At 32.8% G+C, this 144,179-nt stretch overlaps 7 protein-coding genes and 2 long non-coding RNA genes across 11 annotated transcripts; 7 read left to right on the top strand and 2 right to left on the bottom strand.

Annotated features, from left to right (window-relative positions):
- Positions 1 to 355: 355 nt before the first annotated feature.
- LOC137396826 (ectin-like) lies at positions 356 to 4,187 on the top strand. Its single transcript, XM_068083136.1, has 5 exons — positions 356 to 388; positions 745 to 786; positions 1,468 to 1,683; positions 3,633 to 3,788; positions 4,044 to 4,187. Exons 1-5 carry the CDS (start codon positions 385 to 387, stop codon positions 4,058 to 4,060), a joined length of 435 nt encoding a protein of 144 aa, XP_067939237.1. The 5' UTR covers positions 356 to 384; the 3' UTR covers positions 4,061 to 4,187.
- Positions 4,188 to 7,173: 2,986 nt separating this feature from the next.
- LOC137396398 (ectin-like) lies at positions 7,174 to 9,771 on the top strand. The gene is made up of 6 exons (XM_068082657.1): positions 7,174 to 7,263; positions 7,593 to 7,634; positions 7,955 to 8,176; positions 8,775 to 8,930; positions 9,272 to 9,312; positions 9,623 to 9,771. The coding sequence occupies exons 1-5, from the start codon at positions 7,260 to 7,262 to the stop codon at positions 9,286 to 9,288; spliced, it is 441 nt and encodes a 146-aa protein (XP_067938758.1). The 5' UTR covers positions 7,174 to 7,259; the 3' UTR covers positions 9,289 to 9,312; positions 9,623 to 9,771.
- An 18,128-nt stretch (positions 9,772 to 27,899) lies between these two features.
- On the top strand, positions 27,900 to 30,835 carry LOC137396835 (uncharacterized). Its single transcript, XR_010978625.1, has 2 exons — positions 27,900 to 27,982; positions 30,560 to 30,835. It is a non-coding gene; the product is annotated as an uncharacterized lncRNA (long non-coding RNA).
- Positions 30,836 to 38,669: 7,834 nt separating this feature from the next.
- On the bottom strand, positions 38,670 to 41,255 carry LOC137396671 (ectin-like). The gene is made up of 6 exons (XM_068082986.1): positions 41,199 to 41,255; positions 40,828 to 40,869; positions 40,287 to 40,508; positions 39,536 to 39,691; positions 39,137 to 39,179; positions 38,670 to 38,816 (listed from the first exon to the last, which is right to left on the bottom strand). Exons 1-5 carry the CDS (start codon positions 41,200 to 41,202, stop codon positions 39,163 to 39,165), a joined length of 441 nt encoding a protein of 146 aa, XP_067939087.1. The 5' UTR covers positions 41,203 to 41,255; the 3' UTR covers positions 38,670 to 38,816; positions 39,137 to 39,162.
- Positions 41,256 to 43,925: 2,670 nt separating this feature from the next.
- LOC137396399 (ectin-like) lies at positions 43,926 to 53,262 on the top strand. 2 transcript variants are annotated; one of them, XM_068082659.1, is made up of 6 exons: positions 43,926 to 43,973; positions 44,303 to 44,344; positions 44,662 to 44,883; positions 45,488 to 45,643; positions 52,767 to 52,810; positions 53,134 to 53,262. In XM_068082659.1, exons 1-5 carry the CDS (start codon positions 43,970 to 43,972, stop codon positions 52,781 to 52,783), a joined length of 441 nt encoding a protein of 146 aa, XP_067938760.1. In that variant the 5' UTR covers positions 43,926 to 43,969; the 3' UTR covers positions 52,784 to 52,810; positions 53,134 to 53,262. The 2 variants fall into 2 exon arrangements, with proteins under 2 accessions (XP_067938760.1, XP_067938759.1); XM_068082658.1 differs by lacking the exons at positions 52,767 to 52,810; positions 53,134 to 53,262 and adding exons at positions 45,977 to 46,020; positions 46,359 to 46,505.
- Positions 53,263 to 57,519: 4,257 nt separating this feature from the next.
- Positions 57,520 to 60,003, top strand: LOC137396400 (ectin-like). Its single transcript, XM_068082660.1, has 6 exons — positions 57,520 to 57,548; positions 57,878 to 57,919; positions 58,246 to 58,467; positions 58,881 to 59,036; positions 59,368 to 59,411; positions 59,716 to 60,003. Exons 1-5 carry the CDS (start codon positions 57,545 to 57,547, stop codon positions 59,382 to 59,384), a joined length of 441 nt encoding a protein of 146 aa, XP_067938761.1. The 5' UTR covers positions 57,520 to 57,544; the 3' UTR covers positions 59,385 to 59,411; positions 59,716 to 60,003.
- A 1,228-nt stretch (positions 60,004 to 61,231) lies between these two features.
- On the top strand, positions 61,232 to 62,075 carry LOC137396236 (uncharacterized). The gene is made up of 3 exons (XR_010978502.1): positions 61,232 to 61,311; positions 61,645 to 61,688; positions 62,012 to 62,075. It is a non-coding gene; the product is annotated as an uncharacterized lncRNA (long non-coding RNA).
- A 9,326-nt stretch (positions 62,076 to 71,401) lies between these two features.
- LOC137396402 (ectin-like) lies at positions 71,402 to 113,471 on the top strand. 2 transcript variants are annotated; one of them, XM_068082662.1, is made up of 5 exons: positions 71,402 to 71,488; positions 71,842 to 71,883; positions 72,257 to 72,472; positions 73,153 to 73,308; positions 113,374 to 113,471. In XM_068082662.1, exons 1-5 carry the CDS (start codon positions 71,485 to 71,487, stop codon positions 113,388 to 113,390), a joined length of 435 nt encoding a protein of 144 aa, XP_067938763.1. In that variant the 5' UTR covers positions 71,402 to 71,484; the 3' UTR covers positions 113,391 to 113,471. The 2 variants fall into 2 exon arrangements, with proteins under 2 accessions (XP_067938763.1, XP_067938762.1); XM_068082661.1 differs by lacking the exon at positions 113,374 to 113,471 and adding an exon at positions 73,578 to 73,714.
- On the bottom strand, positions 79,295 to 81,911 carry LOC137396403 (ectin-like). Its single transcript, XM_068082663.1, has 5 exons — positions 81,892 to 81,911; positions 81,495 to 81,536; positions 80,776 to 80,985; positions 79,781 to 79,936; positions 79,295 to 79,508 (listed from the first exon to the last, which is right to left on the bottom strand). Exons 1-5 carry the CDS (start codon positions 81,893 to 81,895, stop codon positions 79,492 to 79,494), a joined length of 429 nt encoding a protein of 142 aa, XP_067938764.1. The 5' UTR covers positions 81,896 to 81,911; the 3' UTR covers positions 79,295 to 79,491.
- Positions 113,472 to 144,179: the final 30,708 nt, after the last annotated feature.

Genomic DNA, 144,179 nt, shown 5'->3' on the forward strand with positions numbered 1-144,179 from the left:
ATACATACAAGTACTTATAAATGTGAACTATATAGCAAAGAGTGCTCGTGTTATTGTGGAAGTAAAAAAATGGTTTTGACAAAAATTGAATTTAGTAGATTAATGAATTAGCTGCCAGAAACCAGGGGAAGAATAAATTAGAATAATTTCCCTAATGAAAATAGCCGCTGTGCTTGTATCTCGTTGGTTCAGCAGCCCCACCTCCTCCGTTATTGTCATTAAATACTAATATCGGTTCTATTATTTGAATTCTTTGTTTTCCATATTTAGATTAATGAAGTGACACGGACAGACAGGGGTTCTTTCTGGTTTTGCTATAAATACAGCTGTATGCAGATGTAAGATCATACTTGGTTACACACCTAGATCATCTACTACACAAGCATGGGTAAGTTTTTATTATTATAGAGTTCTACCAGTTTTAGACATGCATATAGAAATCATTACCCATTTTTTAGTGTGCCTTAAAATAATTTAGCAAAATTGCTAAATTGTAAATAAACAAACAAGCACAAAATACTCACTTTAAAATATTTTATAATTCTAGCTTTTTCCTAAATATTATTTTATTTTTTTATGTGGAAGTCAGCAAATATTGATTCAAGTTCCAACAAATACTATTGGAAGAGAGATTTTATTTGTTTTTGCTCTTTTGCACTGTAATACGTATGGAATAGTTTTAAACAAAAATACAGAAATGAAAAATGCTTTGCGGTATGTTTACATTCTTTTGCTTTATTTTAGAATGCAAACTTCTAACCATCCTTCTCCTTGTTGGAGTTGTCGGTAAGTGTATAATTTACTTGGGCATTGAGATGCGCTAATATGTTTACTCTATATGTTGGTATAGATCAGACTGCAAAAACATGGTGTTTTTTTGAGAATATTTGTATTTTTGAACTCTTAATCAATATGTAATATTAATTAATATGATTAATACAATTAATTTATTAATATTCTAGTTATATTATGGTAATTAATATTATAGTAACATAACTATAATTATTATTAACCTCACTAATTTGATAATAATATAAAAATATATGACGTATAATATATATCATGTATATGATAATATAATACAACTCTATTATATTTATATAATAATACAAGTATAAACTATTAAGTTATTAATATTATTTAGTAATATTATAATTGTATTTGCAACTCATTAATGTAATATTGATTAAATATGTAGATTGAAAGCAATAAATATTCTTATAATACAAAATAATAATATTATATATTAGGATATTCCGTCATTCATTAACACTTCAAGTTCTATAATAAAATGATAAGCAGGTGCTGAAAACTAATCAAATATTAAATATTGCCAAAGAAGAGTAATTTATTCTTAGAACGATATATTTTCAATGTGCATGTGTTCTTACAGTTTATAACTTTATAATTTTATAATGTTGAGTTGTGAAGCAGACCTGATTTAGCCATGTAACATTTACATTTAAGGAATGATCAGTGCTAGTTACCCACCCCAACACCACTATGGATACTGGTCACCATGGTCATGGTGGGCACAGTGTAGCGTAACATGTGGAGGTGGCACCCAGAGCAGATCCAGGCACTGCAGATTTGATGGACAAGGTTCTCCTGGAAGCTACAGGTGTACTGCACAGCAAAGCCCACATATTCAGAGGAGAGAGTGCAACCCTCAATGCTGCCGAGGTGAGCACCTTTATTTAGTTTCTATTTGAGCAAAAATATAACAAAACTGATAAGATATTGTTTAAAATGTGTACTTCTGATCAGACAAGTAAAATGGCGCCAAAATAAATAATATGAATGATTTTTATTTAGTGGATAGAAGCTCATTAGATGCTGGAACCTAGAAAGTTAGATATAAAATATACAATTGTATAATTTTATCATGCTAGTAGCTGATCATTTTAGCCTGTGTACCATTACATATGTAATTAGGCATTATTAGCTTTTGCTATCTCACTAGCAGCAATAATAATACAGTTTGTACAAATATAGGCTGCTGTTTGAATCGGTAAGAAGGAAATAATAATAATCATAACAATAGTAATAATATTAATGTGACAGAATACCCATTGGTACAACAGAGAGCCTGGTTAGGATGGATGATATAAGAGCTTAGATGATATACATACTAGTAATCATAGGTAGAGTATTATGTTATACCTTTGATGATATACATGCTAATAATCATAGGTAAAGTATCATGTTATAACTTAGATGATACCCATACTAGTAATCATAGGTAGAGTATCATGTTATAGCTTAGATGATATACATACTAGTAATCATAGGTAGAGTATCATGTTATATCTTAGATGATATCTATACTAGTAATCATAGGTAGAGTATCAGGTTATAACTTAGATGATATACATACAAGTAATCATAGGTAGAGTATCATGTTATAACTTAGATTATATCTATACTAGTAATCATAGGTAGAGTATCATGTTATAACTTAGATGGTATACATACTAGTAATAATAGGAAGAATATCATGTTATATCTTAGATGATATCTATACTAGTAATCATAGGTAGAGTATCAGGTTATAACTTAGATGATATACATACAAGTAATCATAGGTAGAGTATCATGTTATAACTTAGATTATATCCATACTAGTAATCATAGGTAGAGTATCATGTTATAACTTAGATGGTATACATACTAGTAATAATAAGAAGAGTATCATGTTATATCTTAGATGATATCTATACTAGTAATCATAGGTAGAGTATCACGTTATAACTTAAATGGTATACATACTAGTAATAATAGGAAGAGTATCATGTTATATCTTAGATGATATCTATACTAGTAATCATAGGTAAAGTATCATGTTATACCTTAGATGATATGCATGCAAATAGTCACTTTCATTCAAAGGATATTATAGTATTTTACAATAATAAATAATAATATTTATCAGCAAGATAACTTAAAATAACTACCAAAGTTGCACAGTTGAACCACAGCTGCTTCCTAACAGGTTAGAGAGCAGCTGTGGTTCTGTGGTTAATGCGCAGGCATAAAATCAGCAGGTCAGTGGTTCGAATCATAGAAAGACTATTGGTGGTGTTAGGTAGGACATCCAGCCACAATTGCTCCTGTACTAAATCTCACGAGCACATGGTCACAATATATTCTGTACCAGGATATACCATATGCTGTGGCAATCTCTAAGTGGGAAAAGCCAAAAAATATAGAAGAAGTTGGATCGGCTAACACCCTCAGCCCATTCCAGCCTAGTGAAACTAGGTCAACAGCAGGAAGTAACAATAGCTTAGGTTGTGAAAAAAACGTAATAATAATAATAACGATTCCAGAACTTCTAGGAATGACTTGAATTCTCAGACAAGCACTCCAATAGCACCCAATCATGTGAAAACCCTGAAATAGGACTCAGGCTCACTATGAAACCAGTCAAACAACTATGGAAACTATATTCCTGAACAACAATTATAATAATAACAATAATAATAAGAATAATAATAATAGCAATAATAATAGTAATACAGATTTTACAAACACAAGTATAAACTTTTGTTTGAATTGGGAGTAGTAAATGCTTCTGTCAAAAACGTAGCTAGTTGTATAGAGGTAACTGATGTGCTTTGCTTGATTTCTAGTCGATGGCAACTGGTCTGGGTGGAGTAGCTGGTCATATGTCCACGGATCACAGCAGCATAAGTACTACCTCCAAGAACGAACCAGAACTTGCACCAACCCTCCACCATCCTGTGGTGGAAGATACTGCTATGGAGATTCTCGACAGACCAGAAAAAGTAAGTACCTGCTTATCCTTGCCACATTAAATGAAACTGTTAACAAAGAATAAGCTTATGCTCTCGCATTCGACTTTGATTAGCAAAGTAGTCATTTTCACTTAATGATTTCACTTTAAAAAATTTGTCCAGTTTAGAAAATCTATACATACATATGTTTTTATGTTTTCTATTGATATTAAGTTCAAAAAATCTATTACTCAATGATATAGTGCTATTAGTTGATTCTTACCTTGTGTTGTTGTTCTGTTTTAGTCTATGGACAATACTAAGGCCTATCTCTGCATGGAACCACAAACTGAAACTATTATACCTACATTGTTAAGTTGTCGTTTATTGTTTTTAACAGTATGATCGAATATAATATTTAATTGAATAAATGCAAAATAATTACAAAAACTGCTTATTTATTGCCACAGAACGTAATAGACAGCTGCAATGTTTAAGACAAGAGGCTGCATAGAGAAAACTAACCAGGATGGACAACTTCAAAAAACAGATCGTTCAAACACAATAGTCATGGCTTAAAGACTGTTTGAAGTTAAAAGGTCCCTCAATGTGAAAGAACTTTTTAGTAATAGTACCCCTGATAACTATATGCCAATTGACTAACAATATGTACATATGGGGAGACGAAAGCGTTTATTTTGGTTGGCAAAATGTACTCCACTTGAGACATAACAGCCAAGCAGAAGCAGAATTATGAGGCCATGATTCCAAATGTTTGACATTAAGATAGACAATTCAGGCAAAAATAGAGTCGTATGACGCAGAGTTGCCCGACCAATGGAAGCGTATATGAGAGCTCACTAGTTTCCAAACAAGCAGGTCACAGTATCTATTCTTGTATAAGCTATAACGGAAAGACCACAAAATAAACCAACAAAAATAACTCTCATTTACAGTTGCTCTAAAATCTGTTTTGGTCTTATACAGTATACCATTTTAAAGAGGACAAAATTTCCTACAAGATACTACTATTAATCTTACAGTTCAAGACAAGATAACACCCTTAATGCTCAAATCAAAGCACGGGTCTCACCTAAGCTCAAATAGCTCAACCATATAGCTCAAATTCTGATAGGCTTCGTATCTTTAATCAGTTCCTGATTTGTACTTCTGGAAGCATTATATATCATATAACTCCTCCAGAAGGAATAGATGTCTATGTAAAACCCTAAGTGTTGCTGAACAGTCAACAGATATAACAACATAATAACAACATAGACAATATTCATTTGAATCCAATATATTCAATATAACAATGATATAGCAATGCTAATATAATATCGCTTTTCCTTGAACTGTCCGTCTCACAAGTGTGCAAGGTACATACATGTACTTATCAATTTCAGTAAGAGCACAGCAGCAGTTGCACTTAATGCGTTACTTCAAAAGGTGTTGAATATAGTGTATATTGCAAAACGCTTCAATTTCAAAGAATTCAAATAGTAGAACTGTACAGCTCAGAGCTGGAATTCTAACTACAAAAAGCTTCCCTTACAAAGTTCCACTCTTCACCTGCCAACTAATCAAACTAATTAATGTTTTTAGAAAACATATTATTCATGGAATTTTATGTAATCATCTACATACAAATATTTGTATGCTATATATATATATATGTTAAATATATATATATATGCTATTAATTATCTCTCTTTCATTGTACAAATACTGTCACTGTATAAGTACTGTCACTATACAAGTACGTCATTGTACAAGTACTGTCACTATACAAGTGCTGTCATTGTACAAGTACTGTCATTGTACAAGTACTGTCATTGTGAAAGTGCTGTCTCTGTACAAGTACTGTCATTGTACAATTATTGTCATTGCATAAGAAAATTCATTGTACAAGTACTGCCATTGTACAAGTGCTTTCATTGTACAAGTACAGTAATTGTATAAGTGCTATCTTTGTACAAGTGATTTTATTGTACACATGATGTCACTGTAAAAATGCTGTCATTGTACAAGTGCTGTCATCGTTGAATAAAGGTAATTATACAGGTGCTATCATTGAGTGTTCATGAATTTTGCTAGTCATGAGTTGCATACTAAGCTAAAGCTGATGATGAGACCGTGACAGTGCAAATATTTTGGCCTTCTTCATGTCAGCGATGCACTACCTACTACTTAATCCTCATCACAGTACATCACACTTTATATTACTTTACTTACAGTACATCACACTTTATATTACTTACAGTACATCACACTTTATATTACTTACAGTACATCACACTTTATATTACTTACAATACATCACACACACACTCTCTTATGCTTAACTAGTTGATGTATTTAAACTTAATACTCCCTCTCTACATTACTGCTGTTTAACCTGGTTCATGTTTAACCCTTTAGCGACCGCGGGCTTACGACTGGAAATTCCCCAGGGCACCACTGCATTTACTATGGCGATTTGAGCCTTCAACACCGCTGCGTAAAAACTGCATCAACTTTCTTCAAAATTAAGGTAGTTACATAAATTAACATGCATAGGAATATGTTCAAAGATTTTGTGATGTAATAAATGAGTAATAGCCATGAAGACATGGAATGATAATAAACCAATTTAAGTTTTATGTAATTTCAACACAAAACAAATTAAAATAAAGCCTTTACCGAAAGGTTCAACTTAATTTATTGGATATAGTGTTATTCTTTTAAAGATTTTATCGTCAAACTCAGCCATAGCTGCAAACCACAACTCATCTGACCCAGCAGTAGCCTCTCTTTTCTGCTTATCTAGTTTAAGTATTTAAACTTAATACTCCCTCTCTACATTAGTGCTGTTTAACCTGGTTCATGTTGAATTAATTGCCAACCAGTATTTCAATTGTATCATTGGAGCAAATTAGACTCCGATGTCTTTGTTAATTTGGATCATTACAAGTGTAGTGAAAGTATGAATGCTTTTATATTGGATACTCTTTTGTATGTTCTAAATATCTGTTCGATGTGTGAGTCTCTACTGTAACGGGTTGAACATATTTAATCAACATTGTTTTCCTTGATTAGATATTGCGATAATCGGCAATGGTTCAAACCGCGTTCAAATACATATTTATAGACAGGAGCATAGTTCATAGAGGGTGACATTTTATCGAGGAAGTCAAACAAATGAGCTTGTCTAGAACTTCATTTTCATGGATGTAATAGATTAGCTACCAGAGACCACAATAAGTGATTCATTAGAATAATCACGCTTATGGAAGTAGCCCAAGCGCTTGTGCCGCAATAGTTTACTAAATCTATTGTCATACGTCCCTATTATTTAAAATAACTGCTAAGTATTGTGCTAAATTATCTGCTATTCTTTGACTTCCCTTCCCTGTTTCTTATACTGAGATTGATGAAGTGACATGGACAGGCAGGTGCTCCTTCTAGCTCACTATAAATACAGCTGTATGCAGAGGTAAAAATCATTCTTAGTTTTACACTCAGATCAACCACTATACAAGCATGGGTGAGTAAAATAATATTTTCACATTGAAAACTTCAATCTATAGTTATTGACTATCCTACTTGACTTGTAAATACAAATTGCTATTAATTTGTTCACTGTGATAAGTTGCTAGTAGAAAAGCAACCATTTAGTGCTCAATACTTTTCAACCAATTGTAGCAAGGTTAACCTTTAAAAAGTTCATTACATAAAATTTCTGTTGGATTTTTTAAAAGCATTCATATTTTATTTATCTAGAGCCAAATGAACACAGGTTAAAACACAAACAAATTTAATTAAATTTAAAAAGATAGCAGCTCTTTTCAAATTCTTTGTTCCATTTTATTGTAGACTTCAAGCTGCTAGCCATCCTTCTCGTTGTTGGAGTTGTCGGTAAGTGTTTAGTTTACTCTTTAAAATGTTTACTCTATACCTCTTTAATATTGACTACCACTTTTATCTGAAACTCAAAAAATATGCTGATGTGAATTACCTATAAATTTGTGAAAAAATTTAAAATTTCTTTATGATAGTTCATTTGAATAAAAAGGTAAAGTTAAACTTTTGTGGGTAAAGGTATAAAAGATTAGCAGCTGTCACAAGTAGCCATTTGTGCATAGATTAACATTGTTCCTGATAAACTTTTGTATTCTAAATCTAAGTACCTTGCTATCAAATAAACTTTGTTTAACATTGCAGTTTTTATGTTATAGGAGTGATCAATGCTGGCTATCCTTATCCTCCCAAACACCGCTATGGATACTGGTCATCATGGTCCAGGTGGTCACGATGTAATGTACCCTGCGGAGGTGGCACCCAGAGCAGAGCCAGACACTGCTTGTTTGATAGACCAGGCCACCCAGGAGGCTATGGATGCACTGCACAGCAAAGTCCACAAAGTCAGAGAAGAGCGTGCAACACTCATTGCTGCCCAGGTACATGCTTTTGCCGAATCTTTTAAAGGAAACTATCACAAAAGTGAATAGATTTTAATGAACAATAAATATTATGTAAATTTTCCATTAATATAAACACAAAAGACTATAATGAGTGTAAAAACTTAGAGTTAATTTTAGCATAACAAAATCCAGTCATATGATAACTTACATTATAATGTTTATATATTATATATTTTAGCCTTTGATTTTGTGTACTGAATGAATAGGTCTATAAATGCATTTTTTGTTACATTTTTTGTAACTAATAGCTGTTATTAATAACTTTTTTCTTCTAAAAAATATTGCATCATCTGGCCCTATAACTCAATATACATATAAATATTTATAAATGCAAATATATAGCAAATAATACTGTTGTTATTGTGGAAGTCAAACAAACGAAATTACATGTGAAATTAGACATTTTGGATTTTTAACATTATAATGGAACTGTGGAAGCCGTAATAATATTGCTAGTAAAATTAACAAAAACTAAAATATGCTTTCTCAATTTGAACTGCTTGTTGAATTCTCTATGATAAAAATAAATAGTTATATTTAAATTGTAAGAACATGTTTTCTATTTTTATTGTAGTAAATGGAAACTGGTCTGGGTGGAGTAGATGGTCTTATGTCCACGGATCACAGCAGTACAAGTACTACCTCCAAGAACGAACCAGAACTTGCACCAACCCTCCACCATCTTGTGGAGGAAGACCCTGCTATGGAGATTCTCGACAGACCAGAAAAAGTAAGTACCTGCTTATACTTTCAAATTAAATTGAATTATTTAATTAGCAACAATTTTATACGATCTTATTTAATTTATTATTAGTCCATTGCTAATTGACTAATTTATCCTTAGTCCATATTAATTTATTGCAGCAAACTTTTAGTATATTTTTTTACTACTCAATAATTTCAAAATTCTTTCATTTTATTTTTTGGCATGTAATGAAAAGCATTTTGTTGATGATTACCGATGTCAATAAAAATAACTGCATACCAGCTCCGGTTCTTTCATCTATTATCTAAAAGCAAATTCAGTTACTGCTTTCAACATGATTTAACTACCTGTGCTTTTTGTTTTAGTCTTTGGACGATACTAGACATCCTCCTTTTTGGAGTCGTCGGTAAGTGACTTGATCATCAACATTTATTAACATTTTTTTCTATATCCCTTTGATATTGACCTCCACAAAAAGGATTACATACATCCTTAGTTTGTTATATCAAATTGAATTAATTGCTGTAAAATAATCTTGCGTTATCTTATTTAATTTTCTGTTAGTCACCTGGTAACTTGGCAACTTAGTTTTTAAAGCTTTATTAAATAACTACCGTTCTTTCACCAATAATACTGTAAAAGTAATAACCATACTGTTCTGAAAATGTTAAAATGCAACTAATGCTTCCAACTCTAACTATTTGTTGTTGTTTTAGACTTTGGACAATGCGGAGGCCTCTCTCTACACGGAACCACAAAATGAAGCTGTTATCCCTTATTGTTAAGTTGTTGTTTTTGTTACAGTGTAACTGAATATATGAATTAAATAAATAAATGCAATATAATTTCACAAACTGTCTGTTCATATTTCCATTAATGACTTTCATTAATGAACTCCACTTATGGCTGTTTCAAAAATGTCAAGGGTTGACAACTTCAAATAACTGAACAGATTTCTGGATACCAAAACTATGTTATAAGTTACTAACCGATTATACCTGAGTGTAAAAAACCTGATAGGTTCATGCCCTTTTATTCCTGTCTCTTTAATTTAAAAGCGGAGTTGTGCAATCTTGATTCTTAAAATATAAAAGGCCTTTCACAATTAGTTTGCTGATCTTTGCTACGCTGTACGTTGTACAAGGATTGTTTGTCCAACCCTTTGTAACGAAAAGAATGCAATATTAGCCTTAGATACACAGATAGGAATAAATTAAGGCTTTTAGCCTCTAATCCTTACCGACACCCAGTTCATTTGTGTAAATTATAGCTGATACTATGTATATTTATAAGCTGCTTGTAAAGACTACCTTGTAGATGCAAGCAAAGAAATCATATTTATATGTAAAAGAAGGTGAAAATAGAGATCGCTAACATTCAAGGCAACAAATGAGCATAAAATTATATCAAATAGAACCAACAAATTTAAACACAATTGTAGAATATAATTCAGTTTAATTTGGAGTTATTTACTCATGGAATATTATGTCAACTACTTTTATATTAATTACTGGTCAGTAAATTATGTGTGAAATGTAATTGAAAAAAGAAAAATTATAGCAAGCTTTTGCTAATTAACAAAGATTATAGCCTGAAAAATAGAGTTGCACCGATTTTGGTATAGGAATCAGTATCGGTGCCGATATGGGTGTTAAGTATCTGAATAGGTATTGGCTGATCTTTATCTAAAAATCTGAAACTTCAGATACTTTTTACAGATTAATTATTTAGCAGAAAACAGTATTTTAGCCCGCTACACTAATAAAGATCATCAGCTGCAAGTTCTTTATTCTTACTTAATGAATTGTGGGCCTGCCACACTATTTATTTCATGTCTATAGCCTGATCAACATCAACACAGCTGAGGAACCTTTTTGCTTTAGTCAGGACGTGATCACAAAGTGAGGTATTTTCTAATTACAGCAATAGGATTTATTGCAGCCAACCAAGAACAAGGTAACAAAAAGGATAAACAAGAAGGCAGTGTAATATTTCTATTTATTAGCCCTACGAAAGTAATTTGAGCAGATGATGCATAAAGTTATCTATCTCTCTCTTGATCCCGACAATGCAATGTATCGTTTGTAGCACACAAAATAACCCCAGTGGCTTATTGATAATTAGCCTGTCTTTCATCATCTCTGGTAAATGAGTCCCTTTTCAGTACGACTGGCTACATCAATAGTGATAGGGAAAATGACCTCTCACTGAAAGAATTGAATCACTAACAGTAATTGAAAGAAACATTTATTTGCTCTAAACTTGTACAGGCTCAGCAGTTTGTTCAGCAATAGAAGAAAGACTTCATAATCACAGAGAGCTATACCACTAAGAATAATGACTATTATCAATTACAAATTACAAGAAACTTAGCCTGTTTTGTTACTACATGCACGGTACGTCAGTAGGCCTATGTGAATATATAACTCTTTTTTCCTATATAAATAAATAGAAACAAATAAATACTTTAATATTTATGTTTTCTATAATATAATAAACCATTGTCTATGCAACACAAAATATCTGAATCGGATTATTTTTCAATAAAAATCGGTATATCGGATCTGAATCAGCTCGAGGATTTAAAATCGGGGTATCTCTATAAAAAACTGCTAAGGAAGCACCCCCAGTTTAAGATATATATACATAGCTGTTACTATGTAGGCCTATATTTATTAGCTGCTGTAAGGACTACCTTGTAGATGCAAGCAAAGAAATCACATTTAGATGTGATAAGCTCCAATAGTGATTGCTAACATTCAATTTGTTTGACCAATGAGCATAAATGCATTTCAAATAGAACCAACAAATGTAAAAGTAATTGTGAAAAAAATTCATTTGAATTTGGTGAAATATATATATATATATATATAGAACTATATTTCCCAACTAGGAGGCTTCTATCAATATATAATCCATGTTAGGAGGCTCTGAAAAATTAGGAGGCGTCCAGGGAGCCTCCTAATTCTAGCAGTGTTTATAGTGCTTAACAACCCTATAGAAGTATTTTAAACATGATTCCCATAATTGCCTTATATATCTATATTCATATATATAGAAAAGAGGAGACAACTCCAACAAAAATGTGTAATTTTCTATCAATAAATTACAAACTCTAGGAGGCTCTTATATATGGAACTAGGAGGCATATATCAATTTTAAAATATTCTTACTTTTAAGTGTTTTGGTATCGTTTCAGTTAATAGCACAATCTATTTAAAAACATATTGCAATAAGCTTATGACTAATCATCAGCCAATACCAGGAATTAGCAGCTATGTCGGATACAGTCAGTTTTGCTAATATTCATGATAGCTTTATTAGATTTGGGAAATAAAGTTGTATATTAACAAACTACAATACATTACAATTTATTTGCTGACCCTCTTTATGGTTTTCAAGACTGCCATTTAAGCACTCCCTTTTTTTTGCACGGTTTCTCATTGATCTGCTCTTTTTTGTGAAAATTCACAAGAATTGCACATTATGGTTTCCACTGATGTTTAAGCATGGCTGTAGTAAAAGTTTAAATAAGTGTATAATCAGTACAATTCATATTTTTGCTGCCGTTGCATCCAGCCACAAAATAAATCTTTTTTTGAAACTTTTCATTCGAATGCAATACCTGAGAGATGGTTTTTTAGTCGAAGAATTGATTTTTTAAATTTATTGAAATAAAGTGGCAAAAGTATAACCACAGTATATAACAGCTAGCGAGATGTGGATGTTATAATGTTGCTGTGGCTGTTAGGACTATTAGTTCTTCACCCATGTAGTCTACTAGAGCTTGGTAGCAGCGGAATAACTACATGTAAGGGAGCACGTCACATTTGGTAAGTTGTTCATGTTATTTTAGTCAATTTACAGTTTATTTACTTGAAACATACAGTTGTAGAAAAGCAGTATAAATTTTATTTAATAAAGAAATAGGACTAGCGTGAAAAAAGTATGTTTCAATTATTATAATTTTTAAGGAATGTAGCATAGAACACGTTTGATATATATTTTTTTACACCTGTTTATGTCATCCAACTGCTGATATTGTTCTGCATAGAAAAGTCAAGAAAGTTCAGCATTATAATACCATAAAGGAGAATATCAAAACTTTTTGTAAAATCCTAATTTTGGACTTTATTATTGTTACACGAATGTTCGGTTTTGTAACATCAACACAGACACGCCAGCTGACAATTAATATTTATTTTAGTGAATCAGTTAATTCTCTAACATTAATCTATTTTCAGTTATTAATATAATAATTTTTGATGTTTTTTTATAATGATAAGTAAAGTTATTAATGTGGTTCTACCAACAGTCAAAACTGTTGTTAGAATATCATGATCATTATGTAATTGTATTATTGTTATTATGAATAGTGAGAGTTTGCGTATTTCAGTTATGATTTTGTAAGTAATAGTAGTACATGCATAGGCATAAGCAAGTAAGTGGTGTATATGCGGCCTTTGAATTTTAAAACTTTTAGTATTTAGTTTGAATCTTGTGTAGTAATTGTGTAGTAATTAGGAGCTTAGCTGTTTTATAGAGCTTCAGTAGTAGGAGGCCGACATTCAAGTTTGCCAAAAAACCTAACCAGTGAACTAAAATGTGTATTTTGCATTCATTTTGGTTTGTATAGCTGTTTATGCTATTTGAATTATCTATTCATTTTTTTAGAAACTTGGTAAGCTTTAATGCCAGTATATTCATCAGATGGCAGAGAGTATTAGACAAAGTTGGATGTTCTTTTCTAGAAAAGGTATGTTGCTAATTACACGTTGGTTTGCATAAAAAATATGTCAAAATAATCAAGGTTTCATCTACCGAATTTTATAATATTTTTTAACATGTACATAAGTATAGATTACAAACTATAAAACATTATATCAGTAAGGTTGTATTTTGAAATGTAGTAATGTTTGACGTTTTGGCAAAGTTACTATGATAAGCAAAACTTTAAATTCACCAACACAAAATACACTGTACAAAGTTTTACTGTAACTAGCAAATGTATACCTGACGTAAGAATGTAACAGCATGTCCAAAATTAGTTTTTCTTTGTATAGTTGCAAATAATCAATGACGCTTCATAATCAAATTAATCAATTAGTTATAGATAACTGCTGGATAAGAAGCATTGATGGCCCACACCAAAGACTGATTTGCAGACATCAAATTAAAGGTATGCAATATTGCAATAAGTTGCTGTAAACTAGCACAACATACATGTACATGCGAGCCAAAAATTAGTGTGATAATTTGATATAGCCATAGCTTCAGTAAGAAAAGTTGTCAATTTTTACAGGCATTGTATTATTTCGAACGCTTACATATACCATTATGCCACTTTTGTGTTCTTTTCATCTATTTTTGGCAGATTACATAATATAAATAGCGCAAACCAATCAAAGGAATGTAGCATAGCAAAGAGATTTAGTATTGCTCTTCTTAGTCTTTATGAGTCATGGTTGCAATTGCTGAGCACTTGCATAATTATATAAAATGAAGTTTTCCATGGTTACTCATTACCACTTTTAGTTACTCAGTCAACACTGAGAGTAATTATCAGATTTGAGATATCATGTTTAGAGGCAGGAGATTGAAAAATATTTTGTTGGTTTTTACTCTTACCCTACCGTATGCGAATTTATGCTAAATCTATCAGCAACTGCCGTATGCACATTTTTGCGAATTTTCCAACAATTGCGTGGTCACCTAATTTTATTATCCGTTAAAAACATAACGGATGATTTTAAAACTTTGATGGTATTGTCAGTGTGGTTCGAATATATCTCTAATAGATTAGTCTAAGATAACCAAGCAGTTTCAAATTTTTTATTGAGAATTTCCAAAATAAAAATGGACATTTTTGTGTAAGTTAGAAAACATATAATTACTTACATGTATGTTGATGACACTATAGCCAATTCAAATTCAGATTTTTGTGATTACACAGATAATTAAAGTAGCAGCAGTGACTCTGATGATAGTGAAAATAATAGTTTTTTAAGTGTAAGGGACATTGTAGAGCATCGTTTTAGCTTCGTAGCGATTGTAGCTTCACATAGCTTTAGCAATGCACAAAGTGAAGGTAGATTGATTTTTGCATAGCACTATATGTTAACATTTTAGCAAAATAAAATATATTACAAAAAGTTTCTAGATAAACTTTGAAGTTGAAACAAAATTGTATACATGCTTCATGTACATATCATGAAGCTAAATTGGCAATTTTCGGTGAAATGGCTGGCGGTAGGCCGGTAGCTTAGTTTGTACATGGGTGGCAGTATAATAAAAGGGTAAAGCTATAGCAGAATTAGAGATACAAGTGTATGTATTTCCTTTTGAATGATTTAGTGAACTTTGATGATTCAAGACAATGAGTTTGGCGAATGATATATATGTATAAGATGCTGCTGAAGTTGCGCAATTCAACTCATGGCTTTTAATTATTACCTCAAAATGTTGAAAACACGCGATAGGAAGGGCCAGAACACTACTAAAACTCATAGTTACTCAAACCTGAAATACAGTAGGTTTTATACAAATTGCTATACAATAACAAAACTGCCAAACTATTGGTAAAAATATAAATAGCAATATATATTATTATTTTTGGCCTTCGGTATCGGGCAGCATGTATGCAGTTTGTTTGCTGATGTTAACAAAAGTTTTACTAATAAGCTACATAATTTGCTCAATTATTTGTGTCAACTTTAAATTTACAACAAATGTAGTGTTAGCACTTTTAAAATATACTACAAACAACGCAGAGGAACTTTTTGTGGCATATGACTTGAATTTAAAAGTTCTCTGAAAATGCAACTTGTATTTGCCCATTTTAATACTTTAAAATGTCAAAGGGAGCTCATAATGAAAGCAACTTTAATATAATTTCAAGATGCTCAAAGCGGTACGGATGTTATGTTGACAAACATTAAATGGTCACTCTGTACTATGGCTAGTAAGTATTTACATGTATTTAGATTTTGCATTGATGCTTTCAATTAGGTAGTGTAGGAAATCTATTTACATTAGCTAAATTACCAGCATGTGCAATACCCAGCTTTGTTTCTTATCTATCCCAAACATTTTGCCAATGCTTATAATAATTCATTGCTCTTTTCAAATCTGATTTCTGAACCAAAGGTAGTTTTAGCAGTATAAGAACATATACTTCTCTTCCTATGGGTCTACTCACTTTTCTGTAGCAGCAAAGGCCATTGTTTTTAAAAGGTCTGTAAGAATTGTATTACTTATTTTGATTTCTATTGGTGCTCGTAGCAAATATAATTTCAGTACAATTTGCATCAATAAAGTTATTATTACTTGTTTGTAAAGTATTTGGAGCAAAACAATATTTTATGTGCACAGCAAACATTTTTTCTGCAAGTTTACTAAAACAAAATAAAACGTTTATTTTTATGTTACATTTTAATTAAACATCATGTTCTATTAGTTATTGCTGTCAATGTTCTTTGTGCATTCTTGGCACACTTTTATGTTAAACTTCCAATGCATTAAACACTTTAGAAATAAAGTGTCCAAACAAGGATGCATAACATGAGATTTGTCACTGGCTTGTTTTGACCTATATCTAGCACTCTTTAGCCAAAGGTGTCTAGCTTTACTAAAAAATTTGGTAGTGAAATTTTACATAAATTCATTGCCTGCATACACGTCAATCATGATGCCTATGCTCTTATTATGTGTGTTCTACTATTGCCAGTAGTATATAGAGAGCAGATCTACACATAAAAGTGACGGATCCAGCGGGGGGATAGAAAAAGGGGGTTGTGAATTAAATTGGCTAGGGGTGTAGATTGAATCGTGTGGAGTTGAATGAGATGTTGGGGTTTGGGGGGAAATTGTGGTGTAGAGTAGGGGGTTGAATTCGAGGGGTTACGGATCCGCTCCTGGCGTAATCGGCGGATTATCTGTGGATGAGTCATCGGATTAGCGGGGGATGAGTCATCCGATTGAACGCGGATTATCGCGGGTATAGTCGGGGGAATCGTCGCGGATTAGTCGGGCGAATCGTCGCCGATTATCGGTGGAATAGTGGGGGTGAATATCTGGGACATCGAGGGCTGGATGGTTTTCCGGAGTGGATCTCGCGGATTATCGAGGAGAGCGAGAGATTACCTAGCGGATGAGTGAGGGGGTTAATATCTGGGACACCGAGGGGTTGATTTTCCGAAGATTGTTATATATTTGAAACATTGAATATATATGAGAAAGTGTTTATGTACAAAGTTATTTTTTGAAGATTTGATGATTTTGTAATGTTGAAGCTCTTGAATGGTTAAGAATTTTAAGGAATTTATTTTCGGTTTTTTTGTATTTAAGATTGAAATTTGTTGGAGAAATTAATATGTTGAATGAAAGATCAGTTTTATTACAAAATTATTCACTTTAAAAGATATATTTATATGTATTATTCATTATTTCCATCATCATTTTGTTTCAATAAAAATAAAATAGTTTATGTTTAACTTGAAATATATGAAAATATTCAAGTAGATAGGACACAATAAAGATAATATAGTATAAATGAAACATTGAATATATACATAAGAAAATGTTCATGTACAATCTTTATCAGTACTTTATAATAATTGTACATATACTTATTCTCTGTACTTTATTAACACACCTGATGATCTCTTACAGCACTTTATAATAATTGTACAAATACTTATTCTCAGTACTTTATTAACACTCCTAATGATCTCTTACAGCACTTTATAATAATTATACATATACTTATTCTCTGTACTTTATTAACACACCTGATGATCTCTTACAGCACTTTATAATAATTGTACATATACTTATTCTCAGTACTTTATTAACACACCTGATGATCTCTTACTACACTTTATAATAATTGTACACATACTTATTATCTGTACTTTGTTAACACACCTGGTGATCTCTTACAGCACTTTATAATAATTGTACACATACTTATTCTCTGTACTTTATTAACACTCTTGATGATCTCTTACTACACTTTATAATAATTGTACACATACTTATTATCTGTACTTTGTTAACACACCTGGTGATCTCTTACAGCACTTTATAATAAATGTACATATACTTATTCTCTGTACTTTATTAACACCCCTAATGATCTCTTACAGCACTTTATAATAATTGTACATATACTTATTCTCTGTACTTTATTAACACTCTTGATGATCTCTTACAGCACTTTATAATAATTGTACATATACTTAATATCTGTACTTTATTAACACTCTTGATGAACTTTTACAGCACTTTATAATAATTGTACATATACTTATTATCTGTACTTTAATAACACTCCTGATGATCTCTTACTACACTTTATAATAATTGTACATATACTTATTCTCTGTACTTTATTAACACTCCTGATGATCTCTGACAGCACTTTATAATAATTGTACATATACTTATTCTCTGTACTTTATTAACACTCTTGATGATCTTTTACAGCACTTTATAATAATTGTACATATACTTATTATCTGTACTTTATTAATACTCCTGATGATCTCTTACAGCACTTTATAATAATTGTACACATACTTATTCTCAGTACTTTATTAACACTCCTGATGATCTTTTACAGCACTTTAGATTAATTGTACACATACTTATTCTCTGTACTTTATTAACACTCTTGATGATCTCTTACTACACTTTATAATAATTGTACACATACTTATTCTCTGTATTTTATTAACACTCTTGATGGACTTTTACTACACTTTATAATAATTGTACACATACTTATTCTCTGTACTTTTTTACCACACCTGATGATCTCTTACAGCACTTTATAATAATTGTACATATACTTATTCTCAGTACTTTATTAACACTCTTGATGATCTCTTACAGCACTTTATAGTAATTGTACATATACTTATTCTCTGTACTTTATTAACACTCTTGATGATCTCTTACAGCACTTTATAATAATTGTACATATACTTATTCTGAGTACTTTATTAACACTCTTGATGTTCTCTTACAGCACTTTATAATAATTGTACATATACTTATTCTCAGTACTTTATTAACACTCCTGATGATCTCTTACAGCACTCTATAATAATTGTACATATACTTATTCTCTGTACTTTATTAACACTCTTGATGATCTCTTACAGCACTTTATAATAATTGTACATATACTTATTCTCAGTACTTTATTAACACTCCTGATGATCTCTTACAGCACTCTATAATAATTGTACATATACTTATTCTCTGTACTTTATTAACACACCTGATGATCTCTTACAGCACTTTATAATAATTGTACATATACTTATTCTCAGTACTTTATTAACACTCTTGATGATCTCTTACAGCACTTTATAATAATTGTACATATACTTATTCTCTGTACTTTATTAACACTCTTGATGAACTCTTACAGAACTTTATAATAATTGTACATATACTTATTATCTGTACTTTAATAACACTCCTGATGATCTCTTACTACACTTTATAATAATTGTACATATACTTATTCTCTGTACTTTATTAACAATCCTGATGATCTCTGACAGCACTTTATAATAATTGTACATATACTTATTCTCTGTACTTTATTAACACCCTTGATGATCTCTTACAGCACTTTATAATAATTGTACATATACTTATTCTCTGTACTTTATTAATACTCCTGATGTTCTCTTACAGCACTTTATAATAATTGTACACATACTTATACTCAGTACTTTATTAACACTCCTGATGATCTTTTACAGCACTTTAGAATAATTGATAAAAGCTACTGAAGATACAATAAACAAAGCTAGGATTGTGCTAGTTCATGTTGATATACAAGTGAGCAGTGATTATAAATGTATATATAATATTAAAATGTGAGTAAGATAAAAACTACTAAAGATACAATAAGCAAAACTAGGATTGTGCTAGGCCATGTTGATATACAAGTGAGCAATGATTATAAATGTATATATAATAATAAAATGTGAGTATGATAAAAGCTAGGGTTGTGCTAGTCCATGTTAATGTACAAGTGAGCAGTGATTATAAATGTATATATAATAATAAAATGTGAGTAAGATAAAAGCTACTCAAGATAGAATAAACAAAGCTAGGATTGTGCTAGTCCGTGTTAATATACAAGTGAGCAGTGATTATAAATGTATATATAATAATAAAATGTGAGTAAGATAAAAGTTACTGAAGATACAATAAACAGAGCTAGGATTGTGCTAGTCTATGTTAATATACAAGTGAGCAGCGAATATAAATGAATATATAATAATAAAACGTGAGTAAGATAAAAGATACTGAAGATACAATAAAACAAAGCTAGGATTGTGCTAGACCCTGTTGATGTACAAGTGAGCAATGATTTTAAATGTATATATAATAAAATGTGAGTAAGATAAAAGCTACTGAAGATACAATAAACAAAGTTAGGATTGTGCTAGGCCATGTTAATATACAAGTGAGCAGTGATTATAAATGTATATATAATAATAAAATGTGAGTAAGATAAAATCTACTAAAGATACAATAAGCAAAACTAGGATTGTGCTAGGCCATGCTCATATACAAGTGAGCAATGATTATAAATGTATATATAATAATAAAATGTGAGTAAGATAAAAGCTACTGAAGATACAATCAAAGCTAGGATTGTACTAGTCCATGATGATATACAAGGGAGCAGTGATTATAAATATATATAATAATAAAATGTGAGTAAGATAAAAGCTACTGAAGATACAATAAACAAAAACTAGGATTGTACTAGTCTATGTTGGTGTACAAGTGAGCAATGATTATAAATGTATATATAATAATAAAATGTGAGTAAGATAAAAGCTACTGAAGATACAATAAACAAAGCTAGGACTGTGCTAGTCCATGTTAATATACAAGTGAGCAGTGATTATAATTATATATAATAATAAAATGTATTATTATATATACTCACATTACTCACTCTCATTTTATTATTATATATATATTTATAATCACTGCTCACTTGTATATTAACATGGACTAGTACAGTCCTAGCTTTGTTTATTGTATCTTCAGTAGCTTTTATCTTACTCTCATTTTATTATTATATATACATTTATAATCATTGCCCACTTGTACATCAACATAGACTAGTACAATACTGCTTTGATTATTGTATCTTCAGTAGCTTTTATCTTACTCACGATTTATTATATATATATATTTATAATCACTGCTCCCTTGTATATCAACATGGACTAGCACAATCCTAGCTTTGTTTATTGTATCTTCAGTAGCTTTTATCTTACTCACATTTTATTATTATATATACATTTATAATCACTGCTCACTTGTATATTAACTCTTTCGCTACCACGTTAATTGTTGACCAAACGATTATTCTGCCCAAGTTAATTCAAACGGATTTTCTAAAAAATCCGATATACCGTTAGTATTTAAGCAATATCTCAAAAAATGAAAACATATATCGTTTTACTTTTAAATGTATCTTATTCAGAACAAAATTCTCCACAAGATAGGTGTAAAATTGTTTAGCAACTCTTACTCTCACAAAATTCCTGACGCTTTTCTTTGCGTTGAACAAACTCGGTGTGTTTCTTATTGTCATGACGATAACGGTCTGGTTTTACCGTTTTTGAAAAAATAATTAGAAATGGAATTGTTGAACCAAAAATTTAGTTGCACGTCATTGGCAACAAGGTTGTTTCATTGGAAACAATTATTTCAACAACATGTGGAGATTACTGTCTTCTCTTTGCAATATTTTGGAGCAGAGGATGTTCAATAGAAGATTTTCTAACAGTTATGCTAAAAATTTCTGAAACAGATACACGAGATCATGTAGTTCGAAAAACTATACTAGATAGATATGATTGGAATGAAAAAAAAAATTAGTAAAAGTCTTAATAACGAAGAAAATGAAGGTGTTGACAATGTACATATTCAAGGAACTTCCCAAATTGTTAAATTACTAGAAGATCTGACATAAATTTTTTTTTCTATATTTTACAATTGAATATACATATATACTTTATATCGAAATAAAGTTGGTAACAAATACAACCGAATATTATTTACTTTTTGATATAAGTTTTATATATTGATATACTCACACTGAGTTGGAGCTATCCTCAAAATAATCCACATATTAATCCATGTATGCCCCTTTACTAGTTCATCATCTTCATCTATTTACTGGTCGAGAAACTGTTATGGAATGGTTAAGCCAAACCAAACAGGAAAATTCCATAGGTAAACCTAGGAAAACAATCAAGTCGAATGCCAAGGCGCTTGTCCACACAACAGCCCCTGAAAACAGCGACACTCAACGAACTTAATCGCGAGTAGCCGGCTAACAGAATTCTAGCTGAAGCATACAAGCCTTATGGTATCAACACTCGATCGACCCAAATTCTCAAATATAAGTAGGTATCAAGAGATGGTTAATGAGGCAGAATATTCCATCAGATTATGCAACGCTTATATAGTGAATTGAAGAATGATGGGTGTGTCCAAAGGAATTAATGAAGCGAAAATAGTAAACAGATTTTCGCGAAATTGAATTTCGCGAAAGTGAATTTCGCGAAATTGAATTTCGCGAAATTACACATTATATATATTATATAGTCAACTTTCGCGAAAGTGAATTTCGCGAAAGTGAATTTCGCGAAAGTGAATTTCGCGAAATTGGATTTCGCGAAATTGGATTTCGCGAAATTACACATATATATTATATAGTCACCTTTCGCGAAATTGAATTTCGCGAAAGTGAATTTCGCGAAAACTGTTTAGCTGATTTTACAATTTCGTGAACATAAATTACACAAATTTACCATAACATTGCTTCTACTTACTATATAAGCAACGAGAAAGAATAAGTTTTTCATCTCATTTTATTTATAATAGTTTACAATGTGTGCTCGAGACAAAAACGTGGATAGACTCCTAACTCAGACAAATTGCATCGACACGTGTGGAGATATGGGGCTACTGCCCTTGGGGTAGAGAGGTAGATCCTGAAAAACAGAAGGCTTTTCGAAACAAGATCAAGCTTCAAAAGAAAGTAAGTATTACATTATAATATTTTACTAAATTATATTTTTGATTAACCCTTTCACTGCCGTAGACGCATTAATGCGACTTTCTCAGCCATTGCGTAGTTACCTCATTTTATTATTCGTTGACAGCATAACCCACGGTCTTTCAGACTTTTATGAAATTGACAGTGTTGTCTGAAGATTTGTCTATAAAATTAACCTAAAGTAACGAATCAATTTCAAACTTTTGTTAGAGAACTTCTAATTTTATAACGAACATTTTTTGTGCGAGTTCATTAATTACCGCGCGCGAGTCAGAAAACAGGTAATTAGTAATGTTGATGGGATTATAGCCATTTCAGATTCAGATTTTCGTGATTATACAGATAGTTAAAGCAGCAGCACTGTCTCTGAGAGTAGTGAAAGTAATAATTTTGTGAGAGTAAGAAACACGGAAGATCGTTTTAGCTTCGCATCGATCATAGCATCACACAGCTTTATCATCGCACAAAGTATAGATTCGTTGAATTTTTGCATAGCAATGATGGCTACAATGTTAGCAAATTAAAATATGTAACAAAATTGTTCTGAATAGAGATTGAAATTGGAAAAAATACTGTTTACATACCATGAAGCAATATCGGCAATTTTCGGTAAAATGGCTGGTACTTGGCAAATACCCAAATTTGTACATGCTCGGCAGTGAAAGGGTTAAAGGAAACTTGAGAATATAAACTACATATTAAATATATTTCGAATTATAGGGTTTGCTTAAATGAAACAATTAAATTATACAAAGTAATTTGGAAATTATTGTAGAAATCATTGGTCATGCAGCAGCAAAGAGAGGAGTTCTTTCGTAACTTCGATGTTACATTGACTTTAAAAGTAAGTATTACATTATATTTATTTCGTCTAATATCGTTGTATAATGATAAAACATGTAACTAAAGATCAAATACATTCAACAAAATTCACTCCAATTGGTATGTAGGAATGTTAAAATGAGTATCAATCTGTGAAAACAGTAATTAATATTTTGTATAACTCCACTTTAAAACAAAAGGAGTTGGAATTGAAATTCAAAGTAAGACCTGACTGTGTTTTAATTTGTCTGCATGTTCTACTCTGACTATAATCAATGCAATTGTAGGATCCTGGGCATCACCGAACTAAATATAGTCCTTTTCGGAGAAGGCTTTATGAATTTGAATCTTCAGTAAGTAGTACATTATATTTATTTCTTTATTTTAACTGAATATCCTCCTCTGTCTGTGTGTCCTAGTCTGACTATGTGATGTAACATATTTGTTTTTCTTATTGTCTGTATGTCCTACTCTAGCTGATTGCATATCCTATTCTGTTTGCATTACATCTTGCATATCATTCTATGATTCGATGACTAATGCAATTGAAATTTACAATTTAAGTTGGAGTCCATTGTGAATGTAGAGTCTACTATCTCAGCAAGGTTATAGTAATCCATCCTGACTGTAATCATTGCAATTGCAGGCTCCCGTATCTCAACAGGAAGATTCCATTCAGAAAAAGGATGGATCTTCTTCTTCTTCAGTAAGTATTACATTATATTTGATTTTTAGTTTGAATGAATGATCTAATCTGATTGTATGTCTTACTTTTACTATATCTCACTAAAAATAATGTATGTTTTGATTGTAGACAGTTCATTCTCATTCGACAATGAAAGAAGAAGAAGAAAATTGGGATTGAATGAAATTCAAGAAAGATGTATTCCAAAACTTTCCTTTTTAAAACGAATGACAGAATGATTTTGAATTTTTTGTAACATTTATAGTTTATATTTTATAATAAAAACTTATCTCTCATTCAACCAAATATATAACAATCTCCGGAAAATCAACCCCTCGGTGTCCCAGATATTAACCCCCTCACTCATCCGCTAGGTAATCTCTCGCTCTCCTCGATAATCCGCGAGATCCACTCCGGAAAACCATCCAGCCCTCGATGTCCCAGATATTCACCCCCACTATTCCACCGATAATCGGCGACGATTCGCCCGACTAATCCGCGACGATTCCCCCGACTAATCCCGCGATAATCCGCGTTCAATCGGATGACTCATCCCCCGCTAATCCGATGACTCATCCACAGATAATCCGCCGATTACGCCAGGAGCGGATCCGTAACCCCTCGAATTCAACCCCCTACTCTACACCACAATTTCCCCCCAAACCCCAACATCTCATTCAACTCCACACGATTCAATCTACACCCCTAGCCAATTTAATTCACAACCCCCTTTTTCTATCCCCCCGCTGGATCCGTCACTTTTATGTGTAGATCTGCTCTCTATATACTACTATTGCCTGCTTAGCTATTTCACTTTCTACTTCTCAATAGTCTCAGCCTCCGAATGAAAGCTATTGTTGTTATTCCTATTCTTTGTAACTTTATAATGAAGGAGGTTGTGGTTGGGCAGCTCATTCGCTTTTCACTCTATTAGAAGTATTGCAGCACAAGTATAACTGCAGTAATAAAATCTTCACAGAATTGCATAATGTGGTCTTATTCTTCAAGGTCTTCTCACTAGCAGAAATGACCTATGTACTTATGCAATTGTGGTTTGTGCTTAAAGTGACTCATTCTCCTAATGTGGCATGGCTTGCTACCCCTTCTTGCATGCTAGTCAATTGATTAAATAGATTGTAAGAAACAAGCCAACCTCCCACTCCTACACAACCTAAAGACTTATCACATAAGTTCAACCTTCTAGCGAGATTGTAGCCGCTAAACATTTTGCTTTTTTCACGCGTCTAGCCATTTAGGGTTTTGCAGCAGCAGACGAACAGACTAATCATGTCACAATTGGTATATTTGTTTGTCACACTTGTTTTATATTACTTTTGCCAATTTTGTCATTGAATTAATTGTACCATATTATGGTGAAAAGGCATCATGAAAAAGTATTTTACTTCGCCTCAATACCAATGCAAAAGGTTAGACCGGTAGTGGCCATTTTTGACCTGTAGGGCGAGCCACTTTAAATATTATATCAAAGCAACTTACTCATGTCATCAAATTGCGACGGCAAACAACAATGCATAGGTTTTCGCAGCTAATTTGGATTTGGATTTTACTGCCTTAATTGCAAGATCGTAATATTGTCAAGTTAAAAAGGTCAAGAAACCCCAACTTTATAATGCTAAAAGAATGAAATTATTACTAATTTTCATAAAATGATAACTTTGTAATTATACACGAGGGAAGCTTTGTGAGATTAACCGACACACATTAAAATAGTTATGGTAACATATAGCACAGTAGCGAGCAATTGATGAATATCTGTGACTCTGTCGATGCTCCTAACTTTTGTAACTTTTTAAAAAGCATTAAAATAATTATGGATGCTTTTTATTCTGATTAGTAGTGTTAGCTGATTGATAGCACCAAACAGGCAGAATTATTAGTAGCCTATACTTTACTGCCCTGAGCAAGCAAAACGCTGTATCTTGATATTTGTAAATTGTTCAGCACAAGCACAAACGCGTTTTGGTCGAGCCTGGCATCAGTATTAGCAGTATTTTAGTTGTTTTTTTTCATTTATTATGGTGAGATATCCAACAATCTTTACCGGATTTTTTTTTCGTGAAACTTTAAAATCAAAGGAGTTATTTCACTTAGGGTATTTTGTTTGCTTAAATTGACAATTTACTAAGCTGGCACTAGGCAATCAAAACGCCCTATCACTGCAGATAGGGCCTTTTGATTGCTTAATTGGACTGGTTTCTCATTGTTAGTTTGCCACAAGACCATTTGCCATGACTGGATTATCAAAGGATTACAAGTTTAAATTCTGATATTAACCCGCAATTAGTCAACAAAATGATATATGTTGCAATTCCTATTACTCATCCAGTCAACACATGGATTAAAGCCCTGTAATAGCCATATTTAGCTCAAAAGTTAAGAGATGATCAAAGATCTAGGTATCCTGATGTCATGAAATGAAAGGAGTAAGTAAAATAGTAGTTTAAAAAAGATCAAACGCTTTTATTGAAAATAATTTAAAGCAAACAACTGAGTGCAATAATGTCAGTATTTTAAAAAAGCAAAACCTTCCAATGGACATGTAATTAAAACAAATTTTTCATCAAATCTCTGAGTCGGATCTTTAAATCGAGACTTTTGTCACTTAGATATCGTCCTGTCATAATAAATATATTATGATAAAAAATATAGCAATAAGATGAGCACTTAGAAGTGCACTAGCTTGTATGAGCTGCCTTAAAACAACCAAATATATATGCTTCAGTTTTGCTTCCCTTTGTTTATAGACTCTTTGATTACATAATGCTGCTCATAATGTCCAACTTTTTGTATGTTCAGACCAATCAAAACGCTGTATCTGCAGATAGAGAGCTTTGATTGCCACTTTATGTGTGGTAAATGTGGATAGGGCATTTTGCACATTGTGAAATGTGCTATTTCTGGTGGTCTAAGATATATGAAATTTCGAGACATGTTAGATCTCAACCTAAATTACATATAAGCACAAAAAAGTGAATTTTGAAAAACTTTTCAGATAGGGCGTTTTGTTTGCTTAGGGCAGTATAAAGTTATGATAATGTATTATTTTCATTGTAATTAACAAGTTGATGCATTTTAGTCGTAATTTGATACGGATTTAAACTAGAGGCTGAGTCATGAGTAAGTGACTGGAGTAAATGAAATCCTTTAAATTGTTGAAGCTTTAAAATCTATGTTTCAATTTTGTAGAAGAATATCGCAAGAGATAAAATATTACTGCTTCATAGAATTTTAGTAATGGGAGGTAGGGACACGGATTTGCTGAAAAACCTAAAAACATCAGGCATCTTTTGCATCAATTTTTAATCTGCATAACATCTGTTTGGGCTATTAAAATTGTTTTGCTTATTTTGGTAGAAACCTGGTCACCGCATCCAAGCACTATATCCACCAGATGGAAAATGGTACGAAGCACAGCTGGACGCTTTCTTGAAGGGGGTATGTTGCCGATTAACGGTTAATTTCCACAAGAGCGTGCCACATTAATAAAAGTTTTATTTCAAAAAATTTATAAGAAATAATATTACTATAAAATCTATGTTTAAATGCCATGGCACTGCATTTTTTAACCCTTCCAATTATAGTGGCAAAAATTGTCGATTGTGCTTCATAATATATGTTCAATCTTTATTAGCTTCAACTCTATCTAAAACCTTTTTGTTATAGATTTTATTTTTCCAACACGTTAAAAAATAGTACTATTCAAAAAACTTAATGCATTCCTACTTCGTGCATTGCTAATGCTATGTGAAGCTATGATCCCTTCGAATCTCGAAAAACAATGCTCTACCATGTTCCTTACTCTTACGAAACTATTACTTTGACCACCATTGGAGTCACTATTGGAGCTGCTACTTTAATTATATGTGTAATCACTAAAATCTTAATCCGTCAGTCATCAACATTCATCAATAATGTTATCAACATAAGTAATTATCTGTTTTCAATTCTTGATGTACTTGCGAAAGCTATAATAGCACTAAATATTTCGAAAATCAGAAAGAACAAATGTCTTTTTATGTTGAAAAGTCCTAAACAAAAATTTAAAATTGCTTTGTGAGTTTAGGGTAATTTTACAGGGAAACTTTTGGACAACACTGTCAATACCATAAAAAGTCTTAAAGACTGTTAGTTATGTTGTCAACGAATAATAAAATTAAGTTACTACTATATATGTTACTACTATATGCCGGTCGTCCATTGATTTCGCCTAAATGCGCATGCAGCGGTGAAAAAGTTAATAAAATATTATGTAATCTCTAATTGAATCCCCATTCATTTAAACGCCCCTCTACTAGACCTGTACTATAATAGATGACGGTTAAAGATAGAACGCCACCGTTCAAGTGAACGTTACTTCTTTTGAAAAAAACACACAAAAACTATATAACACACAAACTAAGCTGTGATCCAGTGATAACATATACACTGGGCGTTGAGCTTGCAAAATGCCATCGTTAACTGCTTATTCTAATGCTGTAGCATGTGCAAGAAATTTTAGCCTCAAATAGTAGTACAGATTTCATCATATTTGCTAAACCGTTTTTTCATATATGCCGAACTATCAAGGCCGCTTAAACAATAAAATTATTATCAGCCTGATAGAGTTATTAATTATTTCCACGGTGCTGCTTTCAAAGCTTTAACGAAAACACTGTAAAGCTTAGAAGTTAGAAAACTCGCTTCAATATGCATTGACAAAAGTATTAATTGCTATTGTTGTAACTGAGTCATTGTTAGTAAAAATTTGTCAACATTTTTCTATCCATCCTGTCCAAAATCGGATCCAAAGATCAAAGAATGTTGAAGTCGCAGTCAGCTGGATGTGGTTGTCAATTAAAGGGTGACACTCTAGTTTTCAACACTTCTAGAGTAGCACTCAAATGAACATGGCCTTCAAATTAAGATTCTACCTTATGTCAATTTAGCTGTATTTCAGAATGTTATAATATTGGAGTTTTGGGTCAAGGTTAAAATAGCAAGCATAACTTTGCAAATATCGACGCAAAAAGATTTTAGTTTTAAATAAGGCTCTGCTTTCATATATTTGCAAATCACTAATGCATGAATTTAAAAAAAGAACCCAAGGGTATATTTCTCTTTGTGTAGTAGCATCTAATCAAAAATGCATTGATTTTAAATAAGTGCAGAGTGACATACATGGATTATCAACAGCGAAGAGTGATTTTCAGACATCAGACATTTCAGACATCATGTGGGTGATGCTATGATAAGTGGCTTTAAACTAACACAATGTACTAGGGAAACAAGCGTGATTATTTTGCTGTAGCTCAAATGCAGTAGAAAAAATAAAGGTGTCTAACTTTTCAAGTATTTCAGTCAAATTCGTTGCCTACATAAATGCTGACACTAGTCTTTGTGTTCTGCTGCTGTCAGGTTACAAAACATAGCTCTCCTAGTCAGAGGCATTTAGGTATCTAGAGCAATCTAGGCATTAGTGGTTTCAATGAACACTTGAACAATGCGTGTTTAACCACAGTGGTTGACCCCATAGGTCAAGTATTAGCCTAATTAATGACTCAATAAATAGCTACCCAGTCAGGTCACACTAAGCTTAGCAGCAATCGTTCTGAACTCTGGCCATTGAGACTGCTCAATGAATGTTAATCCTGATCATTTCTCTAATAGTTTGAAGCAAATAGAAATCCAAACTGCTCTATCGCATGCACACAAGTGGCACACCATTTAGTTTCATAATTAGCTACTAAAGTAGTATATAGAAGTGGTCATCAAAGTACCTTCTACAGTATATGTGTGTTTTGAATAACAATACATTGGTTAAGTATTATATTACTAAATGAGAAATGACACTAACGAGCATTAATGTCCTTATTGTTCACTTGTATCTGAGAAACCGTCAATTCTGTTTTGACTTGCCGCACATAAACCAGCTTATTTAACTTTTGAATGGAGCTGAGCAATGATATGTGATTCATCAAAGCCATAGCTTATCATATTTTTATAAATGATAATTCACATTATTTACTATTTCAGTCAGCAGAAAACGGTAAAGTGCAGAGGAAATAGCAGAATTTGACAAGCACTGGACTGAAAAATCAGGCAAACTGCCAACAAGATCAGTGTTGGATGCTATACACTCAACGCTGCCTAACAGAAGTGTTATAGTGATTCGGGCTCGAGCCAACAACTTGCTAAAGAAGGCTGCGAGAAAAAATGCCAGCTGAATTTTTTATGTTGTTGAACCTTCTTATTATCATTGCGTTGTATTTGTCAATAAATGTGCTCTTTTTGAAGACTAAAAGAGACCAACTCCACAGTAATGCACTTGTATAGTTAGTTTGTATCAAGCAGTCTTAGCTATTATTTTATGTACAGAAAATGTGCATAAAACAATGACTATGATAGATAATACAATACCGACAATAGATATTATCTGTTGTACTGCACTGTACACTATGATGTATTATTCAAGAAACAAGCTCTAAGATAAATTACAATAATTCTTTTAAAGAAAAACCAAATATAAGGAAATATGCCGCAGCAGCCAGTCTACTGACAACTTACTGTCAAACCGACAAGCCCAAAAAATTACTTAGAACGCTGTGCTTGACTAAAAACAATCAGAAATTCACTACACAATGAGAAATATATCTTTTTGGGTCATTTTCCAAATTTGAGTGAATGTGTCTGAGTAGAATGTTCTATCAATTTCTTGACAGTTCAGGGCATTATTATTACTGGTAAAATGTGAATAATAGCACTCAGTATTACTATTGATCAATAAAACCACCCAAAGTCGAGAGATCTAAAGTTAGAAAAAATTTGGTACTGTGCTGGGTCCAGCCCGACTGATCATTGCTAACAATAAATTGCAGTAAGAAAGAAGATTTGAAAAGCGAAAATGCCCTCAAGATAGAATGTTATTGTATTTTTATTGGCTCTCTATGTGACATTAAGTTTTTCCCCGGGGTTCTACATAGACACAATGGGCTTGTTTGGAATCTACCCAATTTATGGTGCTGTGGTACTGCGCAGGTTTTGCAACCTGACACTCCATTCCCGAGTAGAGAAATGTTTTTACTTAACGTTCTAAGAGTGGCTTAAGATGAATAGAAAGACATTGCTGTTATTGTATGTTAGATTGAGTAACTAAGTATGTTGTGCAATTAATTCATATTATTACTGTAGATAATATGCACATCAAGCAAAGATGTGTGTGTTTCATTTTAGCAATCACAGTAACTGAGTTGCGTCCATGCATTGTTACCAACTAATTTTTTTAAGTTTTTGTATGCAGTGCAGCAGCGATATGTGACTGAATAAGAAACTATAACATAGACCATATTTATAAATATTGAGTTACATTATTCGTTTATTTTAGTGAGCAGAAAGTTATGCAGCCTAAAAGAAAATTGAGAGTTCAAAAAGCCATGATCGGAAGATTGAGGCAAACTACCAAAAATGCCAGAGCTGTATACTGTTAAAAGAAATTGGTGTTTGAAAATTATAATGATGACTTATGCCCGAGCCCACAACTTACTCAAGAAGCTGCAAAATTAAACTGGCAGCAGGGTCTTCTTGTTGTTGAGGCTTTTGTAATATCGCATTAAACTTGACGTCTGAATAAATTTACTCCGTTTGGTGACTAAGCAACGACCATTCTATGGTACTTGACTAGTTGAATTTTTTAGTATCAAGCATGGTGGCTGTTGTTGTTTTAAATACAAATTTATTGATTCCTACGTTAAAGTTTAACATACTATACAATATGTAAGTTCTAACAACAATTATTGTTGCTTTATACAGATTGTTGTTTTATTGTACAGATTATAGCAGACTCTTAGTTGATCTATAAGTGATAGCAACATCCCAAATTATGTGTAAGCCATGGCACCTCTGCAATGATATGTAAGTTATAGCAACCTCCTAAATGATATATAAATAACAGCAGCTTCCTAATTACTATATAATTCATTGCAGCCTCCTAACTGATATATAAATAGTAGCTACCAACTATATGAAATTCAAATTATAGTAAACTCTTTTGTGATCTATAAGTCATAGCAACATCCTAAATTCTATGTTACCCATAGCAACCACTGCAATGATATGTAAGTTATAGCAACCTCCTAAATGATATATAAATAGCAGCAGCCACCTAGTTAATATATTATTCATAGCAGTCTCCTAACTGATATATAAATAGTACTGTAGCTACCAACTAGATGAAATTCAAATTATAGCAAACTCTCAGGCGATCTATAAGTGATAGCAGCATCCTAAATTATATGTAACACATAGCAGCCTCTGCAATGATATGTAAGTTATAGAAACCTCTTAAATGGTATATAAATAGCAGCAGCCTCCTAATTAATATATAATTCATTGCAGCCTCCTAACTGATATATAAATAGTAGCTACCAACTATATGAAATTCAAATTATAGTAAACTCTTATGTGATCTATAAGTCATAGCAACATCCTAAATTCTATGTAACTCATAGCAACCTCTGCAATGATATGTAAGTTATAGCAACCTCCTAAATGATGTAAAAATAGCAGCAGCCTCCTAATTTATATATAATTCATTGCAGCCTACTAAATGATATATAAATACTAGCTATCAACTATGGGAAATTCAAATTATAGCAAGGTCTTAGGTGATCTATAAGTGATAGCAACATCCTAATTTATATGTAACTTATAGCAGCCTCTGCAATGATATGTAAGTTATAGCAACCTCCTAAATGATATATAAATATCAGCAGCCTGCTAATTAATATATAATTCATAGCAGCCTTCTAACTGATATATAGATAATAGCTACCAACTATGGAAAATTCAAATTATAGCAAGGTCTTAGGTGATCTATAAGTGATAGCAACATCCTAAATTATATGTAACCCATAGCAGCCTCTGCAATGATATGTAAGTTATAGCAACCTCCTAATTGATATATGAATAGCAGCAGCCTCCTAATTAATATATAATTCATAGCAGCCTCCTAACTGATATATAAATAGTACTGTAGCTACCAACTATATGAAATTCAAATTATAGCAGACTCTTAGTTGATCTATAAGTGATAGCAACATCCCAAATTATGTGTAACACATGGCACCTCTGCAATGATATGTGAGTTATAGCAACCTCTTAAATGATATATAAATAGCACCAGCTTTCTAAGTAATATATAATTCATTGCAGCCTCCTAACTGATATATAAATAGTAGCTACCAACTATATAAAATTCAAATTATAGTAAACTCTTATGTGATCTATAAGTCATAGCAATATCCTAAATTCTATGTAACTCATAGCAACCTCGGCAATGATATGTAAGATATAGCAACCTCCAAAATGATGTAAAAATAGCAGCAGTCTCCTAATTAATATATAATTCTTAGCAGCCTCCTAACTGATATATAAATAATTGCTATCAACTATGGAAAATTCAAATTATAGCAAGGTCTTAGGTGATCTATGAGTGATAGCATCAGCCTAAATTATATCTAACTCGTAGCAGCCTCTGCAATGATATGTAAGTTATAGCAACCTCCTAAATGATATATAAATAGCAGCAGCCTCCTAATTAATATATAATTCATAGTAGTCTTCTAACTGATATATAAATAATATGTATCAACTATGGAAAATTCAAATTATAGCAAGGTCTTAGGTGATCTATAAGTGATAGCATCATCCTAAATTATATGTAACTCATAGCAGCCTCTGCAATGATATGTAAGTTATAGCAACCTCCTAAATGATATATAAATATCAGCAGCCTCCTAATTAATATATAATCCATAGCAGCCTCCTAACTGATATATAAATAATAGCTATGCACTATGGAAAATTCAAATTATAGCAAGGTCTTAGGTGATCCATGAGTGATAGCATCATCCTAAATTATATCTAACTCATAGCAGCCTCTACAATGATATGTAAGTTATAGCAACCTCCTAAATGATATATAAATATCAGCAGCCTCCTAATTAATATATAATCCATAGCAGCCTCCTAACTGATATATAAATAATAGCTATCAACTATGGAAAATTCAAATTATAGCAAGGTCTTAGGTGATCTATAAGTGACAGCATCATCCTAAATTATATGTAACTCATAGCAGCCTCTGCAATGATATGTAAGTTATAGCAACCTCCTAAATGATATATAAATAGCAGCAGCCTCCTAATTAATATATAATCCATAGCAGCCTCCTAACTGATATATAAATAATAGCTATCAACTATGGAAAATTCAAATTATAGCAAGGTCGTAGGTGATCTATAAGTGATAGCAACATCCTAAACTATATGTAACTCATAGCAGCCTCTGCAATGATATGTAAGTTATAGCAACCTCCAAAACAATTTATAAATAGCAGCAGCCTCCTAAATAATGTATAACTTATAGCAGCCTTCTCCCTGATATATAGATAATTGCTACCAACTATGTGAAATTCAAATTATAGCATTTTCTCAAGTGATCTATAAGTTATAGCAACATACTTTATTATATGTAAATCAGAGCAGCCTCTCAAACAAACAAGTTATAGCAAACTCCTAAATGATATAGATTACGGCATCTTACTAAAGGGTAGGTAAGCTGTGCCATGCTATGTAATGTTTCCATTGTGACTATTACATAAGTTACAATGGTAACATTCTAATTTATGTGTAAGTTGTAGCAATCTGCTAACTGGTAATCATTATTTTTGCTTACTCATTGAGGTATGAATTATTTTACCTTCAAATTGATATGTAATTTACAACAACCATCTAGACATTCTCTAAGTTTTGACAGTTTTTCTAGAATGCATATATACAAAGTATGATAAGGCGATGAATATATATTGTATGATACCATATTCTCCTAAAATTTCCATAAAAATATATAATAATTAGGAGGTGAATAAATATATATATATCTACAATGTAGATAAATTAGACCATATAGGAGGCTTACCCATATATATTTGCGTTAACTCCTAATCCCTTATATTCCGAAACCTCCTAACTGGTATATATTTATTCAACTCCTAACTCTGAAATATGGGTATATATATATATATATATATATATATATATATATATATATATATATATATATATATATATATATATATATATATATATATATATATATATATATATATATATTAGAGCTGCACAATGATCGCATTAATTAAATGATTAACACGATCAATACAAATACACGATTAACTGAGTTGAGCCAATTAATCTTCAAATAAAATACAACCGAGGTGATGATCATGATGTGGTTCTTTTGTAATGTTTAATATATAACATTAACATAGCAGGTTGCAAACATTTAATTTACTAACAAATAAATATTATGACAAGCAACACTTCCTTACCAATTAGATACAAACACAACTATTTTGCACTCAACTATGAAGACACTGAGTCATAAACACAAAGCTTGTTTATACAATACAATGACGGAAGCCACATGTGGATCTAGTGGTAAGTGACCATGTTGTTAGTTGTTTGAACATGTTTCTAGGTAATAGCAACAAAAATTATTTAAGTATCATCTAATATCTTGCAGTCTATTTTTTGTTTATATTTAAAAACTTTCTTATGTAAATTATACATGTAATTTCATTTTTCAAACAAATCATTATCATATTAGGCTTTAGAATATTAGTAATATAAGATTGACATTTTATTGGAACACAAAAGCAGAAAAATGTTTTTCATATTATGTGGCACGTTTTTATATGTCGTTGAAAGCATAAACAAGAAAGTGAACTGCAATACATGCCAGAAAGAATTTTACTGCCACCACAGCACATCATCGTTAAAATATTATTTAACCAATCGTCATTCTACCGCTCAGAAACATCACCAGCTGTCGCAAATGATAAGCAACAGCAACTAACCCTCGAGTCATTTACTAGACTGTTACCCATAGCAGAACAAACAAGATCACTAATGCTATTGCTAATTATTAAATTGTAACTTTTGTACATTGCACATAACATGTACGCCTGTTAACAATAAATGTTCAAAATATAATTGCATTTATATCTAGCTGTATTATTTGTTTTCAAATATGTAGGTTTTTGCTGGATTAATTCTGAGATTAATCGAAGATTAACTGGTTCAGACCAGTTATTAATCACGATTAATTTTTACAACCGTTGTGCAGCACTACTTTATATTAATTACCAGTCAGTAAATTATTTGTGAAATTTAGTTGATAAAAGATAATTTATTGCAAATTTTTTGCTAATCAACAAAGGTTGTAGTCGAAAAAACTGCTAAGAAAGACCCCATTTTGAGTACGGTATAGTGCTCTTTGCTAGGTGTACACAACTCTGGTAGCAAATTCTCAACAATCAGTTATCAGAAAAATACATAAACACAGACAAAAACAATAAAATCAACCTTAAAAGTACAAATTAATACATTTCAAAAGCTGTAATAGTGTCCAGCTGAAGAAGGCCCGCCAGAACTGCAAAACAAAATTCCAGCATCTTCTGAACAATACTTTTGCAACTTGTTTGTATGATATGTCCATCTGTTTTTCCTAAAACAATTCCTAAAACAATTCCTAAAACAAACCTAAAATCAATTCTTTGTGGTATATATTGCACTTCACTTTTTGTTTATGCTTCCAAAAACATATAAAAATGTGTCACCTACAATGAAAGACATTTTCCTGCTTCTATATATCAATAAAATGTCAATCTTATATTACTCAAAACTCTGTTACTCAAATTATTCTAAAGCTGAAATATGATTGTGATTTTTTTGAGAAATGAAAATACATGTATAATTTGATAGGAAAGTTTTTAAATATAAACAAAAAATAAACTGAAAGACATTAAATGATACTGAAATCGCTTTTGTTGCTATTACCTAGAAACATGTTCAAATACCTAACAGCATGGCGGCTTACAACTAGATCCACACAGTTCTTGCATCATTGTACTGTATGAACAAGTTTTATGTTAGAGACTCCCTTAGTGTCTTCATATTTTAGTGCAAAATAATTGCGGTCGTATATAATTGGTAAAAAAGGGTTGCTTGTCATAATATTTATTTGTTAGTAAATTGACTGGTAGTAACCTGTTATTTTAATGTTATATATTAAACAATACAAAGGAACCACATCATGATCATCACCTCGGTTGCATTTCATTTGAAGATTAATTGGCTCAACTCAGTTAATCGTGTATTTGTATTGATCACGTTAATCGTTTAATTAACGCAATTATTGTGCAGCTATATATATATATATATATATATATATATATATATATATATATATATATATATATATATATATATATATATATATATATATATATATATATATATATATATATATATATATATATATATATATATTAGTTTTATTATCTATTTTTCAGGCTATAATCTTTGTTAATTAGCAAAAGTTTGCTATAAATACTCTTTTTTCAACTACATTTTACACAAAAATTACTGATCAGTAATTAATATAAAGGTAGTTGATATAATAATCCATGAGTAAATAACTCCAAATTCAAATGAATCTTTCTTCCACAATTATTTTTTTATTTGTTGGTTCTATTTGGAATACATTTATGCTCACTGGTCGAATTGAATGGTAGCGATCACTATTTGAGCTTATTTACATCTAAATGTGATTTCTTTGCTCGCATCTACAAGGTAGTCTTTACAAGCAGCTAATAAACATACATAGTATCAAATATACTTTACACAAATGTACTGGGTGTCGGGATAGATTAGAGGCTAAAAGCCTTAATTTATTTCTATCTGTGTATCTAAAGCTAATATTGCATTATTTTTGTTACAAAGGGTTAGACAAACAATCCTTGTACTAACTTACAGCGTAGCAAAGATCAGCAAACTAATTGTGAAAGGCATTTTATATTTTAAAAATCAAGATTGCACAACTCTGCTTCTAAATTATGGAAACAGAAAGAAAAGGGCATGAACCTATCAGGTTTTTTACCCTCAGGTATAATCGGTTAGTAACTTATAACATAGTTTTGCTATCCAGAAAACTGTTTAGTTATTTGAAGTTGTCAACTCTGGACATTTTTGAAGCAGTCCTAAGTGAAATTCATTGATGAAAGTCATTAATAGAAATATGAACAAACAGTTTGTGAAATTATATTGCATTTATTTATTTAATTCATGTAATCAGTTACACTGTAACAAAAACAACAACAACTTAACAATATAGAGATAACAGCTTCATTTTGTGGTTTCGTGTAGAGAGAGGCCTCTGCATTGTCCAAAGTCTAAAACATAACAATAAATAGTCAGAGTTGGAAGCAGTAGTTGAATTTTAACATTTCCAGAACAGAATGGTTATTACTTTTACAGTATTATTGGTGAAAGAATGGTAGTTATTTAATAAAGCTTTAAAAACTAAGTTGCCAGGTTACTAAGGGACTAACAGGAGATTAAATAAAATAACGCAAAACTATTTTATAGCAATTAATTATATTTGATGTGACAAACTAAGCAAGTATGCAATGTTTCTTGTAGAGGTCAATATCAAAGGGATATAGAAAAAACTGTTAATAAATGTCATTGATCAAGTCAAGTATACACTTACCGACGACTCCAAAAGGAGAAGGATGTCTAGTATCGCCCAAAAACTAAAACAAATCAACAACAACTACATGTAGTTAAATCATGTTGAAAGCAGTAACTAAATTTGCTTTATAGGATGTTTATAGATGAAAGAACCGGAGCTGGTATGCAGTTATTTTTATTGACATCGGTAATCATCAACAAAATGCTTTTCATTACATGCCAAAAAATAAAATGAAAGAATTTTGAAATTATTGAGTAGTAAAAAAAATATACTAAAAGTTTGCTGCAATAAATTAATATGGACTAAGGATAAATTAGTCAATTAGTAATGGACTAATCATAAATTAAATAGGATCGTATAAAACTGTTGCTAATTAAATAATTCAATTTAATTTGACAAGTATAAGCAGGTACTTACTTTTTCTGGTCTGTCGAGAATCTCCATAGCAGGGTCTTCCCCCACAGGATGGTGGAGGGTTGGTGCAAGTTCTGGTTCGTTCTTGGAGGTAGTATTTGTACTGTTGTGATCCGTGGACATAAGACCATGTACTCCACCCAGACCAGTTTCCATTTACTACAATAAAAATAGCAAACACGTTCTTACAATTTAAACATAAGTATTTATTTTTATCATAGAAAATTCAAGAAGCAGTTCAAATTTAAATTTAAGCATATTTTACTTTTTGTTAATTTTACTAGCAATATTATTACGGCTTCCACAGCTCCATTATAATGTTAAAAACCCAAAATGTCTAATTTCACATGTAATTTCATTTGTTTGACTTCCACAATAACAACAGTATTATTTGCTATATATTTGCATTTATAACTACTTATATGTATATTGAGTTATAGGGCCAGATGATGCAATATTTTTTAGAAGAAAAAAGTTATTAATAACAGCTATTAGTTACAAAAAATGTAACAAAAAATGCACTTATAGACCTATTCATTCAGTACACAAAATCAAAGGCTAAAATATATAATATATAAACATTATAAGTTATCATATGACTGGATTTTGTTATGCTAAAATTAACTCACAACCTTTACACTCATTATAGTCATTTATGTTTATATTATTGGAAAATTTACATAATATTTATTGTTCATTAAAATCTATTCACTTTTGTGATAGTTTCCTTAAAAAAATCGGCAAAAGCATGTACCTGGGCAGCAATGAGTGTTGCACGCTCTTCTCTGACTTTGTGGACTTTGCTGTGCAGTGCATCCATAGCCTCCTGGGTGGCCTGGTCTATCAAACAAGCAGTGTCTGGCTCTGCTCTGGGTGCCACCTCCGCATGGTACATTACACCGTGACCACCTAGACCATGATGACCAGTATCCATAGCGGTGTTTGGGAGGATAAGGATAGCCAGCGTTGATCACTCCTATAACATAAAAACTGCAATGTTAAACAAAATTTATTTGATAGAGAGGTACGTAGACTTAGAATACAAAAGTTTATCAGAAATAATGTTAATCTATGCACAAACGGCTACTTGCGACAGCTGCTAATCTTTTATACCTTTACCCACACAAGTTTAACTTTACCTTTTTATTCAAATGAACTGTCATAAAGGTACTTTAAATTTTTTTTCAAATTTATAGCTAATTCACATCAGCATACTTTTTGAGTTTCAGATAAAAGTGGAAGTCAATATTAAAGAGGTATAGAGGGAACATGTAAAGAGTAAATCGAACACTTACCGACAACTCCAACAATGAGAAGGATGGCTAGCAGCTTGAAATCTACAATAAAATAGAGCAAAGAATTTGAAAAGAGCTGCTATCTTTTTAAATTTAATTAAATATGTTTGTGTTTTAACCTGTGTTCATTTGGCTCTAGATAAATAAAACAAGAATGTTTTTTAAATCTCCAACAAAATTTTTATGTAATGAACTTTTTAAAGGTTAACCTTGCTACAATTGGTTGAAAAATATTGAGCACTAAATTGTTGCTTTTCTACCAGCAACTTACCACAGTAAACAAATTAATAACAATTTGTATTTACAAGTCAAGTAGGATAGTCAATAACTTTAGATTAACTTTCTCAATGTGAAGATATTATTTTACTCACCCATGCTTGTGTAGTGGTTGATCTGAGTGTAAAACTAAGAATGATTTTTACCTCTGCATACAGCTGTATTTATAGTGAGCTAGAAGGAGCACCTGCCTGTCTATGTCACTTCATTAATCTCAATATAAGAAACAGGGAAGTTAAAGAATAGCAGCTAATTTAGCACAATACTTAGGAGTTATTTTAAATAATAGGGGCGTATGACAATAGATTTAGTAAACTATTGCGGCACAAGCGCTTGGGCTACTTCCATAAGCGTGATTATTCTAATGAATCACTTATTGTGGTCTCTGGTAGCTAATCTATTACATCCACGAAGATGAGGTTCTAGACAAACTCATTTGTTTGACTTCCTCAATAAAATGTCACCCTCTGTGAAATATGCTCCCTTCTATAAATATGTATTTGAACGCTGTGTAAGCCATTGCCGGTTATCGCAATATCTAATCGCGGCAAAAATGTGTTGATTAAAATATTTTCAACCTGTAGAGACACACACATCGAAAAGAGATTTAGGATGTAAAAAAGAGTATCTAGTACGTGAGCATTTATACTTTCACGACTCTTGTAATGGCCCAAAATAACAAACACATCGGAGTCTAATTTGCTCCAATGATACATTTAAAATACTGGTTAGCTAATACTTCAACATGAACTAGGTTTAACAGCTAATATTTCTAAAAATTCAATATTCCTAAAACAAAGGATTGATTTTTACAATCGCTGTACAGCTCTACTTTATATTAATCACTGGTCAGTAAATTATTTGTGAAATTTAGCTGAAAAAAGAGAATTTATCGAAAATTTTTCCTAATCAACAAAGGTAATTGTCTAAAAGACTGGTAAGGAAACCCCTATTTTGAGTACTGTAAAGTGAATAGACTTTCAAAGAATTTATTTATTTAATTAAGAGAGAAGTAAAAATAACTCTGATAGTTCTTTTTGGAAAAATATGTCTGGTAATATTGTGTGCATCTCTTATTTAGGCGTACACAACTCTGGTAGCAAATTTCAACAATCAGTGTGCAGAAAAATACATAAACACATACATAAACAATAAAAGCAACACTAAAAGTTCAAACTAAGAAATTTTAAAAGTTCCAATGTCCAACTGAAGAAGGCCTGCCAGAACCACCAAACAAAATTCCAGCATCTGCTACACAATCCTTTTGCAACTTGTTTGTACAATATGTTCATCCGTTTTCCCTAAAATAAGCAAAGATTTTGTAACATGATTAACACAACTATGATGAGTAGCGCTTCTTGATCTAATGTCACATTTATTTCTAACTTCAAAAGGAATTTACTAAAATAATATATAAAATAACTAACTACAAATGTCTTCTGTGAGCCCATATTCTTATTATCTAAATACTTATACTGTCATCAATTCCAAGAATAACATAAGGAAGAGTATGTTTGCATAGGTTTTTATTTCCATTTGTAATCATCGACCCAAATATGTTTGTCATTACAAGCCGAAAGGAGATGAAATGAACTAAAATCAGCATTTGTTAAGTGGGTTGAAATCAAGTGTTTTAAAAGTTAGTAATTTTGTAGTATTGTGGGTACGTTGGAATAGTGAATTGTAGATTGTAGTAACAGAAAATGATAAACTGAAACATATGATGGTAGATGCAGTATGTTGTTATCAGAAAATAGAAAACAATGTTTGTCAAATGTGTGGAAGGATAAATACAAATATTTTGGGCATCGGTTACTCAGGATTTTGAAAGCTGTAACAGAAATGCAGAAATGAGCAAATGTGGGATGAGGCAATATGTTCAAAGATTTTGTGATGTAATAAATGAGTAATAGCCATGAAGACATGGAATGATAATAAACCAATTTAAGTTTTATGTAATTTAAACACAAAACAAATTAGAATAAAGCTTTTACCAAAAGGTTCAACCTACAGTAGTTTATTGGATGGTGTTATTCTTTTTATGATTTTATCGTCAAACTCAGCCGTAGCTGTCAACAGCAACTCATCTGACCCAGCAGTAGCCTCTCTCTTCTGCTTATCTAGTTTAAGTATTTAAACTTAACAATTCCTCTCTAAATTACTGCTATTTAACCTGGATCATGTTTAATTATTTACCAACCATTATTTTAGATTTATCATATCATCAGAGCAAATTGGACTCCGATGTCTTTGTTATTTTTGTGCCTTTATTAGAGTAGTGAAAGTATAATTGTTCTCGTATTGAATACTCTTTTTACCTTTTAAATATCTTTTGATTAAATTTAAATATTAATATCTAAATATTTTTGATGTGTGAATCTCTACAGTTTAAAAATATGTTAATCAATAAATTTTTGCCGCGATTATATATTGCGATAGCCGGCAATGGTTCACACACCGTTCAAATACATATTTACAGACAGGAGCATATTTCACAACGGGTGACATTTTATTGAAGAAGTCAAACAAATGAGTTTGTCTACAACATCATCTTCATCGATGTAATAAATTAGCTACCAGAGACCACAATAAGTAGTTCATTAGAATAATCACGCTTATGGAAGTAGGCCAAGCGCTTGTGTCACCAGAGTTTATTAAATCTATTGTCATACGGCTCCTATTATTTGAAATAACTTCTAAATATTATGCTAAATTAGTTGCTAATCTTTGACATTCCTGTTTCTTATATTACGATTGATGAAGTGACACAGACAGGCAGGTGCTCCTTCTAGCTCACTATAAATGCAGCTGCATGCAGAAGTAAAATCATTCTTAGTTTTACACTCAGATCAACCACTACACAAGCATGGGTGAGCAAAATAATATTTTTACATTAATAAAGTCAATCTAAATGTATTGACTATCCTACTTGACTTGCAAATACAAATTGCTATTAATTTGTTCACTGTGATAGATTGCTGGTAAAAATGGAAAATTTTTGTGCTCAATATGTTTTCAACCGCCTGTAACAAGTTTAAGCTTTAAAAAGTTCATTACATATAATTTTTGTTGGAAATTTAAAAGCATTCGTATTTTATTTATCTAGAGCCAAATGCACACAAGTTAAAACACAAACATATTTAATTAAATTTAAAAAGATGGCAGCTCTTTTCAAATTCTTTGCTCTATTTTATTGTAGACTTCAAGCTGTTAGCCATCCTTCTCGTTGTTGGAGTTGTCGGTAAGTGTATAATTTACTCTTTAACATGTTTACTCTATCTTTTTAATAATGACTTTCACATTTACCTGAAACTCATAAAAGTATGCTGATGTAAATTAGTTATAAACTTACATAATTATTAAATTACTTCTATGTTAATTCATATAATTAAAAAGGTAAAAGAACAAATTTATATGAAAAGGTTTCAAAGACTATGAGCTGTCACAAGTAGCCATATGAGCATAGATTAAAAATGTTTCCGATAAAATTTTGTGTTCCAAATCGATGTACCTAGCTATCAAATAGACTGTGTTTAACATTGCAGTCTTATGTTATAGGAGTGATCAACGCTGGCTATCCTTATCCTCCCAAACACCGCTATGGATACTGGTCACCATGGTCTGGGTGGTCACGGTGTAATGTACCATGCGGAGGTGGCACCCAAAGCAGAGCGCGACACTGCTTGTTTGATAGACCAGGCCACCCAGGAGGCTATGGATGCACTGCACAGCAAAGTCCACAAAGTCAGAGGAGAGCGTGCAACACTCATTGCTGCCCAGGTACATGCTTTTGCAAATATTTTTTAAGGAAACCATAGCAAAACTTGATAGATTTTAATGAACAATAAATACTATGTAGGTTTTCCAATAATACAAACATAAAGGACTATATTGAGTGTAAAATCTTTACGTTAATTTCAGCATAACAAAATCCAGTCATATGATAACTTATCCCGTTTATATATTACCGGTATAATTTTTAGCCTTTGATTTTGTGTACTGAATAAAGAGGTCTATATAAGTGCATTTTTGTTACAAAACTGTTTTGTGACTAATAGCTGTTATTAATCATTTTTTGTTTCAAGAAAACTTTGCATCAAATGGCCCTATAATTTAATATACATATAAATATTTATAAAAAAATATATACCAAAAAGTACTGTTGGTATTGTGGAAGTCAAACAAATAAAATACGTGTGAAATTAGGAATTTTGGATTTTTAACATTATAATGTAACTGTGGAAGCCGTAATAATATTGCTAGTAAAATTAACAAAAACTAAAATATGCTTAAATTTAATTTTGAACTGCTTGTTGAATTCTCTATGATAAAAATAAATACTTATGTTTAAATTGTAAGAACGTGTTTGCTATTTTTATTGTAGTGAATGGAAACTGGTCTGGGTGGAGTAGATGGTCTTATGTCCACGGATCACAACAGTACAAATACTACCTCCAAGAACGAACCAGAACTTGCACCAACCCTCCACCATCCTGTGGGGGAAGACCCTGCTATGGAGATTCTCGACAGACCAGAAAAAGTAAGTACCTGCTTATACTTGTCACATTAAACTAAATGATTTAATGAGCAACAATTTTATACAATCTTATTTAATTTATTATTAGCCGATTGGTTATTTGCAGCCAATTTTAAATATAGTTTCTTCACTAACTACTACTCAATAATTTCAAATTTCTGTTTTTTCTATTTTTTGGCATTTAATGAAAAACATAATTTTTTTGATGATTAGCTATGCCAATAAAAAGATATGCATACCAACTCTGGTTCCTTCATCAATCATCCTATGAAAGCAAATTTAGTTACTGCTGTCAATATGATCTAACTAAATGTATTTTTTGTTGGTTTGTTTTAGTCTTTGGCCGATACTAGACATCCTTCTCCTTTTCGGAGTCGTCGGTAAGTGTATACCTGACTTGATCAATTAAATTTATTAACATTTTTTTCTATATTATTATTATTATAATATTTTGATATTGACCTCCACAAGAAAGATTACATACTTCCTTAGTTTGTCAAATCAAATTAAATTAATTGCTGTAAAATAATCTTGCGTTAATTTATTTCATTTCCTGTTAGTCACCTGGTCACTTGGCAACTTAGTTTTTAAAGCTTTATTGAGTAACCACTGTTACTTCACAAATAATACTGTAAAAGTAATAACCAGACTGTTCATTAAATGTTAAAATTCAACTACTTTTTCCAACTCTATCTAACTATTTATTGCTATGTTTTAGACTTTGGACAATGCGGAGGCCTCTCTCTACACGGAACCACAAAATGAAATCATACCTATATTGTTAAGCTGTTGTTTGTTTGTTTGTTACGGTGTAACTGATTATATGAATTAAGTAAATAAATGCAATATAATTTCCCAAACTGTCTGCTCATATTTCCATTAATGGCTGATGACTGTTTCGAAAATGTCAAGTGTTGACAACTTCAAATAACTGAGCAGTTTACGGGCTAGTAAAACTATGATATAAGTTACTAACTGATAATACATGAGCGTAAAAAACCTGATAAGGTCATGCCCTTTTATTTTTGTCTCCATAATTTACAAGCGGAGCTGTTTGGTCTTGATTCTGAAAATATAAAAGGCCTTTTATACTAGTTTGCTGATCTTCGCTACGCTGTACTTTGGACAAGGATTGTTTGTCCAACCCTTTGTAACGAAAAGAATGCAATATTAGCCTTATATACACAGATAGGAATAAATTATGGTTTCTAACCTTTAGTCTTTCCGACACCCAGTACTTTTGTGTAAAGTATAGCTGATACTATGTATAATTATTAGCAGCTTGTAAGGACTACTTTGTAAATGCAAGCAAAGAAATCACATTTATATGTAAAAAAGTAAAAATAGTAATCGTTGACATTCAAAACAACCAATGAGCATACAAGTATTTCAAATAGAACTAACAAACGTAAAAATTATTGATTGTGAACAAAAAATTTATTTGAATTTTCAGTTGTTTACTCATGGAATATTATATCAACTACCTTTGTATTAATTACTGGTCAGTAAATTTTTGTGTGAAATTTAGTTGAAAAAAGAGTATTTATAGCAAACCTTTGCTAATTAACAAAGATTATAGTCTAAAAAACTAGATTTGCTATGATTTTAGTATCAGTATCAGTGCCGATATAGGTGTTAAGTATCTGAATCTGTATTGGTTGATCTTTACCTAAATATCTGAAACTCCAGATAATTTTTACAGATAAACTATTTAGCAGAAAACAGTATTTTAGCCCGCTACACTAATAAAGATCATCGGCTGCAAGTTCCTTATTCTTACCTAATAAATTCTGAGCCTGTCACACTATTTATTTCATGTCTATAGCCTGATCCACATCAACACAGCTGAGAAACCTTTTTGCTTTAGTCAGGACATGATCACAAAGTGAGGTATTTTCTAGTAACAGCGATGGGATTTATTGCAGCCAATTACAAAAAAGATAACAAAATGGAGAAACAAGAATGCAGAGTAACATTTCTATTTACTAGCATCACGAAAGTAATTTGAGCAGATGATGCATGAAGTTATCTATCTCTCTCTTGATCCTGACAATACAATGTATCGTTTGTGTCGTACAAAATAACCCCAGTGGCTTATTGATATTTAGCCTATCCTTCATCATCTGTGGCATATGAGTCCCTTTTCAGCATGACTAGTTACATCGATAGTGATAGAAAAAGAGACTTCTCACTGAGAGAATTAAATCATTAACAGTAATTAAAGAAACATTGGTTTTTTCTAAGCTTTTACAGGCGCAGCAGCTTGCTCAGCAATAAAAGAGAGACATCATATTCACGAAGGGAGCTGTACCACTAACAATAATGACTATTATTAATTACAAATTACAAGAAACATACTGTTTTGTTACTACATTCACGGTATGTCAGTAGGCTTATATGAATATATATCTCTTTTTTCTACAAACAAATACAAACAGATAGATACATTAATGTTTACATTTTCTATAATACAATAAACAATTATTTATGCAACAAAAAAGATCTGAAACGGATTATTTTTCAATAAGAATCGGTATATCAGATGGGTATCTGAATCCTCTGGAGAGTTTAGAATCAGGATATATCTATAAAAAACACTGCTAAGGAAGCTCCCATTTTGAGTACGGTATAGTGACTAAATTTCTAAAGTAATTATTTATTTAATTAACAGAGAAGTAAAAATAGCCCCGATAGTTCTTGCAGCATTTGAGGAAAAAAAATGACTGGTAATACCCTGTGCATCTCTTTGTTAGTTGTAGACAACTCTGGTAGGAAATTTTCAACAATCAGTGTGCAGAAAAATACATAAACACATGCAACAACATTAAGAGCAACCTGAAAAATTCAAACCAAAAAATTTTCAACAGCTCCAATGTCCAACTGAAAAAAGCCTGCCAGAAACACCAAACAAAATTCCAGCATCTGCTATGAAAAGAAGCTTATGTAACATAGATAACACAACTATGAGTAGCGCTTCTTGTTTTAATTTCGCATTTCCTTCTAACCTCGGATGGAACTCTTTATATCTATCTATATATATATACTTCTCAAAGTTTGTGTGTATGTAGATATGTGTGTAGTTCTAGCTATAGCCATTAAAATCTTGAAATAAAAAATCTATATTGCAGAAGATTTGATCTCGGAGCTTCCAATTCGCCAGCCCTACCAATTTAGCCACCAATGAGCCTAATAAGATCATTAAGCGAGATATATGTCACTATATGGGAGCAAATACGCTATGCTTTCAGTTCCGACCCAAAGTCATGGCTTAACGTCATAAGAAACCATAGCTCTTATTAGTAAGCTTACTCAAATTATCCATTGACAATGTGCCAGGCTAATAGCAAGTGGCAGGCAACTCTCATTACCTCCCATTGTTTATAAGCTAATTTTTAATACCTGTGCAACGCCGGGTAGCACAGCTAGTAATGTATAAAATAACTAACTGCAAATGACTTTTGTGAACACATATTCTTATTAAGAATAAATAGCTAAATACTTATACTGTCATCAATTCCAAAAATAACATAAAGAGGAGTATGTATGCATAAATTTTTATTGCCATTCATAATCATCGACAAAAAGACGTTTGTCATTACATGCCAAAAGGAGAAAAAGATGAAAATAACTAAAAACAGCATTTGTTAAGTGGGTTGAAACCAAGTGTTTTAAAAGTTACTACTATTGTAGTTTTGCGAGTAAGTTGGAATAGTGAATTGTAGATTGTAGTAACAGAAAATGATAAACTGAAACATTCAACGATAGATGTAGTATGTTGGTGTCACAAAATAGAACACAATGTTTATCATATGAATGAAAGCATAAGTACTAATATCCTGTGGGCGGAGTTTACACAGGGTTTAATAAACTAAACTCACATAATTAAATAATTTATAGATTACATAGCTGATTTACGCATCTTTTAGTATTGCAAGTGAGTCGAGATAGTCAATAGAAGATTGTAGTAACAGAAAGTTCATAAGCTGAAACATACGATGGTAGATGTAGTAAGTTGGTATCGCAAAATAGAAAACAATGTTTATCGTATGTGTAGAAGGAGAAATACAAATATTCTGGACATAGTTTATGTCGGACTTTGAAAGCTGTAACAGAAATGAGCAAATGTGGGATGAGGCAATATGTTCCAAGATTTTGTGATGCAATAAATGAGTAATAGTCATAAGAACATGAAACGATAATTAACCAAATTAAGTTTTAACTCAAACACAAAACAAAATAAAACAAAGCCTTTACCAAAAGGTTCAACTTAATTTATTGGATATAGTGTTATTCTTTTAAGGATTTTATCGTCCAACTCAGTCATAGCAGTCAACTGCAACTCATCTGACTCAACAGTAACCTCTCTCTTCTGCTTATCTAGTTTAAGTATTTGAACTTAATACTCCCTCTCTACATTACTGCTGTTTAACCTGGTTCATGTTGAATTATTTACCAACGATTATTTTAAATGTATCATAAAGGCAAATTAGACTCCAATATCTTTGTTATTTTGGGCCATCACAACAGTAGTGAAAGTATGAATGCTCTCGTACTGGATACTCTTTTTCATATTCTAAATATCTGTTCAATGTGTGAATCTCTAAACTCTAAAGGATAAAGATATTTCAATCAACAAACTTTTTCCATGAATAGATATTGCGAGAACCGGCAGAGGTTCACACAGCGTTCAAATACATATTTATATACAAGAGCATATTTCACAGAGGGTGACATTTTATTGAGGAAGTCAAACAAATGAGCTTGTCTAGAACTTCATCTTCTTGGATGTAATAAATTAGCTACCAGAGACCACAATAAGTAGTTCATTAGAATAATCACGCTTATGGAAGTAGCCCAAGCACTTGTGTCACCAGAGTTTATTAAATTTTTTGTCAAACGCCTCTTATTATTTGAAATAAATTCTAAGTATTATGTTTAATTAGTTGGTATTCTTTGACTTCCCTGTTTCTTATATTGAGATTGATGAAGTGACACAGACAGGCAGGTGCTCCTTCTAGCTCACTATAAATACAGTTTCATGCAGAGGTGAAATCATTCTTAGTTTTACACTTAGATCAACCACTACACAAGCATGGGTGAGTAAAATAATATTTTCACGTTGATATAGTCAATGTAAGTGTATTGATTATCCTACTTGACTTGTGAATACAAATTGCTATTAATTTGTTCACTGTGATAAATTGCTGGTAGAAAAGCAAACGTTTTTTGCTCAATATTTTTCAACCGTCTGTAGCAAGGTTAAGCTTTAAAGATTTCATTACATAAAGCTTTTGTTGAAATTTCAAAAAAAAATTTTGTTTCATTCATTTAAAGCCGAATGCACACAAGTTAAAACACAAATGTATTTAATTAAAATTAAAAAGATACTACATGTAGCTTTTTTAAATTCTTTGTTCCATTTTATTGTAGATTTCAAGCTGTTAGCCATCCTTCTCGTTGTTGGAGTTATCGGTAAGTGTTTAATTTACTCCTTAACATGTTTATTCCATTATATCTCTTTAACATTGCCTTCTACTTTTATCTGAAACTCATAAAATGTGCTGATGTAAATCAGTTATAAATTAATATAACTATTAAAGTACCTCTATGATAGTTTATTTGAATAAACAAATAAAAATCAAAATTTTCTGGGTAGAGGTTTAAAAAATTAGCAGCTGTCACAAGTAGCCGCTTGTGCACAGATTAACATTATTTCTGATGAGCTTTTGTGTTCCAAATCGATGTACCTGGCAATCAAATAAACTTTGTTTTACATTGCAGTTTTTATGTTATAGGAGTGATCAACGCTGGCTATCCTTATCCTCCCAAACACCGCTATGGATACTGGTCACCATGGTCTGGGTGGTCACGGTGTAATGTACCCTGCGGAGGTGGCACCCAAAGCAGAGCGCGACACTGCTTGTTTGATAGACCAGGTCACCCAGGAGGCCACGGATGCACTGCACAGCAAAGCCCACAAAGTCAGAGGAGAGCGTGCAACACTCATTGCTGCCCGGGTACATGCTCTTGCAGATATTTTTTAAGGAAACCATAGCAAAACTTGATAGATTTTAATGAACAATAAATATTATGTAGGTTTTCCAATAGTATAAACATAAAGGACTATAATGGGTTTAAAAACTTAGAGTTAATTTCAGCGTAACAAAATCTAGTCATATGATAACTTATAATGTTTATATATTATATATTTTAGCCTTTGATTTTGTGTACTGAATGAATAGGTCTATATAGGTGAATTCTTTGTTACAAAAGTGTTTTTGTAACAAATAGCTATTATTATTAATTTTTTGCTTCTAGAAATTATTGCATCATCTGACCCTATAACTCAATATACATATAAATATTTATAAATGCAAATTTATACCAAGGAATTAGATGTCATATGTCAAATATTATACTGTCGTTATTGTGGAAGTCAAAAAAATGAAATTAAATGTGAAATTAAGAATTTCGGATTTTTAACATTATAATAGAACAGTGGAAACCGTAATAATATTGCTAGTAAAATTTTAAAAAACTTAAAAATGGTTTTTAAATTTGACCTTGCTGATTGAATTCTCTATGATAAAAATAAATAGTTATATTTAAATTGTAAGAATGTGTTTGCTATTTTTATTGTAGTGAATGGAAACTGGTCTGGGTAGAGTAGATGGTCTTATGTCCACGGATCACAGCAGTACAAATACTACCTCCAAGAACGAACCAGAACTTGCACCAACCCTCCACCATCCTGTGGGGGAAGACACTGCTATGGAAATTCCCGACAGACCAGAAAGAGTAAGTACCTGTTTATACTTGTCACATTAAACTAAATTATTTAATGAGCAACAATTTTATACAATCTTATTTAACTTGTTATTAGTAAATTAGTCACTTGCAGCAAATTTTCAATATAGTTTCTTCACTAACTACTACTCAATAATTTCAAATTTCGGTTTTTTTATTTTCTGGCATTTAATGAAAAGCATTTTGTTGATGATTCCCAATGTCAATAAAAAGATAAGCTACCAACTCTGGTTTCTTCATCTATTATCCTATAAAAGCAAATTCAGTTACTGCTGTCAACGTAATCTGATTATATGTAATTGTTGTTGATTTGTTTTAGTCTTTGGCCGATACTAGACATCCTTCTCCTTTTTGGAGTCGTCAGTAAGTGTATACTTGACTTCATCAATGACACTTATTAACATTTTTTCTATATTATTTTGATATCGATTTCCACAAAAAAGATTAAATTATTGCTTACTTTATTGCATCAAATAGAATTAGTTGCTGTAAAGTAATCTTGCGTTATTTTATTTAATTTTCTGTTAGTCCCCTAATCACCTGGCAATTTAGTTTTTAAAGCATTATTAAGTAACCACTGTTCCTTCACCAATAATACTGTAAAAGTAATAACCATACTGTTCTGAAAATATTAAAATTCAACTACTTTTTCCAACTCTATCTAACAATTTATTGTTATGTTTTAGACTTTGGACAATACGGAGGCCTCTCTCTGCACGAAACCACAATATGAAGCTGTTATCCATATTTTGTTAAGTTGTTGTTTTGTTTGTTTGTTACGGTGTAACTGAATATATGATTAAGTAAAGAAATGCAATATAATTTCACAAACTGTCTGTTCATATTTTCATTAATGGCTGATGACTGTTTCAAAAATGTCAAGTGTTGACAACTTCAAATAACTCAGAATAAAGACCACACAACTCCGCTTGTAAATTATGGAGACAGAAATAAAAGGGCATGACCTTATCAGGTTTTTTACGCTCATGTATTATCAGTTAGTAACCTATATCATAGTTTTGCTAGCCAGTAGACTGCTCAAAATATGAAAGGCCTTTTATCATTAGTTTGCTGATCTTTGCTACGCTGTACGTTGTACAATGATTGTTTGTATAACCTTTTGTAACGAAAAGAATGCAATATTAGCCTTAGATACACAGGTAAGAATAAATTATGGTTTCTAACCTCTAGTCCTTCTCGACACCCAGTACCTTTGTGTGAAGTATAGCTGGTACTATGTATATTTAGTAGCAGCTTGTAAGGACTACCTTGTAAATGCAAGCAAAGAAATCACATTTATATGTAAAAAAGTAAAAATAGTGATCCTTAACAACCAGTGAGCATAAAAGTATTTCAAATAGAACTAACAAATGTAAAAACAATTAATTGGGGACCAAAGATTTATTTGAATTTGGAGTTATTTACTTATGGAATATTATATCAACTACCTTTGTATTAATTACTGGTCAGTAAATTTCTTGTGAAATGTAGTTGAAAAAAAACTATTTATAGCAAACTTTTGCTAATTAACAAAGAATATAGTCTAAAATACAAGATTTGCTCTGATTATAGTATCAGTATTGGTGCCGATATGGGTGTTAAGTAATTGAATCGGTATTGGTTGATCTTTATCTAAATATCTGAAACTTCAGATACTTTTCACAGATCTACTATTTAGCAGAAAACAGTATTTTAGCCCGCTACACTAATAAAGATCATCAGCTGCAAGTTCCTTATTCTTACTTAATGAATTCCGGGTCTGCCACACAATTTATTTCATGTCTATAGCCTGATCAACATCAACACAGCTGAGGAACCTTTTTGCTTTAGTCAGGATTTGATCACAAAGTTAGGTATTTTCCAGTTACAGTGATGGGATTTATTGCAGCCAATCACAAACAAGATTAAAAAAAAGGAGAAACAAGAAGGCAGAGTAATATTTCTATTTACTACCATCACGAAAGTAATTTGAGCAGACGATGAATAAAGTTATCTATCTCTCTTTTGATCCTGACGATACAATGTATCGTTTGTGTCGTACAAAATAACCCCAGTGGCTTATTAATACTTAGCCTGTCCTCCATCATCTGTGGCATTTGAGTCTCTTTTCAGCATGACTAGCTACATGGAGAGGGATAGAAAAAAGAGAATTCTCACTGAATGAGTTAAATCATTAACAGTAATAAAAAAAAAACATTGATTTTCTCTAAGCTTTAACAGGTGCAGCAGTTTGCTCAGCAATAGAAGAGAGACATATTCACGAAGGGAGCTGTACAACTAACAATAATGACTATTATTAATTACAAATTACAAGAAACATAGACTGTTTTGTTACTACATGTACAGTATGTCAGTAGACCTATGTGAATATATATCTCTTTTTTCCATTAACAAATACAAACAAATAAATACATTAATGTTTACATTTCCTATAATAAAATAAACAATTATTTATGCAACAAAAAAGATCTGAAACGGATTTTTTTCAATAAGAATCGGTATATCAGATGGGTATCTGTATCCTCTGGAGAGTTTAGAATCAGGATATATCTATAAAAAACACTGCTAAGGAAGCCTCCATTTTGAGTACGGTATAGTGACTAGATTTCTAAAGTATTTATTTAATTAATAGAAAAGTAAAAATAGCTCCAATAGTTCTTGCAGCATTGAGGAAAAAAATGACTGGTGCATCTCTTTGTTAGTTGTGGACAACTCTGGTAGGAAATTTTCAACAATCAGTGTGCAGAAAAATACATAAACACATGCAACAACATTAAGAGCAACCTCAAAAACTAAAACTAAAAAATTTCAAAAGCTCCATTGTCCATATGAAAAAAGCCTGCCAGAACCACCAAACAAAATTTCAGCATCTGCTAAACAATCCTTTTGCAACTTGTTTGTACAATATATGTCTATCGGTTTTCCCTAAAAAAGTCCATTTGTAAAGAGAAGCTTATGTAACATGGTTAGCACAACTATGAGTAGCGCTTCTTGTTTTAATTTCACATTTACTTCTAACCTCGGAAGGAACTCTTTATATCTATCTATATATATACTTCTCAAAGCTTGTGCGTATGTGTGTATGTAGATATGTGTGTAGTTCTAGCTATAGCCATTAAAATCTTGGAATAAAGAATATATATCGCAGAAGATTTGATCTCGGAGCTTCGAATTTGCCAGCCCTACCAATTTAGCCACCAATGAGCCTAATAGGATCATTAGGCGAGATATATGTCGCTATATGGGAGCAAATACGCTATGCTTTTAGTTCCGATGCAAAGTCATGGCTTAACGTCATAAGAAGCTGTAGCTCTTATTAGTAAGCTTACTCAAATTATTCATTGACAATGTGCGAGGCTAATAGCAAGCGGCAGGCAACTCTCATTACCTCCCATTGTTTATAAGCTAATTTTTAATACCTGGGCAACGCCGGGTAGCACAGCTAGTAATGTATAAAATAACTAACTGCAAATGTCTTTTGTGAACACATATTTTTATTATTTGAATACTTATACTATCATCAATTCCAAAAATCACATAAGGAAGAGTATGTAAGCATAACTTTTTTATTGCCACTTGCAATCATCGATCCAAATATGTTTGTCATTACATGCCAAAAGGAGAAGAAGATGAAAAGAACAAAAATCAGCATTTGTTAAGAGGGTTGAAACCAAGTGTTTTAAAAGTTAGTACTTTTGTAGTTATGCAAGTAAGTTGGAATAGTGAATTGTAGATTGTAGTAACAGAAAATCATAAACTGAGACATTCAGCGGTAGATGTAGTATGTTGGTGTCACAAAATAAAACACAATGTTTGTCATATGACTGGAAGCATAAGTACTAATATTCTGGGCGGAGTTTACACAAGGTTTAATAAACTAAACTCCCATAACTAAATAATTTATATATTAACTAGCTGATATATCCATCTTGTAGTATTGCGAATGAGTCGAGATACATGTAGTCAATAGAACATTGTAGTAACAGAAAGTTCATAAACTGAAACATATGATGGAGGATGTAGTATGTTGGCATCATGAAATAGAGAAAAATGTTGGTCATATGTGTGGAAGAGTAAATACAAATATTCTGGGAATAGTTTATATAACGATTTTGAAAGCTGTAACAGAAATGAGAAAATGTGGGATGAGGCAATATGTTCAAAGAATTTGTGATTTAATAAATGAGTAATAGTCATAAAAACATGGCATGATAATAAACCAAATTAAGTTTTAACTCAAACAGAAAATAAAACAAAGCCTATACCAAAAGGTTCAAGTTAATTTATTGAACGGTGTTATTCTCTTCATGATTTATCGTTCAACTCAGCCATAGCTGCAAACCACAACTCATCTGACCCAGCAGTAGCCTCTCTCTTATGCTTAACTAGTTTAAGTATTTAAACTTAATACTCCCTCTCTACATTTTTGCTGTTTAACCTGGTTCATGTTTAATTAATTGCCAACCAGTATTTTATATGTATCATATCATCAGGGCAAATCAGACTTTGATATCTTTGTTATTTTGGGCCATTACAAGAGTCGTGAAAGTATAAATGCTCACGTACTAGATACTCTTTTTTACATCCTAGATCTCTTTTTGATGTGTGTGTCTCTACAGGTTGAAAATATTTTAATCAACACATTTTTGCCGCGATTAGATATTGCGATAACCGGCAATGGCTTACACAGCGTTCAAATACATATTTATAGAAGGGAGCATATTTCACAGAGGGTGACATTTTATTGAGGAAGTCAAACAAATGAGTTTGTTTAGAACCTCATCTTCGTGGATGTAATAGATTAGCTACCAGAGACCACAATAAGTGGTTCATTAGAATAATCACGCTTATGGAAGTAGCCCAAGCGTTTGTGTTGCCAGAGTTTATTAAATCTATTGTCATACGCCCCCTATTATTTAAAATATACCTAAGTATTATGCTAAATTACTTCTTATTCTTTGACTTCCCTGTTTCTTACATTGAGATTAATGAAGTGACACGAACAGGCAGGTGCTTCTTCTAGCTCACTATAAATACAGCTGTATGAAGAGGCAAAATCATTCTTAGTTTTACACTTAGATCAACCACTACACAAGCATGGGTGAGTAAAATAATATTTTCACATTGATATAGTCAATCTAAGTGTATTGATTATCCTACTTGACTTGTAAATACAAACTGCTATCAATTTGTTCACTGTGATAAATTGCTGGTAAAAAAACAAAAAGTTTGTGCTTACTATTTTTCAACCGCCTGTAGTAAGGTTCAACTTTAAAAAGTTCGTAACATAAATTTTTTGTTGAAACTTGAAAAATTTTTTTTGTTATATTTATTGAGGCCTGAATGCACACAAGTTAAAACAAAAACGTATTTAATTAAAATTAAAAAAATAGCCGCTCTTTTCAACTTCTCTGTTCCATTTTATTGTAGACTTCAAGCTGTTAGCCATCCTTCTCGTTGTTGGTGTTGTCGGTAAGTGTTTAATTTGCTCGTTAATATGTTTACTTTATATATCTCTTTATTAATGGTTTCTACTTTTATCTGACTGAAAGTCATAAAAATACGTTGATGTAAATTAGTAATAAATTTATATAATTTTTAAAGTACCTCTATGATATTTCATTTAAATAAAAGGTAAAAATCTAACTTTTGTAGGTAAAAGTTTCAAAGACTGGCAGGTGTCACAAATAGCCGTTTGTGCATAGGTTAACATTGTTTCTGATAGATTTTTTTGTTCCAAATCGATGTACCTATCTATCAAATAGACTTTGTTTAGCATTGCAACTTTTATATTATAGGAGTGATCAACGCTGGCTATCCTTATCCTCCCAAACACCGCTATGGATACTGGTCACCATGGTCTGGGTGGTCACGGTGTAATGTACCATGTGGAGGTGGCACCCAGAGCAGAGCCAGACACTGCTTGTTTGATAGACCGGGTCATCCAGGAGGCTACGGATGCACTGCACAGCAAAGCCCACAAAGTCAGAGGAGAGCGTGCAACACTCATTGCTGCCCAGGTACATGCTTTTGCAGATATTTTAAGAAAACCATAACAAAACTTGATAGATTTTAATAAACCATAATTATTTTGTCAGATTTTTAATAATATAAACATAAATGACTATAATGAGTGTAAAAGCTGTGAGTTAATTTTAGCATAACAAAATCTAGTCATATGATAACTTATGTTTATATATTAGAATTTTTAGCCTTTGATTTTGTGTACTGAATAAAGAGGTCTGTACAAGCAAATTTTTTGTTCTAAAACTGTTTTGTGACTAATAGCTATAATAAACTGTAATAATATTGCTAGTAAAATTAACAAAAACTAAAATGTGCTTTTTAAATTTGAACTGCTGACTGAATTCCCTATGATAAAATAAATAGTTATATTTAAATTGTAAGAAAATGTTTTCTATTTTTATTGTAGTGAATGGAAACTGGTCTGGGTGGAGTAGATGGTCGTATGTTCACGGATCACAACAGTACAAATACTACCTCCAAGAACGAACCAGAACTTGCACCAACCCTCCACCATCTTGTGGAGGAAGACACTGCTATGGAGATTCCCGACAGACCAGAAAGAGTAAGTACCTGTTTATACTTGTCACATCAAACTAAATTATTTAATGAGCAACAATTTTATACAAACTTATTTAATTTATTACTAGTAAATTTTTGACTCACAGCAAACTTTTAATATATTTTCTTTACTAACTACTAATCAATAATTTCAATTTTCTGCTTTTTTATTTTTTGGCATTTAATGAAAAACACCATTTTGTTGATGATTACCGATGTCAATAAAAAGGTAAGCTACCAACTCTGCTTCCTTCATCAATCATCCTATAAAAGCAAATTCAGTTACTGCTGTCAATATGATTTAACTAAATGTATTTGTTGTTGGTTTGTTTTAGTCTTTGGCCGATACTAGACATCCTTCTCCTTTTTGGAGTCATCGGTAAGTGTGTACTTGACTTGATCATCAACATTTATTAACAGTTTTTTCTATAACCCTTTGATATCGACCTCCGCAAAAAGGATTACATACTTCCTTAGTTTGTCACATCAAATTCATTTATTTGCTGTAAAATAATCTTGCTTTATCTTATTTCATTTCCTGTTAGCTTCCTTTTAAAGCTTTGTTAAATAACCACTGTTTTTTTACCAAAAATACTCTAAAAGTAATAACCATATTATTATGAAAATAATGTTAGAATTCAATACTACTTCCAACTCTATCTAACTATTTGTTGTTGTTTTAGACTTTGGACAATGCGGAGGCCTCTCTCTACACGGAACCACAAAATGAAGTTGTTATCCCTATATTGTTAAGATGTTGTTTTTTTTGTTTAGTGGAACTGAATATATGAATTAAGTAAATAAATGCAATATAATTTCACAAACTGTCTGTTCCTATTCTCATTAATGGCTGATAATAGCAGTTTCAAAAATGTCAAGGGTTGACAACTTCAAACAACTAAGAGGTCTACTGGCTAGCCAAATTATGATATAAGTTACCAACTGATAATACATGAGTATGAAAAACCTGATAGGGTCATGCCCTTTTATTTCTGTCTCTATAATTTAGAAATGGAGTTGTGTGATCTTGATTCTGAAAACATCAAAAGCCTTTCACTATTAGTTCGCTGATCTTTCATATGCTGTAAGTTGGACAAGGATTGTTTGTTTAACCCTAGGTAACAAAAAGAATGCAATATTAGCCTTAGATACACAGATAGGAATAAATTAAGGCTTTTAGCTTCTAACCCTTCTCGACACCCAGCTCATTTGTGTAAATTATAGCTGATACAACGTATATTTATAAGCTGCTTGTAAAGACTACCTTGTAGATGCAAACAAAGAAATCATAGTTAGACGTAAATAAGCGCAAAAAATAGTTGGCAACATTCAACAGAACCAATGAGCATAAAGTTATTTTAAATAGAATCAACAAATGAAAAAATAACTGTGGAAGAAAAATTCATTTGAAATTGCAGTTATTTGCTCACGGAATATTATTTCAACTATTTTTAAATTAGAACAACTAATATAAAGCTACTAATCGCGTTAATTAAACGATTAACACGATCAATACAAATGCTCGATTAACTGAGTTGAGCCAATTAATCTTCAAATAAAATGCAACCGAGGAAATGATCATAATGTGGTTTCTTTGTATTGTTTAATATATAACATTAAAATAACAGGTTACTACCAGTCAATTTACTAACAAATAAATATTATGACAAGCAACACTTTTATACCAATTAGATACAACCACAATTATTTTGCATTCAACTATGAAGACACTGAGTCCTAAACACAAAGCTTGTTTATACAATAAAATGACGAAAGCCACGTGTGGATCTAGTTGTAAGCGACCATGTTGTTAGTTGTTTGAACATGTTTCTAGGTAATAGCAACAAAAATGATTTCAGTATCATTTAAAATCTTACAGTCTATTTTTTGTTTATATTTAAAAACTTCCTTAGATAAGTTATATATGTACTTTCGTTTTAAAAAAAATTGCAATTATATTTCAGCTTTAGAATAATTTGAGTAATAAAAAATTTGAGTAATGTAAGATTGCCACTTTATTGAAACATAAAAGCAGAAAAATATCTTTCATATTAGGTGGCGCATTTTCATATGCCGTTGAAAGCATAAACAAGAAGGTGAAGTGCAATATATGCCAGAAAACATTTGCCTACCGCCACAGCACATCATCACTAAAATATCATTTAACTAATTATCATCCTACTGCTCAGAAATAATTATACCAACCAATAATTGCACCAACCCTCCACTATCCTGTGGTGGAAGACAATGCTATGGAGATTCTCGACAGACCAGAAAAAGTACGTACCCGCTTATACTTGTCACAACAAATTGAATTATTTAATGAGCAACAACTTTATACGATTTTATTTAATTTATGATTAGTAAATTGGTTACACGCAGCAAATTTTTAATATATTTTCTTTACTAACTATGTACTACTCAATAATTTCAAATTTCTGTCTTTTTATCTTTTGGCGTGTAATGAAGAGCATTTTGTTGATGATTACCATGCCAATACAAAGATACGGCATACCAACTCTGGTTCCTTCATCTATTGTCCTATAAAAGCAAATTCAGTTACTGCTGTCAACGTAATCTAACTACATGTATTTGTTGTTGGTTTGTTTTAGTCTTTGGCCGATACTAGACATCCTTCTCCTCCATGGAGTCGTCGGTAAGTGTATACTTGACTAGATCAATGACATTTATTAACATTCTTTTCTATAACGCTTTGATATCGACCTCCACAAGAAAGATTACATACTTCCTTAGTTTGTCACATCAAATTGATTTAACTGCGGTAAAATAATCTTGCGTTACTTTATTTCGTTTCCTATTAGTCTCCTGGTAACTTGGCAACTTAGTTTTTAAAGCTTTATTAAATAACCCTGTTCCTTCACCAATAATACTCTAAAAGTAATAACCAGACTGTTCATAAAATGTTAAAATTCAACTACTTTTTTCAACTCTATCTAACTATTTATTGTTATGTTTTAGACTTTGGACAATGCGGAGGCCTCTCTCTACACGGAACCACAAAATGAATTCGTTATACCTACATGTATATTGTAAAGTTGTTGTTTTGTTTGTTTGTTACGGTGTAACTGATTATATGAATTAAATAAATGAATGCAATATAATTTGAAAATCTGTCTGTTCATATTTCCAATAATGGCTGATGACTGTTTCGAAAATGTCAAGGGTTGACAACTTCAAATAACTGAGCAGTTTACTGGCTAGCAGAGGAATAATATAGGTTACAAACTGATAACACATGCGTGTAAAAACCTGATAAAGTCGTGCCCTCTTACTTTTGTCTCTCTAATTTAGAAGCGGAGTTGTGCGATATTGATTCTGAAAATATAAAAGGCCTTTTATCATTGGTTTGCTGATCTTTGCTACGCTGTAAGTTAGTACAAGGATTGTTTGTATAACCCTTTGTAACAAAAAAAATACAATATTAGCTTTAGGTACTCAAGTAGTAATAAATTAAGGCTTCTAACTTCTAATCCTTCCCGACACCCAGCACATTTGTGTAAAGTATCCCTAATACTAAGTATATTTATTAGCTGCTTGTAAAGACTACCTTGTAAATCCAAGCAAAGAAATCATATTTATATGTAAAAAAGGTAAAAATAGGATCGCTAACATTTAACACGATCAATGAGCATAAAAGTATGTCAAATAGAACTAACAAATGTAAAAATAATTGTGGAAAAAAATCATTTGAATTTGGAGTTATTTACTCATAGAATATTATAATAACTACCCGTATATTGATTACTGCATGGTCAGTAAATTATTTGTGAGATGTAGTTGAAAAAAAATATTTATAGCAAATTTTTGCTAATTAACAAAGGTTTTCGTCTAAAAACTGCTAAGGAAGGCCTATTTTGTGTACTGCATTGTGTCTGAAGGGTATTACTAAACACTCTAGAACAAAATATCATCTCTTTCCTGCGCATATCTTTTTCAGGTGTACATACCTCTGATAGCAAAGGTTTAAACAATCGGTGTACAGAAAAATACATAAAAACATGCAACAACAATAAAAACAACCTCAACAGTTCAAGTTAACAAGTTTCAAAATCTTCAACTTCTAACTAAAACAGAAAAGAAGGCCTACCAGAACAACAAAACAAAATTCCAGCATCTGCTAAACAATCCTTTTGCAACTTGTTTTTACAATATGTCCATTCGTTTTTTATAAAACAAGTTTACTTGTAAAGAGAAGATTTTGTAACATGATTAACACAACTATGATGACTAACACTTCTTGTACTAATGTCACATTTATTTCTAATTTCAAAAGGAATTTATTAAAACAATGTAGAAAATAACTAGCTGCAAATTTCTTTTGTGAATACATATTCTTAATAACTAAATATATATACTGTATATATTATATATATTGTCATTAATTTCAAAAATGCTGAGTACAACTACCAGGTTAATTTTTCCAATACTTATTGTTAAATGTGTATAATATCTATTATTATATAATTATAGTTTTGCTATATATGTATAATACCTAATATTATATTATTATAATATTGTTATATATGTATAATATCTGTCATTACACTGTTATAATATTGTTATATACAGTATGTATAATATATGTATATACTGTATGTATAATATGCATTATTATATATGAATAATATATATCATTATATTACAAAAATATTGTGATCCCATCAAAGAATTCTTAACCCTTTTATTTTGCAGATATGATTATAAAAAGCTATATTGTTATATACATATTTTATGATATACTTACATTATTTTTTTCTAATGTGACATTGTCGGTATTCCACAGTGACTCATAACTGCGCAAATGATCAGACTACAAGTGCTTCTTTTTTATAGTATTTGTAATCTTGTTTTACTGTTTTAATCTTTATATTGTTCATCACTATTTTCATCAGTTGTGTGGATTGTAGTTGAGTTGCTGTTAATGTTTAAAACAACAAACAGCTACCTACATTAGTTGAATAAATAACAGACTTTTTATATGCATCATTCATAAAGTACTATAATATATAAAATTGAAATAAAGCACTATAACATATAATGTTAGCAAAATGTTCAACAATTGAACAATCAATTTATGAGCAATTACGGTCATCCATTCTTGTTTCTCTCTCAACTGCTTCACACTGTAAATAACACAGTAATAGTACGATAAGTTAAATCAGTTATCAGCTTGTCTATGTTCGCTTACTTAGCACCTCCATTAAGCATCTTGTTTCTATTAAATGTGCAAAAAATAGAGCAAGTTTTTCTATTCCCTTCTCTTTCACACGATTTACTGGGCTATAAGATCAGGCTGTTCCAACCTGTTCCAACAAAATATTTTATTTTGGAATAAATTAAATTAAAATCAAACATTCAAACTATAAAACAAGTTAGCAGTTACAATTGCAAGAGAGCAGTCATGGTTCATTGGTTAGTGCGCGGGTGTATAATTAATATGTTAGGAGTTCAAATCACAAAAGGACCATTGATGGTGTCAGGGAGGGCATCTAACCACTATTGCTCCTGTGCCAAATCTCATAAGCAAATGGTCACAACACACTTTGCACCAGATATATCATCTGCATTGGCAGTTCTCTAAAAAAAAAGTCAAAGAAAGAATAACTACATATTACTAAACATTTGACTTATCTATGGTAAAATTGATGTACAACTAATGCGCTTAGCAGTTCCGTGCGCCATGAGAGATCGTAATGAGTAATCAGTTTATGCACAACCAACTGCCAAAATGACAAGGTGGCTGGATGGTGTAGTTATTAGAGCGCTGGCTGTAAATCAAAGTGCCCGAGTTCAATTTCCATGTGAGGCAATTTTTTTCCTGAAGCTGTTAGTGTGGCTTTGGACAGACAGACAAACACTTTTCTTATTATAGTAAAAATTCAATGATATAATTTTATTTGCATTGAATTAACATCCACCATGACCACAAACTGTGAGTGCAATTATCTCACAAAGAACTTGAGGCAAATATCACATTCCACGATATACAACTTACCTCTACACTGAACAGATGGTTTTGTCTTACTGAAACTTACATGTATAACGTACATGTAAGTTTCATCTAGAAAGGTGGAGTTAGATTTTTGTTGTAAACTACTGCACAAATTATAGTTAATACATTAGACTTTAATATAGATTTTATTAAGCCCTCTCATGGGCGAAACAGTTTAGTTAGACAAAAACTAAGAATGATATCTTTTTCGACAAAATATCAAGGACTTACGTAAGCTAAAGTAAGTACTCCATTATGTTATTATATTGCATATTTGTGCTGATATATTATCATTTTAAGTATGTATATGACACAGTTATATATAAACATAATTATGCAAAGTAATAACTTAATGGCATTGACACATAAAGTGGTAGTACAGCAGCAGATGGAAATGTGTTATGGTAACATGTCGATATAGAACCCTTTGATATGACACTGTATCAACAGAGATATGCAAGAAAAAAACATTACACCAGCAAAGATACACAAGGTGAATCATCTAATCAGCAAGCATGGCTGTCATGTGGAGACAAATGACATACATGATAAAACAACTTACCAGCAAGATAAATTTGGCTATTTTTAGTTTTACTAAATTGCCATCAAAATATTTTTGTTTAATAGTATGGGACAGAGTTTTGCGCTTGACACTCTAATAAATCAAGAAGATGATTGGCTTTGACTTACCTTTTTGTTCCATATTTAGTGATTTCTGATATTGCGCCGTCATACCTTTCTGTGTTCACGAAACGGTTGCGGCATACTGTAATGGCAGAAAACAACAAGGCCCAGGATCGGTGAGAGCCCTCACGGTCGACCGATTGTGCTTGGACTACTAGGCCGGCTCGGCATCCCCAAACTAGCGGAGAACTGGAGATAAAAGGCTAAGCCGGCTTTCGATTTGGCCAGAAGCACGAATGCCCGGCCACTGGTCGTTAAAAAATATCCGAGTGGCCACTGAGTCTAGGATGGAGAGGCTAGTGACTACTAAAATTAAGATAAAGAGGCCAAGTTACCATCGAGTCGGCCATCGAGAAATCGGCCTCTTTCCGACTTGGCCTTTAAAAGACGAACCTCTTACTGAGTCGACACATTTGGAGAAGAGGGTGGGGGTATACGTGGCTATAGCATATAAGGAGCACCAGTAGAAATGAATGACAGAGTATGGGAAAGAATCATTGCCTGCATTTGTCTGTTGGATGCATACATTGTATGTATTTATATATAAATTTGTTCATATATATTGCCTTGTACTCAATAATGGTTTTGTTCTTTGTAAAAGAGTGTGATGCATTTCTTCACAATATTACATGTATGCATGAAATAACTAGATTTAATTGACCAAAGTGTGTATCACACATGTTATCAATACATTTGGGCTCTAAGATTGGTATTACGCTATTTTACACACACTAGTACCCTGGCAGTAGAGTGTGCTGCAATACATACCGATAAACTGAATATTAAAAACAAGTCGACAATTCCGGTATGAAGGGATTTTTTACCCCAACCTCTAATATTTCAGTGGAATAGACGTCCTCTTATTGTCATCAAGATTATTGTTATTATTATAACCCAGAAAATCTGGTGTGGCGTGAGAGATCGTTGGGTGTAATAGTTATTCATACAGTTACCGGTATTGTGAAATACGAATGGCTGGCTGATTGGTGCAGGGGTTAGAGTTGGTCTATTAAGGTAAATGTCGCCAGCTTGAATCCTGTACTATGCATTATTTGTTCCCAACCTCTTGTCATGGCTCTGGACAGATCAACCGATCAGATCACCAACATATCATCTGGCTCTTATTAGTGTAGAGATTATATTAGTCTTATCACTACTGATTATTTAATGTGATTCAAATTAAAACTTTTTACAAACATGCATTTTAATGCATCTTTACGGTAGATCTAATTGCCATTCATTTTTAACTTATGCTATGACATCAAAAGTGGAATGTGAATATCCTCGCAAACTTCCTTTTCTATTTTGTACTATACATCGTTACTTAAATTTAAAAATCTCATAGAGAGGCTGCTCTGCAAATAATATCCATGTTTTTGCTTCAATTTAATAAATCAAAATTCACATGCATATTCATGAACTGAAGTATATGCTTAAAGGGTGTCATTATTGTAGAGGAAGTCAAACAAATGGGTTTGACGAAAACCTCATCTTCAGCAATGTAGCAACACAGTGACCGGCGACCACAAATGGCAAACAAATTGAATAATTTCTCATATGAATGTAGACACGGTGCTTGCATCTTGGTGGTTCAGCAACTCCCTTGACACACCTTCCTTGTTATTTGTACCAAATTATGAATCACAGGCAAAAGTACCTTTAATTCACAAACTTCCTTGTTTTATACGTTGAGATCGGTGACATGACACCGGCAGACAGGTTGAGATCGGTGACATGACACCGGCAGACAGGTTGAGATCGGTGACATGACACCGGCAGACAGGTTTGCTGAAAATACAGCAATATCACATGGCATTTTAGACTAACATTATTTGGTACACCGGTATGGATGATTAAAAGAATTTTATTTTGCTGACAGAAAATGTACCAGAAGCTGAAGAAATGTTTAGTATTTGATATTATTTTAAGCTTGCAGCATTCAAAGTTTTTTGAGTTAGAAAGCAAAATCTGCTGATTAAGTTAGGCCTACCAGTTGTCGTAAATATTTATCTAAAGCAAAAGTACTTGTTGTTCCTAGACTTCATATTTTCACATATTGAGCTGCATGATGGGACTGTCATAAGTTATTTAATAGACACAAACTTTCAAAATATTTCTGCTTGAAGTTTTTCTCAGTTTTGATGTTTTATAGATATAATTTAATGTACTTACTCAATGCTACTCTCTTCTAAATATAATTTTCTTTTTTTGTAGCTGCAGGTAGGTGCATACATTACTCAAACATTGACAAGCGCTACATTGGTTATTTCACAAACTTTTAAGCTAAAAAAATTGCTTAATGACACTTCATTGACAACTTAAACATTATTCACTTATATCTAAAGTTTGTAAAAAATGTCTATGTCAACTAGTAATAATAGTTTGCATTATTATTCAAGTACCTCTACCAACATCTACAAGCTTTTACAACTTTTTTGATTTTGATTTTAGATTTTAAGTTAATAACCACTTTTCTCATTGTTGGAGTCATCGATAAGTCTATACTTAACTTCAACAATTACATGTGTTAACATGTTTATTCTATATTACTTTGTTTTGATATTTTCATTCACTGTACAGTGTAAGCACCTGCTTAACTTGTCACACTGAATTGAATTACTTGCTAAAGATAATCTTGGTTTATCTTATCTTATTCCTTGTTAGTTAACTAGTTTCTTGCTTGTTAGTTAGTCAAGTGGCTTCCCAGTTTTAAATTTAATTTAAATCGCTAGCTCTTCTACCTGTAATACTATAAAATTAATAATATTATTATGCAAAATACCAATAATATTGTTAAATATATTGGTATACTAATACTATTAATTATACTAATAGTATTATTACTAATACTATATATATACATGTATATATATACATATAGTTTATGTGCATGCCATTTAGTATTTAGTTTATAACTAAATACTTTCAAGTGTTTAGTTATTTAAAAGGAATGTGTGAACTGCTCTGGTTGAGTGTGTTGTTGTTATTGAGATACAAATACCTTTTAATTAACTAATAGCAATTTAACAAAAATACTATATTTAATTGGTAAACAGCATCACTACAACAAGTTTGATAACAATAACAACAATTTGAGCCAATACCAACCCAAGGCGATAAACCAAGGAAAAAATTCAAAGATGTTTAGTCGAAATAGTTTATAACAATATTTTGGCAATTTACAAGGTCAAGCATTTTAGTAAACCAAAAAATGTGATCTGCAGGTTTCAATGTTTTTGCCACAGGCACAGCTATAATGACTAAATATGTACATACTAGCTAAGCATATCTGTTAATATGACGTAAGAATAATTACATCAGGTGTTACCCATCTCAGGATATTTGCAATTAAATATTCTATAAAGAGGTTAACTAGTAGCATCTGGTGTATCTATCTCTCATAAATATGATATCCTAATTAAATTCCTACTTATCAACTATTAATAGAAGTTACAATACAAGCTAAGTGCAACACCAAGAATAAAGTGTCCTACAGTCGATAAGGTAGCATATGTCTGTGAAAAGATAGTTATCCTTATCTGTTTGTCTTTTTTTATCTACTACCGAATCCTACTCAAAATTTCTTGTAATGTAAATAAGCTAAAAAGCTAAAAGAAAAGTTTTAAATGTATTAGTAATCTTGAAACAGTTATTATTTTTTAACTATAAAAAAAAAAAATTATTAGGAAATATTTTTATATCTCATATCTGGTTTGAACAGGAACTGTTATTAGGATGATACTCTGGGAGTATTCAGTTGGTTTACAGCTCACTTGTTGCTTTCTTTGTTGACCTCCTCCAAAATGGTTTACCTTTTCTAGGCAGGCTTACCGCCTTGTGGAAAACGTACTCTTTTTAGGAAAACTTACCCTTTTTTAGAGAGACTTACCTACCTTCTCTAAAAAGGCTTACCCTCTCAAGGAAGGCTTGGCATCTTCAGTAAGGCCAGCCCCATTCTTCCTAGAATGGCTTAGGCCTACCCCTTTCAGGAAGACTCCCCGTCTATAGGAAGGCTTACTTTTCTAGGAAGGCGTACATTACTATAGGAAGGCGCACCCCTTCTAGCAAAGCTTACTACCTTTAGCGAGGCTTACTACCTTTAGCAAAGCTTATCTCCTCTAGGAAGGCTTATCCCCTCTAGGAAGGCTAGAGATCAAAGCAAGTTCTTGTTTTCCTCCCCATAATTGTTTACAGGAATCTGTATTATGTAACCTCAATTGTACAAGCCACTAACTTAGTTACCACCAGAGATATTTAATATTCAAACAGAATAAATTAGATAGTCTAATTATAAAACACTTAACAAGTGGTATCTGGAAATCATTTGCATCCTTGATATAATTAAGATGCTGCTGTATGGCAATATTGTAAATAAATACATGAAAACTAGCATTTAATTTAGCTTGGAAGGTTTATCAAGAGTTTAAAAAAAACTATATTCTGACAAAAACAATTAATATATATTTTATGGTAATATTGTAATTATGCATGCAATACTTGCAAATGTTTCCAGTGTCAACCATAAAATATTTATTCTAAGAACTTAGCCATAATTATTTATGCAAACATGACATCATGCATGGCAAACCGCATACATTTACCTAGAGCAGATATGTAGATATGAGGTTAACATTCACATTGATAGAGTTTAAATTATATTAATACGTAATGCATAGGATATATAATACATCATTCATAATATAATACATGATATATATATATATATAATACTTTATACATAGTATAATACATAGTATATATATAATACATCATATATAATATAATACATAGTAAATATATAATGCATGATGCATAATACTTATCAGAGTAGATACATTGGGTCAGCTCAATAATACATGTACATACAGCTTAATATCTTTGTTTACCAAGAAATGTATAGTATAATGTACATATAATATAATGAGTACTCTTTATATCATACATTATTCTATATTTCTAAATACTATATATATATGTATATATACTAAGTATATAGTACATATATATATATATATATATATATATATATATATATATATATATATATATATATATATATATATATATATATATATATATATATATATATATATATATATATATATATATATATACTATATATATATGTATATGCATATATAATATATGTAATATATGTTTTAATAACTATATATATTTATATGAATAATATATATATTATATATATATGTATGTTTTTTTTCGTATCCTTCCTGATCCTTTTTATATCTTGCTCATTTGGTCAAAATGTAAAACTACAAGCTTCAAGAGCTTTCAGAATTAACACTTTTTACTCTAATTAAATATTGGCATAACGTGTCAGTTTAACAAATAATTATAAAGAAATTTATAAACAGTGCAATTATTATCGTTACTATAGTTATTGTGGAAGGCAAACCAATGAGCTTGACTGAAATTTGGTTTTTATAGAAATAATAAATTAACTGCCAGCGACCACAAATAGAAGATTATATTTGAATAATTTCACTTACGGACGCCGCTACCGTACCTGTACCTTGATGGTTCAGCAACTCCCTTGCTACACCTTCTCCGTTATTTACATCAAATATGAATCTAGCACTGAGGTACTTTCTAGTCTTGGACTTCCTTGTTTCATTTATTGAGATTGATGAAGTGACACGAACAGACAGGTGCCCTTTCTGGTTTACTATAAAACAGCTGTATGGAGAGGTGAGGTCATATTTGGTTTTATACTCAGATCAGATACTACACAAACATGGGTGAGTAAAACTAAATACTTTTATCAATAAAACTCGCAACATAAACTTATAAAGATGAAAAATGGGGTATTATTCATTTCGGTTTTCAAATAATATCTATCGATTAATTTACAAGCTACCACAGATTTTTATTTGGCGTGACCTTCACGAATGTTTACAGGTTAAACTTTTCTCACTTCATGCTTCAATATCATTTTAAATACTAACTCTATAAACAGTTAATAAATATATTTATCACCTTTCAAAACTGTTCGCATTTATTTTGTTTGATTTTTGTTTGAATGTAGAAGAGATAAAATACAAAAAAACTAAACATTTGTTAACTTTCCTTACTCTTATTCTCTTTGTTTTAGATTCCAAGCTGCTGGCTATCCTTCTCCTTGTTGGAGTTGTCGGTAAGTGTATAATATTGGCAACTACTTATATTTATTTCATACATTTTAGAGCTGAAATACACCACATAATCACAGCTCAGTGGTAATCTAAAAACCCTCCTTTGAGTTAAATTTCTAAAAAAATTCATGTTCATAAGCAGTAAAAATTAATCTTATCGTAAAAATACATCAACAATGCTTTATCTCATAAATAAAGAAACAAATTAACTTTTGTGTGACATGTTTAAATCAGATGCTTTCAGAGATTAACAACTGTCAGAAGTTGTCATTCTTGTTTGGAATCAAATTGCTCCTGATAAAAGTTGGTGTTTATGGTTGATGTGCCTATAGCTATGAATTAGACTTGGTTTAGCATGGTAACACTCTATTTAAGGAATGATCAATGCTCGCTACCCACCCCAACACCATTATGGATACTGGTCACCCTGGTCAAGGTGGGCACAGTGTAACGTACCATGTGGAGGTGGCACCCAGAGCAGAGCCAGGCACTGCAGATTTGATGGACAAGGTTCTCCTGGAAGCTACAGATGCACTGCACAACAAAGCCCACATATTCAGAGGAGAGAGTGCAACACTCACTGCTGCCGAGGTAAGCGTATTAATTCATTTTAGATTTAAGTGAAATAAAACATACAATTATGTATGTATGCTTAAGTACCTTGATAGAATTTTAATCATATTTTGTTATTGAATTAATCAACCAATGAGATCTTGAAGTATTTATATAGGCTTTGAAATAGATGAAGTGCATTTCAACATAACATCGTTTTTGGCTGACATAAACAAGTTAGCATATATATCCTTAATAAGGTTTAAAATATGTCATTTATTTTGTCGTTGCATTCAAAATAAAGCATTGTAAATTTGTATCACTTTAAAAGTCAGCTATGGTTTAATAGTTTGTGTGTTCACAATCAGTAGGTCAGTGGTTCGAATCCCGAGAGGATCATTGGTGGTGTTAGGCAGGGCATTCAGCCACAATAGCTTCTGTGTCAAACCCTAAGTGAAAATAGACAATATATTATGTACCAGATTATACCATTTGCAGTAGCGACACTAAAATGAAAAACATAGAAAGAAGAAGAGGTTTTTGACCACTATAAACACAGTAGAAATAATAATGTAACATTTTGTTATCATAGTCATAAAACAACAATTATAAAAATATGATTTCATATTTGACACAATGTCATTTTATCAGCATCTTAAATCCATCCTATCTTATAAGTAGCTAAGAGATGCTTGAAGCTATAGCTGTTTCCATTCTAGTGGATGGTAACTGGTCTGGGTGGAGTAGCTGGTCGTATGTTCACGGATCACAGCAGCATAAGTACTACCTTCAAAAACGAACCAGAACATGCACCAACCCTCCACCATCCTGTGGTGGAAGAAACTGCTATGGAGATTCTCGACAGACCAGAAAAAGTAAGTACTTGCTTATACTTGTCACATAAAATTGAATTATTTAATTAAAATTAAGCTAGAATGATTATGAAAAGGTAAGTTTATGTTAACTGTTTGTAAGGCAGAAATATAGAGAACCTTCTGTGTTCCTCTCTATTTATTGGTTGTTTTCTTGTATTGCTGTGAAGGTAAAGATGAAAGATACCTGCAAATGCTAGGGTTCAGTGATATAACACAAGTACGCCTGACTTTCAACATAATCTGACCAGATGCTGTTGTTTTTGTTTTAGTCTATGGACAATACTGAGATTGAACGGAGTGAGGAACCACAAAGTGAAACGTTTATAACCTACATGAATATTGTTGTTTTTGCTTATTGTTATTTTTAACTCAATAATAATTAAATAAATGCATATTAAATACATAACCAGTTTAGTTATGATTACACTGAATGGTTGTTAATAGCAGGTTGTAGAGCTTGCTCTGCTAAAAACATAGCACGAGCTGACAACTTCATTCAAAAGATGAGCCTTCTCTGGAAGTCAGTCTGAGGGCACTGAGCCAATTATGCTAGTTTTATGAAAGTCTTGCTATAATGTTGTCATTGACTCTTGTGTCTTTGAAATGAATGTATAAATATTTGTTTTAGATGTCTACCTAGCTACAAGAACCTAAGTTGCGGTCTCTAGTTTTCAAAAAGTCTGTGACAAGATGTCTATTTCAGAACTTGCCATCTCCGTTGCATTTTACTTTTTCATCCTCAAAATATGCTAATTTGATAGTTTATAGAAAGTAAACTAAAATTAATAGAATTTATTTGGAATACATATTATTTGTAATTATCAAAGTTAAAATTGAGCTAATCCAAAAGGCAAAATGCAAAGTATTAAGTCTATGGGTCCAGTTTAAATATTTACTATTATTCATTCTTGTTTTCTGCCCACCTGCTTTACATGGTAACTAATATCCAAACTGTATGGCTGATTAAAGGTAAACTTATACAAAATCTTGGTAGGTTTTATCAGAAATTATTAGTATATTTTATAATTTGTCATTGTTTTCGATGTTTGAGGTGATCTGACTCCAGGATGTTTCAAGGTTAAAATCATCAAAACTTGATCTCGGTTAAAAACGCTCAGACGAAAAACGCACATGCAAAATGAGGTCACTAGTTGCTATCGTTGCTATAGAAGATAATGCGCTCAAGTAGCAGCGTGAAGAGTCTCTATTCTGTCTGGTTCTTTTTAACTACAGACAACATAAACGCACTTTTGTTTGATCTAAGCGCTTTAACCACGATCAAGTTTTGTCCATTTTAATTTTGAAACATCCTGGCAGTCAGATCACCTTAAACATAAAAAAAAATTGCAAATGATAGAAAAATACCAATAATTAGTGATAATGTCTACTAAAATCTTTCTGCAAGTTCATCTTTAATAAACAACCTGATAATTATAGCTTGTCTCTCCTCTTCTATACATAACAACTGTCTCTCCTGTCTTCTATACATAACAACTGTCTCTCCTGTCTTCTATACATAACAACTGTCTCTCCTGTCTTTTATACATAACAACTGTCTCTCCTGTCTTCTATACAGAATAACTGTCTCTCCTGTCTCCTGTACAGAACAACTGTGTCTCCTGTATCCTATACAGTACAACTGTCTCTTATGTCTCCTATGCAGTACAACTGTCTCTCCTGTCTCCTATACAGTACAACTGTCTCACCTGTCTCCTATGCAGTACAACTGTCTCTCCTGTCTCCTATACAGTACAACTGTCTCACCTGTCTCCTATACAGAACAACTGCCTCTCATGTTTCCTATACAGAACAACTGTCTCTCCTGTCTCCTATACAGAACAACTGTCTCTCGTGCCTCCTATACAGAAAAACTGCCTCTCCTGTCTCCCATACAGAACAATTGCTTCCTCTGTCTCCTATACAGAACAACTGCCTCTCCTGTTTCCTATACAAAACAACTGCCTCGCCTGTCTCCTATACAGAACAACTGCCTCTGCTGTCTTCTGTACAGTACAACTGCCTCTTCTGTCTCCTATACAGAACTGCTGCCTCAGCAAAACAGAGTCATAATAAATCAATTCTTTAACTTATTTTAAGTTCTGTAGCTATAGCAGAAAATAATTAACTGGTTTATTAACAAAACTTTATGCGATAGAATAGATAAGAATATTTAATTATAACAATACCTAAATGGGATATAATGGATTTGTCTCATTTTTAACTTGATTAAACAGAATATTCATCTAACTCAGTCTGAAGAAGTGTGTAGAAGACTTCAAAGTATTATTACAAGCTTGATAGAAATGATTAATAGCGCATTTTATTGTACGTACAATTAAGCAAAAAACACCTGCTAATGCTTGTCACTAACTTCAGCTATGACCACGACCTATACATAAAAATAGTTTGCAATCATTTTGAGGCAAATATGACACCATGATATACAACATAAATGCATTGCTACAAGTTTATGGTGATTTCGAGTTGCTAGGTATAGTTAAATATTACCCGCTCTCTACAGTCAGACCTGCAAAAGAAGTGTTTATTAGTGATACAGCATCGAAGAAGTGTATAGACAGAGATGTGATAATATGAAATTTGCAATATCTAAAGGTAAACAAAATAGTTCTCTAGTAAAATCTGTAAAAGTACTTAACCTCAGATTTATGTATCTAGACACATGGTTTACAGGTTTACAAGTACTCAGAAATAACAAGAATAGCTGCAACAACTTGCGATATTCATTTGTAATGCATCTTCCATGTTTACTAGTTGTGATTTATGATATAGTTTTTAGCGAATTTATGAAATAGTTTTCAGTGATTTGTATAGTCTGCAGAACTCATATTGTACTTGTACATGCGACCTACTTGTGTGGTATATCGTGCATACAACGCTGAAATTCATAAGAGGTAAACAAAAACTGAACTCTACTGGCAAGGCTGAGGTTAAATATACTTGAGCTAAATTATTCTTTTCATTTGTTATAACCACAGGCTATAGAGCAGCATGCTTCCCAAGAGTAAACTCGAAGGTTTTAGTTCTGCTCTGATTGGCTGTGGGAATTGATCAATTAATTCCAAGTTGCACTCTTTCAAACTGCAGCTTGTTTATTTTATGAAACATTAAATAGCTGAAATTAAAAAAAATTGTAAAGATAAAGATTGATCAAGATTATGGCAAAATCTACTCAATTTAAGCTCGTGTACAGGCTGCTAGCGTACAGACTGCTAGTGTACAGGCTGCTAATGTACAGGCTGCTAGGGTACAGGCTGCTAGTGTACAGGCAGCTAGTGTACAGGCTACTAGTGTACATGCTGCTAGTGTACAGGATGTTAGTGTACAGGCTGCTAGTGTACAGGCTGCTAGCGTACAGACTGCTAGTGTACAGGCTGCTATTGTACATGCTGCTAGTGTACAGGATGCTAGTGTACAGGCTGCTAGTGTACAGGCTGCTAATGTAAAGGCTGCTAGTGTACAGGCAGCTAGTGTACAGGCTGCTAGTGTACAGGCTGCTAGTGTCCAGGCAGCTAGTGTACAGGCTGCTAGTGTACAGGCTGCTAATGTACATGCCGCTATTGTACAGGCTGCTAGTGTACAGACTGCTAGTGTACATGTCGCTATTGTACCAGCTGCTTGTGTACATGCTGCTAGTGTACAGGCTGCTAGTGTACATGCTGCTAGTGTACGGGTTGCTAGTGTACATGCTGCTAGTGTACAGGCAGCGTCAAAGTTGCTGTTTGCGTACTCAATTCAGAATGCTTTCCTTTTCACTAATCTCTGTGGTTATATACAAAGACAAAACTAGATGACATGACCTAGTTAATGCTGATTGGGCAATTAAAACTGGGCAATTGGGATGAATATCGTGTATAGTTATTGCTTTGCAGAAAATATAAAGTGGCATAAAAAGTTATTCCTCCAAACTAAGCACAAAACTAGCGAATCAAATGGCTAGACCATATTAAAATGTCTTAATGTTTCAAATTGTCTGCACTTTCAATTTATCACTTAAATTCACAGAACTTCTTAATTGCAAGCTGATATCCTCATATCATTAAATTTTATCACATACTCTCATCTGCTTTACACGTAAATCTGTTCATAAAACCTCCCTGGCTTAGATATTTATGTACTTGTATAAGATAATTGTTGTTTCCACCTTATTCGTACAACCACCTGTTGCTATCTTTAGCTGAACAAGATTCCCTCGGATATTCTTTATAAGCTTTGCTCTAACTCACTTCATGCCAAATAAGTTTATTTTAGATGAAAGCTGTTTGACCCTATCAAGGTCAAAAAGGTAAAATAGAAGCACTCAACCTAATGGTGAACATACAAGTATGGAAGGCCAACTAAAAAAGTGTACAATCCTTATTATAATAAGAACCGCGTCCCTCTGTCTGTCTGTCTGTCTGTCTGTCTGAAGCCGTAATTAAAGGTTGGGAAAGTATATAGGGTCATACAGGATTTGAACCCATAACTTTCAGTATGGTGGACCAACTCTGCAACTTTGGAGAATAATTATACATATAGTTATTACACCTGATAATTTCTCATGGCAGACTAGATTACCAGCGTAATAGTGATCTATAACACTATTTATTTTAAACTGTTTTAACAAGCTGTAGGTTGGTTCAAGAAATCTGATTTAAAAAGCCCCTACAATTATATTGCTTCATGCCAGCTCTTGTGTGTCATAAGAATACTGGAAGCTATGGCTGTTTCATGAAGCATGAAATTTCATAGAACTTATTGCTAACACCTGGATAAATGTTAACTCAAGCTTGCTGATGAGGCGAGCTCGCAGCCTTAGTGCTTTGTTCACTTAAATACAAAAATGCAATGAAATGCAGATCCGAATATGTAACGATATCTTTGGTGTCAGAACAGTTGCTCTGTTAAGACTTTGCTGTGATCCACCAATGCTAGATTTCTTGAGACGGTAACAAAAGAGGATCGGTAATATTAGGTAGTAATAGTTTTTTTATCTCAAAATTGGATGATACTAAATCTATGTTAATGTTGACTGGTTTACGGTAAAGTTACAATGTTTAGGCACATAATACATATAACTTGCATTATTGTTTGCTAAATTGCTAAAACGGACACAGAGGTTTTATAGCCAAAGGGGTTTTATTACAGATTTGTCTTCATGAGAACAAGGCATCATACTTAACAAGCACATGCACTCTAGTTCACTCACTTAGAGGTCAAAACCTGATGTAACTTTTTTTAGAAGTAAATGTGTCTTGTAGTCAATCGTCTATGAAATCTTTTACCAACTTAAGGAGAGTTGTTTATGTGATTAGCAGGTCAATCAAAGACTGCTAATTCTTAAATGAGAGATCTGCAGGAAATGTTGGAATATGTGAAAACTCACTCTACTTTTGCTGAGGTCTCTGTGACTCTCTTCATGCAAGTATCAATTAGTCTAATTTTCACATTTAAACAGATCTGATGAATCAAAATTGTGCAGAGCTACGCTTATTCTAAATTTTCATCCAAGAGTGCTGAATCCTTTTATTTTGCTGGTATGACTTTCAAATACTATATTGTTATATAAGTATGCTAGATGAATGCCGTCGTTGCCCGGGTAGTAAAAAGTCTCGTAACTTGACATTGTTAGTATCACACAGTGACTCATACCTGCTAAAATTATCAGACTATGAGTGTTTTTTTCTTATGGTATTTGTAAGCTTGTTTAACTGTTTTACTATTTATATTGTTCATTACTATTTTTATCAGTTGTGCAAATTGTAATTCAGCTGCTATTGATAAATAAAACAATAAACAATTACCTAAATTATTGGGATAATAACAAACTATAACAGCTGTTATCTTTTTATATGCATCATTGGAAGAGCACTGATAACTCATAATAATGAAATTATCAACAATCAAGCAATATATATATTTAAATACAATATATTATTTTATATACATGTAAAATACTATATATATAAAATAATATATTATATATGCTCTTTGTGCTAATCATGGAACTCATAAAGTATATTAGCAAATAGATACAGTGTTTTAAATTGATATTGTATTTATATAACTATTACTGTATTCAGTCATGTTATAGTAAGTAAACAATAAAATTAAACATAAAAGATGAACAACTTGACAATATAGGGTGTAACAGTTTGGTTTCGTGGTTCCATCCATCGGCGTAGCTTAGTGTTGTGCATAAACTAAAATGAAACCAATTAGCTTGTCAAATCATCTTGACAGGAGAAACACAAGACGAGAAAAATAAGCAAATTAAAAGTTGTAAAGCATGATGTATACAAAGATTAAAACATAGTTTTATACAGCTTTGATAAATTTTAGAAAGCTAATTTGCTTACTTTGTAATCCGGTAATTAAGAAAAACTGAATCCTTTTAAAATGAAACAAAAATGAAACAAGTTTATCCTTTGAGCTAGAGATTTAATTTATCATGAGAAGCTGTGCAGGTACTCACTCTTTTTGATCTGTTGAGAATCACCATAACAGTATCTTCCACCGCAGGATGGTGGAGGATTGGTGCAAGTTCTGGTTCTTTTTCTAAGATAGTAGTTAGACACCTGTGATCCAGAGACATAAGACCAACTACTCCAGCTTGACCAGTGACCATCCACTGTAACATAAACATCTATTATCAACCTTTTGAACGCATGAAGTTGTAGTCAAATTCATAGTTATTATTATGGCTTGCAGCATCATATGTTTAAAATGACTGTATTATATATAACCATAACTATTATTACTACCTATTGCAATTATTTTATCTTCTGCAGCTATACAAAAAAGTGTTTTAGACCGTGACCACATTTAGGCACCAAGGTTGCTGAAGCATCTTGGTTTCTCGCTCTTCTCAAACTGAACTCTTGTGCACATTGCTTAACAGAGCCTACGTCTCTATTGTTTCAGCTGAGTACAAAAGTATTATTATTATTTTTATTATTATTGTGTTTTTGTATCACAACATTCAGGGTTGGTTGTATGTGAGCCCGGGTCTTATCAAAATGCCAAAGGGTTGTCACTGTCTTCTACTGTTACAGTAGAGCCTTCCTTGAAATCTCTGCTGTTCCTATAGTTACTATAGTTACTAGTTTCCTATTTTTTTCCTAGTTAGTATTATTATAATAGTAGTTATTATTATTTCTTTACTTATTATTATTCTATATGATTGGTGCAATTATTCCTATTTTTATGGTACATACTTAGTATTCAAATTGGATAAATATAGGAGCTAAAATCGCTAACATATAAAAACAATAAAGACCTACTACAGAACAATTTGTCTATCATCAACAGATTCAAAAATTATGTTAATAAACTAATGTATAGCTTTTCATAGCTCGTTTCTGTGTATCTTCAGTTTTATAAGCATTATATGTAGAACAACATGAGTTTAGTTTTTATGTCAACAAACACTAGAGCTTGTTTTCCATACTGTGTTTTCAAAAAGCTTACCTGGGCAGCATTGAGTGTTGCACGCTCTCCTCTGAATATCTGGACTTATCTTTTCAGTGCATCCGTAATCTCCAGGGGGACCTTGTCCATCAAATCTGCAGTGTCTGGCTCTGCTTTGGGTGCCACCTCCACAGTATACATTACATGTTGCCCACCTTGACCATGGTGACCAGTATCCACCGGTATATGAGTCGCCTGCACTTATCGCACCTTTATCAAACTACATCTGTTTTAGGTGGCTTTCAAAGTGGCATGCATTTTTACTTTTTACTTTATTTTTTACAGCAAAAATTGTCAACTAACATAAAATTGTCACATAAAAGATCTATGCTGCTTTGCAATCCTGTTATAAAACACTTTTTGAAAAACTTTGCAAATAGGCTTTTTTCAGAAGAGACTTTCTAGTTGAAAATATAACAAGCTATATTTTATTAATACGGATTACAAAGTTCATCTTTTAAAACCTTTACCAAGATGTACTTTACAAAAAGCATTGCAATACATTGTAGTAGCTGTAACTAGATACAGTTGAAATATACCTATGAAATATACCAGTTGAAATATAACAAATAGATTCACAGGAGCTTTATTTACAGTAATTACCATCTTTTCTGCAAAACTATCAATAAACCTTTTTCATGTTTTTTCTATTTTTTAATAATTCTGCAATAAATGAAGATCACGTAAAGCAGAGCAGAAATTGATTGGCTGAAACTGACCAATGACAGCAGCGAGTAGAAGAATAGAAAGGAGCTTGTGATCTGCAATAAAAATAAAAACTTGAATGAATGGCAAGCTGTAAAAATAATTATAAATTATATATGTATATAAATTATGTGTATCTTAAACTATAAGTTTAGTGACTCGTAGTTTGATTGCAATTACTTGAGCAGTTGAGTGCCTTATTTCTGGTGCCTGTAAATTTATTAATTTAAAAAAGTATTTTTAAAACTCTTTTCATTTGAATTTCATAAAACTTATCACACATCTAAACTTTTAGTTTATTGTAAACAGATATGTGATGAACTATAAATTAGTTCTATTGATAACTGTCAGCAAGATTTATCAAAATCAAAAACATGTCTAAAAGTTGAGAAACAATCTTTGATCGCTTACCCATGGTTTCTCTGAACACGTGAAGTTGAAAGTGTGATAGCAGTGCAGATGTTAGCAGTATTTATAGTGTGTAGGAACACCTGCTAATCAATAAAAACAAATTGTTATAGAGAAGAAGGAAACAGTTCTTAAAATAGTTTATATTGAGGTAACTATCGGTCAATTATGTAAAAAATTGACAAATTCTAAAAATTTCAGTTGCCAAAAAATGCAGGAAACTAGTGATGAATGGCATCTCGTATGAAAATTCTGATAAGTCACTTCGATTGGCAGCTTAAACGTTAATTACTATAATTAGAGTCCTGTGTGTCCATCCGTCAGTTATAAGCCACAGGAACTGCGTTACACGAAAAAAAGGTTGCACCATTTTGGATTTTGGACATACCGGCACACGTACTATCAATACTCTACTCTGTCACCTGATAAATTCTGTGAACAAGTGTGACCATAGTTATTACACATGATGATCTCCCAGCCCTGCTAACGTACTAGTATTATAACCAAAGGTGAAACTGTAATCCTGCCTTTTCTTAAATTTTTTGGATTGTAGATGAACTCACATTGTAAGATATAAAGGGTTATATTATTAGATATATATACCATTTTTTACAATAGTCGTTTAAATAAAATACATGCAACTTATATAATGTGTTAAAACTATAAAGTGTTAGACTGGTACACTTGCTAAATTGCAATTATAAAGTTTAAAGAACAGTATTTAAAATGGCTGACAGTAGATGTCTTTCTGATATTCTCTTTGATGCCGTGCATAAAGGCAGGTTCTCTACAAGACTTTTAAATAATGTATCTTTATAAAACATGGTAATGAAATAATCATTAAAAATATTTTTTATAGTAGTTAATGCTGTCCTTTTCTACCTCTATTATCTATACCTGTTTATGCACATGCTAGTATACTGACAGTCTGGTGTGCCATGAGAGAACATTAGGTGTAATAGCTATGTGTACAAATATTACTACACTTTTATATATAGGGGAGTTAGACAAAATCTTGTATTTAAAACTAGCATGTAATCAACTGATATTTGTAAATATAGCAAAGATTCAACAATAAGTAGCAAGTTTATTGTTTTCTGTGCCTGTGATGAATTTCCTTGAGTTTGAACTTAACAATAATAAAGGAAATCTTGGCCAGATAGATTTATATATACTAGAAATTCCACAGTCATACATCCCACGATCAAAGTAATAATGGAGTAAAAAAAGGGTACTGTTGATTGTTGAAAAAGTTGTTCTCAGCAGGAATTGACAGAGTATAGTGTAAATGAGACTTGTTTGAGATGATATAAAATAAATTTGAGGGAGTATGACTCTAAAAAGGTGCAACTAACAGTTTATTTTGGAGTTAATGTTGGGTTGAAACCAAGTATACAAGTAATTGGTTAATTTTTGATAGTACAATATCTGTTAAGTAGGCTATACAGTATCTGTTAAATGTCGCGCAGTCTAGTCTCCTTTCTTTTGCGTTGTAAGATTTGGTCATTGATAGCTAATCGAGTGATGAGCTCCCTAGCAAAGTTGTTAACAAGTAAGTCATTGATGTTTCAATCTCGAGAGAGAGAGCAACAAATGATATTCTAGCGGTCATTCCGTGGTGGCCTATATCAATGACAGCTTTAGCCGTGGTAGGACCTTGACTTTTGTGTATTGTCAAACCCCATGCTAGATCGAAAGGAATGCCTCGTCATAAAGGGGCATTGTAGTTCGACCCTAGCTTGTACATAAGTTGTAAAGAATTTTGGCTAATGTTTTAAATAGTTCAATGAAACCTTCGGTGATTGGACAAAAAAAACATAGGCTGATAAACTGTGTACCACAATTTCGTACCTGTAAATCGGTCTACGCCTCAAACGTTCTACGTTTATTACAGAAACCTTTAAATAAATTCGATTACAAGTAAACAAGGCCGTAGACTGGTGAAATTAGCAAGGTTTTTTGTGAAATGCGCACTGCTAAATAATTCTACTATCTGTCGCACGGCTTTATTGGCGTTTCAATTTTCGGACCTAACCTTTATAAGATCGAGCTTTTCAAGCGTTTCATGGCATGTCGTGGGATTAGCATTATATATATAGCATATATATATATATATATATATATATATTCTCAAAGTATGTCCATGTGTCGCATGTCTTATATCTGTCTGTCATTTCGGCTATAGCTATTATTAGAACCGCTAAGCTGGACAACAATGCAGACGCAAAGTCATGGCTTACCGCCATTAGAAGCCTAGCTTATTAAGCAGCTTAGTGGAATGTTCCATTGGCAATGTCCCAGGCTAATAGCTTGAAAGTTACAGTTGTTTTGACAAAATTTTAAAACCTTTACAGTTGTTTTTATTTTTCTCTTAAATTATTTTAATTTCACAAAACACTTCTCTCATGATATGTAATTTGAAAGTTAGAATGGGAAATGTTGTTACAAATCAATTTTCTGTCCAAAGACTTTTTTATTACCTAGGCAACGCCGGGTAGCACAGCTAGTATTGTTATATTTGCATCCATTTTAATATTTCACTGGGTATCCTAGCTGTTTATTTCATCAGGTAGTTGCGCAGATCTTGTTATACAGCTTTATTATTTCTTCTTGCTGCCACAGGCCTGTTCGTCTGACTAATAGGAGTCCTGAAGTTATTATTATTATATTTGCATCCATTTTAATATTTCACTGAGTATCCTAGCTGTTTATTTCATCAGATAGTTGCACAGATCTTGTTATACAGCTTTATTATTTCTTCTTGCTGCCACAAGCCTATTCGTCTGACCAATAGGAGTCCTGAAGTTAATATTATTATATTTGCATCCATTTTAATATTTCACTGAGTATCCTAGCTGTTTATTTCATCAGGTAGTTGCGCAGATCTTGTTATACAGCTTTATTATTTCTTCTTGCTGCCACAGGCCTATTCGTCCGACCAATAGGAGTCCTGAAGTTAATATTATTATATTTGCATCCATTTTAATATTTCACTGAGTATCCTAGCTGTTTATTTCATCAGATAGTTGCACAGATCTTGTTAAACAGCTTTATTACTTCTTCTTGCTGCCACAGGCCTGTTCGTCTGACCAATAGGAGTCCTGATGTTATTATTATGTGATTTATTGAATTAATTATCTACTGATTACTAACTTTATTGTCACAGTTTCACGGTGTGTTAGAACCAATAAAGGATAGATTGGAAATTTTAACTTCACCTGTTTGTAATCATTCTCTCTTTAATCCTTAAAAGTTTTGCAGTTTGTTCAAATATTAAATGACTATCATATAGATTTGCAGACAATATGAAGATGGGTTGAAACCAAAATGCGCATATTTGGAAAAATACAAGATTTCAATAGCATGCATATTATGTATTATTTTTAAAGGTTGATTTGCAACAATTTGCAACAAATTTCACATTACAGTTATTTGATATCAACAGATTCACCAAGTCTTACTCTGCTGTGTTAAAGGTGCAAAATATGTAGAAATGTGATTACAAGCTCTTAAAGGCTCCAAAACGAACAGTTAATCGTGGCCATCACGAAAATGGGACATAGTTGAACAAGATGTCTTCTTTTTTCACTTTCATGCAACCTCAATCGTTAAAATATTTTCACAAATATACTTCACGCATTCAATAAAACCATGTCTGCTGTCCTTTCGTGTCTATTTCATCTTAATTGTAAAGCTGTCATTTGAGCACTGATATCTCAAAACCTACTGTAAAAATTTGTTTAATTTTTAACCTTAGCTCGAAGAAGTGCATATCATCGTCTGGTGAACATGATGAACCTGTTGGTCCCCTGCAATAGTCGAAAAATTCTGAAGAAACTGTTCATGCAATTTGGCAGAAACTATTGGTCACGTGATCAGATTACGGACTAGATGATTAGACCAGGCTGAAATGATACTGTGATGTAGCGAGCATTTATATTTGATACGGGCTTTCCGGTAGAACCCGAAGTGTGTGTCATAAACTAGTGCTACGAGACGTTTAATATTGAGCTTTTTATTGGCCTTTAATTTCACGTGATAACATCATGTGTCAAGACAATAACCAACCTGTTGGATTAGGTCAGCCAAATAAAGAGATTCCAAACTAAGGCGTTTTTGTGATGGCTGCGATTAACTGTTCATTTTTGAGCTTTTAAGAGCTTGTAATCACATTTCAACATATTTTGCACCTACAACACAGCAAAGTAAGACATGATGAACCTTTTGATACCAAATACCTTTAATGTGAATTTTGTTACAAGTAAATCTCTAAAGTAATAGAATAGATTACTTCCAGCAGTAAAAAATGACCCATGTATATTTGATTAGCTACCAGTGTATTGCTTGCAAGTGAGCCAGTAAACAGATAAAGCCACATAAACCTATAACACGGAACGCAGTCAATTATAAAAATTTTAGTGAGAATATACATGAATTACAGTGTGGTTTGCAATTATCTTGATTTCATCATTTGTGGAAGTTTAATATAAACTTTGCAAGTTCTTTGAAACACATTATTTTTAGCTACATCACCAAAGCTTTTGGTGATTAGGTAACTAATAAATCCTTAAGCAATGTCAGCAGAAATGCAAGTCATGTTTGATCACAGTTTCTCATTGGAATCCATCCAAAAGTTTCTAAATACCAGTTTGTTTTGATTTAGAAAACGCCTTATTACTCCATGCTACAACAAACCTAAAATGTTAGACGCATCCAATACTTCTGCAAGTCACTAGTGGTTAATCGTTTCCCTGTTGCAGAGCAACCAGTTTCTTTGTGTCGCAAACTTATTTTTCTGACTTATCATTTGCAGTAAGTGAGTAAGAGAATAAATATCCTTAAAAATAACAGCCCTCTTTGACATGCAACTCATTAACATAGGTTGATATACCAAAAGGTGCCAAACAAGCTTGCAAAATTTTGAAGATTTTCTTAAATGATATTTACAAGCCACTAGTTTAGTCTAAAAGCTATTTATATGCAGATACCACTACATGTATGTTTTTATTATTTTTGAATCACAATAAAAACTTAGCTTTATTAATGATTTTCAGGTCTAAATAGTTAGTGTAAATAGTAAATTAACATGAAAAAATTACACTTTTTCCTGTAAAATAATTGCAGCAAAACACAATTTAGGCAAAAAGTATTTTTGCACTGTTATCTAGAAGCTGTTTAGGCATATAATAATTTATATGCCTGCATGTGGCAGTTCTATAGAATACACGGCAAAGTAGCTAGATAGATTATTATTAACTATATTTACACTGATCAGTGTAATTTAGTTTATTGTAACTTATGTCAATGTCAAGGTCGATGTCGTTTAATGTAAATGACATTGACCTTCCATGTAAATCATGATTTACCTGTAGGTTTTGCATGTAAATCATATTTACATGTAGCTTCATGTAAATAATCTCTACATGTAACTTCATGTAAATCATGTCTAAATATAGCTTCATGTAACTCATGTCTACATGTAACTTCATGTAAATCATGTCTACATGTAACTTCATGTAAGTCATATCTACATGCAACTTCATGTAAATCATGTCTACATGTAACTTCATGTAAATCATGTCTAAATGTAACTTTATGCAAATCATGTCTAAATGTAACTTTATGTAAATAATTTCTACATGTAACTTCATGTAAATCATGTTTACATGTAAATTAATGTAAATCATGTCTACAGGTAACTTCATGTAAATCATGTCATTTCATGATTTACATGAAATGACATAGGCGATTGCTCATACATTAAGCCAGCTCGTATATAGGCGTAACATAGCTCGTAAGGATTTTAACAGATTTTAATAGATTTTTTAGACTTGTGGAGTAAGCTTCTCCTGAACTGAATAAGCTACTGTTGTAACTGGAAGATGAATGGAGCAGACGATTCTTGTATTTCTTTCCAAAGTTAAGCAATGAGGTCTCCATAGCTGAAAAGATTTTAACATCATTACCATGAAATTATGCATGTCTGCATGATGCAGTGTAAACTCAAATGCAGCTTAACAAGGAGTGATATAATTCAGGCAGGTTAACAGCATATTCTGCACTCAAAACACTCATATATATCATATGACATAGAGAAAAATTTCTGAGAATTTCTAATGGGCAAAATGAAGAATTTTTACTGCTTTAGCAAAGAAACCACACCACTCCACCTGCAGATGCTCTGTAGCTAAAAGCAAATTACAGTAGCAAGCAATTACCAATATTGCTTACTTACTTGTAAGTCTGCTAAGCTGTCTTATTTATAAGTGAGAATTAGAAGCTTTCAACTACTAATTAGCCACAGAATAAGCTGACACCATCAACTGATACTAGGCATCATAGTCATAGATACATTTAGTATATTAACTATTAAAGTATAGGTATAGGTTTATGCTAAGCATACTTGAATGCAAAAGTTAATGAAATGTTTATAATTGCTCAAAAGGTCGTACCATAAAACGGGGTAAATTTGGCTGTTTTTGAACATTAATTTTAATGGCAGAGAAGTACAAATAACGTTTGAGTAATTTTTATTTTTGGTAAATGAAGAACCTGTTATTTTCTCCAGTTACTGCTTATTCAAAACTTCAGAAAATAATCCAATTTCAAAATATACAAAAAATAAAGCGGCCGGGTAACTTTGGCCATCAATGAGTTTTCAGTATTAGGTCAAAGTTGACAGTTGATAGGGCAACTTTGGCTACTCAGAAAGGTCAGAACGTAAGAAACTAATAATAGCAACATATCATACAAAGATAATTACAGGTAATCAAGATAATGTTGATATAAAATTATTAGACAGCATTAAGATAGGCTGAGAGTTATTTTTCAGACTACCAGTTTCCCATACTAATGGGAACCATTAGCAAATATGGCCAAATAAGGAATAATTCTGAGCTATTCTATTGGAACAAGATTCCTGCAAATGTAGTTTGAAATTCGTAGATTCCGTTTCTTGTTATTGGCTTTTGCAGTTTCAGCAAATTTAGTCATTGCTTATAGTGTCGCAGTCAGCAATCGACGGAGGAATTTTTCTGCATGTTTCTGCTGGTTTTCTCATAATCTGTCTTTTACCCGCTTGACTATGCAAACATAATTTTTTGTTGAGCCCTTTGTCTTGTATGTCATCAGCAAGTAATGGGGGTCCTACCACACAAAGCTGTCGTCAGAATAGTCACTTTTAAAATCACTGTCGTCACTTTTAAAATCACTGTCGTCACTTTTAAAATCACTGTCACCTTTTTCAAATTGGTAACCAAAACAACCTCTTTCTTCACATTCGTTATTTTAATACAAATATCTATACTGGTGGCACTGGGTTGCGTTAAAAATCTGAAACTCGCTAGGTTTAAACTTCTGCTAACCAAAAGCATGGCTCAACCAGCGACCTTCACAAACATATTAGTGATGTTTGGGAGCGTTGCTGATTACTCCGCGAAGAGTGACAGCCGTCTTAGGTTTTTAGAACTATATTTCTTGTACTGAAAATAGACCGAGATTGTCTTTAATAATCACTGTCAGTCACAGACTTGGAAACGGATTTGCTGTCAATGTCGTGGCATTTCATTGCTTTAATTATTTGGCAGTCTATAAATGCTGGGCCAGATGCTTCAAACCAAAACTAGTGAAGTTTCGGTTGACCGTGGTGATTTATGAACAAATAATAAGTTAGTAACGGTACGGCAACACGTAACAAAATTTCCGTTGGTTCTAACCAAAATCACGAAATGATTGAAACACACAGAATTATTCTGCGCTGCTAGAATCGTGCTAGCGAGCACAATCTCAGCAGCTTTTGCAATTAGTATAGTCCAAGAGACGTATAATGACACACAATAGTAAAAGTATAAGTGCAAATCAACATAGTACACACGATGCAACTGCTTAGATTGCGTTATTGAATGCATTTATTGTTTGGACGCTATAGCTACAATTTGTTTGTTTTTTAATTATATTTCCTTTTTAGCAGCAAAAGTTTTGCGGTAGAGAATGTCGACATCTCTAGCGCAAACAAGTCAGTTGCATCGTATTTACTATGATAACTTTCTGTAATAATTTTCTTGTGTGTCGCATTATGTTTTCGGACTACATATATCTTAAAATTTGCCAAAGTCGTGTTCGCTAACTAAAAATAGCGCGACTTAGACAGTTTTATCGTGTGTTCTATGTTGAAATGCTTTTGTATTTTTATTGTGTGCCACGCGGTACATGTCTTGGACTATACTAATTGCTAAAGCCGCTAGAATCGTGCTCGCTAATAATTTGTTTAATCTGTTAAAAGCGTTCGTCGACGAACTTGGTGGGCATGCACAGCTCAAATAATTCTGTGAATTTTGACCGATTAATTCTGCGTTTTTCGTGATTTCGGCCAGAACTCCGAACCAACGAAAAATTCGTTACGTGCAGCCGTACCTTTAGTAATCCTATTTACGCAATCCTCGTCACCTACATTGGTAAATGGTCGTCTCGTCTGTCACTTTTTAAATATCCCTGTCGTCAGGTCGTCAGAATCGTCACAAAACATGGGAGGACCCCCAGTAATTGTCTTTTTCTTGGTTTGTCATGTCCACCTCAGGTTTGCTGGATACTTCCGAATTTGAATTTTCAATCTCAATCTCCGAATCACTTCTATCATTGATAGGCCTCTTTCCTTTGTCCACAGCACATGATAATTCCTTTCTTATGCTTTGTTGTGGGAACTCATTGCTCATACCCAGTAGTGTACTGGCATTACTTGCGCTAGGTTGTGTGTGTTAGGTTGTGGTTTGATAGGTGGATTTGTGTTAGGTAGATGATCTGCACCGCCAATACTCTTTACAGTTTCGACTTTTAATCTTCTCTTTTTTGCAGTTATTTGAGCTTTTTCATATGGCAATTTGGTCTTCAAATAATCAATGAATACTTCCCCGACTGTGGATTGAACATCCTTTGCATTCCTAACATGATCTGGGAGGCTCGTTAGTACCTGGTCTGAGTTTAGAGAATAGATTCCAGTTTTTCTGAAGCTTGATTGCATGTTGCGTTGATAGCTCTCCTCTATAGACTTCAGCAGCAGTTTGAGCAATGAAGAAAATTTATCTTTAGTGGCTGTGGCACTTCTTCATTCGCAGGTTTTCTAGGTTGAAAGGATATGTCTCCAGTTAATTTTCACTGGTCTGAAAAATGCCACATCAAGCTGCTGACACATATGCATTGAGTTTGAAGGCAGGCGAACAAACTTAATATAGTTCTGCTCGCACAAGTTGAGTACTTCCTGATTGAAGTGAGAACTTGAATTGTCACCAATTAAGACTTCGGTTCCATCTTGTTTGCGTAAATAAGGTAATGCTATGCTACGGAATCAGTCTTCAAAACAAGGACCATTAAACTAGCCAGATTTACTGCGGTTATTTCTGGTTCCTGGTGGTCCTCCATACGATCAGCTGTCTCAGGGATTTTCCACCTAGAGGCAACAGTCCACCGGCTGCAGCTCTAGCAAAAATTATACTGGCTAACTTTTGCTACTGCGCATCATTCATTTTGGATACTTAGTTCCTTTTTGAAAGATGCATCTTTTTCTTTCAGAATTATTGGAAAGGTTAGTTTGATCATAGTTGAAAATGTCGGCAAGAAGAATATCTTTCAGTTTCCTATAAATTTCTGAAATAGGGTCGAATGGCATCAGGATTAACTTTTGTACGCTGAGTGGCTATATTTTGGCACATTCTATGAGAAAGTTTCTGATGGTTCCTTTTCATGAAAATGTAGCCACCACTCCTCTCTCGGATGGTTATTCTTGAACTGAATCATCGACCTTCTGCCTTTGTCTAGATAGGTCGTCACAAGTACTTTTTAGTCCATAAAATATTAAAAGAATAATGTATCGATGTTCAAATGGGGTTATAACCGTGGTTTGTAATTTAAAAATAATAACTGTAGCTCCTACCAACTTGAAAATTACAGAATTATAAGCACCAGCCGGCTTTGCCATTTGGAAATCCCAATTCGGCTATTTTTGGATATGGTCTACCAAAGTTGACTCTTCTACTGTGCTTAGAATGGTTTGACACCCTGGGTTTCATGCGTCTTCACCAGTTACCTTGTTTTGGAGTGTCCCTCTACTGATTTTGTTTTTATTGGCCACTTCACGCTGATATTTTCTATTTTCTATTTCTTTAAGAGCAACAGCGACAGTGATAGAAACCATAGCTGGGTCATCCGTGTCTGGGTTGGTAATTTCTAGGCATGACTGGATGGATTGACTGCCTGCAAACAAAAATTGTATTCGTGTAATTAAAACTTCATCCAATAAAAATAAATAATTCTTTTGGAGTTACTTTGGCCAGGCCAAAGTAACCCAAACTCCTAGAAAACCATAAAATTATTTCCCTATTGTTACTGAATGAGCAATATAAACTACTAGAAATTCCACTGTCATACAGCCCACGACCAAAGAGATGGCCAGAGATATTGGCAAAAAAATAAAGGGTACTGATGGTTGAGAAATGCAATATTAGCAATCAAATGGCTCTGCAGTGCAATAGGATAACTGCAATGGTAGCTGTAATGTACTGGGTGTGGGTGTTATTATATACAACAATAAGCAATAATGAATGGAAAAGATGTTTATATTTTCCCCCTGCAATAGGAGAAATGCAATATTGGCCAATATTAGAAGTAAAATGCACTGATATTCTTAGAATAATCAATTTTATTAATATAGTAATAATAGAAAACCAATACACAATTTTGTTTACATTTCAAAACGTCATACGTAGCAATATCGAGAAGTTGTGGTATTTATATAGGTTTTTAGAAAATTTATTTAAAAAGTGTTTGGTCATGACAAACAAAAACAATGAAAGGAAAATATTACACGTTTATATCTCTCCCTTGCAATAGGAGAAATGCAATGTTGGCCAATATTATAAGTAAAATGCACTGATATTATTAAAATAATCAATATTGTTAATCTAGTAATACAGCAATAATAGAAAACCTATGAGCGTTCACGCGTCTCGAAGATTTCTGCAAACTGCAGCAAAATAAAAGCTGTTATAAAAGTGTTATAAAGCTGTAGGCCTAATTTACTGTAATGTATGTAAACTATGTACTATACACAGTTTGAAAGTTGGTTGCGTTGAATGTAGAATGGTTTTGATAAGCAATCTTTAACAGAAAGCCAGTAGGAGCATTCACGCGTATAAAACTGCAGCAAAATAAAAAAAAATGTTATCATCATAAACGGGCGTTGTAGTTCGGCCCTAGCTGGTACGTAAGTTGTAAAGAATTTTGGCTAACGCTTTAAATAATGAAACCTTCGGTGATTGGACAAAAAACATAGGCTGATAAACGGTGTACCACAATTTCGTACCTGTAAATCGGTCTACGCCTCAAACGGTCTACGTTTATTACAAAAACCTTCGAATAAATTCGATTACAAGTAAACAGCACCATAGACTGGTGAAATGAACACGGTTTTCTCGTGAAAAACGCACTACTAAATAGTTCTACAATCGGTCGCACGGCTTTATGGGCGTTTCAATTTTCGGTCTTAACTTTTATTAAACCGAGCTTTTCAAGCTTTTTGTGACAATTTTCGTTCAAATAAATCTGTCTATTTGTGTATAATCCGATCAGATGGGTAAGTTTAAAGATAATACCGACGGTTTACAAAGACTTGGTAACATATTTAAATAAGTTTAAATGTGTTTTGTATCGTTATTATACTTTAACGACTTTACATTCCAATGCCTAAATTTGTTGATGAAATTTCTAGCCAAGGGTTCGTCTCATTGTTGATGAATAATTTTCGCAAGTTGTGTGCACATGCGTTTATCATAAAAACTCGCACACATCGCTCCGCTCGTTTGCTCGTGGGAAAATGATTTATTTTTAATACATTCATTTGTAAAAATACTATACTTACAATTTCAAGAAGTTTAAATGTCTTGATATCACTCTTAGTGTAAGATGGAGGACCAAATATGGCAAGATTCAAACCCTGTGGTGAAACAGGAAGTAGCAAAAAGAATGATAAAAGGCCAGCAGCAAATAATGCACCAAAGTTTTACTGGGTTAAATTGTTTATAATAATAATTATACAATGCAAAAATAATTGACAATATAAAATTAATTAACTGAATTAATTAATTTTATGTTTTAGTTAAATTTTTCTAAAGCGGCCACAGTTACGCCAGCTGGCTGACGTAACCCCAATCTACGGTAATCTGATGAAGTTATCTCATCTTGTCACAGCTGATTGTGTACCACAAATAGACTTACAAATAGCAAATAACTTTTTAACTCAGCCTGAAAATGTTAAACTTATCGCCATATGGGTCATAGAGTCATTATTAATTTACAAGTAGAACAACAGAGGTAGAGTAGCACTTACTACCTAAATATCTATAAGAATATCTAAAATCAGCTATAAAAATCTTTAAAGTGATTTAAGTAGTTGATCATAGACATCATTATAGGTAGACTAGGATCTAAAATTGTTATTGAAATAACCTACATGTGTTTTTATTAATAATATTAACTCAGTGGATATCTGCTTAGATTGAAGATCACATCATATGAGTCGGTTCTAGACAAAAACATACCTCTACGCCTTTGAATTATAAAAAAAGATCTATAACTGAGTAATAAATGATTATATATAATCAGACTGAAAAATAGAGATGATTAAAAGGTGCAAAAAAAGTTAACTAAAACAACACTTTCACGAGAAGAAGAATGTTCTTTCTTTCTAGCTTAAAATAGAATTTGAACAAGAAACACATCATCATCCTTTTAATTTCATACTTGAAAAGCATTTTTTAATGAAAAATTAAAACTTGGTTCACTTGAGTCCTGACCTTAAAACACAAAATGTATGACTGTTTTTATTCAATTAATAAAAGCTTTTTTAAAGAACTACTTGTATGCCAAACTTTAACTCTTGTTGCAAATCACACGTATTTACGTATGTACATTCGTACATATGTGCATACATGCATACTTACATATGTGCATATGTACATACGTACATACATGTATGTACATACATGCAGACCCACAAACTTTGAGATTTATGTATAGATAGATATATACTTACACATATACATATATATGTATATACTAGCTGCATTACCTGCCTACAGGAACAGATTCATGTGCAGCATAAGGTTTATTGAAAGTTGTCTTTCATACTGTAAAACAACTCCAAATATGCAGTCTACTGAAATTGTTGCCCTGATCAAAGTATGCATACACATATACATGTCAATAATGTTGGGGAAAACAATGTAAATCTGCAACGTGTTTTACAGCTAGATGTGTGTAAAATCTAATAAATATTCTAGATTCATGTGTCTAGATTCATGCATCCGTTCATACCTGTCTACGTATATTTGCAGTTGACGATTGCGCACTTCTGCCGCTGAGCTCCCGCCTCGGCTCACCAGTCTTTACCCACCGAGCAGTTAACAATTGCGCTCTTGCACTTGCCTCGCAACCAATCGCCTTGCAATCAATCGCCTCGCACTTAATCGCCTTGCAATTAATCGCCTCGCACTCGCCTTGCAATCACCTCGCAATCATCTCTCACTGGATTTGCGATCAATCGCCTCGCAACCAATCGCCTCGCAATCAATCGCCTCGCACTTAATCGCCTCGCAATTAATCGCTTCGCACTCGCCTTGCAATCACCTCGTAATCACCTCTCACTCGATTCGTGATCAATCGCCTCGCACTCAATCGCCTTGCATTCGCTTTGCAATCAATTCCCTCGCACTCGCCTTGCAATCAATTGCCTCGCACTCGCAACCGATCGCCTCACAATCAATCGCCTTGCAACCAATTGCTTTGCCCTCGCAATCAATTACCTCGCAATCAATTACCTCGCAATCAATCGCCTCGCACTTGCCAACTTATTCATCCGGAAAACAGCGCCTGGAGACTCTTGCTGCACTCGGGACAAAAAAGGTCTTCTGCGCATTCCCGAAGTACGCCACGGCCTCAAACCGCTAGCTGCATTATCCGTCCACGAGAACAGATTCATGTACAGCAAGAGGTTTATTGAGAGTTGTCTTTCATACTGTAAAACAACTCCAAATATGCCGTCTACTGAAGTTGTTTGCCCTGATCACGCTATGAGTACACATATGCAGTCATATATGTTAATAATGTTAGGGAGAACAATGGAAATCTGCAATACATTTTACAGCTAGTCTACAATGCATCAGTCTCAAACCACGTAAATCGGAGTTGCCCTATTTGTGTACAGAGAACTGATAACGAAATTGATATTGCTAGGCAAATTGAAGTTCTTCAAACTGGCAGTATTGAAAAATTTTGCATCTTTTAAAAAATTATACAAAATTTTTTGCTATCGCCAGCATTTATTGAATGGAGACTTCTACATGCTTAAAACACTAATCATGGCTCACCAGTTCTTCTTCTATAGCCTGTGTTTTGACATGGTATATACAAACAGTAATGAGGTTGTGTCAATAAAATTTATATGTATAACAGCACAGACAGTATGATGTCAAGGCAGATACAGCATTAGCACCTTACAATAATCAAACATAACGCTAACATGATAGCCTTTTTATGAGATACAATAAGGAAAACGAATGCATGAAAATATATATATATATACTGAAAAATATGTTAGAAAATGCTGCAATTGGTATAGCAGAACATGAAGAACATAGCATGACATAACAATAACACAATGTTAGTTCAACGCAACACTTGCGGATAAACAACATTTTTTGTTTTTCTGTTGAGTGTATGAACAAACAGTTTTCGGATTGTGCCTAGTTTTGAGCGGGCGACATACAGCTGGTCATGGCTAAAGCAGGGTGACAGTAAGTCGATACCAGCTGCTCTCTTTCTTTTCACCATCACCCATCGCAACCCTCGGAGTACTCGGGCAAGTTCTGTAGTAGTAAGTTACAGTAGGCTTACTCGTAGCTGGAAAAAAATTTAGTAACTCAGCTGCTGAAGGAAATGAGCACGTCCCACTATTACGAATGAAAGAACAAGAAAAGGCAAATTCAACGTTATTAAGTAGTTGAGGGGTGGCAATTCATAGACAATACACTACAACATTGAATGAGAAGTACTTACCTTTTTGAAGTACAAATTTAGTAGGTAAAACGCAGTAGCAGTACTCGTGCAAGTTCTGTAGTAGCTGTATTTCTGTAGTACTCGTAGCTGGAAAAAAAGTAAAAGTAACTCGGCTGCGGAAGGAAATGGTCAGATATCAGTTCTGGAAGAAAACAGGAGAACCTATTTTGCCAAGGAAACCAGAAACTACTATGACCTATGACGACAACAATATCTGCAGAAAGGAAATTTAATAACCTATTCATCTTAACACTGCACACAGACCACCCCAGGATGTCAGATGCTAGCTGGATGGAAAAACCACAAATCACTTTATCTTACCATAATATATACATTTATTTATATACCTAATCAGATTCAACACAGCTCATCAAAATATTGCATAAACATCGGAAAGAGAGACGTGAGAGCTGAACAGCCATTCAATCCTATAAAGAGCGTGTACAGAGTAGAAGAGAGCCTCCATGTGTACATCCCGAGCTACTTCAAAAGTATTGATTATGTTACATAAACAATAACTGCATGACTTGAGCTTACACTTTAATCTTTGTATTTTATGCTTTTACTTTATGTTCGATTTAAATTTTATGTTTTATGCTAATTTTCGTTTTATTATACATTGACAATGTCAAAGCAGTCCTCAGAAACTATCAAACTCATGAAAAACAGTCCTTTCAACTATGTCTCCATGAGATTCCATTTAATCATAGAATTTCCCAAAGAGCTGGCTTCTAGCAGCAAGCAGAGCCTCAAAAAATCAGCTTTACTAATTATCACAGCTTGAATAAATATTTTAAAAATATGACATTTATAGTAATGAAAAGAATGGAGCAAAATACATACTCCAGAATTTTTCTAGATTTTTAAAGCTACAAACAAAAGAGATAGAGACATTTGTATAAATTCCACATTCAGAAAATTGGCTAAGTTTTTCAAACATCATGGGCTTTCCAAAAATATGAGCTCAGACACTCCACCACAGCTGATCTGTTGCGGTATGCAGTCAGCAATTGCACAAAGTTTGCAAAATTCTGACTAGAAGCCAATTAAAAGTTGTTATTCTCAGACAGCTTGTATATAAGGAGCCTCTGAAAGTGATTAAGGCAGAGAAGACAGGCCAGAGTGAGGCCACGCCGAACAGGCCAGAGAGAGCGGGCCAGGGAGGCCAATAGGGTAAAATTGTATACCCCTTTTACTACTGTTTTACCTCATGATAAGGCCATTTGGCTGAACACTACGATGATACTTGTACGTTTCTGAGGACACTCTTTTTATCGCTCATTTTGACGAGATATACATTTATTATATTACGAATTATTTGAACGATTTTCTTCATTTTGTTTTATGCCCAAGTGAGGCTTGTTATTGATAAATATACTATATATCGAAGCCTGAGATAGGCCAATCTAATATTGATACGACAACAATATTCGAGTTTGCAACCAGCATTTGAAATTGACGCCCGAGAGAGGCTATATACTGATAAAACAACAGTGGCTAACACTCATTCTACAGAGGAACATACATTAGTGCCCAAGCGAGGCAAGACAACTACTGAGCTGTCAGATAAGTATAAAACATTCAAGAGAAGACAACTTGTGTCAGAATTGCAAATACGGTAACAGATCATACACAAATTTGCAGGATTGATTTGACAGTTGATTGATATAAAGAACATTTCTTTGCCTGGCAGGAAAAGCCACTTTGCCAGTTCAAAAAATTTATTTGTTACGTGAGAAAATCAGTCAGGATTGCTACTTTACACAACATTATATAGAACCACACAAAAACACGATTGCATTTATGAGTTACATTTCATTGAATTTTGAAACTTTCAATTAGTTTAAATAATTATATACATACTTATAAAATATTATTAAATTTTTTCCAGTGACAAAGCTGTAGCTTTGCACCACACTACGAGTAATTTCGAAACACATTATATCAACAACAAAAATATATTTATATATATTTTAAATGTATTATAATAATTAAATATATTATTATATTATTATTTTAATTTTTCTCATGTGACAAAATGAACATGTTTACTATTACAAACAGTGGCACATCCAACGTTTTTAACCCTTTCACTGAAGTAAACTCATTTATGCGTTTTCTATGGTCGACCGCGTAGACGCATTTTTTGCGACTTTACCAGCAAATGCTAGTAACTGAATTTTATTATTCGTTGATAACATAACCAACAGCCTTTAGGACTTTTATGGTAGTGACAGTGTTGTCCTAAGATTTCTCTATAAAATTAGCCTAAAGTTTAATATTTTAATCTTTGTTTGGGAATTTCCAACCTAAAAACAAAGATTTTTTGTGTAAGTTCATTAAACGTTTCCGAGTTAGAAAACAAATAACTACTTATGTTGATGACATTATAGCCGATTCAGATTTTTGCGGTTACACAGATAATTAAAATAGCAATAGCAGCGCCGACTTTGATGGTGGTGAGAGTAATGGTTTTGTAAGAATAAGGAACATTGCAGAGGATCAATCTAGCTTCGTAGCTTTGCATCGCTTTATCAATGCACAAAGTATAGATACAATGAGTTTTTTGCATAACAGTGTTTGTTAACATGTTGGCAAGCTAATATATATAACAAAAAAACGTTCTAGATGGAGTTTGAATATGAAAATATATTGTATACATATCATGAAGCAATATCGACAAAATGGCTGGCAGTAGGCCGATAGCTAAATTTGTACATGGACGCAAGTGAAAGGGTTATTCATTGGAAGTGTGGCAATTCATAGAGAATACAACATTGAATAAGAAGTGCTTACCTTTTTGATGTAGAAAATTAGTAGGTGAGAACTGCGTTTTTTCCAGTTGCCGCAAGAATCAAACGTTCACGTGACCTTCTCGGTACACATTGTCAGTAAATATTAATTGCATGTAAATTACTACTCATTAATTTATTTTATTTAATAATTAGTACATTTGTATAGCTGTATGGGCACCTTTATATAGGCCGCAGAACTCAGGACGGTGCTTTTTAACACGGCAGCAACTTTGCTGTTTAAAACAGAACAGTGCAGTTGGGCACTTTAAAGAGGCGCATTAACCAGAGATCATGTCATTTTTATATGAAAACGATGAATAGGTTATGTATAGATGCGCACTAACCGGAGATTCCTGTTAATACGCCCTAGCGGTGAAAGAAAAAACCACAGAATAGCCGCATCATTATATAAGCCGCATGGCTAACAAACTATCAGAAAAAAGTAGCGCTATTAGTCCAAAAAGTACGGTACTCTACAAGGCGGACACACAGACAACGATTGCCATTTATATAGTAGATAGACATACATATATGTGCATATATGTATGCACTTGCTGTATACATATATAAATATATATATATATAAAATTGTTTCCCTACTCCGGTTAACTTATATGGGTGGTAGTTTCTGCTCTAACTCGGGTCTCCTACCAGAGACCTGGGAGTTTGAGCACTCGCCTCAAGATCTTAGCTGTTCCAAATAGCGCACTTTTATGCAACTCACCTGAGTTGATTGCTGTTGGTATCTGGGCAAGCCACATTTTATGTGACGGTGTTATTGCACCCAGTGCCCCAATGACTACTGGGATTATAGTTGTTCTTACATTCCAGCATTTTTCAATCTCTTCTGCAAGAGGGAGATATTTCTCTACCTTTTCTTTTTCTTTGCTGGCTATATTGTAGTCATTGGGTACTGCTATATCTATTATAGTAGCTCTCTTGTTCTCCTTGTCCACCACCACTATATCTATTTAGTTTGCCAGGACCTGCTTGTCAGTCCGGATGTAGAAGTCCCAGAGGATCTTAGCGTGGTCATTTTCATTGACCTTACCAGGAGCTTCCCACCAGGGTTGTGGTTTATTAAGGCCATACTCGTCACATAGACTTCTACACACAACACCTGTAACATGATTATGCCGCTCAGTGTATGCGTTTCCTGCTAGCTGCTTGCATCCACTGATGATGTGTTAGATGGTCTCAGGTGCATCTTTGCACCTAAGACCATCCAACATGATCCATCATCATCCAATCATGATTTTTTTCCTTTAAATGTTTTACTGAGCATGTTTTTAAAACATTTGTTCATATATACATTGTGATTATAGGCTACATATTTGTTTATATATATATATATATATATATATATATATATATATATATATATATATATATATATATATATATATATATATATATATATATATATATATATATATATATACATATATATATATATATATACATATATATATATATATGTATATATATATATATATATATATACAAACAAATATGTAGCCTATATTCACAATGTATATATGAACAAATGTTTTAAAAAACATGCTCAGTAAAACATTTAAAGGAAAAAAATTGTATAAAATAATATCTTGAAGTACAGAAAATAGACTGTTTCGGAAAAATATTAAACCAGTTGTAGAGTAAAATATGAAAGCAAATCATTTATTGTAATTTAAATACTAAAGGTAGCCTGAGGCACTATTGACCAAAATTCAGAAAGTTATTATTAAAGATCAAAGTCCCATACTTCTAACCTTTCTAATATTATTTAGTAAACATTCGCATTTAATAAACATTCGCATTTAGAATGATTCATTTTTTCACATTTAATGTTGTCTTAGGCTTTACGTAAATCATGAAAGAACATGATTTGCATGAAGTTACACGTAGACATGATTTACACAGAATTATATGTGGACATGATTTACATGAAGTTACATGTAAACATGATTTACATGACATTACATGTAGACATGATTTACATGAAGTTACATGTATACATGATTTACATGAAGTTACATGTAGACATGAATTACATGAAGCTACAATGTAACTTCATGTAAATAATGTCTACATGTAACTTCATATAAATCATGTCTACATGTAACTTCATGTAAATTGTGTTCACATGTAGCTTCATGTAAATCATGTCTACATTTAGTTTCATGTAATTCATGTTTACATGTAACTTCATGTAAATCATGTCTACATGTAACTTCATGTAAATCATGTCTACATGTAACCTCATGTAAATCATGTCTACATGTAACTTCATGTAAATCATGTCTACATGTAACTTCATGTAAATCATGTCTACATGTAACTTAAGTTACATGTAGACATGATTTACATGAAGTTACATGTAGACATGATTTACATAAAAACCTTGACATGTAAATCATGATTTACATGTCAAGGTCAATACCATTTACATTTAATGGCAATGACCTTGACCTAAATTTCATTGACCTAAATTACATTGACCGGTATAATTAAAGTTAATAATATTCATTCTAACTATGTATTCTATAGAATACATAGATAGTTAGAAAAATAAGTTTATGACACAGAAACTAGTTACGCTGCAATAGGGAACCATTTAATTATCAATGACTTGCAGAAGTATTGCAGGTGTCTAACATGATGGGTTTTTTGTAACATGGAGTTTTCTAAATCAAAATAAACTGGTATTCGGCAACTTTTGGATGAAGACCAAAAGGAAACCATGATCAAACATGACTTGCATTTCTATTGAAATTGCTTAAGGATTTATTAGCTCCCTAATGAAAATGTTTTTGGTGATTTAACGAAAAATATTTTGCTTCAATGAACTTGGAAAAATTTACATTAAAATTCCACAAGTGATGAAATAAAAATTTTTGCAAACCAGCCTATAATTTATGTATTACCCTTTCTAACATTTTTATAATTTATTGTCTTTTGTGTTTACTGGCTCACTTGCAAGCAATTCACTGGTAGCTAATCAAATATACATGTGTCATTTTTCAATCCTGGAAAGAATCTATTCTATTATTTTAAAGCTAATATATACATGTAATATGCATGTTATTGAAATTTTGTATTTTTTCAGATTAGAGCAATTTGGTTTCAACAAATGTTTATAGGTATTGTCTGCATTTCTGTATGATAGTCATTAAAACATTATGTACTATAAATATTATTAATTGAGGAGTTGTCTAGTTTTGATTTGTTTTCAAATTTATATATTTCTCAGTTTGTCGTCCACCTGCTCACCCGTCCACCTGCCTGTCAGTATGTCCAGCTTTGTCTAGCACTCTGCTCTACTTGTATTCACAAAGATTGCGACCACAGGTTTGCAAGCCGATTCTCTAACCACAAGACTACAAAAGCTTTTGCAATTTACAGCTCTTACAATAATATATTGTATACACTCTTTTTCAACTGCGTTTTTCAACGTTAAACAAGGTATTTATTGAAACTCTATGAAACGGAATATTTTTTTGTGTTTTCATGAATTTCTATTACCGGTTTGTTGTTAATTTCAATTGATAAATCGCGGTCAAGGTCATTTCTTTTTACGTAAACAATTGTATTATCTTGAAGGAGAATAGCCTCTCCATTATCTCTTTCCGTTCAGTCGGAAAAGGGCAGTGGGATATCTCATCTTTACATTTGTGCCAGCATCGAGAGGTACCAGTATTGTTGTATTCAAGTTTTGATGGATAGCTTCTGCTGCTGCTGGAACAGAAACCTTTTTTTATACACACACACACTCACTCACACACACATACACTCACTACACACATTCATACGGTCACACGCTCAAAAGCTCACGCTCGTGCACACACAAACGCACACGCACCTACTCACACATTCACACACTCAAACGCTCGTGCACACACAGACACACTTTTATGCACAAATTTTTATTATTAATTCCACAAATTCATGATTTTTATTTGGTCTTCTCAGCTCGTGTTAATTATATCATTACTAAATCATCTTTTATTCTAATCGTAGCAAAACAGACTTAATTTAGTTATTACTTGCTAATTACTTCACATTTACATTTAAACACTTTTATAATTGTTTTATTTTATTTTTTAATTTATTTGACCTGCAAAAAAATTTTCTTTATAAAATTAAGTTTGAAAATTACAGTTGCTTGAGTAACTTTGAAAACCTTTACAGTTGTTTTAATTTTTTTTCTTTTTTAGTGTAAACTGCACAAAACACTTTTCTTTCTTGGAACACTCTCTTGGATGCTAATATTGACTAGCTCAGCAGTTCAGAAAAGAAATTGAGGTCAGAATACATTGTGGAAGGTTTTGGACAACCCGAAAATGTTTGTTCCATCAAAAGCAACAATCAGAATGCAGCTATCCGTGCAACGATGCAAGTATTTTGTTTTAAAATGGTAATTTTTGTTTCTGCATGTAGTTTCTGCAAGTATGGTTTGTTTATGTCACTTGCTCATGAATAAATATATATTTGTAGCATTTGATAGATTATCATTATCATTAAAACTTATAAATTTTCAGATTTATAGCATATTATTTGATAGCATTATTGCGGTAATAAGGTCTAAAAAGGGATCAACACTCGTAACTCCTTTCCTATTGCATATTAAAAGCTAGCTTTGGCTGCAAACTGTATCAAACTTCAATAAATGTGATGAGCTTTTATGCAAAAATTGTTAAATATAAATATAAAATAAAATTATGTTTTTGAATTTAGAATGAAATAAAAATTGAAACCTCTAACAAATTACAAACAAGACACAGGCTATAATGTCACAACAGGTTAATTGCAAACAATAGATATCAGCTTGTAGATATATTTCTTGGTTTCTCAACGCATATTTGTTAGGAGATCTTACACAAGTTGGAGGTAAATTAGCAGATTTATTGCAGCGGAAAGATTTAACATCGCTCCACCAAAAGAAAGGGCGAAATATAGGAAACATTCGCTTTGCCCGTAAAAGAGCTAAAATAATCTTCTCAAAATTCTGACAAGCAATTTAAAAAATATAACGCCACCCCTTATTTGAACGCCACCGCCAATTGACCTCCACTATAGAGGAAGGGTTGAAAAATAGAACATCATGGCACTCAATTAAAGGTTTTATGGTATACTTACTTGCCAATTATGTACAATGTGCATTTCACTGACCTTTTATAAAAAATTGATTGTGCAACAGCCAATATAACAACCTAGTAATGCTTGTCGTATATTTTTATTGTACTTTTAATTTAGTATATTGATTCACCAATAAATAACAAAAGTACAAACTGTTCTGGGCAATCCGTCTGTAATAGACTACTTCAACCAAAAGGAAGGAGTTAAAAATGACTACTACTAGTAATATCTCTGCACCATCTGGTTTACTACATACTCATGAAGTTTTAATTACATGCGAATTCAAGAATGAAAAGTTGTTGCCAAATTTACTTAACACAAACTAATAAATTTTCCTTCACATGTTAGGATGCTCATAATAACACGCCACGCTATCAGTTTTATGTTGTTAAGTTAAAGACTGGTTCACGCTGTACCACTGTATGCTGGAGTTGTCCTTTCAGTAGTCATTCATCGACTATGCGCACTGTAAACTGAATACATCATTGGCGCAATGCGAATATGCTCGAAAACATTAATGTTGCTGAACTTTCTCAATATTTCTATGTTCATCACTGACAGTCTGTGCAATGTGCGTCATTTCATTGATTGTATCAGCAGATCACTTAATCTGGAGTACCCTTCATGATAGTCGCTGCGGGACTAGTATTACATCATTTGAGTGATAGTATCATGTAATAAGAACACTATGTTAAAACTCATTCATCAATGTATACACGGATAGGTTTCTGATAGTGTGAACCATTCTATCCCGAACGACTGATGTAACGTGGGATTAGCACCGACATACCTGTCATACCTGTCATGATGTAACGTGGGATTAGCACCGACGTACCACCGTATAGCGAGAATCAGCTTTAAAAGCTCTAATAAAAATAATAACTATTATAAGGTCCTGTACGAGATGCATTACATAATAGCCTTTGTATTAACTGATGATTTTCAGAAAATAAGTTTAGTTGTTACAATAGATATAGGAAGAAGACATGGGTACGCATCTATTATTAAAATGGTTAGCTATTCACTCTCGCATCAAACAACCAACTTGTTATCTTTTTCTTGGCAAAAAGAAGCTGTAACACAATGACTATAACAGTTTTGGTTGATAATAAGAAAAAACTTATACAAGATGGAAAAAATCGAAAGGTCAAAAGAATAGAACAATGATGGAGAAAAACTTCAATGTAAATGAGACATATGATAAATTTTGAAATTGAGCCAAAATATTTTCTCAGAACAGCCCCAAGTTATTTGACAGTTTTGAACTCTTTTTTTCACCAGCTACAAATAATTATTCTTATTGTTAATATTATCATTATTGTGTGTAATTTACAACTCACTGACTTTTTGACCATAAAATATTCTTTACGTGCTTAGAACTTTTCAAGTTGGGCTCCCTGGAGCCAATTTGTGAAAAAACAGTTTGGTAAAGAAAAATTTACATTTTTGGTAAAAGAAATCAAAAAAGGTATCCAGAAGTCTGACTTGATCAATAAAACAATGCCTGAAATTAGATCAAATGCCGGTTTTCGATCACGGCTGCTTTAGGGCATGTAGAGTGTCCTATTTCTGGAACCATGTTATTATGGTATATCACTTAGATAGTTGTGGAGCTCTGAACTTTGCTTGACAGCGTGTTCAAAAGGGTTCAAGGAACTTCATTTGAATGTTTTTATAAGCAGACAGAGCCGGTGCTTTAAATGATGTAACTACGTTAAGCGTACTCATTAACGGGCGAAAATATATCTCATCACCTGTTTTTTCATTTTAAACAGACGTCACTAAAAGTGACAAATAATGCTTCATGTCTCTAAAAATGTTTTATTGCAAGCAGGAGCTCGTGATTAATCACTTGATCGTCGGGTGCACTCAAGTGAAAAGCTTTTTATCTAAAAGGTTTTGCTTTCCAAAACAAAGTTGTAAAATATTTTTAACATTTAAATTTCAAATTTTTATAGTAAAGTCGAGTTTTGCCACTGAATTTATTACACGCAAGTCAAGGCATCATTAGATGAAGATTACACAGTATTATTGTTTTATACAGTCATATTTTCTTCAAACAATATCAGTGCTTGGATAAAGCATCCAATGATGTCTAACAATAATATTGATAACATCCCAAACATTACAACTCAAATCAGCTCCGATATGAACAGTAGCATACCCATTATCACAGTGATCTGTCCATGTAACAATCACCGTATTTTTATGTTTCGAGTGGTTTCAGAGTTGCCCGCTGCCGAAGAATTCGTAATCTACCATTTTAATGATTCACAGTTGCACTATATAGATATTTCTACGATTTTCGATGTTTCTCTTAAAACAAAACTCATTAATGTAGACTCGCTTTCAGTTAGCGGTCACTTTTCACATCCATGCGTAGTGATTAGTGGCACCAACTAAGCCAAGATCTGTCTAATCACATTTTTTTACCTCTATTGGTAAGAGCTTAGCCAAGTATTCTCAAATCGTATCCATCAGCAGTGAGCTTTTTTCTGACTTCAAATAATATTCTTACAGCGAAAGCCTTTGTACAAATTTAGTGAAATGAAATGGTGTTGATTGCGTTCGGATTTTACTATTTATAAGGTTTGGAGTGAAAGCAACTCTAAACCTATTTGAAGCAGAGAAGCGCAGTGAATGGGGTTTTGGTCTAACTCCTGTCTACTATATTCCTTCCAAATCTATGACCAGTAATAAACTAGGCCATGCTCAACCACTATGCAGCTGTATAGCAAACAAAGTCACCTGCATTTCAATACATGATTAAAATAAATTCTTCATGCTACCCACCATATCCAAACTAATTAACAAAATAAACCATATATAAATTTTTCATGGCATACAGTTATCTTATGGTCAATTTGCACTAAATCCTTGTTCAGGCCAATGGTCATTTACTTCATGTAACCGCAATAGGGTACATAAATTCAGCTCACACCTGCCAGCTACAAACATTTATCAGAATAACTTCAGGACATTATATCTCACTTAAATGACTAACAAGCCATATTTAACTACAAACATCTCAAGAGGAAGTCGATTTGTAATGGAAAAATTAGAATAAAAACATTTGTCCAAATTGTAAACCTCTAAATGAGTTGTGATGCTATTGCAAGCGTGCTCAGAATAGCTTTTCTATGACATGACAGGTAGCTAACTAAAGTTTTATTACACAATTTATAATAATGTATGGAACACTTACTAACATATTTATGATAAACATGACAGAGTAATAGTATTGTTTTTGTTTAAAGTTTGTGAAGTCTTTAGTGGAAGACAGCAGAAATTTAACATAGCAGAAAATACCTAAGCCTCAGATATTTCTGTTATGGTTAATTTTTGCTGTCTTGGAAATACATGGCGATATGGAATGAAACTGCACTGGTGCAAAACAAGCTAATCAGTGAAGATGACATGGATGAAATATATTTTCGGCAGTTAATGAGTACGCCTAACATAATTACATCATTTAAAGCACTCGCTATGACTTTTTATAAAAAACATTCAAATGAATTTCCTTGAACCTTTTTGAACACGCTGTCAAGCAAAGTTCAGAGCTCCACAACTATCTAAGCAATATACTGAAATAACATGGTTTTAGAAACAAGGCACTCCACATGCCCTAACGCAGCCATGATCGAAAACCGGCATTTGATCTAATTTCAGGCATTGTTTTATTGATCAAGTCAGACTTCTAGATACCTTTTTTGATTTCTTCTGCCAAAAATATAAATTTTTCTTTACTAAGTTATCTTTTCACAAAATTGGCTCCAGGGAGCCCAACTTGGAAAGTTCTAAACGCGTAAAGGATTTTTTATGGTTCACTTGTAAGGCATGTAAGCAGTCAAAAAGTCAGTGATTTGTAAAATACACACAAAAATGATAATTTTAACAATAAGAATGATAATGTGTGTCAGGTGAAGAAAAGAGTTCAAAACTGTCAAATAACTTGGTGCTGTTCTGAAAAAATATTATGGCTCTATCTCAATAAGTGTCCCATGCCTCATTTACATTAAAGTTCTTTTCCATCATTATTCTATTCCTTTGACCTTTTGATTTTTTCTCTCTTGTATTAGCTTTGTTTATTATCAAGCAAACATTACGGCTTCTTTCTGTCAAGAAAAAGATAACAAACCGGTCATTTGATGCGAGAGTAAATAGCTAACCATTTTAATATTAGATGCGTGCCCATGTCTTCTTCCTATATCTATTGTAACAACTAAACTTATTTTCTGAAAATCATCAGTTAATACAAAGGCTATTACGTAAAGCATGTCGTACAAGACCTTATAAAATTTATTATTTTTATCAGAGCTTTCAAGGCTGATTCTCACTATACGGTCATATGTTGGTGCTAATCCCACGTTACGTCAGTTGTTCGTGAGAAAATTGTTCACACTATCACAATACTATTCGCTTATACACTGACAAATAATTTTTAACATAGTGTTTTTATTACACAATACGGTCGCTCAAATGATGTAATACTAGTCCTGCAGCAACTATCACGAAGGGTACCACAGATTAAGTGATCTGCTGTTACAATCACTGAAGTAATGCACATTACACAGACTGTCAGTGATGTACATAGAAATATTAAGAAAGTTCAGCAGCTGTAATGTTTCCGAGCATATTCTTATTGCGTCAATGAGGTCATCAGTTTACAGTGTGCATAGTCGACGAATAATTGCTGAGATTACAACTCCAGCATTCAGTGCTACAGTGTGAACCAGTCTTTAACTTAACAACATGAAACTGGTAGCGTGACGTGTTATTACGAGCATCCTAACATAAGAAGGAAAGTTTATTAGTTTGTGTTAAGTAAATTGGGCAAGTATTTTTCATTCTTGAATTCACACGTGATTAAAACTTTATGAGTATGTGGTAAATCAGATGATACAGAAACAGTATTAGTAGAGTCATTTTTAACTCCATCCTATTGGTTGAAGTAGTCGATTACAGGCGGATTGCCAAGAACTGTTTGTACTTTTGTTATTTATTGGTGAGTCAATATATTAAAAGTACAATAAAAATATATGACAAGCATTACTAGGTTCTTATTTTGGCTGTTGCGCAACCATTTTTTATAAAAAGTCTGTGAATTGCACATTATATATAATTGGCAAGAAAATATACCGTAAAACCTTTAATTGAGTGCCATGGTGCTCTATTTTTCAAACCTTCCTCCATAGCGACGGTCAATTGGTGGTGCTGTTCAAATAAGGGGTGGCGTTATATTTTTTAAACCGTTTGTCAGAATTTTGGGAAGATAATTTTAGCCTTTTTATGTTCGTGTTAAGTAAATTTGGCGACAGTTTTTTATTCTTGGCATCATTTGGCACTTGCAAATTAGGCTTGGCATCTCCTGGAAGGCCAGCCCCCTCTTCCTAGAATGGCTTACTCTTTTTAGGAAGACTCCCTTCTATAAGAAGGCTTGCCCCTCTAGTAAGCGGCACACTCCTATAGGAAAGTTCCCCCTTCTAGAATAGCTTACTACCTTTAGCGAGGCTTATTTCCACAACTAGCATCTAATTCAGCTTAGAAAGTTTGTCAATAGTTTAACAAAAATCTTGACAAAAATTATCTTGACAAAAACAATTAATATATATGTTATAGTAATATTATAACTACGCATGCATTAGCTGCAAATATTTCTAACGACAACCATAAATGGTTTATTCAAAGAACTTAACCATGTTTAGGCAAATATGGCATCATGGTATGTGGCTTGTATCTATTTAGAGCAGATACATAGATATGTGGTTAGAATTCGAATTGGTAGAGTTTAAATTAAGTTAATAGCTAATACATAGTATATATAATACATCATGCATAATATAATAAATAGTACATATATAGTACATCATACATAATATAATACACAGTATATATATATATATATATATAATATATCATATATAATATAATACATTGTATAAATGTATAATACATCATATATAATATAATACATAATATATATATAATACATCATACATAATATAAAACATAAAGCAAGCACATAAGCTTGACTGAAATTTGGTTATCATAGAAATAATAAGATAACTGCCAGTGACCACAAATAAAGGATTATATTTGAATAACTTTACTTATGAATGCCGCTACCGTACCTGTACCTTGATGGTTCAGCAACTCCCTCGCCACACCTTCTCCGTTATTTACATCACATATGGATCTAGCACTGAAGCAGTTTCTATTCCTTGACTTCCTTGTTTCATTTATTGAGATTGATGAAGCGACACGGACAGACAGGTGCTCTTTGTGGTTTACTATAAATACAGTTGTATTGAGAGGTAAGGTCATATTTGGTTCTACACTCAGATCAGATACTACACAAAAATGGGTGAGTAAAACTAAATATTTGTATCAATAAAGTTTGAAGCATAAACTTATAAAGATAAAGAGTGGGCTATTATTCTTTTCGATGTTCAGATAATATCTATCGATTAATTTACAAGCACCACAAATTTTATTTGGCCCTTCACAAATGTTTACAGGTTAAACTTTTCACATTTTTATGCTTTAGTAGCATTTTGAATACTAAATCTATAAACAGCTAATAAAAATATTTATCACCTTTCAAAACTGTTCGCATTTATTTTGTTACATTTTTTTATGTAGACGAGATAAAATACAAAAAATACTAAAGAGTTGTTAATTTTCCTTAATCTTATTCTTTTTGTTTTAGACTCCAAGCTGCTGGCTATCCTTCTTCTTGTTGGAGTTGTTGGTAAGTGTATAATTTACTTCACTATTGGCAACTACTTATGTTTATTTTATACACTTTAGAGTTTAAATACACCGCATAATCACAGCTCAGTGGTAATCTAAAAATTCCTCTTTTGAGTTAAAATTCTCAAAGAAGTTGATGTTGATAAACAGTAATAACATGTCTTATCGTTAAAATACATCAAAAATGCTTTATCTCGTTAATAAGGTAACAAATTAACTTTTGTATGACATGTTTAAAGCAGATGTTTTCAAAGATCAACAGCTGTCAGAAGTTGTCATTCTTGTTTGGAATCAAATTGCTCCTGATAAAAGTTGGTGTTTATGATTGATGTGCCTAGTTATGAATTAGACTTGGTTTAACATGATAACTCTCTATTTAAGGAATGATCAATGCTAGTTACCCACCCCACCACCGCTATGGATACTGGTCACCTTGGTCAAAGTGGGCGCAGTGTAACGTACCATGTGGAGGTGGCACCCAGAGCAGATCCAGGCACTGCAGATTTGATGGACAAGGTTCTTTTGGAAGCTACAGATGCACTGCAAACCAAAGTCCACAAATTCAGAGGAGAGAGTGCAACACTCACCACTGCCAAGGTGAGCGCATTTATTCATTGTCCATTTAAGTGAAATATAACAAAAAATTATGCCTGTACGTTTAAGTACATGTGATGGAATTTTAATCATTTTTTGTTATTGGGCTAATCAACCATTGAGATCTTAAAGTATTTATATAGACCTTGAAATAGATGAAGTGTATTTCAACATAACATCTGTTTAGGCTGGTATTTACAAGTTAACATATATATCCTTAATAATTTAAATAACATCATTTTATTATTTTGTCATGGCATACAAAGTTAAGCATTGTAAATTTTTCACTACTTTAAAGAGCAGCTATGGTTTAATAGTTTGTGTGCTGGCATATAATCAGTAAGTCAGTGGTTTGAATCCCAAGAGGACCATTGGTGATGTTATGAAGGTCATTCAGCCACAATTGCTCCTGTACCAAACCCTATGTGAAAATAGTCACAATAAATTATGTACCAGCATATACCATTTGCAGTAGCGACCCCTAAATGAGAAATGTAGAAAAAAATAAAAGGTTTTGACCACTATAAAAACACAATAGAAATAATAATGTAACATATCATTATCATAATCATAAAATAACAATTTTAAAAATATGAATTCATATTTGCCATAATGTCATTTTATCAGCTTCTTAAATCCATCCTATTTTGTAAGAAGCTAAGAGACGCTTGAAGCTAGCTATTTCCATTTTAGTCTATGAAAACTGGTCTGGGTAGAGTAGCCGGTCACGGATCACAGCAGTACAAGTACTACTTCCAAGAATGAACCGGAACGTGCACCAACACACCATCATTCTGTGGTGGAAAATACTGCTGTGGAGATTTGCGACAGACCAGAAAAAGTAAGTACCTGCTTAAACTTGACAAATTAAATTGTTTATTTAAAATTAAACTAAAGTAATAATGAAAAACTAAGTTTATGTTAACTGTTTTTAAGGCGGAAATAGGAAGAACCTGCTGAGTTCCTCTTCAATAATTGGCTGTTTTCTTATATTGCTGCGAAGGTAAAGATGATAGACAACTCCAAATGATTGGATTCAGTGATATAACACAAGTACTCCTGACTTTCTACACAATCTAACCAGATGTTGTTGTTTTTTTAGTCTTTGGACAATACTGAGATTGAACAGAGCAAGGAACCACAAAGTGAAACCTTTATAACCAAAATGAATATTGTTGTTTTTTTCTTATTGTTTTCTAACTCAAAGATAATTAAATAAATGCATTTTAACTACATATCCAGTTTAATTATGATTACACTGAATAGTTGTTGATAGATGCCTGTAGAGCTTGGTCTGCTGAAAACATAGCAAGAGCTGCATGACAACTTCATTGAAAAGATCAGCCTTCTCTGAAAGACAGTCTGAAGGCACTGAGCCAATTATGCTAGTTCTATGAAAGTCTTGATATAACGATGTCATCAACCTCTGTGTCTTTGAAATGAATGTATAAAGAGTTATTTTAGATGACTATGTCGCTACAAGAAGCTGAGTTGTGATCTCTAGTTTTCAAAAACAACTATGACAATATGCCTATTTCAGAATTTGCCATCTCCATTGAATTCTACTTTTTCATCCTCTACTTATGCTAATTTGATAACTTAGATATCAGGATGTTTCATGGTTAAAATCAACAAAACTTGATTGTGATTAAAACATTCAGACGAAAAACGCACGTGCAAAATGATGTCACTAGTTGCTATCGTTGCTATAGAAGATATTACACTCATGCAGCAGCGTTACGCACCTTTTTGTGAAGATATTTTGCTCAAGTAGCAGTGTGAGGCGTCTTTTTTGCAACTAAAAATGCCATAATTGCACCTTCATTTGATCTGAGCATTTTAACCACAATCAAGTTTTGTCAATTTTAATTTTGAAACATCCTGACAGTCAGATCACCTCAAACGTACCGATAATTTCTGACAGCGTCTAATGAAAGTTTGCACAAGTTCACCTTTAATTAACATACTGATAACTATAGCTTGTTTTACCATCTTCTATACAGAACAACTGTCTCTCCTGTCTCCTATACTGAACAACTGCCTCTCCTGTCTCCTATACAGAACAACTGTCTCTCCTGTCTCCTATACATAACAACTGTCTCTTCTGTCTCCTATACAGAACAACTGTCTCTCCTGTCTCCTATACAGAACAACTGCCTCTCCTGTATCCTATACAGAACAACTGTTTCTCCTGTCTCTTATACAGAACAGCTGCTTCTCATGTACAGAACAGCTGCCTTTTTCTTTGCAAAAAAGAGTCATAATAAATCAATTCCTTATTTTATTTGTGCTCTGTAGCTACAGCAGAACCAAACTTTAACTGGTTTATTAAAAAGATGTTAAATATTAACCTTTCACTACAGTCAGACCTGCATAAGAAGTGTGTTTAGTGATGCAGCATCGAAGAAGTGTATAGACAAAGATGTGATAATATGAAATTCGCAACATCTAAAGATAAACAAAATGGTCCTTTATTAGAATCTGTAAATATTGTACTTGTACTTGTGTAGTATATTGTGTATACAATGTTGTGATTTATAGTATAGTTTTCAGCGATTTGTATAATCTGCAGAGCTCACATTGTATTTGTACATGCAACCTACTTGTGTAGTATATATGTGTATTCAATGCTGAAATCGATAAGAGATAAACAAAAACTGAAATCTACTGGCAAGGTTGAGGTTGAATATACTTGAGCTAAATTATTCTTTTCTTTTGTTATAACCACAGGCTATAGGGTAATATGCTTTCTAAGAGTAAACTCGGAGGCTTTAGTTTTGCTCTGATTGGCTGTGGCAATAGATCAATTGTTTGCAAATTACACTGCTTCAAACTGCACCTTGTCTAATTTATGAAACTTTAATTAGCAGAAAATAAAAAACTTTGTAAATATAAAGATTGATCAAGATTATGGCAAAATCTACTCAATTATAAGCTCGTGTACATGCTCATAGTGTACATGTTGCTAATGTACAGGGTGATAGTGTAAAGGAAGCTAGTGTACAGGCTGCTAGTGTTCAGGCAACTAGTGTACAGGCAGCTGGTGTACAGACCGCTAGTGTACATGTTGCTAGTGAACAGGCTGCTAGTGTACAGGCTGCTAGTGTACAGACTGCTATTGTACCGGCTGCTAGTGTACAGACTGCTATTGTACCGGCTACTAGTGTGCAGGCCGCTAGTGTACATGCTGCTAGTGTACCAGCTGCTATTTTACAGGCCGCTAGTGTACATGCTGCTAGTGTACAGGCTGCTAGTGTACAGGCTGCTAATGTACAGGCTGCTAATATACAGGCCGCTAGTGTACATGCTGCTAGTGTACAGGCCGCTAGTGTACAGGCAGCTGGTGTACAGGCTGCTAATGCACAGGCTGCTAGTGTACATGCCACTTCTGTAGGGGCTGCAATTGTACAGACTGCTAGTGTACAGGATGCTAATATAAAGGCTGCTCGTGTGCAGACTGCTTATGTACAGGCTGCTAGTGTACATGCTGCTAGAGTACATGCTGCTAGTGTACAGGCTGCTAATGTACATGCTGCTAGTGTACAGGCCGCTAGTGTACAGCCTGCTAGTGTACAGACTGCTATTGTACCGGCTGCTAGTGTACAGGTTGCTAATTTACAGGCTGCTAGTGTACAGGCTGCTAGTGTACATGCTGCTAGTGTGCAGGCAGCGTCAAAGTTGCTGTTTGCGTACTCAATTCATAATGCTTTCCTTTTACTAATCTCTGTGGTTATATACAGAGATAAAGCTAAATGTTGATTAATGCTGATTCAGCAATCAAAAACTGGCCAATCGGGATGCTTAATATTTATAGTTTTTGCTTATAAATGGCATAAAAACTGGTTCCTTCAAAATAAGAACAAAACTAGCGAATCAAATGGCTAGACCATATTAAAATTTTCTAGCGTTTGAAATCATCTGCACTGTCAATTTATTACTCAAACTCACCAAACTTCTCAATTGCAAGCTGATATTCTCATATCGTTAAATTTTATCACATACTCTCATCTGCTTCACACGTGAATCTGTTCATAAAACCTCCCTGGCTTAGACATTTATGTACTTGTATAAGATAATTACTGTGTCCACCTTATTCGTGCAATCATCTGGTGCTATCTTTAGCTGAACAAGACTCCCTCGTATATCTTTTATAAGCTTTGCTCTAATTCACTTCATACCAAATAAGCTTATTTTAGATCAAAGCTGTTTGACCATAGCGATGTCAAAAAGGTAATATAGAAGTACCTAACTTAATGGTCAACATACAAGTATGGAAGGACAACTAACAAAATGTTCAATCTTTACTATAATAAGAACCGTGATCCTCTGTCTGTCTGTCTGTCTGAAGCCGTAATTGAAGGTTGAGAAAATATATTGTGTCATAAAGGATTTGAACCCATAACTTTCAGTATGGTGGACCAACTCTGCAACTTTGGAGAATAATTATACATATAGTTATTACACCTGATAATTTCTCACGAAGCACTAGATTAACAGCGTATCAGGGATCTATAACACTATTTATTTCAACTGTTTTAACAGGCTGTAGGTTGGTTCAAAAAATCGGCTTTTAAAATCACCTACAATTATATTGCTTCATGCCAGATCTTGCATGTCATGAGAATACTGGAAGCTATGGCTGTTTCATGAAGCGTGAAATTTTATAGAACTTATTGCTAACACTTGGATAAATCTTAACTTAAGCTTGTTGATAAGAGGAGCTCGCAGCCTTAGTTCTTCGTTCACTTAAATACAAAAATGCAATGGAACGTAGATCCGAATATGTAACGATATCTTTGGTGTCAAAACAATTGATCTGTTAAGATTTTGCTGTGATCCAGCAACGCTAGGTTTCTTGAGACGGTAACAAGGGAGGATCAGTATTATTAGGTAATAATAGTTTTTTTATCTCAAAATTGGATGATACTAAATCTATGTTATTGTTGGCTGGTTTACAGTAACGCTACAATATTTAGGCACATAATACATATAACTTGCATTATTGTTGGCTAAATTGGTGAAACGGACACAAAGAGGTTTTATAGCCAAAGGTGTTTTATTGAAGATTTGTCTTCATGAGAACTAGGCATCATACTTAACAAGCGCATGCACTCCAGTTCACTTACTTAAAGATCAAAAGCTGATTTAACTTTTCTTAGAAATAAATGTGTCTTGTAGTTAATCGTTTACGAAATCTTTTACTAACTTAAAGATAGTTGTTTATGTGATTAGCAGGTCAATCAAAGACTGCTAATTCTTACATGAGAGATCTGCAGGGAATGTTGGAATATGTGAAAACTTATTCTACTCTTGCTGAGGTCTCTGCGACTCTCTTCATGCAAGTATCGAGTATTCTAATTTTCACATTTAAACAGATTAGATGAATCAAAACTGTGCAGAACAATGCTTATCCTACATTTTCATCAAAGAATGCTGAATGCTTGTATTTTGCTGGTAAGACTATAAAAGGCTATTTTGCTATATAATTATACTAACTGAATGCCAGCGTTGCCCGGGTGGTAAAAAAAGTCTGGTAATTCAACATCGTTAGAATCACACAGTGACTCATAGCTACTGAACTTATCAGACTACTAGTGTTTTTATCTTATTTGTAAGTTTGCCTTTACTGTTTTACTATTTATATTGTTCTTTACTATTTTTATCAGTTGTGCAAATTGTAATTCAGCTGCTATTGATAAATAAAACAATAAACAACTACCTGCCTTATTGGGATAATGACGAACTACAACAGCTGTTATCTTTTTATATGCATCATTGAAAGAGCACTGATAAATCATAATAATAAAATTCTTAACAATCAAACAATATACATATTTAAATATAATATATGGTCTTATATACATATAAAATACTATATATATATAATAAAATATTATATATGCTCTTTGCGCTAATCACGGAACTCATAAAGTCATGTAGCAATTAGATACAGTGTTTTGAATTGATATTGTATTTATTTAACTATTACTGTATTCAATCATGTTACAATAAGTAAACAATAAAGATGAACAATGTGACAACATGGGGTGTAACAGTTTGGCCTCATGGTTCCATTCATCGGTTTAGCTTAGTGTTGCGCATAGACTAAAATGAAACAAACTAGCTGGTCTAATCATCTTGACAAGATGAGAAAAATGAAAAAATTAAAAGTGGTAAAGTTTAATAAAAATGTTTTATACAGTTTGGATAAATTTTAGAAAGCTAATTTGCTTACTTCGTATTCTGTAATTAAGGAAAAATGAATCCTTTAAAACGAAACAAAAATTCAAGTAGTTTATCATTTGAGCTAAAGATTTAATTTATAATGAAAAGCTATGCAGGTACTCACCCTTTTTGGTCTGTTGAGAATCACCACAACAGTATCTTCCACCGCAGGATGGTGGAGGGTTGGTGCAAGTTCTGGTTCTTTTTTAAGATAGTAGTTAGACACCTATGATCCAGAGACATAAGACCAACTACTCCAGCTTGACCAGTAACCATCCACTGTAACATGAACATACAGTATCAACCTTTTGAACGCATGCATGAAGTTATAGTCCTGTTCATAAAGTTATTATTATGGCTTGCATCATCGTATGTTTAAAATGACTGTATTATATATAAAAGTTATTATTAATACTTATTACAATTATTTTATCTTCCGCAGCAATACAAGAAAGTGTTTTAGACCGTGACCACATTTAGGGACCACGGTGGCTGAGGTATCTTGGTCGCTCACTCTTCTCAAACTGAACTTTTGTGCACATTCCTTAGCACAGCCTATGTCTTTATTGTCTCAAATGAGCACAATATTATTATTATTATTACTATTATTATTATCATTGTGAGTTTGTATCACAACCTTCAAGGTTGGTTGTATGTGAGCCTGGGTTTTATCAAAAGATCAAAGGGTTGTTTGTCACTGTCTTCTTCTACTGTAGAGCCTTCCTTGAAATCTCTGCTGTTCTTAGTTAGTATTATTATAGTAATAATAATAGTTATTATTCTTACTATACTTATTATTATATACAATCGTTGCAATTATTCTTATTTTTATGGTACATAATTAGTGTTCAAACTGTATACATATAATTACTAAAAACTCTAACATATAAAAACAATGAAGACCTATTACAGAACAGTTTGTCTATCACCAAAATATTTACAAACTATGTTAATGAACTAATTAATGTAAATTAAACTAAATTAATGTAGCTTTTCGTAGCTTGTTTCTGTGTATCTTCAGTTTTATAAGCAATATATGTACGTAGAACAACATGAATCTAGTATTTTATGTTTATGAAAATTAGTGGTTGTTTTCCATCTTGTGTTTTGAAAAAACCTACCTGGGCAGCATTGAGCGTTGCACGCTCTCCTCTGAATATCTGAACTTATCTTTACAGTGCATCCGTAGTCATCAGGGGGACCTTGTCCATCAAATCTGCAGTGTCTGGCTCTGCTCTGGTATCACCTCCACAGTATACATTACATGTTGCCCGCCTTGACCATGGTGACCAGTATCCACCGATATATGAGTTGCCTGCACTTATTGCACCTTTATCAAGATATGTTTGTTTTAGGTTGTTTTCAAAGTGGCATACATTTTTACTTTTTACTTTATTTTTACAGCAAAAAATGTCTATTAACATTAAATTATGGCATATAATATGCTGCTTTGAAATTCTGTCATAAAACAGTTTTTGATAAACTTTGAATATAAGTGTTTTTTGCAAGACATTTTCTAGTTGGAAATATAAAAATCTATATATTATTAAAAAAGATTACAAAGTTCATCTTTTAAAACTCTTACAAAATGTACTTAAAAAAACGCTACAATACAATTGTAGTAGCTGTAACTAGATACTGTTGAAACACACGTATTACAAATAGATTAAAAAGAGGTTTATTTATAGTAATTACCATCGTTTTTGCAAAACTATCAATAAACCTTTTTCATATTTTTTCTATTTTTTATTAATTCTACAATAAATGAAGATTACGTAAAGCATCGCAAAAATGTGTTGACCAAAACTTATCGATGACAGCGCTGAGGAGAAGAATAGAAAGGAGTTTATGATCTGCAATAAAAATAAAAGCTTAAATGAATGGCAAGCTGCAAAAATGAATAAATTAATAAACTGTTTGTATCTTAAACTATAATTTCAGTGACTCATAGATTGATGGCAGTGACTTGAGCAGTTGAGTGTCTTACTTCTGGTGCCTGAAAATTTATTTATTTTTGTAAAATATTTTTAATGTTTTCATATGAATTTCATGAAACTTATAACAAATATAAATTTTTAGTTTATTGTAAGCAGTAATGTAAAGAACTATAAATTAGTTCTGTCTATATTAATCTATGTAAATTATTCTTATCTATACCTGTCAACAAGATTTTGTTATCAAAATCAAACCATGTCTAAAAGTTGAGAAACAATCTCTGATCGCTTACCCATGGTTTCTCTAAACAAGTGAAGTTGAAAGTGTGATAGCAGTGCAGATGTTAGCAGTATTTATAGTGTGTAGGAACACCTGCTAAGCAAAAAAACAAACTGCTTTTAAAGGAAAAGGAAACAGACCTTAAAATAGTTTATATTGAGGTAATTATCGGTCAGTTATGTAAAAAATTGACAAACTTTAAAAATTTCAGCTGCCAAAAAATGCAGGAAACTAGTGATGAATGGCATCCCATATGAAAACTCTGATAAGTCACTCCGATTGGCAGCTTAAATGGTTTTTACTATAATTAGAGTCCTGTGTGTCCGTCCATCAGTTATAAGCCACAGCAACGGCGTTACGTTAATAAAAAAGTTGCGCCATTTTGGACCTTGGACATACCGGCACACATGCTATCACTACTCTACTTCGTCATCTAATAACTTCCGTGTATAATTGTGACCATAGTTATTACACATGATGATCTCTCACATCGCACAGCCCTACTAACGTACTAGTATTATAATCAGAGGTAAAATTGTAACCCTGGATTATATATAAAGGCTATATTATTAGATTATTATATAATTTTTTTACAATAATAGTCATTTAAATAAAATAAATGTTACTTATAGGCTATAGTGTGTTAAAATTACTAAGTGTTAGATTAGTATACTTGCTAAGCCGCAATTATAAAATTTAAACAACAGTATTTAAGATGGTTGACAGTAAATGTCCGTGATTATCTTTGATGCCGTGCATAAAGGAAGGTTCCGTAAAAGACTTTTAAATGATGTATCTTTAAAAAATATGTTAATGAAATAATCACTAAAAGTATTTGGTTAAGGTAGTTAAAGCTGTCCTTGTCTGCCTCTATTATTTATACCTGTTCATATACATGCTAGTATCCTGAAAGTCTGATGTGCCATGAAAGATCATTAGGTGTAATAATTATGCATACAAGTATTACTACACTTTATATATAGGGGAGCTAGGCCAAATCTTGTATTTAAAACTAGCGTGTAATCAACTGATAGTTGCGAATGTAGCAAACCTTAAACATTAAGTAGCAAGTTTATTGTTTTTTGTGCCTGTAATAAATTTCCTCGAGTTTGAACTTAACAATAACAAAGGAAATCTTGGCCTGATGAATCTATATACATGTATATATTTCTCAAAGTATATCTGTGTGTCATATGTCGTATATCTGTCTGTCATTCCGGCTATAGCTACATGTATTATTAGAACAGCGGAGCTGGACAACAATGCAGACGCAAAGTCATGGAGTACCAGTCATTGGAAGCCTAGCCTTACTAGAAGCCTAGCTTATTAACTAGCTTGGTGGAATTTTTCATTGGCAATATGCCAGGCTACTAGCTTAAAATGTACAGTTGTTTGACAAAATTTTAAAACCTTTACAGTTGTTTTTATTTTTCTCTTAATTTATTTCAAATCCACAAAACACTTCTCTCATGATATGTAATTTGAAAGTTAGAATGGAAATGTTGTTACAAATCAATTTTCTGTCCGAAGACTTTTTTATTACCTAGGCAATGCCGGGTAGCACAGCTAGTATTGTTATATTTGCATCCATTTTAATATTTCACTGGGTATCCTAGCTGTTTATTTCATCAGGTAGTTGCACAGATCTTGTTAAACAGCTTTATTATTTTTTCTTGCTGCTATAGGCCTATTCGTCTGACCAATAGGAGTCATGAAGTTATTATTATTAAATTTGCATCCATTTTAATATTTCACTGAGTATCTTAGCTGTTTATTTCATCAAGTAGTTGCGCAGATATGGTTATACAGCTTTATTATTTCTTCCTGCTCCCACAGGCCTGTTTGCCTGACCAATAGGAGTCCTGAAGTTATTATTATGTGATTTATTGAATTAATTGTCTACTGATTACTAACTTTATTGTCACAGGTTTCACGGTGTGTAAGAATCAATAAAAGATAGGTAGAAAATTTTAACTTCACCTGTTTGTAATCGTTCTCTCTCTAATCCTTAAAAGTTTTGCAGTTTGTTTAAACATTAAATGCCTACCATACAGGATTGCAGACAATATAAAGATTCATTGAAACCAAAATGGGCTAATTTGGAAAAATACAAGATTTCAATCACAAGCTTATTATGTATTATTTTTAAAGGTTGATTTGCAACAAATTTCAGATTACAGTTATTTGATATCAACAGATTCACCAAGCCTTACTCTGCTGTGTTAAGGGTGAAAAATATACGAAAATGGGATTGCAAGCTCTTAAAAACGAACAGTTAATTGCAGCCATCATGAAAATGGGACGTAGTTGAACAAGATGGCTTCTGTTTTCACTTTCATGCAACCTCATTTGTTGAAATATTATCACAAATATACATGTACTTCACGCATTCAATAAAACCATGTTCGTTGTTCTTTTGCATCTATTTTATCTTAATTGTAAAGCTGTCATTTGAGCACTGATATTTCAAAACCTACCGTAAAAATTTGTTTAAATCTTTAGTCTTAGCTCGAAAAAGTGCATATCATCGTCTGGTGAACTTGATGAGCCTGTTGGTTTCTTGCGATAGTCGAAAAATGCTGCAGAAACTGTTCACGCGATTTGGCAGAAATAACTGGTCACATGATCGGATTACGGACTAAATGATTAGACCTGGCTGAAATGATACTGTGATGTAGCGAGCAGTTATATTTGATACGGGCTTTCCGGTAGAACACGAAGTGTATGTCATGAACTAGTACTATGAGATGTTTTATATTGAGCTTTTTATTGGCCTTCAATTTCATGTGATAACATCATGTGTCAAGAAAATAACCAAACTGTTGGAGTATTTCAGCCAAATAAAGAGACTCCAAACTACGGCGTTTTTGTGATGGCTGCGATGAACTGTTCATTTTTGAGCTCTTAAGAGTTTGCAATAACATTTCCACATATTTTCTATGTACAACACAGCAGAGTGAGACATGGTGAACCTTTTGATACTAAATACCTTTAATGTGAATTTTGTTGCAAGTAAACCTTTAAAGTAATATAATAGTGTATTTCCAGTAGTGAAATTTTACACATGTATATTTGATTAGCTACCAGTGAATTGTTTGCAAGTGAGCCCATAAACACGGAAGGCAGTCAATTATAAAACAATTAGTGAGAATATACATGAATTATAGTCTGGTTTGCAATTAATTTGATTTCATCATTTGTGGAAGTTTAATAAAAATTTTGCAAGTTCTTTGAAGTCAATTATTTTTAGCTACAACACCAAAAGCTTTTGTCATTAGGGAACTAATAAATCTTCAAGCAATGTCAGTAGGAATACAAGTCATGTTTGATCACAGTTTCTATTTGGACTTCATCCAAAAGTTTCTAAATACCAGTTTGTTTTGATTTAGAAAACGCCTTATTACTCTATGCTACAACAAACCTAAAATGTTAGACGCCTGCAATACTTCTGCAAGTGATTGGTGGTTAATTGCTTCCCTATTGCAGAGCAACCAGTTTCTTTGTGTCGGAAACTTATTTTTCTGACCAATCATTTGCTGTGATTAAAGGATAAATATATTTAAAAATCACAGCACTTTTTGACATGCAACTCATTTACATTGGTTGGTATACCAGAAAGCTCCAAACTCGCTTGAAAAATGTTAGAAAATTTCTTAAATGATTTTTACAAGTCACTAGTTTAGTCTAAAAGCTGTTTATATGCAGATACTATTACATCTATGTTTTAATATTGACAATGTTTTGAATGACAAAAAAACAGCTTTAGTATTGAAGTTCAGGTAATAAATAGTTAGGTAGTTAGATAGATTATTATTAGCTTTATTTACACCAGTCAGTGTAATTTAGGTCAACGTAACTTATGTCAAGGTCAATGTCGTTTAATGTAAATGACCTTGACATGTGAATCATTATTTACCTGTAAGGTTTGCATGTAAATTATGTTACATCCAACTTCACGTAAATCATGTCTGCATGTAACTTCGTGTAAATCATGTCTACATGTAACTTCATGTAAATCATGTCTACATGTAACTTCATGTAAATCATGTCTACATCTAACTTTATGTAAATCATGTCTACATGTAACTTCATGTAAATCATGTCTACATGTAACTTCATGTAAATCATATCTACATGTAACTTCATGTAAATCATGCTCACATGTAACCTTACGTAAATCATGTCCACATGTAACTTCATGTAAATCATGTCTACATGTAACTTTATGTAAATAATGTCTACATGTAACTTCATCTAAATCATGTCTACATAAAACTTCATGTACATGTAAATCATGTCTACCTGTAACTTCATGTAAATCATGTCATTTCATGATTTACATGAAATAACCTAGTTGATTGCTCGTACATTAAGCAAGCTCGTACATAGGCGTAACATGGCTCGTAAGGATTTTAACAGACTTTAACAGATTTTTAGAGAATTTTTTAAAATTCTTAATCTGCTGAAGAGAAGTTTGTGAAGTAGATCATGGATATCTCAAATTTCCTACATCAGAATTATGATTTTCTTTTTGCAATGCATTTTATGCATCAAACAGATTGTCTGCGCATAAATCACCAGCATGAGATAGACTTGTGGAGTAAGCTTCTCCTGAACTGAATAAGCTACTGTTGTAACTCAAAGATGAATGGAGCAGACGATTCTTGTATTTCTGTCCAAAGTTCAACAATGAGTTATCCATAGATGAAAGGATTTTAACATCATTAGCATGGAATCATGTTAGTCTGCATGATGCAGCCTAAACCCAAATGCAGCTTTAGAAAAAGTAATATAATGCAGGCATGTAAACAGCATATTCTGCGCTCAAAACACTCATATATATCATATGACATAGAGAAAAAATTTTGAGAATTTCCATTGGGCAAAATATAGAATGTTTACTGCTTTAGCAAAGAAACCACACTACCTGCAGATGCTCTGTAGCTAAAAGCAAATTATAGTAGCGAGCAGTTGCCAATATTGCTTACTTACTTTCTTGTAAGTATGCTAAGCTGTCTTATTTATGAGAATTAGAAGCTTTTAACTACTAATTAGCCACAGAATAAGCTGACACTATCAACTGATACTAAGCATCATAGACATAGATACATTTAGTATATTAACCATTAAAGTATAGTTAATAGGTTTATGCTAAGCATGCTTAAATGCAAAAGTCAATGAAATGTTTATAATTATTCAAAAGGTCGTGCCGTAAAACGGGGTAAATTTGGCCATTTTTAACGTTAATTTCAATAGTAGAGAAATACAAATTACGTTTGAGTAATTTATATATTTTTTAAATGATAAACTTTTTATTTCCTCCAGTTACTGCTCATTCAAAACTTCAGAAAATAATCCAATTTCGAAATATGCAAAAAATAAAGCGGCCGAGTAACTTTGGCCATCAATGAGTTTTCAGTATTAGGTCAAAGTTGACAGTTGATAGGGCAACTTTGGCTACTCAGAATGGTTAGAACGTAAAAAACTAATAATAGCAACATATCATACAAAAATTATTACAGGTAATCAAGATAATGTTGAAATAAAATTATTAGAACGCATTACGATATTCTGAGAGTTATTTTTCAGACTACCAGTTCACCATATTATTGGGAACCATTAGCAAATATGGCCAAATAAGGAATAATTCTGAGCTATTCTCTTTTAACAAAATTCCCACAAATGTAGTTTAAAATTCGTAGATTCCTTTTTTTGTTATTGGTTTTTGCAGTTTCAGCAAGATTTAGTCATTGCTTATAGTGACACAGTCAGCAATCGACGGAGAAACGATTTTTCTGCATGTTTCTGCTGGTTTTCTCATCATCTGTCTTTCACCCGCTCGACTATGCAAACATAATGTTTTGTTGAGCCCTTTGTCTTGTATGTCATCAGCAAGTAATTGTCTTTTTCTGGGTTGGTCATGTCCACCTCAGGTTTGCTGGATACTTCCTAGTTCGAATTTTCAATCTCAATCTCCGAATCACTTTTATCGTTGATAGGCCTCTTTCCTTTGTCCACAGCACATGATAATTCCTTTCTTATGCTTTGTTGTGGGAACTCAGTACTTGTACCCAGTAGTGTACCGGCATTCCTTGTGCTAGGTTGTGTGTGTTAGGTTGTGGTTTGATAGGTGGATTTGTGTTAGGTAGATGATCTGCACCGCCAATACTCTTTACAGCTTTGACTTTTAATCTCTTCTTTTTTGCAGTTCTTTTAGCTTCTTCATATGGCAAGGTCTTCAAGTAATCAATGAATACTTCCCTGACTGTGGATTGAACATCCTTTACATTCCCAACATGATCTGCGAGGCTTGTTAGTACCTGGTCTGGGTTTAGAGAATAGATTCCAGTTTTTCTGAAGCCTTACTGCATGTTGCATTGGCAGCTTTTTTCTATAGACTCCAGCAGCAGTTTGAGCAATGAAGGAAATTTATCTTTAGTGGCTGTGGCACTTCTTCATTCGCAGGTTTTCGAGGTTGAAATAATATGTCTCCAGTTGATTTTCACTGATCTGAAAAATGCCACATCAAGCTGCTGACATATATGCATTGAGTTTGGAGGCAGGCAAACAAACTTAATGTAGTTCTGCTCGCACAAGTTGAGTACTTCCTGATTGAAGTGAGAACTTGAATTGTCACCAATTATTACTTCGGTTCCATCCTGTTTGCGTAAATAAGGTAATGCTATGCTACAGAATCAGTCTTCAAAACAACGACCATCAAACCAACCAGATTTACTGCTGTTTTTTCTTGTTCTTGGTGGTCCTCCATACGATCAGGTGTCCCAGAGATTTTTCGCTCAGGGGGCAAAAGCCCACCGGCTGCAGTTCTAGCAAATATTATACTGGCTAACTTTTCCTACATCGTTCATTTTGGATACTTAGTTCCTCTTTGGAAGATGCATTTTTTTCTTTCAGGACCATCGGAGAGGTTATTTTGATCATAGTTGTAAATGACGGCAGGAAGAATCTCTTATAGTTTCCTATAAATTTCTGAAATAGGGTCGAGTGGCATCAGGATTGACTCTTGTACACTGAACATGAGAAAGTTTCTGTAGGTTCTTTTTCATGAAAATGTAGCCACCACTCCTCTCCCAAATGGTTATTTTTGAACTGAACCAGCGACCTTCTGCCTTTGTCTAGGTATGTCTTTGCGAGCACTTTTTAATCTCTAAAATATTAAAAGATTAATGTATCAATGTTCAAATGGGGTTATAACCGTGCTTTCTAATTTAGAAATAATAACTGTAGCTCCTACCAACTCTAAAATTACATAATTTTAACCATCAACCTTCTTTGCCCATTGGGAATCTCAATTCTGCTATTTTTTAGATGTGGTCTACCAAAGTTGACTCCTCCACTGTGCTTAGAATGGTTTGACACTCTGGCTTACACGCGTGTTCACCAGTTACCTTGTTTTGAAGTGTCCCTCTGGTGATTTTGTACTTTTTCGCCACTTCACACTGAGATTTTCTATTTTCTATTTCTTTAAGAGCAGCAGCGATAGCGACAGCGACAGCAATAGACACCATAGCTGGGTCATCCGTGACTGGGTTGGTACTTTCTGGGCATGACTGGATGGATTGACTGCCTGCAAACCAGAAATTGTATTCGTGTAATTAAAACTTCATCCAATAAAAATAAATAACTATTTTGGAGTTACTTCGGCCAGGCCAAAGTAACCCAAATTTCTGGTAAACTATAGAATTATTTCCATATTGTTACTTAATGAGCAATATAAACTAAAATTATTTATTTGTTATACATTCAGTTGTAAAAGTACTAAACTTACAATTTCAAAAAGTTTAAATGTCTTGATATCACTCTTAGTGTAAGATGGAGTCCAAATATGGCAAGATTCAAACCATGTGGTAAAACAGGAAGTAGCAACAAGAATGATAAAAGGCCAGCAGCAATTAATGCACCAAAGTTTTATTGGGTTAAATTGTTTATAATAATAATTATACAATGCAAAAAATATTGACATAAAATTAATTAACTGAATTAATTAATTTTATGTTTTAGTTAAATCTTTCTAAAGCGGCCAAAGTTACGCCAGCTGGCTGACGTAACCCCGATATACGGTAATCTGATGAAGTTATCTCATCTTGTCATAGCTAATGTGGACCACAAATAGACTTACAAATAGCAAATAACATTTTAACTCAGCCTGAAAATGTTAAATTTATCGCCATATGAGTCATAGAGTCATTATTAATTTACAAGTAGAACAACAGAGGTAGAGTAGCAGTTACTACCTAAATATCTATAAGATTATCTAAAATCAGTTATAAAAATCTTTAAGGTGATTTAAGCAGTTGATCATAGACATCAATATAAGTAGACTAGGATCTAAAATTGTTATTGCAATAATCTATTTTCTATTAGTAATATAAACTCAATAGATATCTGTTTAGGTTGAAGATCACGTCATATGAGTCGGTTCTAGACAAAACATGCCTCTACGGCTGTGAATTATAAAAAAAGATCTGTAACTGAGTAATAAATGATTATCTATAATCAGACTGAAAAATAGAGATGATTGAAAAGTGCACACAAAGTTAACCAAAACAACACTTTCACGAGAAAAAGAATGTTCTTTCTTTCTAGCTTAAAATAGAACTTAAAGAAACAACACATCATCATCCTTTTAATTTCATACTTGAAAAGCATTTTTTTAATGAAAAATTAAAACTTGGTTCACTTGAGTCCTGACCTTAAAACACAAAATGTATGACTGTTCTTATTCAATTACTAAAAGCTTTTTTAAAGAACTACTTGTATGCCAAACTTCAACCCTTGGTGCAAATAACCTGTACTTACGTATGTACATATGTACATACGTGCATGCATACATACATGCATACTTACATATGTGCATATGTACATACGTACATACGTACATATGTACATTCATACAGACCCATAAATTTTGAGATTTATATATAGATAGATATATACTCACATGTACATATATACATATATATGTATATACTAGTAGTATTACCCGCCTACAGGAACAGATTCATGTGCTGCATAAGGTTTATTGAGAGTTGTCTTTCATACTGTAAAACAACTCCAAATATGCAGTCTACCAAAATTGTTGCTCTGATCAGTGTATGCATACACGTACACATGTCAATAATGTTGGGGAGAACAATGTAAATCTGCAACATGTTTTACAGCTATATGTGTGTAAAATCTGATAAATATTCTAGATTCATGTGTCTAGATTTATGCATCCATTCATACCTGCCTATATTTTCAGTTGACGATTGCGCACTTCTGCTGCTGAGCCCTCACCTTGGCTCACCAGTCTTTACCCACCGAACAGTTGACAATTGCGCTATTGCACTCACCTCGCAATCAATTGCCTCGCAATCAATTGCCTCGCAATCAATCGCCTCGCACTCAATTGCCTTGCATTCGCTTTGCAATCAATTGCCTCGCACTCGCCTTGCAATCATTTGCCTCGCACTCGCAACCCATCGCCTCACAATCAATCGCCTTGCAACCAATTGCCTTGCACTTGCAATCAACCACCTCGCAATCAATCGCCTCGCACTTGCCAGCTTATTCATCCGGAAAACCGCGCCTGGAAACTCTTGCTGCACTCGGGGCAAAAAAGGTCGCTCGCGAATCCCGAAGTGCGCCACAGCTTCAAACCACTAGCTGCATTACCCATACACGGGAACAGATTCATGTACAGCAAGAGGTTTATTGGGAGTTGTCTTTCATACTGTAAAACAACTCCAAATATGCCATCTACTGAAATTTTTTGCCCTGATCACACCATGAATACACATATGCAGTCATATATGTCAATAATGTTGGGGAGAACAATGGAAATCTGAAATACATTTTACTGCTAGTCTACAATGCATCAGTCTCAAACCACGTAAATCAGAGTTGCCCTGTTTGTGTACAGAGAACTGATAATGAAATTGACATTGCTAGGCAAACCGAAGTTCTTCAAACTGGCAGTATTGAAAAATTTTGCATCTTCTAAGAAACTATACAAATTATTTTGCTATCGCCAGCATTTATTGAATGGAGAATTCTGCATGCTTAAAACACTAATCGTGGCTCACCAGTTCTTCTTCTATAGCCTGTGTTTTGACATGGTATATACAAACAGTAATGAGGTTGTGTCAATAAAATTTATATGTATAACAGCAAAGACAGTATGATGTCAAGGCAGATACAGCATTAGCACCTTACAATAATCAAACATAACGCTAACATGATAGCGTTTTTATGAGATACAATAAGGAAAACGAATGCATGAAAAAAATATATATATACATGTATATACTGAAAAATATGTTAGAAAATGCTGCAAGTAGTATAGCAGAACATGAAGGGCATAGCATGACATAGCAAGAACACAATGTTAGTTCAACGCAACACTTGCGGATAAACAACATTTTTTGTTTTTCTGTTGAGTGTATGAACAAACAGTTTTCGGATTGTGTCTAGTTTTGAGCGGGCGACATACAGCTGGTCATGCTAAAGCAGGGTGACAGTAAGTAAAAACCAGCTGCTCTCTTTCTTTTCACCATCGCTCATCGCAACCCTCGGAGTACTCGGGCAAGTTCTGTAGCAGTAAGTTACAATAGGCTTACTCGTAGCTGGAAAAGAAATTACTAACTCAGCTGCTGAAGGAAATGAGCACGTCCCACTATCACGAATGAAAGAACAAGAAAATGCAAATCTAACGCTATTAAGTAGTCAAGGTGTGGCAATTCATAGACATTACACTACAACATTGAATGAGAATTACTTACCTTTTTGAAGTACAAATTTAGTAGGTAAAACGCAGTAGTAGTACCCGTGCAAGTTCTGTAGTAGCTGTATTTCTGTAGTACTCGTAGCTGGAAAAAAAGTAAAAGTAACTCGGCTGCGGAAGGAAATTGTCAGATATCAGTTCTGGAAGAAAACAGGAGAACCTATTTTGCCAAGGAAACCAGAAACTACTATGACCTATGATGACAACAATACACGCAGAAAGGAAATTTAATGACCTATTCATCTTAACACAACACACAGACCACCTCAAAGGATGTCAGATGCTAACTGGATGGGAAAACCACAAATCACTTTATTTTACCATAATATATACATTTATTTATATACTTAATCTGATTCAACACAGCTAATCAAAATATTGCATAAACATCGGAAAGAGAGAAGTGAGAGCTGAGCAGCCATTCAATCCTATAAAGAGCGTGTACAGAGTAGAAGAGAGCCTCCATGTGTACATCCCGAGCTACTTCAAAAATATTGAGTATGTTACATAAACACTAACTGCATGGCTTGAGCTTACACTTTAATCTTTGTATTTTATGCTTTTACTTTATGTTAGATTTAAATTTTATGTTTTATGCTAATTTTTGTTTTATTATACATTGGCAATGTCAAAGCAGTCCTCAGAAACTATCAAACTCATGAAAAACAGTCCTTTTAACTATGTCTCCATGGGATTCCATTTAATCATAAAATTTTCCTAGGAGCTGGCTTCTAACAGCAAGCAGAGCCTCAAAAAAATAAGCTTTACTAATTTTCATAGCTAGAATAAATATTTTAAAAATATGACATTTATAGTAAAGAAAACAATGGAGCCAATAAAATACTCCAGTATTTTTCTAGATTTTTAAAGCTACAAACAAAAGGGATAGAGACACTTTATAAATTCCACACTCAGAAAATTGGCTAAGTTTTTCAAACATCGTTGGCTTTCCAAAAAGATGAGCTCAGACGCTCCACCACAACTGATCTGCTGCAATATGCACAGTCAGCAATTGCACAAAGTTTGCAAAATTCTGACTAGAAGCCAATTAAAAGTTGTTATTCTCAGACAGTTTGTATATAAAGAGCCTCTGAAAGTGATTAAGGCAGAGAAGACAGGCCAGAATGAGGCCACGCCGGACAGGCCAAAGAGAGCGGGCCAGGGAGGCCAAGTGGGTGAAATTGTATACCCCTTTTACTACGGTTTTACCTTGAGGAGATAAGGCCATTTGGCTGAACACTACGATAATACTTGTATGTTTCTGAGGACACTCTTTTTATTGCTGATTTTGATGAGATATACATTTATTATATTACAAACTATTTGAACGATTTTCTTCATTCGTTTTATGCCCAAGTGAGGCTTGTTATTGATAAATATACTTTATATCGAAGCCTGAGATAGGCCGATCTAATATTGATACGACAACGATATTCGAGTTTGCAACCAGCATTTGAAATTGATGCCCGAGAGAGGCTATATACTGATAAAACAACAGTGGCTAACAATCATTCTACAGAGGCACATACATTAGTGCCCGAGCGAGGCAAGACAACTACTGAGCCAGCAGATAAGTATAAAACATTCAGGAGAAGACAACTTGTGTCAGAATTGCAAATACGGTAACAGATCATACACAAGTTCGCAGGATTGATTTGACAGTTGATTGATATAGAGAACATTTCTTTGCCTGGCAGGAAGAGCCATTATGCCAGGTCAAAAAATTTATTTGTTACGTGAGAAAACCAGTCAGGAGTGCCACCTTACACAACATTATATAGAACCACACAGAAACACGATTGCATTTATAAGTTACATTTTATTGAATTTTGAAACTTTCAATTAGTTTAAATAATTATATACATACTTATAAAATATTATTAAATTTTCTCCAGTGAAAAAGCTGTAGCTTTGCACCACACTACAAGTAATATAGAAATACATTATATCAACAACAAAAATATATTTATATATATTTTAAATATACTATATTATTTAAATATATCATTATATTATTATTATTTTAATTTTACTCACGTGACAAAATGAACATGTTTACTATTACAAACAGTGGCAAATCCAACGTTTTTAACCCTTTCATTGAATTAGACTCATTTATGCGTTTTCTATGGTCGACCGCGTAGACGCATTTTTGCGACTTTACCAGCAAATGCTAGTAACTGAATTTTATTATTCGTTGATAACATAACCAACAGCCTTTAGGACTTTTATGGTAGTGACAGTGTTGTCCTAAGATTTCTCTATAAAATTAGCCTAAAGTTTAATATTTTAATCTTTGTTTGGGAATTTCCAACTTAAAAACAAAGATTTTTTGTGTAGGTTCATTAAACGTTTCCGAGTTAGAAAACAAATAACTACTTATGTTGATGACATTATAGCCTATTCAGATTTTTGCGATTACACAGATAATTAAAATAGCAATAGCAGCGCCAACTCTGATGGTGGTGAGAGTAATGGTTTTGTAAGAATAAGGAACATTGCAGAGGATCGATCTAGCTTCGTAGCTTTGCATTGCTTTATCAATGCACAAAGTATAGATACAATGAGTTTTTTGCATAGCAGTGTTTGTTAACATGTTGGCAAGCTAATATATATATAACAAAAAAAACGTTCTAGATGGAGTTTGAATATGAAAATATATTGTATACATATCATGAAGCAATATCGACAAAATGGCTGGCAGTAGGCCGATAGCTAAATTTGTACATGGACGCAAGTGAAAGGGTTATTCATTGGAAGTGTGGCAATTCATAGAAAATACAACATTGAATAAGAAGTGCTTACCTTTTTGATGTAGAAAATTAGTAGGTGAGAAATGTGTTTTTTTCAGTTGCCGCAAGAATCAAACGTTCACGTGACCTTCTCGGTACACATTGGCAGTAAATATTAATTGCATGTAATTTGCTACTCATTAATTTATTTTATTTAATGAGTAGTACATTTGTATAGCTGTATGGGCACCTTTATATAGGCCGCAGAACTAAGAATGGTGCTTTTTAACACGGCAGCAACTTTGCTGTTGAAAACGGAACAGCGTCGATGGGCACTTTAAAGAGGTGCATTAACCAGAGATCACGTCATTTTTGTGTGAAAATGATGAATAGGTTATGTATAGAGGCGTGCTACCTAAATATTCCTGTTAAAGCACCCTAGCGGTGAAAGAAAAAACCACAGAATAGCCGCATCATTATATAAGTAAAAAGTATGGTATTCTACAAGGCGGACACACAGACAACGACTGCCGTTTATATAGTAGATAGACATACATATATGTGCATATATGTATGCGCTTGTTGTATACGTATATACATGTATATATGTAAATATATATATTTGTATATATATATATATAAAATTGTTTCCTCATCCCGGTTAACCCGTATGGATGGTAGTTTCTGCTCTAACTCGCGTCTCCTACCAGAGACCTGGGAGTTTGAGCACTCGCCTCAAGATCTTAGCTGTTCCCAGTAAGGCACTTTTCTGCAACTCACCTGAGTTGATTGCTGTTGGTATCTGGGCAAGCCACATTTTATGTGACGGTGTTATTGCACCCAGTGCCCCAATGACTACTGGGATTATAGTTGTTCTTACATTCCAGCATTTTTCAATCGCTTCTGCAAGAGGGAGATATTTCTCTACCTTTTCTTTTTCTTTGCTGGCTATATTGTAGTCATTGGGTACTGCTATATCTATTATAGTAGCTCTCTTGTTCTCCTTGTCCACCACCACTATATCTATTTAGTTTGCCAGGACCTGCTTGTCAGTCCGGATGTAGAAGTCCCAGAGGATCTTAGCGTGGTCATTTTCATTGACCTTACCAGGAGCTTCCCACCAGGGTTGTGGTTTATTAAGGCCATACTCGTCACATAGACTCTACACACAACACCTGTGACATGATTATGCCGCTCAGTGTATGCATTTCCTGCTAGCTGTTTGCATCCACTGATGATGTGTTAGATGGTCTCAGGTGCATCTTTGCACCTAAGACCATCCAACATGATCCATCATCATCCATTCATGATTTTTTCCCTTAAATGTTTTACTGAGCATGTTTTTAAAACATTTGTTCATATATACATTGTGATTATAGGCTACATATATTTATATATATATATATTTATATTTATATATATATATACAAACAAATATGTAGCCTATATTCACAATGTATATATGAACAAATGTTTTAAAAAACATGCTCAGTAAAACATTTAAAGGAAAAAAATAGTATAAAAAATATCTTGAAGTACAGAAAATAGACTGTTTCTGAAAAATATTAAACCAGTTGTAGAGTAAAATATGAAAGCAAATCATTTATTGTAATTTAAATACTAAAGGTAGCCTGAGGCACTATTGACCAAAATTCAGGAAGTTATTATTAAAGATCAAAGTCCCATACTTCTAACCTTTCTAATATTATTTAGTAAACATTCGCATTTAGTAAACATTCGCATTTAGTAAACATTTGCATTTAGAATGATTCATTTTTTCACATTTAATGTTGTCTCAGGCTTTACGTAAATCATGAAAGAACATGATTTGCATGAAGTTACACGTAGACATGATTTACACAGAATTATATGTGGACATGATTTACGTGTAAACATGATTTACATGACATTACATGTAGACATGATTTACATGAAGTTACATGTATACTTGATTTACATGAAGTTACATGTAGACATGAATTACATGAAGCTACAATGTAACTTCATGTAAATAATGTCTACATGTAACTTAATGTAAATTGTGTTCACATGTAGCTTCATGCAAATCATGTCTACATTTAGTTTCATGTAATTCATGTTTACATGTAACTTCATGTAAATCATGTCTACATGTAACCTCATGTAAATCATGTCTACATGTAACTTCATGTAAATCATGTCTACATGTAACTTCATGTAAATCATGTCTACATGTAACTTAAGTTACATGTAGACATGATTTACATGAAGTTACATGTAGACATGATTTACATAAAAACCTTGACATGTAAATCATGATTTACATGTCAAGGTCAATACCATTTACATTTAATGGCAATGACCTTGACCTAAATTTCATTGACCTAAATTACATTGACCGGTATAATTAAAGTTAATAATATTCATTCTAACTATGTATTCTATAGAATACATAGATAGTTAGAAAAATAAGTTTATGACACAGAAACTAGTTACGCTGCAATAGGGAACCATTTAATTATCAATGACTTGCAGAAGTATTGCAGGTGTCTAACATGATGGGTTTTTTGTAACACGGAGTTTTCTAAATCAAAATAAACTGGTATTCGGCAACTTTTGGATGAAGATCAAAAGGAAACCATGATCAAACATGACTTGCATTTCTACTGAAATTGCTTAAGGATTTATTAGCTCCCTAATGAAAATGTTTTTGGTGATTTAACGAAAAATATTTTGCTTCAATGAACTTGGAAAAATTTACATTAAAATTCCACAGGTGATGAAATAAAAATATTTGCAAACCAGCCTATAATTTATGTATTACCCTTTCTAACATTTTTATAATTTATTGTCTTTTGTGTTTACTGGCTCACTTGCAAGCAATTCACTGGTAGCTAATCAAATATACATGTGTCATTTTTCAATCCTGGAAAGAATCTATTCTATTATTTTAAAGCTAATATATACATGTAATATGCATGTTATTGAAATCTTGTATTTTTTCAGATTAGAGCAATTTGGTTTCAACAAATGTTTACAAGTATTGTCTGCATTTCTGTATGATAGTCATTAAAACATTAAGTACTATAAATATTATTAATTGAGGAGTTGTCTAGTTTAGATTTGTTTTCAAATTTATATATTTCTCAGTTTGTCGTCCACCTGTTCACCCGTCCGCCTGCCTGTCAGTATGTCCAGCTTTGTCTAGCACTCTGCTCTACTTGAATTCACAAAGATTGCGACCACAGGTTTGCAAGCCGATTCTCTAACCACAAGACTACAAAAGCTTTTGCAATTTACAGCTCTTACAATAATATATTGTATACACTCTTTTTCAACTGCGTTTTTCAACGTTAAACAAGGTATTTATTGAAACTCTATGGAACGGACTATTTTTTTGTTTTTTCGTGAACTTCTATTACCGGTTTGTTGTTAATTTCAATTGATAAATCGCGGTCAAGGCCAATTCTTTTTACGTAAACAATTGTATTATCTTGAAGGAGAATAGCCTCTCCATTATCTCTTTCCGTTCAGTCGGACAAGGGCAGTGGGATATCTCATCTTTACATTTGTGCCAGCATCGAGAGGTACCAGTATTGTTGTATTCAAGTTTTGATGGATAGCTTCTGCTGCTGCTGGAACAGAAACCTTTTTTTATACACACACACTCACTCACTCACACACACATACACTCACTACACACATTCACACGGTCACACGCTCAAAAGCTCACGCTCGTGCACACGCAAACGCACACGCACCTACTCACACATTCACACACTCAAACGCTCGCGCACACACAGACACACTTTTATGCACAGATTTTTATTATTAATTCCACAAATTCATGATTTTTATTTGGTCTTCTCAGCTCGTGTTAATTATATCATTACTAAATCATCTTTTATTTTAATCGTAGCAAAACAGACTTAATTTAGTTATTACTTGCTAATTACTTCACATTTACATTTAAACACTTTTATAATTGTTTTATTTTAATTTTTAATTTATTTGACCTGCAAAAAAATTTTCTTTATAAAGTTAAGTTTGAAAATTACAGTTGCTTGAGTAACTTTGAAAACCTTTACAGTTGTTTTAATTTTTTTTTCTTTTTTAGTTTAAACTGCACAAAACACTTTTCTTTTTTGGAACACTCTCTTGGATGCTAATATCGACTAGCTCAGCAGTTCAGAAAAAAAATTGAGGTCAGAATACATTGTGGAAGGTTTTGGACAACCCGAAAATGTTTGTTCCATCGAAAGCAACAATCAGATCGCAGCTATCGGTGCAACGATGCAAGTATTTTGTTTTAAAATGGTAATTTTTGTTTCTGCATGTAGTTTCTGCAAGTATGGTTTGTTTATGTCACTTGCTCATGAATAAATATATATTTGTAGCATTTGATAGATTATCATTATCATTAAAACTTATAAATTTTCAGATTTATAGCATATTATTTGATAGCATTATTGCGGTAATAAGGTCTATAAAGGGATCAACACTCATAACTCCTTTCCTATTGCATATTAAAAGCTAGCTTTGGCTGCAAACTGTATCAAACATCAATAAATGTGATGAGCTTTTATGCAAAAATTGTTAAATATAAATATAAAATAAAATTATGTTTTTGAATTTAGAATGAAATAAAAATTGAAACCCCCAACAAATTACAAACAAGACACAGGCTATAATGTCACAACAGGTTGATTGCAAGCAATAGATATCAGCTTGTAGATATATTTCTTGGTTTCTCAACGCATATTTGTTAGGAGATCTTACACAAGTTGGAGGTAAATTAGCAGATTTATTGCAGCAGAAAGATTTAACATTGCTCCACCAAAAGAAAGGGCGAAATATAGGAAACATTCGCCTTGCCCGTAAAAGAGCTAAAATAATCTTCTCAAAATTCTGACAAGCAATTTAAAAAATATAATGCCATCCCTTATTTGAACGCCACCGCTAATTGACCTCCACTATAGAGGAAGGGTTGAAAAATAGAACATCATGGCACTCAATTAAAGGTTTTATGGTATATTTACTTGCCAATTATGTATAATGTGCAATTCACTGACCTTTTATGAAAAAATGATTTTGCAACAGCCAATATAAAAACCTAGTAATGCTTGTCGTATATTTTTATTGTACTTTTAATTTAGTATATCGATTCACCAATAAATAACAAAAGTACAAACTGTTCTGGGCAATCCGTCTGTAATAGACTACTTCAACCAATAGGAAGGAGTTAAAAATGACTACTACTAGTAATATCTCTGCACCATCTGGTTTACTACATACTCATGAAGTTTTAATTACATGCGAATTCAAGAATGAAAAGTTGTTGCCAAATTTACTTAACACAAACTAATAAACTTTCCTTCTCATGTTAGGATGCTCATAATAACACGCCACACTACCAGTTTCATGTTGTTAAGTTAAAGACTGGTTCACGCTGTACCACTGTATGCTGGAGTTGTCCTTTCAGTAGTCATTCATCGACTATGCGCACTGTAAACTGATGACATCATTGGCGCAATGCGAATATGCTCGGAAACATTAATGTTGCTGAACTTTCTCAATATTTCTATGTTCATCACTGACAGTCTGTGCAATGTGCGTCATTTCATTGATTGTATCAGCAGATCACTTAATCTGTAGTACCCTTCATGATAGTCACTGCGGGACTAGTATTACATCATTTGAGTGATCGTATTATGTAATAAGAACACTATGTTAAAACTCATTCATCAATGTATACACGGATAGGTTTGTGATAGTGTGAACCATTTTATCCCGAACGACTGATGTAACGTGGGATTTGCACGGACATACCTGTCATACCTGTCATGATGTAACGTGGGATATAGCGAGAATCAGCTTTAAAAGCTCTGATAAAAATAATAAATATTATAAGGTCCTGTGGGAGATGCATTACATAATAGCCTTTGTATTAACTGATGATTTTCAGAAAATAAGTTTAGTTGTTACAATAGATATAGGAAGAATACATGGGTACGCATCTATTATTAAAATGGTTAGCTATTCACTCTCGCATCAAACAACCAACTTGTTATCTTTTTCTTGGCAAAAAGAAGCTGTAACACAATGACTATAACAGTTTTGGTTGATAATAAGAAAAAACTTATACAAGATGGAAAACATCGAAAGGTCAAAAGAATAGAACAATAATGGAGAAAAACTTCAATGTAAATGAGACATATGATAAATTTTGAAATTGAGCCAAAATTTTTTCTCAGAACAGCCCCAAGTTATTTGACAGTTTTGAACTCTTTTTTTCACCAGCTACAAATAATTATTCTTATTGTTAATTATTGCGTGTAATTTACAACTCACTGACTTTTTGACTGCTCATATGCCTTACAAGTGAACCATAAAATATCCTTTACGTGCTTAGAACTTTTCAAGTTGGGCTCCCCGGAGCCAATTTGTGAAAAAACAATTTGGTAAAGAAAAATTTACATTTTTGCCAGAAGAAATCAAAAAAGGTATCCAGAAGTCTGACTTGATCAATAAAACAATGCCTGAAATTAGATCAAATGCCGGTTTTCGATCACGGCTGCGTTAGGGCATGTAGAGTGTCCTATTTCTGGAACCATGTTATTATGGTATATCACTCAGATAGTTGTGGAGCTCTGAACTTTTCTTGACAGCGTGTTCAAAAGGGTTCAAGGAACTTCATTTGAATGTTTTTATAAGCAGACAGAGCCGGTGCTTTAAATGATGTAACTACGTTAAGCGTACTCATTAACCAGCGAAAATATATCTCATCACCTGTTTTTTCATTTTAAACAGACATCACTAAAAGTGACAAATAATGCTTCATGTCTCTGAAAATGTTTTATTGCAAACAGGAGCTCGTGATTAATCACTTGATCGTCGGGTGCACTCAAGTGAAAAGCTTTTTATCTAAAAGGTTTTGCTTTCCAAAACAAAGTTGTAAAATATTTTTAACATTTAAATTTCAAATTTTTATAGTAAAGTCGAGTTTTGCCACTGAATTTATTACACGCAAGTCAAGGCATCATTAGATAAACATTACACAGTATTATTGTTTTATACAGTCATATTTTCTTCAAACAATATCAGTGCTTGGATAAAGCATCCAATGATGTCTAACAATAATATTGATAACATCCCAAACATTACAACTCAAACCAGCTCCGATATGAACAGTAGCATACCCATTATCACAGTGATCTGTCCATGTAACAATCACCGTATTTTTATGTCTCGAGTAGTTTCAGAGTTGCCCGCTGCCGAAGAATTCGTAATCTACCATTTTAATGATTCACAGTTGCACTATATAGATATTTCTACGATTTTCGATGTTTCACTTAAAACAAAAGTCATTAATGTAGACTCGCTTTCAGTTAGCGGTCACTTTTCACATTCATGCGTAGTGATTAGTGGCACCAACTAAGCCAAGATCTGTCTAATCACATTTTTTTACCTCTATTGGTAAGAGCTTAGCCAAGTATTCTCAAATCGTATCCATCAGCAGTGAGCTTTTTTCTGACTTCAAATAGTATTCTTACAGCGAAAGCCTTTGTACAAATTTAGTGAAATGAAATGGTGTTGATTGCGTTCGGATTTTACTATTTATAAGGTTTGGAGTGAAAGCAACTCTAAACCTATTTGAAGCAGAGAAGCGCAGTGAATGGGGTTTTGGTCTAACTCCTGTCTACTATATTCCTTCCCAATCTATGACCAGTAATAAACTAGGCCATGGTCAACCACCATGCAGCTGTATCGCAAACAAAGTCACCTGCATTTCAATACATGATTAGAATAAATTCTTCATGCTACCCACCATATCCAAATTAATTAACAAAATAAACCATATATAAATTTGTCATGGCATACAGTTATCTTACGGTCAATTTGCACTAAATCCTTGTTCAGGCCAATGGTCATTTACTTCATGTAACCACAATAGGGTACATAAATTCAGCTCACACCTGCCAGCTACAAACATTTATCAGAATAACTTCAAGACATTATATCTCACTTAAATGATTAACTAACCAGCCATATTTAACTACAAACATCTCAAGAGGAAGTCGATTTGTAATGGAAAAATTAGAATAAAAACATTTGTCCAAATTGTAAACCTGTAAATGAGTTGTGATGCTAGTGCAAGTGTGCTCAGAATATAGCTTTTCTATGACATAGCAGGTCACTAACTAAAGTGTTATTACACAATTTATAATAATGTATGGAACACTTACTAACATATTTATGATAAACATGACAGAGTAATAGTATTGTTTTTTGTTTAAATTTTGTGAAGTCTTTAGTGGAAGACAGCAGAAATTTAACATAGCAGAAAATACCTAAGCCTCAGATATTTCTGTTATGGTTAATTTTTGCTGTCTTGGAAATACATGGCGATATGGAATGGAACTGCACTGGTGCAAAACAAACTAATCAGTGAAGATGACATGGATGAGATATATTTTCGGCGGTTAATGAGTATGCCTAACGTAATTACATCATTTAAAGCACCCGCTATGACTTTTTATAAAAAACATTCAAATGAATTTCCTTGAACCTTTTTGAACACGCTGTCAAGCAAAGTTCAGAGCTCCACAACTATCTGAGCGATATACTGAAATAACATAGTTTTAGAAACAAAGCACTCCACATGCCCTAACGCAGCCGTGATCGAAAACCGGCATTTGATCTAATTTCAGGCATTGTTTTATTGATCAAGTCAGACTTCTAGATACCTTTTTTGATTTCTTCTGCCAAAAATATAAATTTTTCTTTACCAAATTATCTTTTCACAAAATTGGCTCCAGGGAGCCCAACTTGAAAAGTTCTAAACGCGTAAAGGATTTTTTATGGTTCACTTGTAAGGCATGTGAGCAGTCAAAAAGTCAGTGATTTGTAAAATACGCACAACAATGATAATATTAATAATAAGAATGATAATGTGTGTCAGGTGAAGAAAAGAGTTCAAAACTGTCAAATAGCTTGGTGCTGTTCTGAAAAAATATTATGGCTCTATCTCAATAAGTGTCCCATGCCTCATTTACATTAAAGTTCTTTTCCATCATTATTCTATTCTTTTGACCTTTTGATTTTTTCTCTCTTGTATTAGCTTTGTTTATTATCAAGCAAATATTACGGCTTCTTTCTGTCAAGAAAAAGATAACAAACCGGTCATTTGATGCGAGAGTAAATAGCTAACCATTTTAATATTAGATGCGTAGCCATGTCTTCTTCCTATATCTATTGTAACAACTAAACTTATTTTCTGAAAATCATCAGTTAATACAAAGGCTATTACGTAAAGCATGTCGCACAGGACCTTATAAAATTTATTATTTTTATCAGAGCTTTTAAGGCTGATTCTCGCTATACGGTCATATGTTGGTGCTAATCCCACGTTACATCAGTTGTTCGTGATAAAATTGTTCACACTATCACAATACTATTCGCTTATACACTGACGAATAATTTTTAACATAGTGTTTTTATTACACAATACGGTCGCTCAAATGATGTAATACTAGTCCTGCAGCAACTATCACGAAGGGTACTACAGATTAAGTGATCTGCTGTTACAATCACTGAAGTAATGCACATTACACAGACTGTCAGTGATGTACATAGAAATATTAAGAAAGTTCAGCAGCTGTAATGTTTCCGAGCATATTCTTATTGCGTCAATGAGGTCATCAGTTTACAGTGTGCATAGTCGACGAACAATTGCTGAGAGTACAACTCCAACGTACAGTGTACAGCGTGAACCAGTCTTTAACTTAACAACATAAAACTGGTAGCGTGACGTGTTATTACTAGCATCCTAACATAAGAAGGAAAGTTTATTAGTTTGTGTTAAGTAAATTTGGCAAGTATTTTTCATTCTTGAATTCACATGTGATTAAAACTTTATGAGTATGTGGTAAATCAGATGTTACAGAAACAGTATTAGTAGAGTCATTTTTA

The sequence above is a fragment of the Watersipora subatra genome, chromosome 5 (genome assembly GCF_963576615.1).
Source record: "Watersipora subatra chromosome 5, tzWatSuba1.1, whole genome shotgun sequence".
Lineage (NCBI taxonomy): Eukaryota > Metazoa > Bryozoa > Gymnolaemata > Cheilostomatida > Watersiporidae > Watersipora > Watersipora subatra.

Excerpts from the sequence above, each read along its gene's own strand:
- LOC137396402 (XM_068082662.1), top strand. Across the intron at positions 71,884-72,256 it reads TCTCCTTGTTGGAGTTGTCG|GAATGATCAATGCTCGCTAC; the intron begins GTAAGTGTATAA and ends ACTCTATTTAAG. Across the intron at positions 72,473-73,152 it reads CAACACTCACTGCTGCCGAG|TGGATGGTAACTGGTCTGGG; the intron begins GTAAGCGTATTA and ends TTTCCATTCTAG.
- LOC137396398 (XM_068082657.1), top strand. Across the intron at positions 7,635-7,954 it reads TCTCGTTGTTGGAGTTGTCG|GAGTGATCAATGCTGGCTAT; the intron begins GTAAGTGTTTAG and ends TTTATGTTATAG. Across the intron at positions 8,177-8,774 it reads CAACACTCATTGCTGCCCAG|TAAATGGAAACTGGTCTGGG; the intron begins GTACATGCTTTT and ends TTTTTATTGTAG.
- LOC137396400 (XM_068082660.1), top strand. Across the intron at positions 57,920-58,245 it reads TCTCGTTGTTGGTGTTGTCG|GAGTGATCAACGCTGGCTAT; the intron begins GTAAGTGTTTAA and ends TTTATATTATAG. Across the intron at positions 58,468-58,880 it reads CAACACTCATTGCTGCCCAG|TGAATGGAAACTGGTCTGGG; the intron begins GTACATGCTTTT and ends TTTTTATTGTAG.
- LOC137396399 (XM_068082659.1), top strand. Across the intron at positions 44,345-44,661 it reads TCTCGTTGTTGGAGTTGTCG|GAGTGATCAACGCTGGCTAT; the intron begins GTAAGTGTATAA and ends CTTATGTTATAG. Across the intron at positions 44,884-45,487 it reads CAACACTCATTGCTGCCCAG|TGAATGGAAACTGGTCTGGG; the intron begins GTACATGCTTTT and ends TTTTTATTGTAG.
- LOC137396403 (XM_068082663.1), bottom strand. Across the intron at positions 80,986-81,494 it reads TCTACTCGCTGCTGTCATTG|GTGCGATAAGTGCAGGCGAC; the intron begins GTCAGTTTCAGC and ends AGTTTGATAAAG. Across the intron at positions 79,937-80,775 it reads CAACACTCAATGCTGCCCAG|TGGATGGTCACTGGTCAAGC; the intron begins GTAAGCTTTTTG and ends TTTATGTTACAG.
- LOC137396671 (XM_068082986.1), bottom strand. Across the intron at positions 40,509-40,827 it reads TCTCATTGTTGGAGTTGTCG|GAGTGATCAACGCTGGCTAT; the intron begins GTAAGTGTTCGA and ends TTTATGTTATAG. Across the intron at positions 39,692-40,286 it reads CAACACTCATTGCTGCCCAG|TAAATGGAAACTGGTCTGGG; the intron begins GTACATGCTTTT and ends TTTTTATTGTAG.
- LOC137396826 (XM_068083136.1), top strand. Across the intron at positions 787-1,467 it reads TCTCCTTGTTGGAGTTGTCG|GAATGATCAGTGCTAGTTAC; the intron begins GTAAGTGTATAA and ends TTTACATTTAAG. Across the intron at positions 1,684-3,632 it reads CAACCCTCAATGCTGCCGAG|TCGATGGCAACTGGTCTGGG; the intron begins GTGAGCACCTTT and ends CTTGATTTCTAG.